The sequence below is a fragment of the Euphorbia lathyris genome, chromosome 1 (genome assembly GCF_963576675.1).
Source record: "Euphorbia lathyris chromosome 1, ddEupLath1.1, whole genome shotgun sequence".
Classification (NCBI taxonomy): Eukaryota; Viridiplantae; Streptophyta; class Magnoliopsida; order Malpighiales; family Euphorbiaceae; genus Euphorbia; species Euphorbia lathyris.
In genome coordinates this window covers 47,038,102-47,182,280 of record NC_088910.1, presented here as the reverse complement: position 1 = coordinate 47,182,280, position 144,179 = coordinate 47,038,102, and the positions used below count along the sequence as shown (strand labels likewise).

General features: G+C 35.6%; 9 protein-coding genes and 1 pseudogene across 14 annotated transcripts; 5 read left to right on the top strand and 5 right to left on the bottom strand.

Annotated features, from left to right (window-relative positions):
• The first annotated feature begins 33,740 nt into the window (after positions 1-33,740).
• Positions 33,741-39,304, top strand: LOC136231196 (uncharacterized). Of its 2 annotated transcripts, XM_066020518.1 has the most exons (7): positions 33,741-34,411; positions 34,888-34,939; positions 36,159-36,248; positions 38,175-38,239; positions 38,388-38,546; positions 38,663-38,754; positions 38,954-39,304. In XM_066020518.1, the coding sequence occupies exons 1-6, from the start codon at positions 33,851-33,853 to the stop codon at positions 38,711-38,713; spliced, it is 978 nt and encodes a 325-aa protein (XP_065876590.1). In that variant the 5' UTR covers positions 33,741-33,850; the 3' UTR covers positions 38,714-38,754; positions 38,954-39,304. The 2 variants fall into 2 exon arrangements, with proteins under 2 accessions (XP_065876590.1, XP_065876582.1); XM_066020510.1 differs by having other exon boundaries at positions 33,744-34,411; positions 38,663-39,304.
• Positions 39,305-47,187: 7,883 nt separating this feature from the next.
• LOC136231189 (uncharacterized) lies at positions 47,188-49,014 on the top strand. Its single transcript, XM_066020502.1, has 3 exons — positions 47,188-47,407; positions 47,536-47,624; positions 48,617-49,014. Exons 1-3 carry the CDS (start codon positions 47,378-47,380, stop codon positions 48,762-48,764), a joined length of 267 nt encoding a protein of 88 aa, XP_065876574.1. The 5' UTR covers positions 47,188-47,377; the 3' UTR covers positions 48,765-49,014.
• Positions 49,015-54,935: 5,921 nt separating this feature from the next.
• LOC136231174 (anaphase-promoting complex subunit 8) lies at positions 54,936-60,361 on the bottom strand. Of its 2 annotated transcripts, none has more exons than XM_066020490.1 (6): positions 60,120-60,361; positions 59,305-59,437; positions 58,801-59,010; positions 58,020-58,336; positions 55,498-56,748; positions 54,936-55,371 (listed from the first exon to the last, which is right to left on the bottom strand). In XM_066020490.1, the coding sequence occupies exons 4-6, from the start codon at positions 58,164-58,166 to the stop codon at positions 55,282-55,284; spliced, it is 1,488 nt and encodes a 495-aa protein (XP_065876562.1). In that variant the 5' UTR covers positions 58,167-58,336; positions 58,801-59,010; positions 59,305-59,437; positions 60,120-60,361; the 3' UTR covers positions 54,936-55,281. The 2 variants fall into 2 exon arrangements, with proteins under 2 accessions (XP_065876562.1, XP_065876554.1); XM_066020482.1 differs by having other exon boundaries at positions 58,020-58,326.
• A 5,422-nt stretch (positions 60,362-65,783) lies between these two features.
• Positions 65,784-67,991, top strand: LOC136218004 (pentatricopeptide repeat-containing protein At1g74900, mitochondrial-like). The gene is made up of 2 exons (XM_066004728.1): positions 65,784-65,789; positions 66,192-67,991. Exons 1-2 carry the CDS (start codon positions 65,784-65,786, stop codon positions 67,605-67,607), a joined length of 1,422 nt encoding a protein of 473 aa, XP_065860800.1. The 3' UTR covers positions 67,608-67,991.
• Positions 67,992-86,144: 18,153 nt separating this feature from the next.
• LOC136231157 (anaphase-promoting complex subunit 8-like) lies at positions 86,145-91,872 on the bottom strand (annotated as a pseudogene).
• On the top strand, positions 90,224-94,405 carry LOC136231167 (pentatricopeptide repeat-containing protein At1g74900, mitochondrial-like). Of its 2 annotated transcripts, none has more exons than XM_066020462.1 (2): positions 90,224-90,611; positions 92,317-94,405. In XM_066020462.1, the coding sequence occupies exon 2, from the start codon at positions 92,749-92,751 to the stop codon at positions 94,216-94,218; it is 1,470 nt and encodes a 489-aa protein (XP_065876534.1). In that variant the 5' UTR covers positions 90,224-90,611; positions 92,317-92,748; the 3' UTR covers positions 94,219-94,405. The 2 variants fall into 2 exon arrangements, with proteins under 2 accessions (XP_065876534.1, XP_065876544.1); XM_066020472.1 differs by having other exon boundaries at positions 92,308-94,405.
• Positions 94,406-106,813: 12,408 nt separating this feature from the next.
• Positions 106,814-112,217, top strand: LOC136231141 (E2F transcription factor-like E2FE). 3 transcript variants are annotated; one of them, XR_010689706.1, is made up of 12 exons: positions 106,818-107,076; positions 107,165-107,232; positions 107,329-107,381; positions 107,478-107,555; positions 107,649-107,711; positions 107,830-107,947; positions 109,373-109,440; positions 109,671-109,743; positions 109,867-109,928; positions 110,017-110,416; positions 110,894-111,188; positions 111,963-112,216. XR_010689706.1 is itself a non-coding variant. In XM_066020441.1 (11 exons), exons 1-11 carry the CDS (start codon positions 106,985-106,987, stop codon positions 111,971-111,973), a joined length of 1,086 nt encoding a protein of 361 aa, XP_065876513.1. In that variant the 5' UTR covers positions 106,814-106,984; the 3' UTR covers positions 111,974-112,217. The 3 variants fall into 3 exon arrangements, 2 of the variants coding, with proteins under 2 accessions (XP_065876513.1, XP_065876499.1); XM_066020441.1 differs by lacking the exon at positions 110,894-111,188 and having other exon boundaries at positions 106,814-107,076; positions 111,963-112,217; XM_066020427.1 differs by lacking the exon at positions 111,963-112,216 and having other exon boundaries at positions 110,894-111,302.
• Positions 112,218-118,100: 5,883 nt separating this feature from the next.
• LOC136235932 (uncharacterized) lies at positions 118,101-122,341 on the bottom strand. Its single transcript, XM_066026056.1, has 15 exons — positions 122,284-122,341; positions 121,978-122,075; positions 121,732-121,832; positions 121,569-121,647; positions 121,279-121,339; positions 121,014-121,060; positions 120,806-120,898; positions 120,239-120,329; positions 120,046-120,094; positions 119,313-119,429; positions 119,087-119,234; positions 118,675-118,767; positions 118,506-118,574; positions 118,312-118,354; positions 118,101-118,201 (listed from the first exon to the last, which is right to left on the bottom strand). Exons 1-15 carry the CDS (start codon positions 122,339-122,341, stop codon positions 118,101-118,103), a joined length of 1,248 nt encoding a protein of 415 aa, XP_065882128.1.
• Positions 122,342-123,270: 929 nt separating this feature from the next.
• Positions 123,271-124,569, bottom strand: LOC136217995 (uncharacterized). The gene is made up of 2 exons (XM_066004716.1): positions 123,978-124,569; positions 123,271-123,776 (listed from the first exon to the last, which is right to left on the bottom strand). Exons 1-2 carry the CDS (start codon positions 124,567-124,569, stop codon positions 123,271-123,273), a joined length of 1,098 nt encoding a protein of 365 aa, XP_065860788.1.
• A 12,095-nt stretch (positions 124,570-136,664) lies between these two features.
• On the bottom strand, positions 136,665-142,480 carry LOC136231135 (aminoaldehyde dehydrogenase 2, peroxisomal). Its single transcript, XM_066020420.1, has 15 exons — positions 142,252-142,480; positions 142,015-142,157; positions 141,530-141,610; positions 141,308-141,456; positions 140,242-140,334; positions 140,039-140,162; positions 139,857-139,922; positions 139,708-139,774; positions 139,440-139,516; positions 138,038-138,151; positions 137,738-137,815; positions 137,505-137,656; positions 137,348-137,408; positions 137,134-137,240; positions 136,665-137,039 (listed from the first exon to the last, which is right to left on the bottom strand). Exons 1-15 carry the CDS (start codon positions 142,358-142,360, stop codon positions 136,949-136,951), a joined length of 1,512 nt encoding a protein of 503 aa, XP_065876492.1. The 5' UTR covers positions 142,361-142,480; the 3' UTR covers positions 136,665-136,948.
• Positions 142,481-144,179: the final 1,699 nt, after the last annotated feature.

Here is a 144,179-nt window from a genome sequence, read left to right as displayed (position 1 = left end):
CCTGTAGGGTCAGCTTCATCGAACTCAATATGTACAGACTCTTCTACAACCTGAGTTCTTTTATTATATACTCTATATGCTTTACTGTTTGTTGAGTACCCTAAAAAGATCGCTTCATCAGCTTTAGCATCAAATTTTCCAAGGTTATCCCTTGTATTGAGTATAAAACACTTGCACCCAAAGGCACGAAAGTAACCAATGTTGGGCTTTCGTCCTTTCCAAAGTTCATATGGGGTTTTCTTAAGTATAGGTCTAACTAGAGCCTTATTCAGTATGTAGCATGCTGTGTGGACAGCTTCACCCCAGAAGTACTTTGGAAGTCTATTTTCACTCACCATGGTTCTAGCAATTTCGACAATAGTTCTGTTCTTTCTTTCAACAACCCCATTCTGTTGAGGTGTTCTAGGGGCAGAGAAATTATGGTCAATACCACTGGTTTCACAGAATTCGTCAAACTGTTGGTTTTTGAATTCTCCACCATTGTCACTTCTAATATGAGCTACTTTTAGGTCTTCGTCAATTTCAAGATTTTTAATCAATGTGGTGAACATCTCAAATGTTTCATCCTTGCTACTCAGCAAGATGATTCAAGTGTACCGAGAGAAATCGTCTACAATGACCAAGGAAAATTTCTTACCTCCCAAGCTGAGTGGCTGGATAGGTCCGAAAAGATCCAAGTGTAGTAATTCCAATGGTCTCTTGGTTGAGACAATATTTTTACTATGAAATGACCTTTTAGTTTGTTTGACTTGCTGACAAGCTTTACACAATTGATCTTTTTCAAATTTTAATTTGGGTAATCCCTCAACTAATTGCTTTCTAGCTAATTTGGCAAGAAGGTCCATGCTGACATGCCCAAGTCTTCTATGCCATAGCCAGGAGTTATCCTCTTTAGATACCAAGCATATATTTTGAGAAAACTGTTTTTCTAAATTTAGCATGTATACATTGTCTACACGAGGGGCAGTTAAAATCAATTTATTTGTATTTCCCTCGAGTATTTGACACTTAGTATCATCAAATACAACCTTTCTGCCGCCCTTGCAAAGTTGAGCTACACTCAGCAGGTTGTATTTGAGACCTTTAACTAGAGAGACTGACTCAATAGTTGGGTTGCCTCCGATAGTACCTGAGCCGACTATCTTACCCTTCTTATCGTTTCCAAAGCTTACACTTCCACTTCGTTTAAGCTCTAGTGTGATGAATTGTGTTTCATCACCTGTCATGTGTCTTGAGCATGCGCTGTCTATGTACCAAAGTTTTGACTTCTCCACGCATGTCAAGCTAACCTGCATTTTAAACTATTCATCTTTAGGTACCCAATTCTTTTTGGGTCCTTTCTTGTTAGTATAAATAGGTGCAAAGTCATATTTTAGTTTGTGACGGCATACTTTTATAGTGTGGCCATTTTTACCACAGAAGTCACAATAACTTACCCTTTGAGGGTGACGATGAGTATGGTCAGCATTGTTATGCTGAGCATGCCAACATACCTTAGTGGTATGTCCTTTTCTTCCGCAGAAGTCACATTGGACAATCCGCTTGTTGAACCAACACACATCTTTTGTGTGTCCCCTTTTCCCGCAACAGTCACACTGGGTGAACTGTTTATGCTGACCAGTACTTGAGTACTCAGCATGGGATTTATTTTTATTTGAGCCTTTTACTTGACTCTGTAGGGTTGTAACGTCCTTTCTAAGTTTCTTTGACTCAGATTGAACCTCCGTGACAAACTTATGCATTATTTGAATGTTGCTATGTAAATCTGCATTGTCTTGGAGGAGATATCTGAGGTCACTCAGCTTGACCTCTTCAATCTCGTCACACCGCCTGCTGAGTGATTTTATTTTCTTATTGCATTTCTTAGTTAGCTTGTATAGATCACTCAGGGCATTTACCATCTCATTTCTAAACAAGAGTAAGGGTGTTACCTCCTTGTTGTGTACCTCTTGGTCAGTTTCATCAGAGAGGTCCGCTTGCTCAGATTGAGAATGATCGGCTCCATCATCTGCCATGAAACATATATTGGCAGTTTTATTTTGCTCAGCTTCAGATGAGGTTGACTCATCACTGTCGCTCCATGTTGCTACCATTGCTTTCTTGTTTCCTTCTTATCCCTTTTTAGGTTTGGGCAGCTTGACTTGATGTGCCCAGTTTGGTGGCACTCAAAACATGTGACAGACTTGGAGTTGTCCTTCTTGTATTTGTCACTCGACTCAGCTTTGTATCTGTCACCTCTTTTGTATGGCCATTTGTTGTTTCTATCATTTCTTCTGAACAGCTTCTTCATCTTGCTAGTGAACATAGCCATTTCCTCATCATCAGTTGAGTCAGCTTCGGTCGAGTCAGCTTTCATGACTAATGACTTTTGTTTCTTGTCTTCTGACTTTTCTTTCTCTTTAGCTTCAAAGTTTTGCATTGAGATTTCATGAGTCAGCAGAGATCCGATTAGCTCATCATACTTTTATGTAGTCAGGTCCTGAGCTTCTTCTACTGCAGTTTTCTTTGCTTGCCAGCTCTTTGGTAGGCTTCTCAAGATTTTCTTCACTTGTTCTTCTTCGGTGAAGTTCTTGCCGAGTCTTTTTAGCTCATTTATAATATTGGTGAATCTGGCATTCATGCTGGAGATGTCTTCGTTATCGTTCATTTCGAACAACTCATACAATCTCATGTGTTGATTCACCTTTGACTCCTTGACTTTGCTTATGCCTTCATAGGTCACCTCGAGCTTCTTCCAAATCTCCTGTGCTGACTCGCAACCTGAAATCTTATTGTATTCTGCAGCATCTAAAGCACAGTGAAACATATTTATAGTCGAAGCATTATTTTGGAGTTTTCTAAGGTCATCTTCTGACCACTCAGTTTCACTCTTAACAACTTTCTCATTGTTAACAGTTTTATATGGCACGAATGGCCCTTGAACAATTGCAAGCCATGCACTCATGTTTGTGGCTTGGATAAAGTTCTACATCCTATTCTTCCAGAATGTATAGTTTGATCCAAAGAATAGGGGAGGCCGACTGTTTGATAATCCCTCGGAGAGTATCTGTGTTGTTTGGTTTCCTGGAAGGAAACGAGTGCTGTTCTCACCCATTTTTCGGGATCAGCTCAAGATTGTTAGATCTTTGAGTAGTGAGCTTAGGCTCTGATACCACTTGTTAGTCCCGTGTGATTAGTTCTAAGGGGGGGGGGGGGGTTAGGAACTAATATAACTTTTTCGCTAATTAATCTTGCTGACTTAGTTATTTTAGTAAGTTGAACAACTCAGCTTTGGTCAGCTTGGGTGAGCTTAGCGTAAGGCAGCTTTAGTCAGATGCTGACTAAGACTGTTTTACTTGAGAGATGGGAATTGACTCTCTTGTAGTCAGTTTCCAACTCAGCACTTCGATTTACTCCGTGTTTGTTTCAAACAGTTTATATGCTGAGCAAATGCAACAATCAACACAAGCACAGATATATATATATATATATATATATATATTTGAGAGAGTTAGAAATTACTCAGTATCACTTATCCTGGTTCGGCCTCTCTGCCTACGTGTAGTCCCCAGAATCCTCCAGGCTTTTAAAATCCAATACTGAGCTCTTTAAAGGTAGAGCACAAACCGATTACAGGCAGTTGAATATGCAAGAGTACCGTCTTCTATTCTTCTACTCAACTCCTACTAAGCACCACAGCCCGATACTTAGATTTCTCTACCACTGAATGTTTACAACCAAACACTCAGCACAACACTCTCAATATTATAATTGATACAATTTGTTCTCTTTCAGAGCAAGAACACTTTAGATGATTACAGAGAATCACACTAGCATTTACACAGGAATAGAAGATGAGTGTAAGATCTTTTTCTTGTTTTGAAGTGCTTTGTACTTGTATTTTTCTCTCTAGTATTTCGGCAAAGGGTCCAAGAGGTTTGATTGTCTTTTTATAGATGAAGACCTGTAGGAGGATCATATGAAATGATTTAGCCGTTGATTCCAAAACAGCTCTTTTGGGAGACAGATTCTGGTCAGCTTCAGATGTTGCAGGCCAATCCTATCCTCTGAATTCTTCAGACGTCAGACTTGTCTTGTACCTACAGTCTTCATCTTTTTGCGGCAGTTGTCTTTTAGCAATAATCCATTGACCCATACATCTCGGAATGTGTCTATTACGTATTTCCGAGGATTCAATTATTGGTGCAAACGGTTTGCAAAACTTGTCTTCTAGTGAACGGATCTCTCATGATGTCCTGAGGATTTACTCGTCCTCTACTTTATAAGTTGTCTTCGTTTGTTTTTAACTCTTATGCTGAGTTCCCTTTTTGGTCAGTTTTGTTTTGCACGACAACTAGTAAGAGAGCTTTTGATGCTGGGTTCCATTCCACTTAGCTTTGTTGAACATCAGGCTTCTATTTTGTTACTGAGTTCAATTCTACGCACCTTGTCCTTTGATCTCATGCTGACTTTGTCCTGTCTTTTCTTTTTATATCTTTTTGTTTTTAAGTTTATACTCAACATTGAACAAACAGATTAGTACAATTAAATTAAAGCACTTAAATTCAATTGTTCCTTAATCATGGATGATTTTGTCAAATCAAAATCTTGTGGAACAGTGTTTCAACATGGACAACTTCACCCCAGAAATACTTTGGAAGCCTATTTTCACTCAGCATTGTCCTAGCAATTTCAACTATGGTTCTGTTCTTCCTTTCAACAACCCCATTTTGTTGAGGTGTCCTACGAGCAGAAAAGTTATGGTCAATGCCAATTACTTCGCAGAATTCATCAAACTGTTGGTTTTTGAATTCTCCGCCATTGTCACTTCTAATATGAGCTACTTTTAGGTCTTTGTCATTTTCAAGCTTTTTAATCAATATTGTGAACGTCTCAAAAGTTTCATCCTTGTTACTCAACAAGATGATCCAAGTATACCGAGAGAAATCATCTACAATGACTAATGAGAATTTCTTACCGCCCAAGCTGAGTGGCTGGACAGGTCCGAAAAGGTCCAAATGTAGTAATTTCAATGGTCTTTTGGTTGAGACAATGTTTTTACTTTGAAAAGACTTTTTCGTTTGTTTACCTTGCTGACAAGCATTACATAATTGACCTTTTTCAAATTTCAATTTGGGCAATCCCTCAACTAATTGCTTTCTAGCTAATTTGGCAAGGAGGTCCATGCTTACATGACTAAGTCTCCTATGCCATAGCCAGGAGTTATCCTCTTTAGATACTAAGCATATATTTTTGGAAAACTGTTTTTCTAAACTCAACATATATACATTGTCAACACGAGGGGCAGTTAAAATCAAATTATTTGTTTTTCCCTCGAGTATGCGACACTGAGTAGCATCAAATATAACCAGCTACCGTGATCACAAAGTTGAGCTACGCTCAATAGGTTATATTTGAGACCCTTAACTAAGGAGACTGACTCAATGGTAGGGTTACCTCCGATAGTGCCTGATCCTACTATCTTTCCCTTTTTATTGTCTCCAAAGCTTACGTTTTCACCTCGTTTAAGCTCAAGTGTGATGAACCGAGTTTCATCACCAGTCATATGCCTCGAGCATGCGCTGTCAATATACCACAGTTTTGACTTCTCCACGCACCTCAGGATCACCTGCATTTTGAATCATTCATCTTTAGGTACCCAATTCTTTTTGGGTCCTCGTTTGTTAGCATAAACAGGTGCAAAGTCATGTTTTAATTTGTGACGGCATACTTTTATAGTGTGGCCTTGTTTACCACAGAAGTCACAATGAGTTACCCTTTTAGGGTGACTTTGTTTTTGGTCAACACCATTGTGCTGAGCATGCCAACATACCTTAGTGGTATGTCCTTTCTTTCCGCAGAAGTCACATTGGACAGTCCGCTTGTTATACCAACATAACTCTGTTGTGTGTCCCCTTTTTCCACAACAGTCACACTGAGTGACCTGTCTGTGCTGACCAGTACCTGAGTACACAACATGGGATTTGTTTGAACCTTTCATTTGGTTCTGAAGGTTTGTGACATCCTTTCTCAGTTTCTTTGAATCTGATTGGACCTCCGAGACAAACTTGTGCATAATTTCCATGTTGCTATGCAAAGTTGTGTTGTCTTGGAGAAGATATAGGAGGTCACTAAGTTTGACCTCTTCAATCTCATCACACCGCCTGCTGAGTGCCTTTATTTTCTTGTTACACTTTTTAGTTAGTGTATATAAATCACTCAGGGCATTAATCATTTCTTTTCTAAGCAAGTGTAAGGATGTTACCTCATTTGAGTATTACTCCTGTTCAGATTCTTCAGAGAGGTCGGCATGCTCAGATTGAGTGTGGTCAGCAGCGTCATTGGCCATGAAGCATATGTTTGCCGACTCAGTGGCTTCAGCTTCTGACGATGTTGAGTCATTGTTGTCACTCCATGTGGCCACCATTGCCTTTTTGCTTCCCTTCTTGTCTTTCTTTAGATTAGGGTAGCTAGACTTAATGTGCCCAGTTTGATGGCACACAAAGCACGTGACAGACTTGGAGCTGTCCTTTTTGTATTTGTCACTGGACTCAGCTTTGTACCTATCACCTTTTCTTAATGGCCTCTTGTTGTTCTTTTCATTCTTTCTGAACAGCTTCTTCTTCTTCCTCATGAACCTGTTCATTTCCTCATCATCTGATGAGTCAGCTTCAGTTGAGTCAGCTTTCATGACAAGTGATTTTTGTTTCTTGTCTTCTGACTTTTCTTTTGCCTCAAAATTTTTCATAGAGATCTCATGAGTCAGCAGAGGTCCGATCAGCTCGTCGTATTTTTATGTGGTCAAGTCTTGAGCTTCCTCCACGACAGTTTTCTTTGCTTGCCAGCTCTTGGGTAAGCTTCTCAGAATTTTCTTCACCTGCTCTTCTTCAATGAAGTTCTTACCGAGCCTCTTTAGCTCATTGATGATGTTGGTGAATCTGGCGTTCATTCCTGAGATGTCCTCATTGTCGTTCATCTCGAACAGCTCGTATAATCTCATATGTTGGTTCACCTTTGATTCATTGACCTTACTTGTACCTTCGTAGGTTACTTCAAGCTTTTTCCAAATCTCCTGTGCTGACTCGCAACCTGAAATCTTGTTGTATTCTACACCATCTAACGCACAGTGAAGCATATTGATAGCCGAAGCATTGTTTTGTAATTTTTTAAGGTCATCTTCTAACCACTCAGTTTCACTCTTAACAACTTTTTCATTGTCAACAGTTTTATATGGCACATATGGGCCTTGAACTATTGCAAGCCATGCACTCATGTTTGTGGCTTGAATAAAGTTCTTCATCCTATTTTTCCAGAACGTATAGTTAGATCCAAAGAATAGGGGAGGCCGACTAATTGATAATCCCTCAGGGAGTATCTGTGTTGTTTGGTTCCCTAGAAGGAAACGAGTGCTGTTCTCAGCCATTTATCGGGATCAGCTCAAGATAGTTATATCTTTGAGTAGTGAGCTATTAGGCTCTGATACCACTTGTTGGTCCCGTGTGATTAGTTCCAAGGGGGGGGGGGGTAGGAACTAATATAACTTTTTCGTTTTAATTAAGCTGACTATATATTTTCTTGAGTTTGTTAACTCAGCTTTGGTCAGCACGGCCGATTGTAGCGTAAGACAGCTTTAGTCAGAGGCTGACTAGAGCTATTTTACATATGAGTTGGGAATTGACACTTTTGTGGTCAGCTTCCAACTCAGCACTCTTACGTACTCAGTGTCAGTTTAAACAATTTATATGCCGAGTAAATATAACAAGCAACACGTATATATATATATATATATATATATATATATATATATATATATATATTGAGAGAGAGTTAGAGATTACTCAGCAAGACTTATCCTGGTTCGGCCTCTCCGCCTACGTCCACTCCCCAGAGTCCCTTCGGGCTTTTTAAATCCAATACTGAGCTCTTTAAAGGTAGAGCACAAACCATTTACAAGGCAGTTGAATATGCAAGAGTACCGTCCTCTATTCGTCTACTCAACTCCTACTAAGTGCTATAACCAAACACCTAGATTTCTCTACCACTAAGCACTCAACACCGAGTACTCAACACAACACTCTCAATTTTACAATTGATACAACTTGTTCTTTTTGAATGAAGAACACTTTAGATGATTACAGAAAATCAATCTAGCATTTACACAAGAATAGAAATTTGGTGTAAGATCTTTTTTGGTTTTTGTGTGCTTTGTATGTATACTCTTTTTGTTCTTTTTGTGATCGGCTAATGATCCAAGAATGATCATGTCCTTTTATAGTTGAGGTCTGAAGCAGAAACGGTTTGAACCTTGGATTTGTCCGTTGATCCAAACGGCTCCTTTTTTAGGCAAGTTCTGGTCAGCTTCAGTTTTGCAGGCCAATCCTGTCGTCTGAATTCCGCAGGCATCAGGTTTGTCTTCTTCTTGCAGGTTTCGTCTTTTAGCAAAAGAACAGTTGATCTATGCATCTCGAAATTGGCTTTTGCGTAATTCCAAGGTTTCTATTATTGGTGGAGACAGTTGTCGGAGCTTGTCTTTTAGCAAACAGATTATTCATGTTGTCATGAAGATCACTCCGCTTGTCTTTGATAGCCGTTGTTTGTGATTGTTTGCTAATACATATACTGAGTTCTCTTCATGGTCAGCTTCGTTCTGCAAGACACAGTTCCCAAGAAGACTTTTCTACCTTTGATACTGAGTTTCGTTCCACTCAGCTTCGTTGATTAACTTGATCTTTAAGCTTCTGTTTTGAAGATAACTTATCTTCTTTCACGCTGAGTTCCACTCTACTCAGCACGTGCTGTGATCTTATGCTGACTTTGTCATGTCTTACTTTTTATTTCTATTTGTATTTATATTTATACTCTACATTGAACAAACATATTAGTACAATTAAATCAAAGCACTTAAATTTAATTGCTCCTTAATCATGGATTAACTTAAATAATTTTGTCAAATCAAAATCATGTGGAAAGGGTTCTTAGCCAATTTGACCTCATATGTGTGGTACACACGTGCCATATAAAATTGGCTCTTTATAGAGCATTTCGGTCTTACAACCAGACCTAAGCAAGCCTATAGGTAATTCTCCATTATGTAGCTACATTCATTATATTTTACTACATCTCTCTACATTCTTCCTACTAACTTAGGACTCATCCCCCGTGCGTATGTACTCCGAAAGCGTCTTCCTCTTAAATTCATGAGATCACTAATAAATAAAAATTCAAAGAATTTTGTGATACAAAAGTAAATTTTCCATTTTTGTGAAAGCAATTAAGAGTCCACCCATATTTATTTGTTGACTAAAGAAGAAAGAGCAATCTTGGTATTACTTTCCTAAAAAACCTAGCATATCTTTTACATATTATTTAGCTTTTTGACCAAGATATTGTGGATGCCCACACACTTCCGAATTTTCTCAATCTTTATAAAGATAGGATTTATATTTGAAATCTAACAAATTAGTGTAAAAATAAAATCATATATAGTATAGTTGTGGGGGCACTTACATTATTTAGGAAACAAAATCCACTTTAGAATAGTTGAGGGGCATTAACATAATTATATGATTTCATATAATTTTGTATTGGATTTTGCTAAATAGGATCTTAGAGAATCCATGGAATTTAAAAAATGTTTTTCGTTTTAAGTGAATTATTTATACATGCCATGTGCACTAGCTCAGCTGGTTTTTCCTTTACGACAAAAAAGGGATATATGGATTGGATACTTTCATTTCATAATAATAAGAAATAGTAATTATTAAAATGTTTTTAAAAAAATAATATGTGTACTATAAGAATCCATCTTCTATCATTTCGGAAAAGACATGCTATGATTCTCTCTTTCATCTTAGTTAAGAGGTATATTAAAAAAAAAAAAAGTACAATTCTTTCTCTCCATGTATTTGACCTCAACCAACCTTTTTTTTTATATCAAAAGGAGCATTTATTATTTAATTTATTTACTTTTATTTATGGAGTATTACTTATTTTATTTTATAATGATAGGTAGATTTTCTATCTTGAAGCATAAATAGTTATTAATATAGAGTTTCATGTGTAAAAAAAAGTTTAAAGCATATTTGTATATTCTATATATTGTAAAAATAAAGTTGTATCTTTACCTGTTACTTTTTTTTAGGTTAATTTCTTTCATCATTACTAATAAAATATTTAAATGACTAATTAATTTACTTTTTTTAAGAGAAATTCACATTTGATATTTTTTTTTATCTAAATTCTATTAATTGTATACAAATTTTTACTTTCTTTTATCATAAATAATGACATTTTCTTTATAAAATGTATGAGTAATACAAAATATCATATTAAAAAGAATAAATTTATAATTCTAAAATGACAAATAAAAGAATAGAGTATTAATCTCTTTATATTTATGTTTTATTTTAATTTTTTTTATAGGAAAGCATATTTTAATGAAAAATTTGATTGATCCCTAAATTTTCAAAATATCTCGATAGTCTTTTGAATTCATATAAAATGTTCAGTTAGCTTCCTGAATTTGCGTAAAATATAATCAATTAATCAGTTAGTTGTAAAAAATAAGTTAAATGCGGAAGATTCATTGCACAGGTTTTAAAAAAATAAAACGACCAAAATCGGGGGTATGCGATTATAATATTAGAGAAGATAAGTTTTAGAGTCGAACACGTAAGAATTTCATTTTTAATGTATTCTATGAATTATGTAATAATATTTTAAGACCCGTGAAACACATCTTCCCACATGTATTTTACTTTTTTTACAACCGAATGATTAATTGATTATATTTTTATTAAGGGTGAGAACAGAACAGGCGGAGATGGGGATGCATTTCCCATTCCGATACCAATACCTTCAGGGATAGTTTTGAAGAATCTCGAAGAAAAAGAAGATCAGACATTTTTTTTATCCCTCCACTCCCACTCAATGGGTATCACCCAAACAAACTTCTACCCAACATGGAGTTGGAATTGTGAATCCCACAGCTTTATTAGAAAAAAAACACGAGTTAGTTTAAGAATTTCAACTAATCATAAGTTTGCATGTCAATTGGAAAAAAATGCATATTTTTTATATATATAATGATCCATTGTATGCAAAACCATATACTGAATTACTTAAAAACAACGAAGGTGTTAGGTAATGTAAAATAGTAACACAAATAAAGTATACAATTTAAATTAAAAACAACAATGATGACACATTCAGGTAAACTTTATGGAGAAAAAAAAACTATTCACAAATTTAAATTGAAAAGAACAAAGGTTCATTGTGTAAGGTTAGATTAGAAACTTTGATTTTTGATTAAAGATTGGTTAGCGAGGAAGGGTAAGCGGCGGACATCCCAGCTATGCTGGCACCCCCACCACAGACCCAAAAAAACCCCGAACCAAAATTATTAAAAGAGTAAATAAATATCATAATACAAAAAGAATAAAGAATAAAATGAAACCAAAGAATTAGGAAAAGCGATAAACGCAACGTCCTACACGATCATGAAAAAAGACCGATCCATAAAAATCCGGGACAACATCCCACCAAGTCGAAGCTGTTGCCGTCCGTCCATAATTTGCAAGCGAATCCGCAACATGATTTCCTTCACGAAAAATATGAGACACCACAAAAGCCACAAAATCGATCTGATTTAAACAATTGAACCATTTTTGTCTAAGCAACCAAGGAATCGAACAAGATTTAGATTTGAACATCTGCACAACATACATTGAGTCGCTTTCAAGCCAAATTTTCCGCCAACCTTTGCTAATAGCCATGTCAATGGCGAAAATAGCCGCAGATAGTTCAGCAAGATAAGCAAAGGAACTTTCAATCGGAAAGGCAAATGCACCAAGGCACATGCCAGTATGCGAGCGATAAATACCTCCGCAACCCGCAGGACCAGGAGCACCCGTGATAGACGCATCAGTATTGATCTTAATCCAATCCCTCGGAGGTGGTTGCCAAAAAATCGGAGTAATGTGCGGAGCCTTAGCAAGACGCTTTTTCAATCCCGAGCTCACCTAAGATTTGAAGTTCAACTAGCGAATTCCAAACGGAGCCTCGTCTAGTGTGAGCAGATTCACGAATAGCTCCCCAAATCCGTCTCAGCGTGACGGAAGTATCAACCCTCTCATCCTAAAAAATGGACCTATTACGAGAAAGCCATATAGACCAAATTGTATTAACAATTGCTGCCGCCCACAAATCAACGATTTGAGTACTGAAACGTTGAATAACAACATGATCAACCAGATTCTTAAGAGTCGAGTTTGTGTTAATTCGTCTTCCAAACAATGAGCTAACACCATGCCAAATAAATTTGGAAAACCGACAGGAGACAAAAAGGTGGTCCAACGTTTAAGAATCTAACGAGCACAAACTGCAACGAGAAACAACTTGACAGCCGCGCAACTGAAGCTGATCATGTGTTGGCAAATACCCAAGATAAGCCCGCCATCCAATAAGCGAGTGTGCAAGAGGAACACTCTGACACCTTAAAAAACGACTCCAAGGCTGTTGAGTAGGAGGAGATCTAAGCCAAGCGTACAGGAGCTTAACAGTTAAAACCCCACTCGTAGCAGGCTTCCAAACACAAATATCAACATCGTCCCTACCCCGCCTAATATTCCACAATCTATTCTCCACATCCGCAGGTAACATAGGCAGATTATGCCAATTATTACCATCCAAATAATCCTCCACCAAATAAAAACAACGAACACAGGCAGATTATGCCAATTATTACCATCCAAATAATCCTCCACCAAATAAAAACAACGATAGTGTTGACTAGCAGATAGGCCAACCTGTGCAGCCAGTGAAGGACACATTCAGGCCCCATTCCAAAAATTAAGTTCAGAGTGCTGACCAATCCACCAAAAACAGTGATGCTCAACTTCAGAATAAATGGATTTTATCGAGCCCCAAATAGAAGAATTCATGATATAACGTCGTGACTGTCCCGCTTTATTGAGAAAACGAGTTCTAAGTAAGTTAAAGCAAAGAGACTTTTCTTGAAGAAGACCCCCAGCCATCTTTCCATTTAATGTCTTGTTTAGAATAGACAGATTCTTGATTCCAAGACCTCCATCCTTGAAGTTTTGACAACAAATTTTCCAAGGGATAGTGACAAGCTTCTTGCAATTAATGGACCCAGACCAAATAAAATTCCTCATATGCCTAGTCATACGTGTAAGCAACGTAGAGGGCCACTTATAAATGCTAAAAGAGTGAATGAAACTACCAGTAATTACAGAATTTACCAGAGCCACTCTCCCAGCCATAGACAAACAATGCCCTTTCCATTTAGCAAAGTGAGCAAGCACCCTATCCATCAAACTAGTCAGATGTCGTGTCTTTGGTAAACCAAAAAACAAAGGGACTCCAAGATAGCGAAATGGAACAGACCCTTGACGAATACCAATAATATCAGCAAGACGATTGCCACGTCCAGAAGAAACAAAGGAGCCCAGAAATAATTCAGATTTGTTCCAACTAACACACTGACCCGAGATAGATCCATACAACTCAAATACACCCTTAATAACAGATAGATTACCTGAAGAGGCCCTGCAGAAGAGAAGAATGTCATCAATATAAAATAAATGAGTCAGAAACACCTTTGCAGAAGTATATTGCATTGGAGCAAGTCGCCCAGTATCCACGAGGTGAAGCAACAAACGGCTAAGAAAGTCCTCGGCAATACCAAACAAAATAGGAGACATCGGATCGCCTTGTCGAACCCCTCTTGAACATCTGAAATATCCACTAATGGCTCCATTGTTCAAAATTGAAATCCGAGATGCAGATAAAACATTCAGAATCCAGTCTCTGAATTGAATAGAGAAACCAAAAGCGTCCATCACGGCAAGTAAAAAATTCCAATTTAAAGTGTCAAAAGCTTTCTTGATGTCAACCTTCAAGGCTAAGTTCTCTCTTAAACACTTTTTACGAAGCATATTAGTTCCTTCAGAAGCAAGCGAAATGCATTAGTGAATACTTCGTCCAGGAAGAAATCCAAATTGATTCTGAGAAACAATGCGAGATGCAATAGAAGCGAGTCTATCAGCCAAAATTTTTGCAATTATTTTATAACTAAAGTTGCTCATTGCAATAGGCCTATACTGATCAAGAGATATCGCACCCTCCACCTTCGGGATAAGGACCGTAATACTGGAGCACAGGACAAGATGTATCATGCCACTCATAAAGAAGCTTTTGACGACAGCAAACACATCAGCACCAACAATATCCCAGAAAGACTGAAAAAAGACCCCAGAAAACCCATCAGGTCCAGGAGAACTACTGCTATCCATTGCAAATACTGCCATACGAACTTCATTCATATCCGGGCAACGAGTAAGCAAATCATTATCCAAGTCAGAGACAAGATGTGGAACAGCCTCATAAACTAGATCATAATTCTGTGGCAAGACCTCATCATTTTTAAAAATACTTGAATAAAATTCAGCAATATGTGTCCCAATTTGATTCGGATTAAAGACCAGCTCATCCTCAATTTGAAGCACCGAAATTCCAGATGCAGCAGCTCGAATAGAAACTTTGATTACAACATAAACTAATTAAAAGAAAAACTAGTTTCTACTTGCTAAAGTCCAGGTTTGCCCCTATTAATTATAACAGAAACTAATTAAAAGAAAAACTAGTTTTGTACTTGCAACAAGTTTTAATTAGGCAACTTGATTTATTTTTTGTAATATAATAATATTTAATAAATTAGGATAGGTTTTGTAATATTTATAATAAAATATATAATTTTTAATATATATAGTTTCGGTTATTGTTTGGAGATCTCGTGGAGATTTTCGGGGATCCTCACAGAGTTTTTTCGGTAGTATGGTAGGATCCTACAATTTGGGATAGTATTTTCTACCCCATCCAAATTTAGTCATCGGAGATAAAATGTTTACCGCGTCCTTCCCTGCCTTCAAATAATCTGGTGATTCTCCGTCCCGTTGGTTTGAATCCCTACGGTTTTTGGAAAACTTCACCTCATTATCACCTTTACATTTCATGTAATTTGTTCGGGTGGCTAAAAATTTAGAGGGTCAGTCAATATTTTTGAAAAATTTAAAAGGGAAATAAATGTACTAAGCCTTATTTTAAATATGTTTTTCAAAATACAACCCATAAATACATTGAAGGTGTTAATACACAAATTATATTCATAAAAATAACAGATATTCAATTAAAGAAAAAAGGCTAGAAAGAAAGAAGCGAAGACGAGGTCGGTGGATTACATTGTAAGAAAAAGGAGTGGTATCAGATTTATTTGATTTAGTAGTTTTAGAAGTCACGTAGAAATTAAGAATTGACCAAAAGTCAACCGAAATAGTAAAGAAAAAATAAAAAGAAAAGGAAAAAGAGAAGAAAACACGTGGAAGAAGGGTGGTGAAAACCGAGGCAGAGTTTGAAACCGGCGGCGTCAACATTTGGTAAATAAAAGAAAGCCGCCCAACCCAAATGGCTCTGTGTGACAGTTGACGATACCATTCCCTTCCATACCAACACTTTTCTTTTTTTCTTTTTTCTTTTTCAAAATTAAATTAAATGTTGCCGTACGATGAAGGCTATTACATAGGAATAGGATCACAAACTGTGACCCCACCAAATATTGTTGGACTAATTTAATTTAAATAAATAAAACTTCCATTTTTATTTTAGTTGGCTGCTTCAAATAAATAATAAAACTACTGTGGGGTTAAGAGAGAGAGAAAATATAGAAATAAATCTGGTGAGGATTTTGTATCAGTGAATGTAGATATGGTTTCAGTGAAAAGAAAAGGGCATCATAGGATAGGAAGATCGGATCCGATGTGGGAATATTTATTCATATTGGGATTATGATTTATAGCCAGGTGTCTCTCTGTCTTCTCTTTTCTCTTTTCACTTTTTTTAAATTACTAACTTATTTCTTTTTCAAACCTTTTTCTTTTTCAAACCTTGGCTTGCCTTTCAAAAACTTTAACTCTTAACTTTTAACTAGGATTCTATTGAAAAAGGAAAAGTTTTAACTAGGATTAACCAAACTATAATTTCCCTAAAAGCACAATTTCACTCTTCTTTTCATGTTCTTTCTTACTTTACTAATTCATTCATTTAGCTTTGTGTAAAGCTCAATTTTAACTGCCTACCTATTTACAAGCTATGTTATTTTTTTAAGGTAAATTAGCCTAATATGTACATGCATATATACCTACCATAAATTTAGTGGATTATGATTTTTTACTATTAAATAGATAATGTGAATATTCATATATTTAGCTTTGAACGTTTTTATAATACAAAGAATGATCGAATCTCAGCAGTGATTTTCTCACGTCGAATTCAGTTATAATTTTAAGAGAGTTAATAATAGACTGATATAAGATTTAAGAGTCATATTTAAAGTAGAAATAAACTCACTCTAACCAATATAGGAAATAATCTTGTAATCAGTATTGCTAACTACACTCACTAAAAAATCCTAATTAAGGTAGAACTAGGATACACTAATTCGAAAGAAATGTTATTCCAAAAGAATAAATCGAACATTCAATTTATTGAAGAATATCTAGTCAAATACCTCTTTAAGTTGGATCTCAAATATTTACATTCGTCCTCAGAAGTTCCCCTATAAGCCTAGTATAGTCGTTTAATGTTAGTAGATAAATTTTATAGTTCTAAAAAAGATCAATTCCTTTAAGAATGTCCTTTATCCTCTCAAAGTGTGACACACATTCTATTATAGGGGAACCCAACATGTTATCCAATTGGAGATACATGAGTCATAAGTACCTCATAGGTCCATTAGGACTCGTTAAATCCTAGAGAGATATGAATTTCTAGTGAGAGACGATGTCACACTAGTCATAGATGATGAGCCTACAAATTATGAGGATGTCCTTAAAACTCCAGACTCTAACAAATGATTAGAAGCCATGAATTTTGAATAGGACTCCATGTACCAAAACCACGTTTGGACCTTGGTGGATCAACCTGAGAGAATTGTTCCCATAGGGTGCCGATAGGTCTTCAAAAAGAAGGCTAACATGGACGAGAATGTTAGTACATATAAGGCATTGTTGGTCCCTTATAACGTAACAAGTTAGTTCCAAGGGGGGGGGGATAGGAACTATTTAAAATTTAAGTACGTTAAGACTGACTTCTTTTTATTTGAAAAAGGATTACACAGCGCGCTGAGTAGATAAGACACTAGCTTAGTCAACTGGTGACTAAGTCAGCTTCTTTCGTTGAGTCAGGAGATAGCACTTTGAGTCTATTCCTGAACTCAGATACTCAATACACACAACTCAGCGTGACCTCTTTACTTGGTCAGTTTTGTTTAAGCAAGCAATATATATATTAAGGAGTTTAAGGTTAGAAAGATGTTACTCAGCAGATTTATCCAGGTTCGGCCTCTAAGCCTACGTCCTGTCCCCGGAACACGTTCCGAGCTTTCGAATTCTCTACTGAGCTCTTTAACGGTAGAGCATCAAACCTTTTACAACTTAGAAGCTGAGTATAACAAGAGTACCTTCCTCTATACCTCTACTCACTCCTAATCTCTCGCTGAGTACTATAACCGAGTACTCAGCCTCTCCTTTCTAATCTCTAGAAATGATAAAGATTTGTCCTAAACAACAATTGCTAAGACACTTTAGATGATTGAATAATCACTCTAGACTTTTACACGAAAGATATAGAATTTGGTGTAAGTATTTGCTTTGCTTTTTCTCACAGAACTTTGAGTAGAATTTTGGTCAGCGTAATGGCTTGATAAAGTTCTGTATCTTTTGAAGCAACTGAAGGGCTCTATTTATAGAGACGTTTGAGGCATCAGTCATTTCGAATTTTGAAATAATCGTTGGAGGGAAACGGCTTCCTGTCGTTGTCACTCAGTCTTGCTCAGAGCTCTCGGCCAATCAGATTTGAGTATCTTCTGTCCTCAGTCAGCTTTTAGTCAGTTCGGTAGAATGTCTCTCCATTTATGGTAAGGTCAACTAGACAGCGTCCTGTGTCTTCTGAACTTTACCCAAACTGGAAACACTTTGTCTAGAAGTTGTTCTTGTGCAGCTGCTGTCTTGTACTCTTTATCGATTCAACTCAGCAGCTTCATTTCGAAGTTGTTCAATGAAGGTCTTCTAGATCCTTCTCTCGCTGAGCTGCGTTTTGTACATAACGACATCATTTTGCACACGCGGGCCGAGTGGTCTTGATCTGTTTGACTTGGGCTTTGACTTCCGAATTGGGCTTTAAGCCTTTTAGTCTTTATGTCTTATAAACAATTTAACTCAACATTGAACAAACACATTAGTGTAATAAATCAAAGCATTTAAACTTAGTGTGTTTAGAATATATTTAATTTTACTTAAATAATTTTGTCAAATCAAAATCATATGGAAAAGTGTTTCAACAGGCATGACTATTAGCAAAAGGATATTGTCAAAAACAAGGTGTTGATTATGATGAAACCTTTTCCCTAATAGCTATGTCGAAATCCATTAGAATTATACTTACTATTACCGCTTGTCATGATTATGAAATTTGGTAAATGGATGTGAAAACAGCTTTCCTTAACAGAAATTTACTTGAGGATGTATATATGATGCAGCCTGAAGGTTTCATATCGAATGATGCAAAGAAAGTTCGCAAACCTCAGAGGTCTATTTATGGACTCAAGTAAGCATCAAGGAGATGGAACAAGTATTTGGATAAAATCATAAAGAATTATGGTTTTGAGCAAAACATTGATGATCCTTATGTTTATAAGAAGACTACTGGGGGTGCTCTTGTATTCTCAGTGTTATAGACAATGATGTTACATTTGTGCAATCATTGCATGTTTGATTGTCCAATACATACATTGACAAAATGCTAAAGTGTTTGTATAAGAGCTGAACTCGCATTTGCTTTGAGCATGAGGAGTAAATTTCAGGCCAATCCAGGTGATGGTTACTGGATTATTTGATACAGATCGGTTTTATCTGAATTCGTGACGTGTTAGTTTTAATCGTAAACTAACAAATATGTTCTTCTCTAGCTAAACTAGAAGGAGTGAATCCCAAGTTTCATGGACTAAATCCATAGGAATATGAAATCCCCATTGTTGAAGGTGAAAACCTTAACAAGCTTCTTGAAGAAGTTTAATATTTGATTGATAAAAAAGTTAAAGATTACAATAGAAAGAGATGTATTTATATCATCTCAAAAACCCTAATTGCCAAATTACATAACTAAGTAAAACATAAAGATAAGGGGTAAATGGGTTAATTATAAAGGGGTGGCATTGATGGTAAATGGGGAGTGGCATGGTTGTAATAAGGGTGTGGCAAAGGTGTAAATAAGGAGTGGCAGGATTGTAAATAAGGAGGAAGCTGGAGTAAGGAGCAAGTTCCTTAAGCTGAAGGCACGCGGGGCGTGGGTTGGCTGTTGAGCTCTTCTCCGGATCAGTACCCATTCTACGTGGAGCGTGCCCAAATCTACGCGGAGCGTAGGCTTTTAAACTGAAGGCACGCGGAGCGTGCCTAATTCTACGCGGGGCGTGCCTTGGCTGCTGAACTCTTCTCTAGATCATTTCTTCTTACACGCAGAGCGTGTTTTAACTCTACGTAGAGCGTGCCCGATCCAAGCCCTGCGTAGATGAACTTCTGGACTTCTCTTTGGATCAAACCCTCAAGTACGCGGAGCGTGTAATAACCCACGCGGAGCGTGCCCCACTTGTTGTGTGGCACAGTTTGGCCTCCTTGCTCGCTTGTTGCTCGTGCTAGATTCTTCCTCCGACTTCCCTCGTCCGGACCCGATCCTAGGGAAAGATGCCCCGCATCATTATTATTAAAGACATTCTTAATTACTTGAGAAAGACTAAAGTTATGTTCTTAGTGTATAGAGGTGGTGATCCGAAAGTCAAAGGCTTTTCAAATGTCGGTTATCAAACAGACAAGGGTGATTATAAATACCATACATAATACATGTTTATTCTGGATGGAGGTACAGTTAGCTGGAATAGTTCCAAGCAAGGAACCGTAGCAAACTCTATGACTGAATCAGAGTATATAACAGCTTTAAAAGCGGCTAAAGAGGAAGTTTGGGATAAAAGTTCATTGTTGAACTAGGCGTGGTGCCTAACATTATTAATGAGATTAATAATGGAGCTATTGCACAAGCTAAGGACCCGTAGTCTCATAATACGTACAAACACTATCTCATACGCTGCCATCTCATCAAGTAGATAATAGCTAGAGTAGACGTGAGAACTAAAAGAGTATCGATCGAGGATAACATAATATGTCCTTTGACAAAGGTCTTATCCTAGAAGGTTCAAGATAGTCATGCCAACACTTATATGATTAGTTCTAGAAACGATTGGTTTTAGTACAAATATGAGAATATAAGTGTTTTACCCTAAAAACAACAGTTTTAGAAACTTTTATTAAATAAATGAATAGTTTATTTGAGATTATTTGGTTTATAAGAAATAATAATTGAGTATATCAAAGTATTTTATCTTTTATTCCATAAAAGAAATACATAGTTTATAAATCAACATTGTGCATTAGTCTGAGCTAATAGCCAAATGGAGAATATATTTAGAGTTGAACTTGTTATGTTTAGGGCTACGGGGCCCGGGATGTGACGAAATCGGTTAGGCGAGGGGCAACCTATGATCACAGAATTTTTCGACCTCAATGATTTGTTAACCTTGAGCTACAACTTGATCAGGTGAAAGTCCCATGTCAAAGCACTAAGTCAAAATTCTAAAAGAACGAGAAAAAATTAAAACTGAGAAGTTTTTATATTTAAGGCCGATCGCCTCTTAGGTAAAGGTCGATCACATTTAGTCGCTGTCCAAAAACATCTAGTCTTTTAAACGTTATGCATTGAAATTGACGCTTCATCGGGGAATGAGGGACAATTTATAGTTAATATCATACCTAATTGGAATTTTAGAAAAGGGTGATCTCCCATTGAATCTAGAAAATCGAAAAATCTCATACCTGAACTATAACAATGTCAAATCCCTTAAATCCCACTGTTTAGCCCAAAATATACCTAAAATATCATATATAAATACATTAAATTTACATTAAAATCATGCTAATTATATTAATTTAGAATACTTTTACGTCTTTATTTACTTATTTGATGCAAGGTACTTAATTATTTGGTTAAATCCAAATATGAGCTAAAACGGAGGAAAAACCTAAATTACGTGTCGAAAATACGTATCAATCAGGAGACCGACTCAAAGGAGACAAGAAGCAGCCGAAAGATGGGGAAGAAAGCCCCTATCGCGACTGAGATTTTCAGAATCTCAGTCGCGACATACGAACACCAGTCACCGGAAATTCAAAGTTTTCAGCTCGCCCCTTCACCCCCTGTCGCGACTGAGATTCTCGGAATCTCATATGACACAGCGAAGAATTCTACACAGATTTCACATGTTTAATTCTAAAAAACGCGTCTGTTCGTTTGGATAAAAGCGACCCTTCACCAGCGGACATGACCCTTCATTTACAACCCTTCACCAACTATAAATAAGTGATCCATTTCAAGAAATCAGAGTTGGCTAAGTTAGAAAAGTTAGAGAAATCAGAGAGTTATTATGTTGAGTTTCTGATTCAGAAAGAGTCAGAAAGTTAGATTTCATTTCTGTATAAACAAACTTGATGTACACAAGTTGTTATTAGATTAGTTATAAACACAGTAGTATTTGTTTAGTTTCAAAGATTGATCAGAGACAAATTTTCATTCTGGTACTGGACTGACCGGCTGAAGCGCAAAGAGGTCTGACAAACATACGGAGTTTGAGGGAAAGATTGACAACCCGGATCTCAAAGTTTTCGTCAAAATGCTATCCATGTTTCTTCTTCTCTGTTAACTTGTGAAGATTCACAATTCACTAATGATACATTTATTTTATTCAATACATTCTTCCTGTTGTTATTTTGATATTGTTCTGACAAAATGATTTTCAAAATGATAAATTGGTGTTTTTATTAAAACGTTTTGTACAATCATATTTATAAAGAAACTTTGTTGAACACTTGAAAGAATTAGTTTTTACGGATGATATGATCGTGACCGCGGCTTATCGGGTATAAAATACTAATTTGATTAAGGTAGAAATCTGCTCCGACCCAGAGAGATTCCTATGGTTCAAAGCCATTTAATTGCATAAATTATTGTATTATTACATGTTCATAATCTTACCAAAGTTATAGTTGCTTTCTTTGCTTAATGAAAATAAGTTTTATACTTTCGATTTATTCCCAATACGAAAGCGTCTGTCTTATAATCAAAATCTCAAGACAGAATTGTTCTCTAAGTTCAATATAATATTCTTATCTAATCCTAATTTATCCGAACCAATACAATCAATTAAACGATTTTCTTTAGTTAAACCTAAAGACGTGAATAAAACTGAATTAAATAAGTTTTTAGTTAAAAAGCGTTCCATGTGGGTTCGATATATTTTATTACTACAAGCGTATACCGTGCACTTGCGGAAATCGCTCAACACCCACCTATTAATAAAATGAAAATTACATTCTGATAACCCGCGAAGCCCAAAACGGGTTATACTCATTTCGCAAGCCCAGCCCATATTAAAGCTCCATGGGCTAAGATTGGACGGGACCCGAATGAAGGAAGCGGGCGCAGTGAGTAAACCGCCCCTAATTCCTAAACGGAGCGACAAGACTCCCACTTAGAACCACGTTCGTTGCCATGAAAACCACGAAAGGGACATGGCCTAAAAAGGGGGAACCGCCCTCAGAACGTGGCCCACTAAGGAGTAACCGCCCTCGGCGGTTACCCAAAAAATACCTATAAAAGGCCTTAAGAATAAGGGAGGAGGTACGTTCACACTTTTTTTCCCATAGAACTATTGCTAAATTATAGACTCATCCTTACAAAAACTGACTTGATCGTCGGAGAGTTTTCCCGGAGATCCTGTCTCCGGTTTTGTTTTGCAGGTAACTCCGGCAAAGAACATCAAAGCGGATCCAGCAAGTTATCATTGGTGCGGTGATCGTGGACCTTTTTTACCAACATTTGGTTAAAGGTACATGAGGAACATGTCAGAACCATCACGAACGACCGGCGTTACCACTAGATCAACCAGTATGAACTCTAGGGGACCACGGACTGCGAATTCGCAACCTGTAAGTACACAGCCTGTGGTGCCTAGCTCATCGGGTCCTTCGGGACAATTGAGTCCGTTATTGGAGGTCCAAGTGCAAACTGAGATGGAAATGTCCAATAGTGATTTCGTACAGATGGCAGTACAAGTCTTGGCTTCGAACATGAGCCAGGCGGCTGGAGATCGAATGATTAATTTACTAACGGCCCTCGCCGAACACAATACCGCCGCGGCGGCTGCTCCTCAAGAACCTGTGGTTATCTCAACACAATCACCGACTATCCCTGTCATGTCGGCCCTCCCGCAGCCATCTCAGGCACCAAATCAAGTGGGCCAGAGTAGTCGTACAAACCCACACAGCCACCCGAGCAACTACTCGCACCCAGATCTCATCACGATGATACATCCGACCTGGCAGCCATCCCAACCGTTGCCAGGAGTGCAATGCACTCTTCCGCCATAGCAAGTGGAACCTTTTCCTCCCAAACATTCGGAGTTGATGATTCCTGGGCGAGAGCACACATGGAACTTTGATCCTATAACGGGGCAGCGGTTAGTCCCCCAATGGGCACACGTCTCAACACCGATGGGCGGATGGATGCCACCCAGAATTCACCAGCAGCGGATGGAAGAAGTCCGGTGAATACCCGATATTGACTTAGAAGATCAATTACGAAGCATGATGGAGCGAATGGGGTACTCGCCTAGGCCGAGGGCAGAGATCCAGAGCGATTCACCTTTTGCCCCTTAATTACGGGAATTCATTCCAGATCATAGAATCAAAGCGCCTGCCATACCAAAATACTATGGGGATCCAAATTCTGACCCTGAGGCTCATGTCAGGAACTACAGAGAGTTAATGGATGTTGCAGGGGCAAGCGAAAGCATAATTTGCAGGTTATTCTCGACAACTTTGGGCGGTGCGGCATCTGATTGGTTTCGATCTTTACCGGCAGAATCTATTCACAATTGGCAACAATATAGTCGGGATTTCTGTGCGAAGTTCGTGGGCTGTAAAGCATCAGATGTGACAGATAGGCAGCTGAAGGAGATCAAACAGAGGAACTATAATTCCCTAAGGGAATTTGTTGTCGCCTTTAACGATATCCTGGTGCGATTGTAGAACCCAGATATCGTGAGTATTCGCAACATCATGGCGGATGGAACCACAGATTGGAGCATGCGGGAGGAAATCATCCGTAACAAACCACGCACTGTAGCCGAGCTCATGAAGATAGCAAAGGAATTCATGGAAGTGGATGATGTCAACAGGGAACATAGGGCCCAAACTCGGCGAGAAAGAGATGCCGTTAGAACCACTTCGGACAGTCGGCGTCAGACCCAGTCCAAAAGTAATTTTGTTCGAAGAGGCGATCGTCCCTTTCAAGGTGGAGGATATCACACGCCACTAAACACGACTCGCTAGGAGGTGTTACTTTGGATCGAAAAGAGCCCCCTGAAGAAGGATGTGCGGTTCCCCGAGGTAAAAGGTCAAACCAGTTTGGGGCGACATCCTAACAAATATTGCAGGTTCCACAGGTTGAATGGCCATGACACAGATGATTGCTACGAACTGAAGAAGGAAATAGAAAAACTGATCGAGAGAGGCAAGCTGAGTCAATTTGTAAAAAAAGATACAGCTGATGAGAAAACAACGCTCCCGCATGAGGGAGAAACACGGCCAGAAAAGAAGCAGAAGAAAGGGGTGATAAACGTGATAGCAGGCGGAATCTACGAGCCTCCAACAAAAAGAACTCGCCGTGAACGGCGAAAGAGCAATACACATAGGGGGGATGCCCTCAATTACTCATTTGCGAGAATCACAGAGCCACACGCGGATGCCCTGGTGATCACGATGGCCGTTGAAGGATGGGACGTCAAACGGGTCCTTATCGACACAGGCAGTTCTTGCAATGTCATTACCCGAACAGCATTCAACAAGTTGGGAATCAACGACGAGCGGGTGGAACACACCTTCATGGATGTAACTGGTTTTGGGGATCAATCCTCCCAAACAAGTGGGCAGGTGGTGTTGGAGGCAGAAATGGGCGATAAGAATCTAAAATGGCGAGGTGATTTAGAATTCGCAATTGTTGATCTCCCACTGGCCTACAACATAATTCTGGGACGGCCATTCCTGTCGGAGACGGAGTCGCTCATCTCAATGAAGCATTTAACGTTACATTTGCCAACACACCAAGGGCGAGTTATAGTTGAAGGTGATCAACTTGTATCTCAACAGGCCTATACATTATCACTTGAACCAAAACCGGAAGAGGAGGATAAAGTCGAAGAGAAGCTCCCGGCGGAAGCATTGGGAGAAACGGAACTATTCGCCATCTCGAACGACAAGAACGTGCGAATAGCGGCTGGACTCTCAGAGGAAACAAAGAAGGCCATTACCGAGGTATTAATCCAATGTGAGTCGGCATTTGCCGCCCCAAATGAAGTGTTAAAAGGAATAAGCCCAGACGTAGCAACCCATCGGTTGAATGTAGACAAAGGGGCAACTCCAGTGCGGCAAAAGAAGAGGGGACATGCTCCTGAGCGGAAAAAGGCGATTGAAAAAGCAGTGGCGGATTTGCTAAAGTCAGATGCAATTCGAGAAGTCACCTATCCGGAGTGGTTAGCCAATGTGGTGCTAGTCAAAAAGCCGAATGGAACGTACAGAATGTGCGTCGACTTCAAAGACTTGAACAAGGCATGTCCGAAAGATATGTATCCACTTCCTAACATTGATATATTGGTAGATGGAACTGCAGGATATGAAGCTTTATCATTCACCGACGTGAAATCCAGTTACCATCAGATACCCATGGAGAAGGCGGATGAAATCAAAACATCATTCATAACTCACCAGGCGGCTTATTGCTTCAAGGTGATGCCCTTTGGATTGAAAAACGCAGGAGCAACATACCAGAGGATGATGAACAAGATATTTTCAGACAAATCCGGCGAGAACTTCTCGATCTATGTTGATGACATGATCATCAAAAGCAAGAAAATGCAAGAACACCCGCGGGATATCAAAGAAATCCTAGAAGTGTTGATCAAATATGGCCTCAAATTGAACCCAGAGAAATGCACATTCGGAGCAAGAGCGGGAAAGTTCCTGGGTTTCATTGTTAGCGGCAAAGGGGTTGAGGCGAATCCTGAGAAGGTTAAAGCAGTAATGGAGATGAAGACGCCAAGGAACATAAGGGAAGTACAGAGACTGAACGGGCGGTTGGTGGCATTAGGGCGATTCATATCATGCTTAGCTAGGCGATGTCTACCTTTCTACAACGCCATCAAAAAATCCAAGTCCTTTGAATGGACGCCGGATTGTCAAGAAGCATTTGAGGGGATAAAGCGATTACTATGTTATCCGCCCTTAATGAGCAGGCCGGAAGACGGAGAAGATTTGTTTCTTTACGTATCCGTCACCATTATGGCGATATGCACTGTGATGGTGCGAGAAGAAGAAGGGCAATAATATCCAGTGTACTACGTGAGCAAAGTCCTGAAGGATGCAGAACTCCGGTATTCGAAGTTGGACAAAATGGCCCTCGCAGTGATAACCACGGTGGCTAGATTGAAACCATACTTTCAGGCGCATACTATCATTGTGAGAACTAGCATCCCAGTGCGAAAGGTACTGCAGAAACCTGACGCATCCGGCCGGTTGATGGAATGGTCAATTCGCCTGGGCGAATTCGATATCCGCTATGAAGGAAGACCAGCACTAAAGAGCCAAGTGCTCGCCGACTTCGTGAACGAATTCACCTGGGATGATGATGAATGTCCAAAGGCACAAAAAGAAGAGTGGAGCATGTACACAGATGGGGCCTTATCTGCAGACGGAGCTGGGCTAGGAATCATCATCAAAGGTCCGGAGGTTATCCGTCTGTGCTACGCAGCAAAATTAACTTTCAAAACTACCAATAATGCCGCAGAGTATGAAGCAATGATATGCGGATTGAAGTTGCTCAATGAACTCACCCCAGAAAGAGTGGTAATCTACAGCGATTCCAAACTCATGATAAACCAGATCACAAAAAATTATCTGGTGAAACAGGAGGAGCTCGTAAAATACCATTAGGTAGTCGGCCGATTGACACAAGAGTTAACGCACAAAGGAGTCGTTTGGGAGATGGTGCATGTTCCACGAGGCCAAAATGCAAAAGCTGACGAATTGGCAAAGGCAGCGGCAAGTAGAGAACCATGGAGTCAAAAAGCATGCAGCTTGGAAATAAAATCGGCACCAGCATTCGAGGTTGATCAGATTATGATCATCGAGGAACTGGAAGACGATGAAGATTGGCGGATGCCAATCCGTCAATATCTGGAGCAGGGAGATTTGCCGGTTGATAAGAGCTTAGCCAGAAAAATAATTGGACAGTCGGCACGATACTCAATGCGGGATGGAACTTTGTATCGGAAATCGTACACATGTCCATGGTTGAAATGCGTTAGTCGCAATGAAGGGGACTATGTGCTGCGAGAACTACACGAAGGAATTTGTGGCGCGCACAAGGCTTCGGCGTCATTGGCAAGAAAGGTCAAACTGCTGGGATACTAATGGCCCAAGGTGGTGGAAGATTCCCAGAAGATGATTGCGGAATGTCACAACTGTCAAATCCATGCGAATGAAAAGCATGTTCCCGGAGCTGAACAAATCACTATAATGACGGCGTGGCCATTCGCAACATGGGGAATTGATATAGTGGGCCCATTCCCAGAAACAACAAAGAAAAGGAAGTATTTGATAGTCGCAGTAGACCACGTCAGCAAATGGGTAGAAGCGGAGGCAGTAACCGCACAAACACCTGAGCGAATGATCGAGTTCTTACGAGAGAACATTATCATGCGATTTGGGATCCCGCAGAAGCTTATAACCGACAATGGCACCCAGTTCAACTGTGCCAAGTTCAAAACATACTGCGAAAGCATGGGAATCAAGAACCATTTTTCTTCTGTAAACCATCCCCAATCAAATGGTATGACAGAAGTTACCAACAGGGCCATGGTTCAAGGCATCAAGAAGCGGCTAGGTGATAAAAAGACAGGTTGGGCGGATGAGATACCCCATATGTTGTGGGCATACAGAACCTCTGTAAAGGCAGCAACAGGCGAAACACCTTTCTCGCTAGTTTATGGAGCCGAAGCAGTCCTACCTATTGAAATCAAGTCGCCCACAGATCGGACAATTTATTATTGCGACACACAAAATCCTATCAACATCAGAGATGCTTTGGATTCTGTGGAGGAACGAAGAGAGAAAGCTTACATGCGAATGGCAATGTACCGCAATAGAATCAAGAAATACCATGACAGAAGAACGCGAAAAGTAATAATCAACGAAAACGACTTGGTCTTGAAAAAAGCGGATAAAATACAATCCAGAGATGGCAAAGGCAAGCTGGGCGTCAACTGGATCGGACCATACAAAGTATCCAAGAAGCTGGGACCAGCCACTTTTGAAATAGAAGAAATGAGCGGAAAGAAGCTCCCGCGCACCTGGAATCTAGAGAATCTACGCCTATATAGAAAGGCCGAGTAGTTCGAGGAAATGACGAGTACTCTTTTTCCTTTTATGAGTTTTTCCCACTGGGTTTTCTGATAGAAGGTTTTAATGAGGCTTCGATCCCGCACAATTGGTGTACATATGTAATAAACTTTTTCTCGTCATCAATAAAAGTTATTACATTCACTCAGTATGTTACAACAAAACGCGGATTCCTTACAAATAACACATAAATGTGTTGCTTCTTAAAGAAAGGCGGATGCATGATTACGCATCACTCGCAAAAAACCTTAGGGTTAAAATCAATAACACATAAATGTGTTGCCTCTTCAAGAAAGGCGGATGCATGATTACACATCACTCAAAAAACCTTAGGGTTGAAATCAATAACACATAAATGTGTTGCCTCTTAAAGAAAGGCAGATGCATGATTACGCATCACTCGCAAAACCTTATGATCAAAACTTATGATTATTTTCGAAAGAAGAATTATAAGTTAAGGCATAAAATTAAGCGGATAAACGAGTACTCAAAATTGCAAAAAGGGTCTGGCCACCCTAGCTATGAAGAAACACAAATATGGAGTCGGCAGAAAGACAAAGGGCACATATAAAGGGCAAAAAAGTGACAATCACACACATATGAAAACCAACAACCGAAAGAAAATATATATATCACAGCGGTTTGTTACATGGTTTTTACATACAAAAGTCCAAATATAAGTCAAGCTACGCTACAGCTTCATCTCCTTCGCCCCTAATGCCCTCCTGGACTGCGGCAACTCCCTCATCTCCTCCGGTAGGAGGATCTACTTCAAGCGAATCCTCGACCCTTGAATCGGTAACCGCTTCAGTAACCTCTTCGGTGAGAGGTACCTCTTGCACAGGTTGAGAAACGGCTTGGGGTGCCTCTCCTTCCGCGGGCTGAATAGGGATCTCGCAGCTAATCGGAGGATCCTGAAGACTCTTCCAATCTAAGAAGAGTACCTCATCCATATCAGCATCCTCGGCTTCCAGCTTATCCCACTCCCCAGTTAAATCCTTTTCAGGGATGGGAACTTTGGGGCGGTTAAGTACTAGACCCTGATGCTCGTGTTCATAAGCTGCATGAATCCGCTCCCCATACCAGTAGATGCGGGCGCCATCTTCAGCCAAAATCTCCTCAACCCTCTTCTTTTGGGCCTCCTTGAAAGCAGCTAGGTCGTCGAGGGCTTTTTGCAGTTCACCGGACTTGGCCTGAAGGGATTTAAGGGCCTCCTCCTTCTCGCCCACGGCCTTCTGACAGGTGCCCTCTAGGACCTTCACCTTCCCTTGGACATCATCATAAAGCGACTTCTGAGTCGCCAATTCCGTACCAAGACTTTCCAACTCCTGGGCTCGCTCTGCATCCCTTCGTAGAATGCCCTCAGCGAAATTGATAATCTGCATATAAAACGTCTCACAAATAAAATGGGCGAATAGAAATATGCGGTTACAATGAACACAAGATATTTGAAAGCGAAAGGACAAAGCAATAATATACCTCTACAGAACGCTTCTCGATCCCTTCCATAGCAGTAGGGAGCGACATTTGCTCGCGCACACGGGAGGCAGAGGGAAGTCGCCCGAGGACATTGCATATGGAAGATACAATATCCTTGCAAGAGAAGTTCACAGCCAGGCCGAAAGTCCTAGTCCACCATCCGCTAATATCGGGGATTGGCTGCAAGAGCATAAAGAAAAATATCAAGGAGTGGCAGATAGCTCATGAGGAAAAAGTAGCAATACGAGAGGGAGTAGATCAAGATACCTCGTGAATGGGGGTACTGCTCTTTCCTTTAGACGAGGCGGATACAGGTGCGCCGCCAACAGTAAGGGACACAGAAGTGTTCTTCTTTTTAGAACGAGAAGACTCTGTATCCGCACTTATCTTCCACTTCCTAGTTAAAGGAAGATCCTCGGAGGCAGAAGCAGGACCTTGTGAAGCGGAAGCCCTAACCGGGGAAGCCGCCCCAATAGAAGGAATCGTCCCTCCAGAAGGATCCGCCCCTACAACGGAAGCGGTTTCCGTCATCCGCTTCTTTCTTCTCGCCAGGGCTTTGGCCTCCCGATCTGCAGCGATTTGAGATAAAGGATCACCCCTGCAAAGGGTTAAAAGAAACCATCAACTTGGAAATAAAAAGTACCTTGCACAAAAACGCGATAAGGAATATAGACAACGCGATCCCCCTCGCGGTATGCAATCGCTACTCGGCTCCTTAGCATATGAAAGGCCTGGTCGTATATCCATACAAAAGGTGGAGTGCTCTTCAGGAACTTGATAACGGCGGATTCTTCCTGGCTGGGATATCCGAAGTTCAAACTCTTTACGTTGGGTCGGCTCCAGCAATGAAGGAAGTTTAGGTTTTCGTCATTAAACTTGATAAAAAAGTAAGATCGATCCCACTCGCGGATCTTGTTCAGCTTCTCGTCAAAACCATAGTATCCGCTCTGGCGGATGAAAGTGAAATACCTCGCCGAGCTTTTGAAATGGTGGAGCTTGGAGAAGATCTTGAGCGAAAAGGGAACCTCCAAACAATCCGCCAAAAATTTGTCCAGAGTCAAATCGGCCCAGCCGTTAGGATGCAATTGCCCGGGCGCGATTCCATAACCGCCTAAGATGGAAGCAATCTCATCCGCCAGAGGATAAGTGAAGCCGCAAATAATCTGGGCCACGAAAATAGTGAAGTACCCCTTTGGGTAATCGCCCGGCCCCCTATCCTCTCCAGGAATGATCGTCTCGAGACCTCGGAGCCAGTGATAATGCTCCCGCAAATCGTCGATTGTCTCTTGACAAACCAGACTTCCCGACCTGTCCTTCTTGGGTAACAAACGAGGGGTTGGGACAGGTGGCGGAATCAACTTTTTGGGGTCAAAACCTAAACCCTTGTCGGTTGTATTCGCCAGAAGAAGGAAGTCGGCGGGATGAGAATTACACCCAGGAGAGCTGGTTGAAGCTTCCTCAACCATCTCTTCGACCTCGTTAGAGACCTCGCGGACATAATCGTCGTCAAACGGCGCGAAGTCGAGGTCTGACATGATCGATAAAAGGAAAACAGAAGCAAAAAGCCGAACAAGGAGCAAATGTGAAAAGAAAAACTTACATGAAAGAGACAACACAGTGAAGTGACGGGATTAAGAGGTCAACGCCGGAAAAGAAGTAACGGAATTAAAAGGTCGACGCCGGAGAAAACGAAAGAGGGGAAATGCACAAATTCAAAAACTTTGAAATAATCGGACAAAGACGAAGCGTCCCCTATAAAAAGACCCTAAAAGGGCTCTTGCTAGACCAAGGGGGAGGCATGTGATAACCCGCGAAGCCCAAAACGGGTTATACTCATTTCGCAAGCCCATCCCATATTAAAGCTCCATGGGCTAAGATTGGACGGGACCCGAATGAAGGAAGCGGGCGCAGTGAGTAAACCGCCCCTAATTCCTAAACGGAGCGACAAGACTCCCACTCAGAACCACGTTCGTTGCCATGAAAACCACGAAAGGGACATGGCCTAAAAAGGGGGAACCGCCCTCAGAACGTGGCCCACTAAGTAGTAACCGCCCTTGGCGGTTACCCAAAAAATACCTATTAAAGGCCTTAAGAATAAGGGAGGAGGTACGTTCACACTTTTTTTCCCACAGAACTATTGCTAAATTATAGACTCATCCTTACAAAAACTGACTTGATCGTCGGAGAGTTTTCCCGGAGATCCTGTCTCCGGTTTTGTTTTGCAGGTAACTCCGGCAAAGAACATCAAAGCGGATCCAGCAAGTTATCACATTCATTAATATAAATTTTCTATGAAACGTGATAAAAGATAGTAAAAAGTAATAAAATCCTATGTATAAAAAGGTTATCATTCTCTTATGAGGAATTTACGCCTAACCTCAAGTTCATAGAAAATTTACAATTAATGTATGCAATTTTCAGCCTTTTATCATTGTATTAACTTCTTAATTTTTTTTTATCAGAAACTCATATCATGTATTGCTTCTGTCAAATATCACAATTAAGTTAATATTTAATAAACATTTATTTTCAGAAATTAGAACTGCATGTTTTTTTTTCCTAAAAAAAACCATCTCTTAAAAGCTTTCAACAACACAATATTAAATTGTAAGGATTTTATAATGTGATATATACAAGATTGTGATCTTAAACCCATACTTATCCACATATCAAATTAAATTTTTTAGATATTTAATAGACAATCTACTTCCCATTCCAACAAAACACAATATTCAACATCAAAACTGAAATTCTTAGAATGAGAATAGTATTTCTGTTCAAAATATCTGAAATTACTTTTCTTAGGATCTAAAATCAATATTTTGAAGATTATAAATTAGGGTCAATAATTTATTTTTTTAGATTTTATAATCTAAAATTTATTCAACATTGTTGACAATACCAGATCTTGTATACTTTTTTTCAAAAATAAACAGATAGATATTTAGGATTTTTATACATATTTAGATTGATTTTTTTTTATATATAGGATTTTAGATTGACTTTGAACAATAAGTTTTTTTTTTTTTTTGAAAACAGAATAGATTAATGAGCCACAATCGGGTAAAAGTTCAACAAACTAGAAGAGATTACATCCGGAATAACATCATAAATAAAAGGAATAGCATGTAAACAGGAAAGCCGAGCGAAAGCATCAGCTAAACCATTAGCTAAACGTTTGACAAAATGGACCGAAAAACCATTGTTGATTGCACTGAGGAGGACTTTAAACAATAAGTTTTAGATCTCCAAAATTCTGAACAATAAAGAAAATAAAGAAATAGTATCCAAACATGATAAAAAAGAAAAAAAAGAACAAGCAAACAAAAGGCTGAGCAATAATGATTTCTAAAATTTAAGGATCCGATTGATTTAATTATATAATAGCAAATTTATCAATTTTTATATTTATTTAAAATGTTTATGAGTTGTATGTTGTAGATTGCCCTAAATTTGACAGAGCATAAAATGGCAAGAGTCTAAACATAAATGGGCCAAATCGTTAACTAGTGTCCAAACCTTTAACATGACCACATGACCAAACATAAAAGGCCGACATGAATAGACGGTGGGTGGACCCATTACTTAAACGACACTGTTTTTGTTTTATGTTCCACGTCACGCCGTTCGGACTCGCTCGCTCGCCGTAGCAGTGATCTTCATCACAGATTTGGATTGGCAAGATCAAAACAATTTTGAAAATGGAGGAAGAGAAAGCAATTTCCTACTACGACGAGCTTACCCGCAAAGGCGAAGGAGCCGCCCGTTTCAAGCAAGGCCTTGGTTTCTCCACTAACAACACCTCCGCTCCTTCCAAAGGCTCTGCTCTCGCTTCTCATTCTTCCTTTCTTAGCAATTTTGTTAAATCCTCCAGCACCCCTTCACAAACCTCCATATTCGAAAAGCAAGCGCAGCTTCAATCAATTCAAAACAAGCTCAAGAAGAAATCGAGAGATGAGCCGTCTTCGACTAAAGTTTCCGAGAGAAACAGCAGTGACTCGAGGCATCATCCGAAGAGAAGTAGAAGTAGAAGTAGAAGCAGAGAAAAATATAGAGATAGGAGGGGGAATAGAAGTAGAAGTCGTAGCCCTTCTTCACGTCGGGACCGGAGAGCAGAGAGAAGAAAACACAGTCGGAGTTCATCGCCACGAAGGAGGAGGACAGACGATTCCAAGAGTCGTGATGTGGACCAGAAGAGAGGAGGAAAAGAGAGGAAAGGCGAGGGCGATTTTGCACAGTTGATTCCTGGCTATGAAAAAATGGTGAATTCTATTTTCTTGAATTTATTCAAGTTTGTTGTGAAGTTCTTTCATTCAATTTAGGGCTAATCATTAAAAACTTGGGAATTCTTTGTTGAGAGAAGTATATTTCCAGGCATTGCAATGTTTGTTTTTCCACTTGGATTTTGATACTCTATTCATGTTCTGAAGTTAAGTCATTGGATGGGGCGAATTTGGGAAGGGTTTAGGTGATAAGTTGTTAAATGATTCCAATATGCTAATTGTCTATGGTGATGAACTTTGGTATGCGAGTGAAATAGAAAACTTAAGATCTGAGAACTTCAAAGTAAGATCAGCATTACTGCTTTGCAGATTATTAAATGGAACCAAATGTTATATTCTAGATGTAATAAATTCTTATAAGGCAATAAAAGAGAGAGCTGCACTTTCTCTTTTACTCTATTTGTGGGTTTATATAGTTGCTATAATGGTATTTGTTGGGTTTCTTTGATGAGCAGACACCAGCTGAGAGAGTCAAAGCCAGGATGAAATTTCAGCTTGATGAAACTGGTAGGAATAATTTTTTTTGTTATTCTGATAGTTTTACTTTTTTAGAGATATTCAAATACTTGGACAAATTTTCAGTTATAATTAGCTTCAGAATTTTGCTTGGATCTGTACTGAAGAAGTTTCTGTTTGAAATTATTAAAGAAATAATTAGCATTGATGGCATACAATTTCCAGGCAACTTTTTATTCTCAAATCAAGTTTCTACAATTTGTTGAACAAGAGAATGTTAAATTTGTTGGGCTTTTTTATTACAAAGTTCATTCTTGGATCATTGCAAGATGTAATTACGTATCTAAAACTAAAAAATATCTCTTTACATAGGCATGCCCTGAATAGTTCTAAATTTCCAAGGTTGTCCAAAGGTTTTTTTATCTTTCTATTATTCTTATTTTCTTTAATGAGCTTGAATCTATGCGCTCTTGGTGTTTTGCTTTTGGACTTTCTGATATTTCTTACATGCAGATAGTAGTAAACATGTTACTGCAACATATTGTGTTAGAGATTTTTTTTTTTTTTTTAAATAATGGTTGGTAATTTGTATTTGATGTCGAATGCTTATAATATGTGTGTGTATACCTAAAGGAAAATTATGATTATATTTATGGTCTTTAGAAAAGGGAAAAGATTGCCATATCTTCTACTCGTGCTTAATTGTCAGGTTGTTATAGATTGTTCCAGTTCTTGGGACACTCTTGATTAGCACATGCTATGCTGGGAAATTAGTTTTTGGTGGTCCCATTGTATGCTTGGGGCCTATATAGAAATGTCTTTCATATGTAGTGTTTTCTTGTTATATGATTGGTATGTTGTCTTAGTTGTCTGGGCCCTGATGGATATCCTCAATAAGTTTCTGATCAGTGAGGGGTGTCCCTCATAATTCAGGCATTTCTAGAGTATTGCTAATTGTTGCATTTATTAAGATGGAATGAATGTTGCTATAGCTTATATTTTGCTTACTTTCAAGAATAGGTGGAAAACAATAGAACACATATTGCTTTTTGATGCCATGGGAAGATTTTTATAAACAGTAGCATGGGTACAATTTAATTTCAGAATATTAACAAACTAATCTTGTAAATCTGTATCTATTTGGATGAGAATTAAGCTCATGGAAATTGACACCTGCTTTTGCAAACTGTTGTGTGAAGTAATTGGTATTGGTATATGATTTCGCAATTCTCTGTATATCAATTTCATTCTCTGTTAATTTTACATGCAGCTGAAAATGATTCAAACAAGGGCATGGTTTCTGGTTGGGAACGATTTGAATTCGATAAGGATGCCCCACTTGATGATGAGGAAATTGAAGGTCAGACATGTTCATCTACGTTGCATTTATGAATACATTTTACAGGGTAACTTTTTGATGGTTCATTCCTCTTATTTGCATTGTACTGCTTCTGGCTGGCAGATAAAATAACATAACTTCAGATTATGAAGTGTGCTTAGGGTCCATATATATTTTATTGTTGGTTCCTTTTTTTTTTTTATGAACAAAACTTCATTAGAGCAAAGAACAAAACAATACAACAAAAGAAAACAGGCAAACTTTAAGCCCAAACATCCCAATTAATACTGATCCTACTCTGCTCCCTCTTCCTATACAAAAACTGAAACTTGTCACAAAAAAAAATCTGTACAATAACCCTTGATGTCTGCAACTCAATACCCTAAGCTACCTTCACACAGCAGCAAGCAAAGATTTGCCAATAGCTCTTCTAACCAACCAACTTACAATTCTTCTCCATCTTTTAACAGCAGCTGAGATTCCACATCTGACTCTATCCCATCCCAAATCGCAATTGTAAAGGGGCAATCAAAAACATAAATGATCAATTGTTTCTTTCCCACTCTTGCAAAAAACACACAATCTACCCATCTTGTATCACCTAACCTGTTCTTCAGAGAAGGAAGCCAAGAAATGAAGCTTCGCCGAGGAAAATACCTGTAACCCTAGAGAATCCTCTACCAACAAACATCTGATGAAGGTGATAGGCACTTTTCACAGTATAACTTTCTGGTGTATGTCGAGTCCAGATCATCCACCTGATCATTTGAGGGAAAAAGATCTCACCTGATTCCAGGCCAACTCGTAACATCATCACATGGATCTGGCAACTTCCATCCATTCTCAGATCACACATCCCTTACTTTGGCAGTTTTAGGAATATCAGAGACAGCAATTGAATTAGTAGGAAACCAATCTCTCAAACTGTTCCATGCATGTTAGGATCACCCCAGAATGAGATTAAGCTCCCATTTCCAACAAAATATCTCAAAAAGGCTTGAACACATGTTAATCCTATTTAGCATCAAAAGGCTTATGAATCCCCCCGAAAACTCAATCTCTTTGACTTATTTTAAGAAGCCCCAAATAGTCCACAGAGATTGCTTGCCCAAAAGGATATCCCAAATATGATTACCTATTGCTGCTCCATTCCAAGTTTTAAGGCCCCTCAATACCAAGCCTCCTTTTTTGAGTTTGTAAACCTCACTCCAAGCTACCAAAGCACCTGCAGACGAATCATGCTTACCTTTCCAAAAAGAAATTCCTATCTGTCATGAATGTCTTTCAAAACATAGTACGCAAAACAAAAACAGAGGACCGCAAAGGACAAAAAAAAGAGATCCCCATGAGTTAATTTTGCAAGTCATTCTATCTACAAGAGGTGCACAATGAGCCTTACGAAGTCTGGAAAAAATTAAACTTAAAAGGTTCTTCTATTTTTTGTTGCAATAATGCAATGAATATTTTTTTTGGCACTTTGCCTCAAATTATATTGTCAAATTCATAAAGGAATTTTGAATTGCGTATTTATTTATTATAGTTTTCTTTCCAATTGTCTAATGCTCTCTCTCTTTCTTATTCACTTGCACAAAATGTTTGGAGTATTTCACTTCCAGTTTCCACCCAATCCTCAAAAAGCTGCCTTAATTAAGAATCAAAGAAAGAAACTATATTAAGGAATGTTTGTTCATTATATACATGCCATGCAGTAGGAATATACAAATGGCAGTTCCCCAATTTTCATGCATCAGAAATTATTTCTATGCTTTATTCTTGTCTTGGCATGTTTATTGCTCAATGCTTGTAATATATTAAAAACTGCACTCTATATGCATCCACATCTTCTGTGCAATGATCTGTATAAATTGTTAAAATTGCAGCATTAGACAAATGATTTGTGGACGTGTGGGAACTGTAACATATAACATGGGGTTGTTTTTTATGCAGCTGTAGAAGATGATGTAGCAGTGGTCAAGCACATTGGTCAGAGCTTCAGGTTTTCTGCCGTTGAGGTACATCCATTATGTTTTTTATGCTTTCATTCACATCAGTTTTGGAGCTCATTTGGTTATTGTAAATTTGTCTTTAGAATATGCATTCTTGAGATTTGAGTATATTGTCTTGTTTGTGATGTAACTTATATGACATGCAAATACAAAGGCAAGAAAAGAGGAGAAAATTAAAGCTGCTCATGATGAGGCCATGTTCGGAGCACCAGCACTCCCAGGATCCACAATTTCAGACAGTGAGCCAGAGGCAGACAACAGCAAAAAGGAAAGCAATGAAACACAAGTTGCTGCAGGTCTTTTAAGTGAAAAGGTAAATGGTTGTTAGCGAGAAGCCAGTTTAAGCAAATTACGTGTTTAGTTTAGGCTGCTTTATGCTTTCAAAGCAGAGCGAGGGGCATATTTAAGCAGTTGTTTTACGATTTTCAGGTGCTTGCAAAACAACAAGGTTCATGGCGTGACCGAGCTCGTAAAGCATAGGCATCAAGAAGATGATAGGAGAAAAGAGGCGTGAGTGGAAGGTGAGAATTATGCATCTTGTGCTTTAATATCCATGGAAATGCCTCGAGCTGATGACCATATTTTAAGCTTTGATGAAGAATGAAATTGGTTGTTATGCTGTAGGTTGCATGTTTCTTTTTATATATTGTGAAAGCAACAATTAATAGGCAGTAGCTCCAATTCTTGTACAATTATTGATGCTTGGGTTTTCATCTTCAGAAGCAATCCTGTAATTTTTCAATCCCGATTCCCCTGCAAAACTTACAATTTTACTAGCCAAGAGGTAAAGCCTTTTGATTCTTTGAAGAAGAATATGCTTTTAGAAATTATTTAGTATTTCACCTTTTAATGTTTGGGACTTCAAAAGAAACACGACAAGAAAGAAAAATAAACTTAAATTGATGGAAAATGGCTGAAGAAGGGTCTTTGAGACTACGCATTAATCGAATTTGTTGCGAACAAATTCTTTTGATATTAGATTGTTACTTGATTGAATTATTGAATACTAATTTCACTATTCTTTTGATATTAATATTTTTTCAATTGAGTAATGCAAACTATATTTTCATATATTGTTGTCAGGGTTTTTATTTGATAATTTATTATACGATTCTCTTATATGTTTGGTTAATGATCTTAGTTAAATATATTATCAGCTTAATGATCTTAGTTAAATATATTATCAGCTTACTTTATAAATAGCTATTAACCTTGAAGAAGTGTTAATAGTCTTCTTTATAAAGTACTAAATTATAGTCATACTTCCATATGTGAACAAATGATACATTTGTGATCGAGCTTTACGTGGATTAAGTAACTCACATTCACATAGTCAACTAAATTAGGCTTAGATTCATGTGCATAAAACAAACCTAAATTAATGGTTCCTTAAAGATATTGGAATATTTGATTAATTACATTTTTTATGCTTATCTTGATAACAAATTGATATAAAAAATAATATCGGGCTCATATTGTTAGCAAGATATATTAATCCACATATCACATTAAGATATGGTATTTTAAAACCAACAATTCTTCACTGTCTTCTTGAGGACGGATTTTTTTTTTTTATCTACATCTAGTGATCGAACAGTCATTGAGCTACTCAATGCATGTGTTTTTTCCATGTAAAATCTTTTAAGATTTTTTTTTCGAATATAGACAAAAAATTCTTTTTTAGATGATCAATTTGTAAATTAATACAAAATTTTATCTTTTCAAGATCTTTCATCTCAAATTCGTTTTTCAAAGAATCTACTGTTTTTAGAATCTTTTCGGGAGTTTCAGTAATATTCAAATCATCCATATAAATAGAAATAATAAAAAAAATCCAGATCTCGATTTATTTATACAAATATATGGACAAATTTAATAATCTTATCAAGGTCGGCTCTAAGAGGAGTTTCCCTAAGCCGGCACCTCAAAATTCCAATTTTGTAATGAACGAATTTTTTTTAGATAAGAAATGGGTAAATTACAACTCCGCCTGTGAGGGTCATTTGGTGGCCTTTACAGTCGGTCCTAAGCCCGGACAAAGGAGGAGAGTTGCGGTAGGTTTGTGGCGGTCAGCGTAAAACTTAGCCACATCTTATGACATGAACCACAACATAAATATCGTGGGGGCGTTCCCTATTCAGCGACGCGTTGCACTTCCTAGACCCGGGTAGTGATAAATGTGCAAGGGTTGCTAGGTCGTCGTTCCGAAGCGACGCGCCACCCCAGGACCCGGGGGTGGTGTCAAATATGCAAGGGTTGCGGGTAAATAAGCTAGTCCACGGTATTGGTAGGGGTAGGGGTAAGGGTAGTAGGTTACGCTTTGGGACATGGAACATATGTTCTTTGACAGGAAGATTAGTCGAAATTGTAGATGTTATGAAGAGGAGGAGAATAAATATAATGTGCCTATAAGAAACCAAGTGGGTTGGAGCCAAGGCTAGAGAGATAGCTCATTGGGGTTATAAGCTTTGGTACTCATGAAAGGATAAGAGTAGAAAAGGAGTAGGTATTCTTATTGATCGGGAGTATATTGATGATGTAGTAGTGGTGTCTAGGAAGAGCGATAGAATTATAAGTGTTAAGTTAGTGATAAGGGATGAGGATGTGAATGTCATTAGTGCATATGTGCCACAAATAGGATTAGATGTCTCTATAAGACAAGCTTTTTGGGAAGACTTAGAGGAAGTGGTGCAACAGGTTCCTAGGGATGAAAATATGGTACTAAGGGATGATCTCAATGGAGACATGGGTTCTAGGCGAGATGAGTTTGAGAGTGTTCATGGAGGGTATGGTTTTGGAGATAAGAATGAAGCAGGAAATGATATTTTGGAATTCGCATCAGCCCATGACTTGAGTATCATGAACACATGGTTTATGAAGAGAACAACATCCCACTTAGTGACTTATAGGAGTGGCGGTAATGCGAGCCAAATTGACTTCTTCTTAGTAAGGAGTGCTTGGAGAAAGAGTTATATTGATTGTAAGGTGATCCATGGTGAGAGTACGACAACCCAACATAGAGTAGTGGTGCTTGATTTTCGAAGTAGGAAATGTATAAGAAAACGAACACCACAAGTGGAGACTAAGATTAAGTGGTGGAAATTGCAAGGGGTGAATCAACAAAAAATTGTGGATGAGATGACCAAAAAAGATATTTGGACTTGTAATATGGATTTAGATATAGATTTGATATGGACTAAGATGGAGCATAGTATAAGGGAAGTAGCGAAGGAAGTTCTAGGGGAATCTAAAGGTAGCATGCCACTGGTTAAGTATACATCTTAGCGGACAGAAGAAGTATGACAAGCAGTAAAGAGTAAGCGAGAATCCTATAAAATATTGGAAAAATGTAGGAGTGATGAGAACTACGAAAAATACAAAGAGGCTAAAAGGGAAGTAAAGAAGGTCATACGAGATGCTAGAGCAAAGGTGAATCGGGATCTGTATACAAGATTTGATACGAAAGAAGGGGAAAGAGACATATATAGAATTGCTCGGATGAGAGATAGGAAGACGCGAGATCTCGGAAAAGTTAAATGTGTGAAGGATGTGGACCAGAAAGTCCTAGTTGGAGATAAGGATATCAAGGAACGATGGAGGTCCTATTTTGATGACTTATTTAATGGAGATCGCAGACAAGATGTTGGAGATATAAGAATGCATGCGGAGAATTCAAAAGGGTGAAGCCAAAATAGCATTAAATAAGATGAGGTTGAAGAAAGCAGTAGGACCTGATGGCATCCCTATTGAGATTTGGAGATGTTTGGGAGAAAGAGGAATCGAATGGTTGACGACGTTCTTCAACAAAATTTGGAAAAACAATAAGATGTCATCAGAATGGAGGAAAAGTATCTTAATCCCTTTGTATAAGAACAAAAGAGATGTCCAAGATTGTGCCAACTATCGAGGAATCAAATTAATGAGTCACACTATGAAACTTTGGGAGCGAGTGATCGAACAAAGGCTAGAGAGGACGGTGAAGATCTCGGAAAACCAGTTTGGCTTTATGCCGAGAAGATCAACTATGGAAGCCATCCATCTAATGAAAAAATTAATGGAGCACTATCGAAATAAGAAGAAAGACTTGCATATGGTTTTCATTGACTTGGAGAAAGCATATGATAAGGTACCAAGGAAAGTACTTTGGTGGGCCTTAATAAGGAAAGGCATTTCACAGAAATATATTGACATCATAAAGGACATATATGAGGGAGCATGCACGAGTGTACGTACTAGTGTTGGGAAGACTGAAGAGTTCCAAATTATGATTGGAGTGCATCAAGGTTCCGCACTAAGCCCATTTCTTTTTGCCATCGTTATGGATGAACTAACAAGTTCAATTCAAGATGGTATACCATGGTGCATGTTGTTTGCAGATGATATTGTGTTGGTTGATGAGACGAAAGAAGGAGTGGAGGGGAAGTTGGAACTATGGAGACAAACTCTAGAATCTAGAGGCTTTAAGTTGAGCCGAAGTAAGACAGAATATTTGGAGTGTAAGTTTAGCGGCCATAGGAGTAGGGAGGCAGGGACAATCACCCTAGATGGGAGAGTTGTTCAGGCCTCAGATTGCTTTCGGTATTTAGGATCTATTATCCAAACGGATGGAGAAGTAGATGGAGATGTTGCTCATAGGATTAAATCTGGTTGGTCGAAATGGAAGAGTGCTACGGGTTTCCTTTGTGACCTCATCATGCCTAATAGATTGAAGGGAAAATTCTACCTCACGGTAATCAGGCCAGCATTGTTATATGGTACGGAGTGTTGGACAGTGAAACACTATCACATCCATAAGATGTCGGTGGCGGAGATGCGTATGTTGAGATGGATGTGTGGTCATACGAGAAAGGATCGGGTGAGTAATGAAATAATTAGGACAAAAGTAGGGGTTACATCTATTGAGAATAAAATAAGAGAAACCCGACTAAGGTGGTTTGGTCATGTGAGACGTAGAGCGCTTGATGCGCCGGTTAGGAGGACCGAAGATGTAACCCCCTCACTAGGATCACATGATATCTCACACAATATCAGTTATAGACATGCTTTCAATTCTCAATCATATAAACTTCAATCTCATATAAACTTTACATATTATACATAAGAGAAAGCATTTACAATTTACAATACACGTTTAAGTCATTATCCTACATAGAGGATTTACAAAACAAAAGTACATCACAAGACTCCAAAATGCCTAGATGAGAATGGACTGACACTGCCGGTGCGACCTTAAGCAAGAAGAACTCCACATAACCTGTAAAATCTATTGGCAAGGGGTGAGCTGCCTACTAAGGTGAGTGGGATATACATTTACCTCTTATGGAGTTTGCTTATAATAATGGTTATCATTCGAGTATAAGCATGGCACCTTATGAGGCATTATATGGAAGACCGTGTAGAAGCCCTATATGTTGGGATGTTGAAGGAATGATGCAATTAGAAGGACCTGAGTTAGTCCAGGAAACTGTTGAGAAGATCAATGTCATAAAGAAGTATTTAAAAGCTGCACAGGAACGTCAGAAAGCTTATGTGGATGAACATCGAAGGGAGATGGAATATAAAGTTGGAGATAAAGTATTTTTAAAAATATCCCCATGGAAAGGAATAATTTGTTTTAGCAGAAGAGGGAAGTTGAATCCAAGATACATCGGGCCTTATGAGATCATTCAGAGAGTTGGACTATTGGCTTATAGGTTAGCTCTACCACCAGAATTGTCTTTAATACATGATGTATTTCACGTGTCAGTATTAAAAAGATATAGATCAGACCCAAGTCATATGATTCCTGAACCTGAGATTACAATAGTGGACACAGACATGACTATTCGTGAGCAACCTTTAGAGATTTTGGGACGAGAAATGAAACGACTCAGAAACCGTGAAATTCCAATGGTTAAGGTGAGATGGGGACCTTCCCTGGTTTGTGGCAGATGTGGCCGAACTCACACAGGAGAGTGTTATGGTTCATTTAAGAAGGGTACATGTTTTGAGTCTGGAGAAACAGGCCATTATCGTAATGATTGTCCCTTATTAGTTGATAGAGGAGAGAGAGTTCAACCTCAGTTTAATATAGCAGGTGGTGCAGCTGGAGTGGATAGAGGCAAAGGCAGAGGGCGAGGAGGAGGTAGATGGGGTAGAGATGATGCTCCTATGGGTGGACAGACACAAAATTTACCACGAAATAGAGCCTTCAATATGACGAGGGGTGAAGCTCAAATAGCACCAGAGGTTATATCCGGTACAATTTCTATCCTTGATACCTTAGCTTTTGTTTTGATTGACCCTGGATCCACTCATTCATATATAACACCTGAGTTTATATTGAAAATAAATGGGAAGGTAGAACCATTAGGATATGATGTGGGAGTTATCCTACCAGTTGGGAATAATGTTATTGTAAATCAAGTTCTGAGAGATTGTCCAATAAAAGTGAGGGGAAGTGAGTTCCCTATAGATTTAGTAGTTATGGGGTTTAGAGCATTTGATATTATTTTGGGGATGGATTGGCTGTGTAAATATGAAGCTAAAGTTGATTGTTGTTCAAAGGAAGTTGTGTTACATTTTAATTCAGAATCAACTGTGTTATTTGTTGGGGAGAGAAAGGTTGTGCCGTCTTGTTTAATATCTACAATTCAAGCAATCAGATGGATTAGAAATGGGTATGAGGGATATTTAGCTCATGTTGTGGACACTAGGGAGGATGGAGGCAAATTGGAGAATATTCCAGTGGTGAGAGATTTTGCAGATGTATTCGTAGATGAACTACCAGGATTACCACCTCATAGGGAGATTGATTTTCCTATTGAGACCATGCCAGGAGTATCTCCTATATCAATTGCTCCATATAGAATGGCTCCAATGGAATTACAAGAATTGAAGAAACAAATAGAAAAACTACTTGAGAAGGGGTTTATACGACCCAGTACTTCACCGTGGGGAGCACCTGTATTATTTGTGAAGAAGAAAGATGGAAGTATGCGATTGTGTATTGATTACAGACAACTGAACAGGATGACAAAGAAAAAGAAGTATCCATTGCCACGGATTGATGATTTGAGGATATAATGGTGAGGGGTAGGGGAGACCTAAGCAAACTTGGAGGATGGTGATCGAGAGTGATATGAGTTTACTGGGAATTGTGGAAAATATGGTAGTGGATAGGACGGAGTGGAGAGAGCGAATTTGTGTCGCTGACACGACTTGATTTCACGGTTTTATACGATGGTTCATGTAAGCCGATCCCGAATCATTTCGGGACTAAGACTTTGATGTTGTCGTTGTTGTTGTTGTAAGAAACGGGTAAATTACATCTATGGCTATTGACCTATACCAATTTTTACATTGTGGCTACTGAATTTCAATTCTTTTCGGTATGACCATTGAATTTTACATTGTTATCCCGATGGCCACTGTGACCTTTGACCCTCATTTGTGGCATTTGACTCTTATTTTTTACATGTTTTCTCTCTCCTTTCCTCTTTTAAAACATAAAATATTCATTTTACTATTACTTCTCCATTTTATTTTTCTTTCGCACACACTCTCTCCAGAGACAAACGCAAAACTGTAATATGTAAACATATAAAGACCATTAATTAGTCGTTTTATTACAAAATTGTTTTTTTTTTTGTTACAGAAGAGGGGATGAGACCCCGAGAAAAACAACCCTCTAATTAATCTAGAAAGACTAGAACTATACATGTCAGAGAAAAGAATATCTTGGAGGTCTACAGGAAGTACCCCATACTTGTGAAGATCCAATGATATATTTCCTATGAAATTTATCATCCAATCGGCAACCTCCCAATAAGATCAAGAAGCTCACGACACTTGACAATTAGCCAGTACAGTTGATGCCAAGGCCCTGTCGGCCCACTAATTAGTAGTAGTTGTTTTATTACAAAATTGTTTGAATGCTTTTATTTATTAAATAAAATTAAAAAATAGAACTCACGGTAAAGTATTATCATATATAAGAACCTATAGAAGATAAACTCATTTTCTATTTTGCTTTGCTTATTTTTAATAAAAATTTTAATTCATCTAATATTATAGTAGATTTGTTAGTTTTTATTTTATTTGAAGTTTTTTGTTCTTGCTCGTATTTTTTCATATATGAGTCATCGTAAGTTATCTTCCTATATAGTTGGTTGTGGTTTGCCTTTCTATAGAAGTGTTATTTTTTTTTTAAGAATATATGATTGTTATCCGTTCATAGAAATGTAGAAAATTTTTAGTTACCATCACATAAATATAACTCATTAAAAGATCATGAAGTCATTTATGAAAAAACAAATCTTGAAATCGATTTTGAATGGAGTTTGTTTCTTACAGTTGTGCTAAAAACACTTTTAAACATTGTCTATTTTATGACGATCTATAATAAAGATTCAAACGCGTATAATATATTTTTAAATTGTAAATTTTTAGGCACTGTTTGGTAAAGAGCGTTTTGAGATAAAAAGAGCGGTTTTAACCAAGTTTAGCGGTTTGACCACTGAAACCGCTGATTGGAGTGTTTGGTGGAGAGAGGTTTGGGACAGAGTTTTGGGATGAAAACGCTAATTTAGAAAAAGCTTCTTTTAGGAGCTTTTTCAATTAGCGTTTTGCAATATTAAAATTAATGGACTTCTTTAACCCTAATTATTTTATGTATATTTTTATGTATTAAAAAAAATGTCTTTATTTGTCTTTTTGCACAAACCGCTATTATCAATTAGCTAATTTTTACCAAATAGGTCTATACAAATAGTTAATCAAATCAGCTAATATAATCAGCTATTAATGTAATCAGCTAACAGCTAATTCAATTCCTAAACGGAAATAATTAAGTTGCTTATAGTTTTGCAAAGAAAAAGTCATACAAAAAATAATAAAAGGAGAAGAGTGCAAGGAATGGACAAGAAGGGCAAGGGTGGCATTGCAAGATACAGACATAGAGTTGCGCAATTGGACAATTTTCAAGAAAAATAAACCAATTATCTTTCCACCTTTCTCTTCTCTTGTAAAAAGAAAAAAAAAAAACAATTCTCTTCACGCATTTCCAAGTCAAGATTTAAGTCACTCCTACTTTTACTTGTTACTCTTCCCATTTTCTTCCCTCTTGCAGTCTTCGTTGCGGAAAACCTCAGCTTCTCTCTTTCAATGGGTGGGAATCGATGGATCAGGCCTGAGGTCAGTTCAGATCCTCCCCGTATTTCTTAGATCGGTTTTGTTCGACTCTTCTCCTTGTATCTATTTCGATGTAGACCCACGGATGCGTAGATCTTAGGGATGTTGCTGTATATGTTGTGAATTTGCAGGTTTATCCTCTGTTCGCCTCCGTTGGAGTTGCCATCGGGATCTGTGGGTTCCAGCTTGTACGCAACCTCTGCATCAATCCTGAAGTCAGGTATCTTTCTATGCCCATAAATCTGTGCATACTCGTAATTTTGAGTGTTGTTTCGATTGTATATCTATGTATTCCCCGTATTCATTTTCATTGATTGACATCGATCTGTTTCCTATCTTTATTTTACTCATGGTTTGCTATTTTTTATGATAATTTTTGGATTGTCAATTACATGCGAGCAATAGCTTCTTGCTGGAATTTTTTTTTTTAAGAATATATGCATCTAAATCAGTTTTCTTATTCTCCATATAAAGTTAGCGAAACGGCTTTTTAAGCCCTTGAACTTTTCTCGGTTATTTTATGATTTTATGGAGTCCCTATATTTTGTTTTGTTTTTCTGTTTTTGAAGCAAGTCTTGAACTTCTAAGTTTTTATTTAATCGAGCTTAAAGTTTTACTTTGATTTAATTGGGCTTAGTTAATATTTTTTAATTAATACAGGACACAATTTGAAAGAAAGTAAATTTTGTATGCTTTAAAAGGGAATCAATTATATCAGGAAAAAAGTATAATAGAACGACTTTATAAAGTTCATGGGGTCAAAACTGCATGCTGCAATATTGATGTTCACCCCATTTGGCTTGTGGGAACCTCCTGACTATTTCTATATGCAAAGTTCATTTTAGATTTTACGAAAGGTTGTGAAATGAAACCTGGAAGATTATTCGTCTTTGTGGGAATCTTCTCTTAGAGAGGAGCCGAAAAAAGCTTTTGCAATGGTTGGTCTACAAATTGTGTTTCTGTTTCTTGTGTGAATCTAATAAGTAATCAGAAGTCACAAAGTTCCATCCTTTGTTGCATCTCTCACCAAATTTTTATGTGTTTTGTAAAAAATAGCAGTCTCAGTTTTCTTCTGCCTAAAACTTGTGCCTCTTAGAAGAAATAGAGAATTGTAACTAGACTGTAAAGATAGCAGTGTTTCCTACTTATTAGATAAGTTGAGTGGTCGATTCACCATTTTCTTTGGTTTTGGATTTCCTTTAAAATGTATAGGGTTAACAAGCAGAACCGTACAGCTGGAGTTCTGGATAACTTTGCAGAGGGAGAGAAGTATTCTGAGCATTTCATAAGGAAATATGTCCGCAACAAGTCCCCTGAAATTATGCCATCGATCAACAACTTCTTCACAAGCCCCAAATGAAGAAGAGATAATAGGTCCTTGTGATCTTAACTTCTGAACCAAATGTAGAATACAATGATTTCCTGCCTTTTGCTATAGCTGTTTGTGATACAAGTTCATGTACCTTCATTTTGGATCTACAGGAGGAGTTTGTATTGGAAATAAACTTGTGTTGGACTATAATGAGCTGCTGCTTGTTTACTTGACTGAATTTTAAGACTGCATCCTCAGAATCAGTAGGACAATGAGCCTATTGTTGAATTTGCATTTCTATTGGTGTTATGATGTGAATATGTCCATGTGTATGAGATGAATACTCTTTAGACTCCTAAAAGGAGGCTGCTATTTGGCTGTTTGGTTTCCGTTTTTCAAATGACAACTCAATTCAAACAATGAAAACAATCAGAAAATAGCTTTAATCAAAGCTACACTTGCATAAAATCCCTACTAGTCATTACCTATATCCAATAAATGTCATTTGCATCTTTTACAAATAATTCCTTTTATTTCACATTAAAGTTGGTTGGTTGGTTGGAGGGACTTGCTTGCAAGTTGCAAATAACAATAAATAAATAAATATATATATATATATATATATAGGGGAGGGATCAAGTGAGAACCCTCCTTTAGGTGAGAACCACTTAAAACTACGTAGTTTTGAGTGTAAATTTTAATAAAAAAATGCTGATGTTGCTGGGGTTTGAACCCTAGCCTTCTCACTTACACTTCACACTACTTACCACTAAGCCATTTACTTTCCTTGTGTATTCTGCCGCGCGCTGTTTAATATTTGATGCATGCATTTATTAATATTGATTAAATTCGTATAATAATTATTAATAGAAAAAAACAAATGTGCATAATAATTAATTATTAATAGAAAAAAAACCAAGAACATGCTCTAATTTCTTATTTATTTAATTCCTCTATATTTTTGTAATTTATGTTTTAAATTGTTAAGGACGATGTTCTAAATATTGTTACATATGTTCTAAACTTTATAATTTGTGTTCTAAAAATTAAGATAATGTTTCTTCAAAAAAAAAAATTAAGATAATGTTTTAAAAAAATAGTAAATATATGGGCCATTTTTTTTGTTCAAAAAAAAAAAAACTCACATTCTAAATAACATAACGTATGTTCTAAAAAACATAACATATGTTCTAAAAAACATAACATATGTTCTAAAGTTTATAGTTTGTGTTCCAAAAATTAAGTATAATTTTCTAAAAAAAGCAGTAGATATCTGTATCGTTTTTTCACTTGTTCTATAATATAATTTATAACTCATGTTCGAAAAAACATAACATGTGTTCTAAAAAACATAACGTATGTTCTAAAAAATATGTCGTACGCTCTAACTTCATAATTCGTGTTTTAAAAGTTAAAATATATGTTATAACATATGTTTTAAAAAATATATAGTTTGTGTTCTAAAAATTAAGTATAATGTTCTAAAAAATCAGTAGATATCTCGATCGTTTTTTCATTTGTTCTATAATATAATTTATAACTCATGTTCGAAAAAACATAACACATGTTCTAAAAAACATAACGTATGTTCTAAAAAATATGTCGTACGTTCTAAACTTCATAGTTCGTGTTTTAAAAGTTAAAATATATGTTCTAACGTATGTTTTAAAAAATATATTTTCTTATATAACATAAATTACAAAAATATAAAGGAATTAAATAAATAAGAAATTGGAGCATGTTTTTGGATTTTTTTCTATTAATAATTCATTATTATGGACATTTTCTTTCTTTTTTTTTTTGACATTTTCTTTCTATTTTTTTTTTGGTAAGAAGGGAAGAAAAAAAACAAACAAACAAAAACCTAACCCGGGATCAGTCTAGGAAGACTGACCCCAATCCTATCCTCAAGAAGAGAAGGTAACAGAAAAGAAGGAGGAACGGAAAGGGTAGAAACACCTAACATCCCCCCATGCTCAGCAGCTGCCAAGCGATCCGCCACGCGGTTTTGCTCCCTATAAATATGGGAGAAGGTAAGAGAATCGAAGGCAGGACGAAGCCTCAAGATGGCTTTAATGAGATTCTGACTCTTAAGACAAACATCATGTCTATCCGAAATCCTGTTGATAGCCTCCAAATTGTCAGACTCCACCAAAAGTTTTTTAACACCCATGCGAATGGCGAGTTTAATGCCAGACAAGAACCCCTAGAGCTCTGCAGTAAAGGAGGAGCCCGTACCTAAGTTATGGGTAAACCCAGCCAGCCAGGCGCCACCAGCATCCCGAAGAACTCCACCAGCAGCAATTCTGCCATTACTAAGGCAGGAGCCATCCGTATTCAACTTGACAACCCCTTCCCTGGGCTTCCTCCAACCAACTAACTGGACCTCTTTAACCGGGGAGGGGTGAACCAGGGGCTCTCCTTCAAAACTCTTTGTAATAACAGAGAGTTTTTTCGAGAAGTAAAACCGGAGGTCAGGAATAAAGACAGTCTTCTCAGCAAATAACTCTTCATTCCTCCATTTCCACATTTGGTGACAAATAATAGCGAAGAGAATAGCCCCGTGCTCCATACTGGCCAACAAATTCCCATTAACGCCTTCAGAGAACCAGTCAATATCAGAGAACCCCATAAAGGAAGGAAGGATGTGGTGAGGAAGGACCCCTTCCCAAACCTTTCTACTATTCCGGCAATCCCTCAAAGCATGGCACAGGGTTTCCACATGGCCGCTGCATCTGCTACAGGCACCAGATACAGCCAAGTGCCTTCTGTGTCTATCTGCATTCGTGAGGAGCCTGTCTTTGACTCCCAGCCATAGGAAACTCCTAATGCGGTAGGGGACTTTGAGGGCCCAAATGGACTTCCAAATTTCCAAAGGAGGATCAGCCCTATTAGGGGTAAAAGCTTTTCATAGGCCGATTTGCAAGAATAAGAACCATTATTAGTCAAGGCCCAGCATTGTCTGTCCTTATCCTCCTCCTGATTACTAATCTTCACACCTCTAATATTAAAGAGGGTCTCCTGATTACTAATTTTCTTTCTATTAATAATTCATTATTATGCAAATTTCTTTTTTTTTTCTATTAATAATTTATTATTATGCACATTTAATCAATATCAATAAGTGCATGCATCAAATATTAAACAATAAAAGATACAAGGGCATTGGTATATTAAGCAGTGCGCAACATAATACACAAGAAAAGCAAATGGCTCAGTGGTAAGGAGTGTAAGTCAGGAGGTCAGGGTTCGAACTCCAGTAGCATTAGCGTTTTTTATTAATTTTTACACTCAAAACTACGTAGTTTTGAGTGGTTCTCACCTAAGGAGTGTTCTCACCTAAGAAAGGATTCTCACAAGAGTCCTCTTATATATATATATATATATATATATTAGCCGGTTGTACAACCATTAAAGATGAAAATGAGAAAATAGCTCATTTGAGCAAATAGCTGGGGAAAAATGCTCTAAAATTAATGTTATCAGAACTGGTCAAGTTTGATATCAAACTGTATTTATAGTTGGGTTATGGTTCACTTGATTGGACCAAATTATTCAAATTGATCAGATAATGTAATAAATAAATAATATTTCTATATATAATTATTTTAAAATTATTTTCATAAACTATATGTATATAAAATTATAAATAATTTTGATTTCTTTTTTTTTTTTGCCAACTTGAGATTTAAATATATAATGGATAAATGAAGTTTAGAATAACTTGAAATACGTCAATGTAGTCTATGTCATCATGTCATGTGATCTTTTTAACGGCATATTATAAGATCAAAATATACAAGTGATGAATGAGAAATTGATACTCAAAGTGAACCACTTGAAATCGCTTGATTTCACGTAAAAACGAAATTAGAATTTCCACTAGTTTATAAGTAAATGGCTTTTACAACCTTTTAACCAATTACTGTCGCGCAGGAGTGCAGTTGAAGCACTATCGGGTTAGAGACGCACCCTCATGACGTGTGCATGAATCGTCTGGATTAAGTGCAAAACCCTTATTGCCACCATTATAGTTGCTCTTCAGCTCATTACAAAAAGATATATAGACAATAGAAGAAAATCATTAAACTACAAAGTATTTCATTAGTTTAATTAGACAGGTGATTATTTGCTGAAATCAGGTTATAAAATGGCAATTCAAACTATGTGTCTATTTTCATCTTTGGCATCTTCCTCTTTGTCTGAGCAATCATTTTGGAAGGTATAATGGTCAATTATTGACCTACAAAGTTCATCCATACGATTTAGTATGGAATTAAGATATACTCTTGTGGAAATCAGAATACAAAGTCATGGCCCTTACCACTTATGAAATCACTTGACTTACTGCTCTTCTTTAAGATCTTGGTTTTAAGCATTTGCCACCTACTCTTTTCAAGTGTAATAACCAAGTTGCGATTATTATAACATCAAGTTATGTGCTTCATGAATGCACCAAATATATCAAAATAGACTGACATATGTCTGTGATCAAGTCAATTTTGATACTATCATTCCTGCCCATGTCCCTTCTGCTGATCATGTTATAGACTTGTTCACCAAAGTTTTACGAATTCAGGCTCATAATCAACATGCTCACAAGCTCGGAGCAACACCTATGTCTTCCTCTCCATCTTTAGGGGGAGTGTTAAAGGCCATTGTAGCATTTCTTTTTTATTTATTATATTAGTTTACATCTTTTCATTGTACTGGTATTGCTTTCCCTGATGTGAGACACGTGATGGCATATTAGGAAGGTTGTCCTATTTTTTCCATTTGTGAGTGTGTTGGCTTTCCATGTTAGGAAGGTGGTTATCCTATTTTTTCCATTCTAGCACCCCTTTTGTTGCTTATCATCCATGGATCCATGTCACTCTTCAAACTTGAACCATGTGACAAACACATGGTGAGAGCATTTGACATGACGTAAGCTGCAAATAGAATTTCCAGTTGACTAACACATCATTTTTTCAGTTAGTTTTTGTTCCTCATATGGTCAAGGTAACTTTATTGCACCAAAATTAAGCTTTCTGATTTCGGATCAGTTTGATATTGTTGTGGCCAACATAAACTGTTGTGGAGAAAATGTTGTGAAAAAAAAACATGACAAGTGTTCCATAAATACATGACAAAAATTAAAAGCCAGAGTTATTTTCTAAATTAAATTGAAAATTAGGGGTGTTTCTAAAATTAAGTTAAAAAATTAGGTTTTTTATTATCATGAAAAGAATTTAATATCAACTTTTCAAAAATAAACTGTAAAAGTTGTTTTCTCCAAAACTACATTTTGCAGCTTTCATCATTTTAATTAAAACAATTTTGTATTACTAAATATTGCATTTTTATTAACAAAACTGTTTCTAGAGTTTCAGGGGAATGTGCACTTCTTCCTTTTTACTAAAAATTAACTTCAATGACTATTGTCAAAAACTAAAAACCTCAATTCCATCCCTCTTGAAAAAAACTCAAAAGTTCAATGAAGTTAATACATTTAGCTGTTCTTTCAACTGATTAACTTCTTCACAAACTTTACCAAATCCTTTATCATTAAAAAGTGAGAAAGGAAATCCTTTTCCTTAGTAGGGATGGCAATATTCATATTGTGTTATAATTGTATTATACGATTAAAAATAATAATAACTGTGTTTAATGTATAATGTCAATCAAATAAATAGTTCTTATAAATCATGTTAGAAATCTTAGTGGGAATAGACATTCTGGACTAATCACTTACCTATATCATATCATGTGGACGAAGAACTTGTTAAAATCAGTTATTAGAGAAGTCCTACATAGTGTATGTTTTCCTAAACCCTAACAATTAAACTTGCTACTACTCCGTGGTTGGCAGCTAGGGTTGTAAATGAGGTGGAAATTGCTTCCCCCCTTTTCCTCTTTCTCCAGACAGCAGGGCTAAAAGTAGCAACTTTTTTTCTCTCATAAAAGTTAATATAAAAATGGCCTAAATAATATGATATTCAATATTTGAAATGGGCTCAAATTTATATTTTAAACTTTTAAATACAATTTTTTTTTTATTAAATCACTTATCTCATATTTTACATACAACCATAAAATGTTAGGACCAACCCTCCTCTTCCATTTATAAAATAGGAAAAGAGTTGTTTCCACTGTAGAAATCTCCCATCATCCCTTACTCAAATGAACAGCAGGGTAAAATAAATAATTAAACAATTATTTTCTGAGCAAAAAGAGAAATTGACGAACTTAAGCTTTAATTTGAAGTTATATAATACAAATGAAAGTTGAGCAATCTGTGCTGATCTGATATCTTACTAACTATTTAAATGCTTAAGTCGCAGCATCACCAGGAATTTAATGTACGACAACAGGAATTTCTGATTTTATAACTCATTCTACATCCTAGAAAGGTGAGAGCAGATATGAATGCTTCTCAATGCTGTAAGTCCAGGATAATACTTGGCATAACATTTTCACAAATATGAAGAGTTTTGTTGTGGTTGATTTTGATGAGCATGTAACTGAGGAAAAGGGAGAGACATACTTGGTAGAATCTGTCAGTTGCTATGAAGTAACACGGAAGTCAAGGATGAAAATGTTCAACATCCATAAGAGGGAAACTGGATTCTGATGCTCTCATCCCTCGAAGCATATTCTTAGCAGTTTCCTTCTCCTGAAACCACCGATACAGAAATCAAAATAAAAAAATGTAAAACTAATCAAAATCATGTATATAGTTTGATTTTTTAATGGTAGAACATTTAATTAGATAACAGGTAGATTAAATTAGAGAACTCACAGGGCCAGTGTAATCCAGAAGACGGGTAAGGTACACCTCTGCTTCTTGGTCCCTCTTCTGCTCTTTGCAGTGTTGGGCAAGAAACAATAGAGCTTCAACCATATTTGGCCCTTCTCTCTCTTCAGCTTCCATCCTCTCTAATTCTTTCTTGTAATAAAATGCTGCTTCTTCAGAACGCCCAATCTCATTATGGAGCTTTGCTAACTTGTGGATTGCTATGGCCTCCCTATCATTACTATTTACAGCTCTTCTGTAACACTTGATTGCCTCCTCCAGCATCCGGAGCTGATCAGTTTCATAACACTGAGCCATAGCAATCCACAAGCGAGAATCATTAGGCTGCAAGAACACAGACTTCTTGAAATAGTGAAGAGCATAAAATGGCATGCCCATCATCTCATATGCTTGTCCGAGCCCATACCAAGCTCGATAATCACAAGGATTTATATCCACAGCCCGCCGATAGGCATCAATAGCAGCTGGAGTGTTTTTCATCTCTACATACTCGTGACCCATTAGTGTCCAGGCAGATAGATAATTTCTGTTCAATTTTAGTGCCCTCCTAAAGTACATAACAGATTTCTCATGCTGCCCCTTTAAACTGTAGTAATTTCCAATGATAAGGCATGATTCAGGTCTGTATTTATCAATCATATATATCTTATGGGCAAGGAAACTGAGGGCAGAGGAACATTCCTTTGCATAGAGCACATTAGAATACGTATCCATGTCTTCCACTCGATAGGGATCATTCCTTAGAAGTTCTTCAAAAATTACTTCAACTTGATCAAATTCTCTTAGACTGTACTGGGCTTTTGCAATTTGAGCTTGTACATAATTACTGAAATTGAAAGTGATTTGAAGATGTTCGTATTTTGCTAAGGATTCATTGTGCATCCGCAGTTCTTGGTAAGCATTAGCAAGAAAGAAATCCTTCATCCAATGGTTACTAAGGTTAAGGTTGTTCAAGATCTCGACTGTAGTACATAGGGACTGCAGCTCTAACCAGGCACTCCAATTCCAAGGATAGCTATTCACAGATTCCACAAGAATTTTACAAGCAAGATTTTGGTTGCCTTTCTCTTTAAGGACGAGCCCGTACAAGTACAACCCGAAGGGATCAATCATACCTTTGTTGCGGAGAGTTGACAACTCTGTCTCTAGGGATGCTAACTCACGATTCACAGCATCACTCTTACCCAGTGGCCCCTCAAGTTCTATCATCTCCTCTTCTTTCCGCTTTTCTCCAGCCTTAATACAATCAAGGCGAGAAGATAAATGAGGACAATTATAGAATTCACATAAGCTTGATTTAAGATTGATATCATTCAATTTGGCCATACCAGATCAAATCTCCAATAAACATAATCCATATTCTAATAATTGCATTATATGCTGTCAATTTATAACTATCAAGAGCAGAAATACGTGCAAACTTAACAAAATCAAAATAATGAAGTTCAATTGAAAGTGACACAGGCAAGAGACTGCCTCTCCTCAAACCTCTCACCTCAGCAATTGAATGTGGAAAGGAGGTCTCAGTCCAATTTAGTTTTTGAAGTGTTTTCAAGATGAAACAGAGAATGGTCCAACAGGTGAAGAAAAGACTACGAGACTACAAAGGATGCATACAAACCACAACAGCAAAAGGCTTCAACAGCAGAAGGAGATAAAGCATATGAGAAATAAAGCCAACTCTTATTAACCATGAATTGCAATAGTCTCCTATGAACTTAGCCGAGAACTTAAATAATCACCAGATTTCTAGTTTGCAAGGGATGGTAGGATATAGGCTTCTAATTTAAGAGACTACCACCTAATAAATAGAAGGCAAATCAAACCAGTGCTTCCCAGAGTTCTGGGTGTATCATTTCATGCTCTATTGACAACTACCTAATTCTTCAAGTCAATATTTATGTGGAAGATGTGCTTGATTTTTTGGACAATATAGACCAACTAATGGGTTAAAGGCGTCATTGGTCACTGAACTTTCATGGCTGTCTCAAAATGGTGGTTCAACTTCAATTTGTCTCAATAAAGTCACTCCAGCGACTTAAGGAGCAAAAAGACACAGGAAATATGATGTGGCTTCCATATCAGCACTAGTCAGCTTTCACCGCTGACCGAAACGACACGTGGCTGCCATCTAGGTGACACGTATCATTCCGGTCGGCTAAGTGGCAGTCACGTGTCGTTCTGGGCCGCAGTGAAAGTTGATTATTGATGATGTGGCAACCACATCACTTTTCCAGTGTCTTTTTGGTCTTGAAGTCACGGGAGTGACTTTATTAAGACAAAATTCAAAGTTGAATGATTTTATTGAAACAAATTGAAGTTGATTGACTATTTTGAGACAACCATACAGTGCATTTAACTCGCAAAATAATCCACAAACTTCTACGAGAAAAACTAGAGAGACATTTTCAGTTAAAAAAACTCAGCTATATTTACCATTGAAAAAAAATCAGTGCATCAGAAAGCAAAAACAAAGATAAATAACATGTAAAAGAGAATCCACAAACCCGATAAAGAGCATAGCATCTCAAGAACACAGACTTCTTTCCAGCCTGATCTCGAAGCACATGGGCAGCCCTTTTATATTCTCGGCAATCGAAGTATGATTTAGCAAGAAGGTAGAAATCGCCATCGACAACCTCATCTTCCTCCATTGCTGGTGTAGAAACATATGAGACACCAGCTGCCGGTGTAGAAGTGAGGTCACTAGAGCGAAAGCGTCGGCGAATGCTTGAGCTTCCACGCTGGAATCTGGTGTTTGCCGGAGTGAATTTTGCAGGGTCATGCTCAATTCCAACCAGCTGCTCAGCCGCCCTGAAAACCGCTGATAAAAGAATCAAAAATAACACAATGGAAGTAATTACTTCTGGAAATTGCAAGATATATATTTTATATGATTTTTGCAAATAACAGTTAAAAAAGATTGTATTAAGCTTAAATTGAGTTTCAGGTCATGTATAGGAAAATCAAGCTGCTATCTTAATGAGGATGTCAAAACTTTTGTACTTTGCTTTTGCTAAATTTAGTACAGAAATGGAGACGAAATCGAGTGGTAATTGTAAAGAAACAAAACAATCATAGTTGTTCAAAGCGGCAATCTACATACAATATAAGTATCGGGTTAAAAAAGAATAATTGATTAACTCAAAATTTGACACAAAAAGAAAAAAAAAAAAGGAAATAATAGTAGTCAATGTCAAACACTAAGAACAGTAACTAGAAATAAAATAACAAAAGTAAGAGAAACAATAGCAATTAGGTTTACGTTTTTGGAGTTGAAAAGAGTACCATTTGGAAGCAGAGTAAAGGCAACGATCGCTGAGTTGATGAATCGCAGTTCGAAGCTCGCTTCTGCAATTCTCTCTTGAAGTCATCAAGTCCCTATTTATCTCTGTCCTTTCCTTTTAACTAACAAAGCTGCTCCTTGTATGAGCTTTTCTTCTTCTACTAGAGGTCAATTTGTGTCAGTGGGTAGCCATGTTCGTGTTGTGTCGACAACTGGTTTAGTGTCACATGGGTCGAAAAGAAATTAGGTACAAGTGTCTAAAAGCCAAGACGAACAAAACCTGCAAACAACAAGACTAGGGGTGAACTCGAGCCGAACCGAGACCGAACAGGGGCAGGCTCGGCTCGAGACATGTTGAGATCCGGCTCGGCTCGAGCTCGAAGCTCGTCGAGCTTGGCATTTTAGAGCTCGGCTCGAGCTCGATATGGGTTCGGCTCGAGCTCGAAGCTCGTCGAGCGGTTCGACGAGCGGCTCGAGCTCGAAGCTCGTCAAGCAAAAAAACAAACCTGTCATGGTAGAGAGAGAGCCTTCTTCCTAGATCGACGGCAAGGAGAGAGAGCCGATATTGGTTGCCGGCAGCAGAGAGATAAAGCTGAGATTGGGTGGCTGTATGCAGTGGCGGACCCGGATGAGCCGGGGCTAAAATATATCAGCAAAAAAAATTCAAAACGTCAAAAAAAAATTCGAAACGTCTTTTAGTTATGAATTTGTCCATTCTGAAAAGACCAATATGCAAGTGATAGCAATTCAACTAACAGCAATTTCAATCCCAATTCAACTAAATACAAACAGTAATTCAAATAACAGCAATTTCAATCCCAATTCAACTAAATACAAACAGTAATTCAAATGAGAGTAATTTCAACTAATAGAAATTTCAATAGAAATTTCAATCCCAATTCAATCCCAATCAATTCAATCCCAATTCAATCCTAATTTCAATCCCAATTCAATCCCAATTTCAATAGGAATTTGGTAAAAAAACTCCATCACTGAAAAGCTTCACTGTAAGGAGTGAAGGAGTCCTTACAAAATTGTAATAAGCAAGCATTCAATCAATCAAAGAGCAAGGTTAATATATTTCTAATCCATTCATACATATATACATATCATTATTCTATCACTACTCTTCCTTTTTTTAAATCTCATTTCATCATATAAATCAACCAAAAACGCAGTAAAACCAAAAACGCAGCAAAGCCATCCAATAATTACAACCAAAAATCAAGCCAACACACAGTGAACAAACTCATAGGTGCATCTCAAACCAAACAAATATAGGCATCTCAACAAAGGCACAAAAAAGATAAGCGAAAATCACCTGCGTTTTTTTCCCTCTGCGTTTTGCGTTTTGTGCAGTGCAGCGACTGAACTGAACGGTGGCCGCCGGTGGAGACTAGCAAGCAAGCAGCGACTGACTGACTGGTGGCCGGCGGTGGAGACTGGCTGCTCCTCTCCTCTTGTCTTGTGCGATTCCCTTGAGTTGAGCCGGCGGTGTGCGATATCGTCTACGTTCGTTGCTCTCCTCTTCTGAATTAGGGATTTAGGTATTAATTTAGCTGTTGTGCTGTGCTGTGCTGTGCCTTTTAGTTCTGATTTATTTTCATTAAAATCAAAACGACGTCGTTTTTCTCATGACCAAAACGACGTCGTTTTGTAATAAAAATTTTTTTTTTTCCCCCAGCCGGTTGCCGGGGCTAGAGCCACACTCAACCCCCCTGGTTCCGCCCCTGGCTGTGTGTATGTAGATAGAGAGAACGAGAACAGAGAAAATCGGCGTGGTGTGGGTGGCGTGAGAAGAATACTGCTGTAGTTTAATTAGGTTTATGAAATTTTTATTTATTGTTCAAAACGTTATTCATTTGGGCCAATAACATAGAGGAAAGATCTGCTTAGGCCTTAATCCAAGCTAATGGACCCTAATTATAAATTGGGCCACTCCTATTTAAACGTTTTTTTACTAATATAGATTACATGTGTTTTTATTTTTTTTAGTGTAAATCAAAGAATTATTTTTTTACATTATAAATTCATTATTAAAATATATATAGTAGTTAAAAAATCAATCGAGCCCGCTCACGAGCTTTCGAGCCGAACCTAAGAAAACTCGATTTGGCTCATGAATGTTTCGAGCCGATCCCGAACTCGAACCGAGCTCTATCGAGTCGAGCTTTGACCGAGCTTTGACCGAGCCGAGCTTGGACAGTTTGCGAACCACCCTGGCTCGCTTGCACCCCTAAACAAGACACACATAAAAGGTTTAAGTAACTAAACTTATTTGAGCTACAAAATCCAATTTGCTAATTCGACCCTGTGTTACACAAACTAAGCTATTAGCATAACCTAGCCCAACCAATTAACATGACCCAATTTGCTAACACTTGAAAAATCAATAACATGGAAAACTCAAAAATCTCCACAACTTATTAATATTCATAAAAACAATCAAAATACAATATATTTATGATCAAATTTCAATTGTCCATAAACTATAACATCCATTAATTTTAGTAGTACATCCATCCAATTTCTAATATACATCCATCAAACTAGAACAACAATCAAATTGAGATAAACATCCCTAAAGTAAAACATCAAATTTTAATAAATATCTGTTAAACTAAATAGAATTTTAATAAACATCCATCTATCTATTTGAGTAGAACCAAAACAAAAAGCCATCAGTACTCTTTCTCACTTGAATAGAACATATTATCTTCAATAATGTTTCAATTTGAATAGTTGTCTATCGGAAAAGAAAATTCAACAATGGAATTTAAAACATAATATTAATGATGTTTACAAGTTATAATTATTTCCAGATTATTTTTCAAATTTCTAGTTCGAGTACTTCCAAAATCAGCTCTCCTCATTGAAGAAAGTGTTATATAAAAATTCTGAAAAACAAACCTGAAGTTAACAGAATGGCTGCAATATTTACCCAAAGAAATAAATGGACTGTCACAAAGGCATAGCAAGGTCCTAGAGCCTAGGGGCAAGGCACAGGCGCACTAAGAAATGTAATATATAAAAAATGATAACTGACAACAATTAACATGAAGTGATAAATTCTAAAATGCAACATATATTAAATGATATCCATAATCTTAATCATAAATTCTAGCATGTAATAAATCCCAAGTTATTCATAATAATAAGTTCTAAAGTTCAACCAAATTCAAAGTTAATCAATAACTACTTTTTATTTCTACCAAAAAAAAAAAAAAAATAACTACTTTTTATCAAGAGTCTCAATATATATCACTCATTGGTATCACCACCACCATTTCCAACATCAACAAATTAATCTTCAAGGTTCCCATTCCCTTCATCATGATAGTTTCTTCTTCGATGACTTCAAAGTTCCACCCACAGATTCATACTTGCTAGTATTGAATTGATAGGGCTATTTCTTTTTCTTTCTTGTTTATTTATTTTGGACACTAGATGATATTCTAACGAATAATGGAGATTATAATCTAAATAAAAATATAAAACCCTAAACAAAACTCTAAATCAAAGAGGTCCACCATAACCACAATAGGTACGCCTAGGCATGAGCCTTTGAAACAGAGCCCGTGTTTGGCATTCTGAGGTTCAAGGCCTAGGACCTCGAAAGCCTTGTGCCGAAGGCACGCCTTCAATAACTATGCATAAAGGGAGAATATAACTCACAATGAGAAGGCAAGAATATTATCATTTTATGCAAACATAACATGAAACTAAGACTAAATTACCCTCTAGGCGTCTGAAACTCACGCAACACTCTCACAACCGACACATCAGCTGCGTCTTGTCCCATCCACATCAGGCGCATCAAAATCGTTGTCTCTTTTCCTTGTGAGATCAGTATCCAAATTTGGACACCCTCCAAAACTGAATACGACAATTTTTTTCCCACTCTAGTGGTTAGACACCCACTTTATATTTTTCATATTTGCAAATTACTCCCTTTCAAGAACCACCGGAGGTGCTCTAATAGAATATTAATTTTGATTAAATATTAAATTAAGCAAATTATCATTCATTAGATTTTGAAATTCGGATTCATACAATGCATGATACACTTTCTTTTTAACTTTTTTAATCAAATGACTTGGTGAATTAATAATGTATCACAGACAAGAATCCATGCCAAAAAAATATCAATTCTATATTTTTTGACTCCATAGTAGAACAAAGTTTAAAAGTATATTGCATTCACATAGATTTTATTTCTAATACAATGCCGATAATTTTCCTTATTGAGATCCAGATATTTATATCAGTGTCATCTCCTAATTGGTATACACGAAACTTTGACTTAAATTGTGTCTTTACCCAATCAATTCAAGCTGTTCGAAAAAGGAAAGCCAGATTCATTTTTCTATTTGTTCAAGTTCAATAACGATTTCTCAACCCAGAGTTGGCTAACTTTTAAATGATACAAAAAGGAATATCACATATGTATATGCGAGTTTTCAAAGAACCTAAAAAACCACATAAAACAAAGATTACATATATTAAAGAATACAAGAAGCAGCATAAATATAAATCCAACGACCACTAAATAGCAACTAACTGTATCTCAATCCTATACCATCGTTGTGAGGAGGTTAATGGAAGTAATGGAATGTAAACTTTTAAATTATCCTTGGAAGTAATGGAATGAAACTTTTAAATTATCCTTGTTTGGCAGCTTACTGTTGAGAGTAAATGAAGGTTAAGAAGGGTTAATAGTTTACTCAGTAAACTCTATATCTCTAACCTCCAAAAACGTTGTTAATGGAAGTAATGTAAACTTTTAGCATACTCTCATTAACTCTACAACTTCCAAACAAGATTAAATAACCATCATTTCCATCACTACCTTTTCCTTTCCATTCCATTACCTCCTCTAACAAAACAAAACAAGTTTCGTTGCATAACAAAACAAGTTTTCAGAAATTTTAATCCCCGGGAAAAAAGAGAGAGATTCAGAGTATCTGACCACGGGCCTTCGTTCTGCTCCTCCCTTAAAATTAGGCTGATACTCTCCTCCAATCTTTATGCCAATGGACTTACCCACTTCGATTTCCTCCTGCTCTAAAGCTAAGCCGGAACAGTGAATCCGATCTCCTCCAGTGGACCAGCGAGTCTGGTGCAGCGGCAGAGGAGGAAGAAGTAATCGGGAATTGAAACAGAGGTCGACTTGAGTGAAAATGGAAGGAGAAAAAAAGGAAATTGAGAGGGAGGGAAGCAGGAATTAAAAAATCGAGAAGACTTGAGTGAAAATGGAAGGAGAAAAAAAGGAAATTGAGAGGGAGGGAAGCAGGAATTAAAAAATCGAGAAGAGGGAAAGAGCGGAGGGCATCTTTTCAAAACCCTAATATTTGCCACGTCATTGATTACCATTTTCCACGTCACTCACGTTTGGGTTAAAAGCATGATTGGTAACTGAACTTTTCAATTCTAACTCAACTTAAATTTATTTTAATAAAATTATTTATTTTGAATTTTATACTCCAACGAATTCAGAGCAAAAACACATTGAAAAGTATAATGGCTGCCACATTAACAATAACCAACTTTTAAACATGTAGCTACCATTTGTTGGTCTTGAATTGTAATTTGACCTTCTATTTAATCCCAAACAAGAGACCCTCAGTCTAAGAACGAAACGATTCAACATCTTCCCCAAAAACCTTTTCGCGATTCCATTGAGACTTCCCTACCATTCGTGATTCCTTCCTGCAAGTTCCCTCCTGTCGTCGTCTTCTCAGACGGGCGATTCATTTTCTCAAGCGGAAACTCGTTCCTTCGTTGTTCCTGATTACCATTTCCAATTCAGGCGATCTCTCGCTCCTCGAAGTCCAGGACCCTCTAATAATTTTCCCTTACTTAACTGAAAAGAAAAAGATGCAGAAAGAGAGAGGGACTAAAATCAACGGTAGGAGAAAATTTGAGGGAAATACATGAACTCTAACCAGTAAGCTTCAAGAGTGATTACGCAAATCGTATAGTAGAAGGGGCAGTGGGACTGGGAGTTGCATTTCGAGCTGGTAACGCAAGAAACCGAAGTCGTTCAAAAATACGGCCTCGAGCTTCATCTACCGAGAGGGACATTAGTAAACTTCGTAGAGCAGTGGTGATTTTTCATTTTCTCCTCTTTATCATAATTAAGCTGTGTTTTTTTAATGTTTTTGTGTTTGAATTGGTGGTGTCTCTGGATGGATATGCGTAATTTGGCTAGGGTAGTTTCAGGTGTATTGATTTCTGGTAGATGGGCAAGGTAAATATTTATTTTGTTAGTGCATCTTATTAGACTTAATTAAGCATTAAATTTATACCACCAATTCCATTTCCGTCCCTATCAGGTTTAAGAATTGATCAAAAAGTTGAATTTCATATTGTGAAAATCTAATATTAATCTGCTCAGTTTGCAAGTTCTTGTCAAAATTCTTATGCAAAAGTTTTCAGTCCGTTACAAACACAGAATTAAAGGGTCATCGTTATCATATTTCTTGAGTCATTTCAACAACTTGGAGTGACCTAGAAGTGTATTCAGGTTCCATATTAAAGGTTCTTATTTTCTGTTAGTCAGACTTTTGGTGAAAAAGAGAAAAATATTGATCTTTGCTTCTTTCTCCCTGTTTGCCAGACTTTATCTGGTGACATACTGTCATTAGTAATTTATTCAAAGTTGAGCAAGTCTAAGTATTTATTAAAATTTTTTCCTAACTTTAATAAATTAGATGCAGAGAAATAGGGTTCAAAATTGATTCTTGTTTGTTGGCTCATGTTCAATTTTGGCTCTGCATGATATTTGGTCTGAAGTGGGTTATAATTTGAGGTATGAAACATGAAATGTTGTTTCTGTTTAGATTTTTGCTCTTCTTTCTGATAAACATAAACTTCTCTTTTTGTTTTTACTTCTCAGCGTTAACAGGGAGAAAGAAGCAAAGATTAAGTTGATGTGGGAAAATGTGGCAAGTGGTGCTCTGATGACGTCGCAAGCTGCATGAACATGGAAGTAAGTAGGCTTTGACCAGCTCACCTCTTAACGTCACTTGGTGTGCAGGACTAACTGATCTGTTAAGGAGGGATTGGATTGTCCACAAAATACAAGTGCTGGAGCTAAATAAACCAAAATAAAGGTAGATGAGCAAACTTAACAAATTTAACCTGGCCAAATTATGCTTTTTGCACTTTTCCTTCTTGGGTAAAAATTCTAATATGGTCTCTAGTACCAATGTGTCACATTCTGATTGGCTGGGTTCAAGTGAACCTGGACCATAGTAGAATTTCTCCTTCTCCGGGTTAGAGTTCCGAAGTTAAAAATGTGATCCTTCTCATGACAACCTGCAAAATATGACCAAAAATGTTTACTAAGCTATCCAGAGTTAACCACTTACAGCTCCCCCTTCGCCAATAGACAAAACCTCACTGCAACCTTACCAGCTCTCCTCCACCAGTTTTGTCAGAAGCCACTGAGTTAGCTGCTCTGATTCTAAATTCTTCAAACTCACGAACTCTAGCACAATCCCTTCATTCCCCCACTATCAAATGGTCTCCGGAACTGGTGAACGCAGTCCTTAAACGCCTATGGAACCACGGCCCTAAGGCCCTCCAATTCTTCAACCTCTTATCCCACCATCCTTCCTACTCTCACCATGCTTCCTCCTTTGACCATGTAATTGATATTTCAGCTCGCCTCTGTGATTTCCGTACTATGAGGACCCTCATTTCCCATATGCACTCTTACCGCTTTGGTCCCTCCCCGAGAACCTTTGCCATCGTAGCTGAAAGGTATGCTTCCATGGGGAAACCCCACAAAGCTTTAAATCTTTTCATGTCAATGCATGAATATGGTTGCTTTCAAGATTTATCTTCATTTAATACGCTTCTTGATGTGTTGTGCAAGTCAAAACGAGTTGAAATGGCTTATAATTTGTTTAAGGCACTAAGAGGAAAGTTTAAGGCTGATCATATTACTTATAACATAATGGTTAATGGATGGTGTTTGATTAAGAGAACTCCAAAAGCCTTAGAGGTGTTAAAGGAGATGGTGGAGAGAGGATTAACTCCAAATTTGACTACTTATAATACAATGCTTAATGGGTATCTTAAATTTGGTCAGATTAATGAAGCTTGGGATTTATTTTTGGAAATGAAGAGGAGGAAGTGTGAGATTGATGTTGTTACTTACACTAGTCTGATCCATGGGTTTGGTGTTGTTGGTGAGATAAAGAGAGCTCAAAATGTTTTTAATCGGATGGTAAATGAAGGTGTGCTTCCTTCTGTGGCAACTTACAATGCTTTGATTCAGGTTCTTTGTAAGAAGGATAATGTAGAGAATGCTATAATGGTTTTTGAGGAGATGGTGAAAAAGGGTTATGTCCCTAATTCAACGACTTATAATTTGGTGATTAGAGGATTATGTTACGCAGGCGAAATGCAGAGGGCTATGACATTTATGGAAAGAATGAAAGATGATGAATGTGAGCCAAATGTTCAAACATACAATATTTCGATTAGGTACTTTTGTGATGGTGGAGAGATTGATAAGGGGTTAGATTTGTTTAAGAAGATGGGTAGTGGGGACTGCTTGCCAAATTTGGATACTTACAATATACTAATAAGTGCCATGTTTGTGAGGAAAAAATCAGATGATCTCTTGGTGGCTGGGAACTTATTAATTAAAATGGTTGATAGAGGATTTCTACCTGGAAAGTTCACTTTCAATCAGGTTCTTGATGGATTATTGTTGACTGGTAACCAAGATTTTGCTAGAAAGATTCTGAGATTACAGGGTCAATGTGGCCGCCTTCCTCGCAAAATCAAATTATAAGCCTAAATTATGCAGATCTATCTCATCCCAAATACTTTTCCAGAAATTGTAAGATGATAATGTAACTGCAAAATGCTATTTGATCATCTACTGGTATTATTCATTGGTATGGTGCTGCAATGAAATTAAGAAAACTGTACCCATTGGATGGTAAATAGAAGGTGATTCCATCGATTTTGGATGGTAAAGATTATTACATGTTTTATAACACAGTAGACTTGACATGTTATTATAAGGTTAAATTATTCCTTGCTACCATAAATTTCACAGTTGTCATTTTTATTTGCATCATAAAACTATTTGATTTGAAGTTTAAAATAATCAACTTGGCTGAGATTATCATGTAAAAACTACATTGCATTTGAAGTTCTTGCACTTTCTTTATTCTTTGTTCATTCTATTAAAGTTTTGTATTTACTTTTACTCTAAATTGGGACTTTTGTTAGTGTTACTTGATTTGTAATCAACTGTTCCTTTGCTCTTATCCCTGGATTCTCCTTTTGTAATTTTGGAACATGTGATGTGACACTCAATGACTTACTTTTGAAATGCACAAGCATCGTAGGGTTCAGTTTGGTGATACTTTCATGCCAAATATATAATTACACATCTAAATTTATGGCTTTTTGCCATTTGACACCTTGAACTTGGATCCATCGAACACCTAAGCTTTCAATTTTGGATATCTGACACCCTTATTTACTAATTTGGCATACTTCATAATTAACATGACACCATTGAATCAAACTTTCACTTGATGGTCCATTTCATGTCAGGAGGTTAAAGGCCTAAAATTGATAAGTTTACGTGTGTGATGAAGTATAAGTTCAAGATGTCAAATGATAAAAAAGTTAGAAGTTTAAGTTTAATAAAAGCTACTACAAGTTTAAGTTTAATAGAAGTTATATGTGTAATTATATATTAAACCATTCATTCCATCATTGTATTAAACTTGTACAAAACTTGTACAGTAATAGATCTCTAAGGTTCCATAATAACAATACTTGACTTGAAGTTAATACTTAAGATCAAACTTCCCAAATAAATAAAAAAACATGTGTTGAAATTCGAAAACACTTAGTCTGGAACTATCATAAATTCGAAAACACCTCAACTTTTTTCATAATCTCAAAGCAAAAAAGGTGACGTGAGGATGAATATAACATTTTTCAATATAGAATGAGTGATGTTAGAAATTTATGGGACAAAATAAATGAACAAATGGATTTCCATTTCTTACAATAAGTAGCATAACCATTCGTACCAACTTGTCGTAGAAAATATGTAGATCGAAATCCTGAAAAATGTACAAAGATTACTTTGTTAATGAACCAGTATATAATGATCAATTTTGTCATAGAAGGTTTCAAATGAGTAAACAATTGTTCATATATATATAGTGGAGGCCTTAGGGAATCATACAATGTATTTCCAACAAATGGTCGATGTTGCAAGAAAGAATGGATTTACTCCAATTCAAAAATGCACAACGGTTATTCTCATTCTTGCCTATGGAGAACTTGCTGATCGTGCAGATGAGTACATCAGAATTGTTGAGTGCATTGCGTTAGAATGCCTAGAATTTTTTTTATCGTGTTATTATTGAAGTATTTGGATCAATATATATCAGGAGGTCTAATGTGATAATGTACATCGCTTGTTTCAAATGCACGAGGAAACTCATGTATTTCTTAGGATGCTTAGAAGTCTTTATTGCATGTAATAGGTTTGGAAGAGTTGTCTAGTTTGGTGGAAAGGACAATAGGTTAGAGGAGATCATAGGATTCTTATAATCATGCTTGAAGCAATCGTTTCACATGATCTATGTGTTGGTCCCGTGTAATTAGTTCCAAGGGGGGGAGGGGGTTAGGAACTAATATAACCTTTTCTATTAATTATGTTGACTTAATGTAATTCTTTTATTTTCTTAACTCGGTTTAGGCCAGCACGGCCGAGTGAGGTGTAAGATAGCTTTAGTCAGAAGCTGACTAGAACTGTTTTACTTGTGAGTTGGGAATCGACACGATTATGGTCAGCTTCCAACTCAGCACTCTGGTTTACTCAGTGTCAGCTTATACAATTTATCTCCTGAGTAATTAAAGCAAGCAACACATACAGATATATATTGAGAGAAAGGGTTAGAATTAACTCAGCAGACTTATCCTGGTTCGGCCTCTCCGCCTACGTCCAGTCCCCAGAATCCCTCCGGGCTTTTTCAATCCACTACTGATCTCTTTAAAGGTAGAGCACAAACCGTTTACAAGGCAGTTGAATATGCAAGAGTACCGTCCTCTATTCGTCTACTCAACTCCACTAAGCGCTACAACCCAGCACTTAGATTTTCTCTACCGCTGAGTACTAAAACTGAGTACTCAGCACCACTCTCTCAATTTTTACAATTGATACAAACTTGTTCTTTCTAAATGAAGAACACTTTAGATGAATACAACTTCAATCTAGCTTTTACACAGAGATAGAAATTTGGTGTAAGATCTTTTGTTTGAATGTGCTTTGTGTTGAAACACCTTTCCACAAGATTTTGATTTGACAAAATGGTTTAAATTAATCCATGATTAAGAGGCAATTAAATTTTAAGTGCTTTGATTTAATTGTACTAATATGTTTGTTCAATGTTGAGTATAAATATAAATGCAAAAGGAAATAAAAAGTAAGACAGGACGAAGTCAGCATGAGAACACAACACAAGCTGAGTGGAGTGCAACTCAGCATAATAGAAGATATGTCATCTTCAGAACAGAAGCTTAAAGGTCAAGCTAATCAACGAAGATGAGTGGAACGCAACTCAGAATCAAAGAAGAGAAGTCTTCTTCAGAACTAAATCTCGCAGAATGAAGCTAACCATGGAAGCTGAGTACAAGAGAACTCAGTATCTGAATTGGCAACAATCAAAAGACAATGGATATCAAAGTCATGCCGAGTGATCTTCAGGACAGCACGAATGATCCATTAGGTAAAAGACAAAATCCGACTACTGTCTGCACCAATAATAGAAGCCTTGGAATTACGCAAAAGCCAAATTCTGAGATGCATGGGTCAACTGTTCTTTGCTAAAAGACAAACTGGCACAAAAGGACGAAACATGCAAGAAGAAGACAAACCTGGCGACTGAAGAAATCAGATAACAGGATTGGCCTGCAAACCTGAAGCTGACCAGAACCTTGTCCCCAAAAGAGCCGTTTTGGATTCAACGGATAAATCAAATTCAAATGATTTGATCCTCAGATTACACCTATAAAAGGACAAGTATACCTCTTGGACAATGGCCGAATTACAGAAAATACAAGAGAGAAAAATACAAGCTCAAAGCACTCAAAAACAAGAAAGAGATCTTACACCTAATTTCTATTCCTGTGTAAAAGCTAGATTGATTGTTTGTAATCATCTAAAGTGTTCTTTATCTGAAAAAGAACAAGTGTGTTTTCAATTGTAAAATTGAGAGTGTTGTGCTGAGTACTCGGTATTAAGTACTCAGTGGTAGAGAAATCTAGGTGTTCGGTTATAGCACTTAGTAGGAGTTGAGTAGACGAATAGAGGAAGGTACTCTTGCATATTCAACTGCCTTGTAAACGGTTTGTGCTCTACCTTTAAAGAGCTCAGTATTGGATTCTAAAAGTCTGGAGGGATTCTGGGGACTGGACGTAGGCGGAGAGGCCGAACCAGGATAAGTCGTACTGAGTAATTTCTAACTCTCTCAATATATCTATATGCATGTGTGTTGTATGATTAAATTGCTCAGGATATAAAAATTACAAAAGCTGACACTGAGCAATCTTGGTGCTGAGTTGGAAACTGACCTTAAGTGTTAATTCCCAACTCACAAGTAAAGTAGTTTTAGTCAACCTCTGACTGAACCTATCTTACACTTCTCGGCCGTGCTGACCAAAGCTGAGTTAAGAAACTCAAAGAAAATTATTAAGTCAGCACTGTTAATTAGCGAAAAAGTTACATTAGTTCCTAACCCCCCCCCTTGGAACTAATCACACGGGACCAACACTTTGTATGTATGCTCTTTTCTTTTTTTGTTTTCGGCTTGTTCTATCCTATAGATACAAATGATGAACTTGTCCTTTTATAGTTGAAATCTGAATCTCTTAATCATTTGAATCTAGAAGTATTCGTTGAATCCAAACTGCTTCCTTTCGTCATTCATTGGTCAGCATACAGTTTTTGCAGGCCAATCCTGTCGTCTGAAGTTAGCAGACGTAAGGCTTGTCTTCTTCCTATAGGTTCATCTTCTAGCGCCAGTTTCATCTTTTAGCCAAATGACAGTTGACCCATACGCCTCGAAATTGACTCTGTGCGTAATTCCAAGGCTTCTGTACTTGCGCAGTCATTGTCGGATCTCGTCTTTTAGTCAACGGATCATTCGTGCTGACCTGACGAACACTCAGCTTGACGTTGTTGACGCTGCCTTTTATTCTTTATCGTATCTGATACTGAGTATCATTCCACTCAGCTTCTTCGGTCGGCTTTGTCTTCAAGCATTAGTTCTGAGGAAGGCTTTTCTTGTATCGTGCTGAGTTACAAATTTACTCAGCTCGTGCTTTGATCTCATGCTGACTTCATTCTGTCTTACTTTTGATTCCTGTTCTAATATACTCTTATACTTAACATTGAACAAACACATTAGTATAATTAAATCAAAGCACATAAATTTAATTGTCTTAATCATGGATTAACTCAAATAATTTTGTCAAATCAAAATCATGTGGAAAGGTGTTTCAACAAACTCCCCCATTTTGATGTTGGCAAAATATTTAATTATGGAACTTAGTGTTGAAACACCTTTCCACAAGATTTTGATTTGACAAAATCATCCATGATTAAGAGACAATTAAATTTAAGTGCTTTATTTTTAATTGTACTAATCCGTTTGTTCAATGTTGAGTATAAATATAAATAAAGATAAATATAAATAATAAGACAGGAAGAGGTCAGCATAGAAGCCTAAAAGTGTCAAGCTGAGTGGAATCAAATTTAGCATCAAAAGACATAGACATACACGCCCACAACAACTGTCTCACGAAGATGAGCTGACTAAAAATATACTCAGCTTGGAAATTGCTGATGACAATGATTTACGCAGTAGAAGCTGAGTGATTCTTCAGGACAGCATGAAAAAGTCATTTGCTAAAAGACAATGATTACCGCCCCTCTGCACCAATAATTGAATCCTTGGAAAATACACAGAAGACACATTCTGAGATGTATGGGTCAATGGATTATTGGTAAAGGACAACTGACACAAAAAGACAAGCCAGACGAAAGAAGACAAGCCTGACGTCTGAAGGAATGCAGAGGAAGGGAATGGCCGGAATAGTCTGAAGCTGACCAGAATCTGTCCCCTAAAAGAGCTGTTTTAACATCAACGGCTACATCATTTCAAAAATGATCCATCACAGATTTTCCCTATTTAAGGACAATCAAACTTCTTGGATTATTGCCGAATCAAAAAAGGAAAAATACAAGAGAGAAAATATATAAAAGCACTTAGATACAAAAAGAGATCTTACACCCATCTTCTATTCCTTGTGTAAATGCTAGAGTGATTACTTGTAATCTTCTAAAGTGTTCTTTATCTGAAAAGGAACAAGTGTTTATCAATTGTAAAATTGAGAGCGTTGTGCTGAGTGTTTGGTTATAAACATTCAGTGGTAGAGAAATCTAGGTGCTGGGTTGTAGCACTTAGTAGGAGTTGAGTAGACGAATAGAGGAAGGTACTCTTGCATATTCAACTGCCTTGTAATTGGTTTGTGCTCTACCTTTAAAGAGCTCAGTATTGGATTCTAAAAGCCCGGAAGACTCTAGGGACTGGACGTAGGCGGAGAGGCCGAACCAGGATAAGTGATACTGAGTAATCTCTAAACTCTCTCTCAATATATATATGTGCATGTGTTATGTGTGAAGTTTACTCAGCATATAAAATTGTTTAAAGTTGACTCTGAGTAATTTCAAGTGCTGAGTTAGAAGCTGACCTCCAAGAGTGTCAATATCTAACTTATAAATAAAACAGCTTTAGTCAATATTCGGCCAAAGCTGTCTTATAGCATATCTGGCCAAGCTGACCAAAAGCTGAGTTGATAAACTCGCAAAATAACTAAGTCAGCATACAATTAAGCGAAAAAAGTTATATTAGTTCCTAACCCCCACCTTGGAACTAATCACATGAGACCAACACTCAGCGTTGAGATTCCCCATGATTGGATTATCTTTTATTCTTCTGAAGTTACTCCCCCGTAAGGGTTGCATCTATTGACTTAACTCAACTCTAAACCTTCCAAGATTTAATTCAGATGAGCGTAGGTCAACTTTTCAGAAGAGTTCAATACTTGACATATATGTTTACTCAGTTTGATACATAGTCAGTTTTGGTATCAGAGTAGATCAGCTTTCAATGCTTGTCATATATGTTTACTTAGTTTGATACATAGTCAGTTTTGGTATCAGAGTTATGGAAAGTTGTATCAGAGTTAATGTGTACTGAGTATATTTTACTTGTATATTTCTTTTTAAGTTTGTTTGTTTGTTCATTTAAGACAGATCAGCATAAAGCACAACAAGTAAGCATCGCATATAGATAAGTCAGTTTGAATAAAAGATGCATAATATATAGATAGTCAACTTTAATAGAATTGAACACGCCAGATAAAAACTACAAGTCAAGATACTAAGTCTAGCCAATCTATTTCTTCCTGTTGACTTGAGCTTGGTGAGCTATGCCTTTGCCCTTGGCGGATCTTTGTTGCTGAGATGACTCCCCCGTTTTCTGCTGAGTTCCAGCAGCTTGCGTTTCTTTCTCCTCCGTTTTGCCAGCATCCAGTGTGACGCCCAAAAAAAAAAATCAATATTATATTCATACATTTAAATTTTTGAAATAGGATTTTAAATTATTAATTAAGGTTTATTAGTTTAATAAAACAAATATTAATATTATATAATTATATTTGAAAATAATATTTATATATATTAAATAATTATAACTAATTAATACCAAATGGAATTCAAGTACGTTTTATAGTTTTACTTGAACATGTGCTTAACAAAAAGAAAATATATATTGTATCATTATTAAAATATATTAAAAATTAATTCATTTAACTAAGTTTAGTTAGGGTACAATTCTATTCCTTATATATATATATAAATATATATAATGAGATCTTATTTTTTTGGGATGGAGCCGCAAACCATAGCTAGGGGGAAAAAAAAGAAGGAAAAAAAAAAACCTAATTTTCATCTTCTGGAGCCGCCAATGTGGAGATCAGTTTGAAGCAAATAAAAACCATAGGATATGATGATCAAGAGGGTGATAAGTCAAGGAATGCTTGTAATTTTCTCTCGGATTTGATGTGAGTAGTTAATTAAATATATAGTACATTTCATTATATATTTGTTGCCATGTTGATTGGTTGAGATTAATTGTCTATTGGTATGATGTTCGTGTTGATATGTGTAAGGGGTTAATTAAATATATAGTATGTGTTCCTGTTTAATTGGGTGCTATATTTGATTTGGTGTAACAATCTCTTATTGATTGATTTATATGCTCGATATGTATACTTGATATATTTATGATGACTACGGTGACGTGAATGAATTGAACTTTGATATTGATGGTTGTGAAGACATGGATAGATTTTAAACCGAGACTTATAGGCGATAGAATGGAAATCGAGTATGATACAGTTGATAAACTTTGGATAAACTGAAAGACTGGAAACTTATAAGAATAAGAGCTTATCTAGGATAGTATATTCAATGGTTGCGATTGAAATGAGAAAAAAAATATTGTGATCACGTGAAATATAAACACCGGGTATTTGTTACGACAGGGTGTTAAGGTACCGGGTATTTGTTACGATAGGGTACCTAGAGATATGAGACGGGATACCGGATATTTGTTATGACAGGGTATCCCAGGATATGATTTTGTTGGCCAAGCAACCATTGGGTATTACTAGACTAGAGTAAGCAGGGCCCTTTGAATAAATTAATAATAACTTATTTATCTATTGAATATTTGCTTGATAACTAATGATTATTAAGTTCATGTAAACTGAATTGTATGCGCATGTGGTTGAACTGTGTATTTAATTAACTATCTTATTGAGTCGGCAGCTCACCCCTTGCCACCACCACTTTTCAGGAATAAAAAGCTAGCGACGCTCGTATGGATTGGCCAGTATATAAAGTCGTCATTATTGGGCTTATATTATTAATAGTATAGCTTGTCTACATTTTTAGTCAATTTTAAACGTTCGTTTTTATTTATTTGAACCTATTAGGGTGCAATTATAAAGGTAATCGAACTGCGCTTTTGAGTTTTGTAGTATATTAAATGAAATTTACTATTGGTCCAGAAATTGACGGTTTATGAAAAGGGGTGTTACATTTAATGGTATCAGAGCGTCAGTTTTACGTTCCAATGGGTAGAGTATAAGGAGTTAGGATACATACTGGCCGAGCGTCTAATGATTTTTTTTTTTTTTTTTGAGTCATCACATTAATTACTCATTTATTTGTGAGGACGAAATTCATTTTAAACGGGAAAGGACCATTTTACCTACAAATATGACATATCATTTTACAGCATGTATGTGTTGAAAGAAAAAAAAAACGATTTAACTTTGAATTAAAATTTTGTTTTGGAATTTTGAATAGTAGGTTTTTCTTGTTAAAATATGTTAGAAGTTTTTCAAAGGATTTGAATTTATTATTATTATTATTATTGTTATTTTATATGGTTGTCAAATTATATGATTCTGGGTAAAAGACTAATTTAAAAAGAAATTGGCAATATCAGCTTTAGATAGATATTTTCACGTGTTAGTTAGATATTATATTCAATTATATGGTGGTATCAAATTGATTTCATAGTGTTAAAATAGGTTAAATAGTTTTCTGAATTAATAAAGAGTAGTTTAGACTTTTGATTATTTGTTTATTTTTTTTAAACTATAGAATTTGGATTTTACATAATAAATTGAGTTTATATATCTTATAAAAATCATTCTTTTTAAAATGTTTTTTTTATGAACCTTTGTAATATGGTTTAATTCTATTCTATTAGAGACTTAATTTTATAATATTCTATATTAGGTTACTGATGGATATGTATCTCTTTAAAATTACTAAGGTGTTGTTGATAAGAATGAAAATTTATTGTCAAATAAAAAGTACTAAATTTTAAGTGTTGTATATTATAAGTACTGAAATATTAGATGATATAGTTGTTAAAAAAAAAAATTTAATTGATAATGTATAACTAAAAATGTTAAGTTAAATATTTTGACTTATCAAAATAAGTGATTTTTGGTTTAGTTGACTAATTTAAGTGGTGCAGAAATAACAGTTATCAAACGCATTTAAATTAAATAAATTTTTTTTTTACATTTTAATTTAAGTCATTAAATGAGTTATCAAACAATTACGTGGCACGATTGAATCGAATAAGCCCTTATGGAAGAAAAAATTCGGGTGATTGTGAACCTTTAGGTACTGGCTTATTCAACATTTGTTGCTCTTTTACCTGCAAATGTCTAACTCTGTCTATTTAGTTACTACATATCCAATGCTTTTAGTGGAACGTAAATTCTTTGTTTGGATTTTAACTGGGTTTTATTATGTTTAGTTATCCCTCTCACTTGAATATTTTTTTTTTCTAAGAAGAAGAATAATCAGCTCTCCTTATTTTTTTTCCTTCAAATTGGTTGTTCTTTTTAATAGATTGTAAAATTTCAACTTGCTATATATTTTGCTGTTACTTGAATACTTTCTACAAATATAATTCATATATATTTTTAACATACACCATTTATGAATTTTGAGACGAAATTCATCTTTAGGAGGGAAGAATTGTAACGCCCGTAAAAAATAATAATAATTAATTTTGTGATATAACCCTTTTATTTAAATATTTTTTTTATATATACATATACAAGCGTGTACTACTTGAATGATACAAAAAATTTATTTGTATCGATATTTTAATAATGGTTATAAAGTGTTTCTTTTCTTAATCTTAATAAGCTACATTGACTATAAATCTTATTTCTACTAGTATTGATTTAAAAATAATTAGAGCTATGAAGATAATATTCATTATTATATTATATTTTTTTTTATCAGTGTAGTTTACTTAAAACCATTAACCTTCTATTTATTATTGAGCTCTTTTGGTTAAAGTTAATTTCTTTGATTATATTCATTCTTAATATTTTGTTATTTACTGATTTATTTATTTAATTGTTTGAGAAATACTGAATTTCTTTTTATTTATAAATTTAATTAAGGTTGCACTAAAAGTGAAATTGATTTGTTTTAGTTCAATTAAACCTTTTAAGTATATTATCTAAAATTTCATTGTCCATTATGTTTTATGATAAATGTATGTCTCTCATATATAGTCAGTATATTTTTTTTTACACACATTAGGTGTGAATTTCGGGGACGAAATTCTTTTAGAGGGGAAGAACTGTGACGCCCGAAAAAAAAATCAATATTATATTCATACATTTAAATTTTTGAAATAGGATTTTAAATTATTAATTAAAGTTTATTAGTTTAATAAAACAAATATTAATATTATATAATTATATTTGAAAATAATATTTTTATATATTAAATAATTATAACTAATTAATACCAAATGGAATTCAAGTACGTTTTATAGTTTTACTTGAACATGTGCTTAACAAAAAGAAAATATATATTGTATCATTATTAAAATATATTAAAAATTAATTCATTTAACTAAGTTTAGTTAGGGTACAATTCTATTCCTTATATATATATATAAATATATATAATGAGATCTTATTTTTTTGGGATGGAGCCGCAAACCATAGCTAGGGGAAAAAAAAGAAGGAAAAAAAAAAAACCTAATTTTCATCTTCTGGAGCCGCCAATGTGGAGATCAGTTTGAAGCAAATAAAAACTATAGGATATGATGATCAAGAGGGTGATAAGTCAAGGAATGCTTGTAATTTTCTCTCGGATTTGATGTGATTAGTTAATTAAATATATAGTACATTTCATTATATATTTGTTACCATGTTGATTGGTTGAGATTAATTGTCTATTGGTATGATGTTCGTGTTGATATATGTAAGGGGTTAATTAAATATATAGTATGTGTTCCTGTTTAATTGGGTGCTATATTTGATTTGGTGTAACAATCTCTTATTGATTGATTTATATGCTCGATATGTATACTTGATATATTTATGATGACTACGGTGACGTGAATGAATTGAACTTTGATATTGATGGTTGTGAAGACATGTATAGATTTTAAACCGAGACTTATAGGGGATAGAATGGAAATCGAGTATGATACAGTTGATAAACTTTGGATAAACTGAAAGACTGGAAACTTATAAGAATAAGAGCTTATCTAGGATAGTATATTCAATGGTTGCGATTTAAATGAGAAAAAAAATATTGTGATCACGTGAAATATAAACACCGGGTATTTGTTACGACAGGGTGTTAAGGTACCGGGTATTTGTTACGATAGGGTACCTAGAGATATGAGACGGGATACCGGATATTTATTACGACAGGGTATCCCAGGATATGATTTTGTTGCCCAAGTAACCATTGGATATTACTAGACTAGAGTAAGCATGGCCCTTTGAATAAATTAATAATAACTTATTTATCTATTGAATATTTGCTTGATAACTAATGATTATTAAGTTCATGTAAACTGAATTGTATGCGCATGTGGTTGAACTGTGTATTTAATTAACTATCTTATTGAGTCGGCAGCTCACCCCTTGCCACCACCACTTTTCAGGAATAAAAAGCTAGCGACGCTCGTATGGATTGGCCAGTATATAAAGTCGTCATTATTAGGCTTATATTATTAATAGTATAGCTTGTCTACATTTTTAGTCAATTTTAAACGTTCGTTTTTATTTATTTGAACCTATTAGGGTGCAATTATAAAGGTAATCGAACTGCGCTTTTGAGTTTTGTAGTATATTAAATGAAATTTACTATTGGTCCAGAAATTGACGATTTATGAAAAGGGGTGTTACATCCAGAGATGGAGGAGAAAATGTGTCACGAAGAACAACACGAGTCAGTTTTGATGAGTACATTTGGAGTTGACTCGTACTCTCCCGAAGACCATCGAATACCGCCATACCATCGTCCATTGTGGAAGCGGGGATCCTGATATTGGCACTGAGCATACTTAAGAGATACTCTTGAGATTTCCCGATCCAATTTATAGTGTCAGTCAGCTTGGCATATGATTGATGATACATTTTGAGTAGAGCAACATCATAGAACTGACGTTGAGCATTGGTATGCCGGACATGTTTATAAGTGGCTTAAGAGTACTGCAAAATCTCATTGGTCTTCACTTGGTCAGTGTCCATTTCTTCTTTACTCAAGTTGAGTAGATGAATGGCTTCACTGATTTGCTCGATGGAACATTGGGAGGAGGAGGAGATTAGTTCACGAGCTCCGGTCTGATGGAATTTAAGGCTAACGTATGGCAGCGGAAATATAAAAATTTTAACCTTTTTCCATTAACCCAAGATCCATTAATCGTTATTTCATATAAAGAGGGATAGAAGGAAATACCTTTTGATGAACTATCTACCGTTGCAAGCAAAGTGCCCTCAACTCTTACTCCGAGTTCACGAGCACAAAACAAACACAACCCAAAATCAAGTTAGATATCAACCGTGTAAAACAATCAAGAATAGATTGTCTCTAATAAATCAACACAAGATCAAGGAATAAGAGAAAGAGATGAAATCAATTGAATCGGTAGGAAGCGGTGGATTATTTCGTCCTCAACGAGAGGTGTCGAAAATTCTTTCTCTCTCTCTGGCTAGGGTTGGCCGAAATTTACATAGGAGGGGGGTATAAATACTCTCTTGTATCTAAACCCTAGTTAGATAGAATTAGGTTACTGAATAAGAATTTAATTCGGAATATAATTCTTATTTATTATCTATTAATATATCTAAATATAAAGATAATAATAATAACCTTATAGGATAATAATAGGAGTAATTTTAATCTCATTAAACCTCCTAACTTATTTATCCTTTTATTAATTTAATTCACAATCATAATCTAATTAGAATTGTTAAAATCAAATTAAATTATTTATGTATTTTCATACATAAAATCGCCCTCCTCTCTCTACTGGGCCTTAGTGGACTCAGTTGGGCTTCCATCAATTAATTAACATCTGTTTCTCTTTTGAGCTCCAAGTCTTATGTGTGACCCATTAGGTTCTTATTGCTTAACTGAAAAGAAAAAGATGCAGAAAGAGAGAGGGACTAAAATCAACAGTAGGAGAAAATTTGAGGGAAATACATGAACTCTAACCAGTAAGCTTCAAGAGTGATTACGCAAATCGTATAGTAGAAGGGGCAGTGGGACTGGGAGTTGCATTTCGAGCTGGTAACGCAAGAAACCGAAGTCGTTCAAAAATACGGCCTCGAGCTTCATCTACCGAGAGGGACATTAGTAAACTTCGTAGAGCAGTGGTGATTTTTCGTTTTCTCCTCTTTCTCATAATTAAGCTGTGTTTTTTTTAATGTTTTTGTGTTTGAATTGGTGGTGTCTCTGGATGGATATGCGTAATTTGGCTAGGGTAGTTTCAGGTGTATTGATTTCTGGTAGATGGGCAAGGTAAATATTTATTTTGTTAGTGCATCTGATTAGACTTAATTAAGCATTAAATTTATACCACCAATTCCATTTCCGTCCCTATCAGGTTTAAGAATTGATCAAAAAGTTGAATTTCATATTGTGAAAATCTAATATTAATCTGCTCAGTTTGCAAGTTCTTGTCAAAATTCTTATGCAAAAGTTTTCAGTCCGTTACAAACACAGAATTAAAGGGTCATCGTTATCATATTTCTTGAGTCATTTCAACAACTTGGAGTGACCTAGAAGTGTATTCAGGTTCCATATTAGAGGTTCTTATTTTCTGTTAGTCAGACTTTTGGTGAAAACGAGAAAAATATTGATCTTTGCTTCTTTCTCCCTGTTTGCCAGACTTTATCTGGTGACATACTGTCATTAGTAATTTATTCAAAGTTGAGCAAGTCTAAGTAGCTATTAAAATTTTGGCCTTAACTTTAATAAATTAGATGCAGAGAAATAGGGTTCAAAATTGATTCTTGTTTGTTGGCTCATGTTCAATTTTGGCTCTGCATGATATTTGGTCTGAAGTGGGTTATAATTTGAGGTATGAAACATGAAATGTTGTTTCTGTTTAGATTTTTGCTCTTCTTTCTGATAAACATAAACTCCTCTTTTTGTTTTTACTTCTAAGCGTTAACAGGGAGAAAGAAGCAAAGATTAAGTTGATGTGGGAAAATGTGGCAAGTGGTGCTCTGATGACGTCGCAAGCTGCATGAACATGGAAGTAAGTAGGCTTTGACCAGCTCACCTCTTAACGTCACTTGGTGTGCAGGACTAACTGATCTGTTAAGGAGGGATTGGATTGTCCACAAAATACAAGTGCTGGAGCTAAATAAACCAAAATAAAGGTAGATGAGCAAACTTAACAAATTTAACCTGGCCAAATTATGCTTTTTGCACTTTTCCTTCTTGGGTAAAAATTCTAATATGGTCTCTAGTACCAATGTGTCACATTCTGATTGGCTGGGTTCAAGTGAACCTGGACCATAGTAGAATTTCTCCTTCTCCGGGTTAGAGTTCCGAAGTTAAAAATGTGATCCTTCTCATGACAACCTGCAAAATATGACCAAAAATGTTTACTAAACTATCCAGAGTTAACCACTTACAGCTCCCCCTTCGCCAACAGACAAAACCTCACCGCAACCTTACCAGCTCTCCTCCACCAGTTTTGTCAGAAGCCACTGAGTTAGCGGCTCTGATTGTTGAAGAAACTTTAATTATTGGCTCAAAGCAAAATTCCTTACGGTTTTGACCCAACAAATTGTTGAAGCATGTAAAATAGATAAAATTAAGGAAAAAGTTTTATTGGGACTAAACTGTAAGAAATTCCATTTCGACCCAATAATTAAAGTTTCTCAGAATAATATTTTACATTTTCTAAAATATTTTGAGAATTTTTTGGATATTTTTTTCTCGTCGGAAAATGTCCACCCGGATTTCGCTTACCGGAATTTTTGGTAAACTGATTTGGAACAATTGGTAAACTGATTTATTATGTTGGAACAATATAAGTATTATACTTGAATAATATAACTATTTTATTGGAAAAATTGGTACGCTGATTTATTCTGTTGGAACAAATGATACACTGGTTTGGAACAATTTCGTACACTGTCGGAACAATGTAAGTAGGATAAAAAATGTGTTCAGAAAATTATCAAAAAATTCCAAAACATGGAAAACATCATTTTAAGAAACTTTAATTCTTGGCACAAAGCGAGATTCCTTACAGTTTTGACCAAACAAATTGTTAAAGCATGTAAAATAGATAAAATTAAGGAAAACGTTTTATTGAGACTAAACTGTAAGAAATCACTCTTCGACCCAAGAATTAAAGTTTCTCAGAATAATATTGTACATCTTCTGATTTTTTTTAGAATTTTTTGAACACTTTTTTTCTCGCCGGAAAAGGCCCATCTGGATTCCGCTCACCGGAATTTTTTTATCTGACCTTCAGGGATCTCAAAATGACCGTCTAATTTAGACGAGTCTAATAGTATAAATTTTTTTGAAAAACGAGATTAGAAATGTCAGAAAAATGTATTTTAAAGAAAAAAAATAAAACAATTTTCATTATCATCTTATTCCTTTTATTTACAAATTTGCCACATTGCCCTTTTCAATTATCATCAAAACTACGTAATTTTGTTATGTTACACAATAAACTTATTGCCATATCTAGATCCATTGTCATATTGGATCTCATCCATATATATATATATATATATATATATAAAAGCTGGTTGCACAACCATTAAAGATGAAAATGAGAAAATAGCTCATTTGAGCAAGTAGCGGGGGAAAAGGCTCTAAAATTAAATTAGAACTGGCGAGGATATCAAACTGTATTTGTAGTTGGGTTAGAGTTCACTTAATTGGACCAAATTATTCGGATTGATTGGATGAAATGACATAATAAATAAATAAATAAATAAATAATATTTATATATAAAATAAATTTAAACTTACTTTTATGAACTATATATATATATAACTATAAACAAATTTTGATTTTGTATTTTTTTGCCAACTCGAAACTTAAATATATAACGGATAAATGAAGTTTAGAATAACTTGAAATACGCCAATATAATCTATGTCATGTGACCTTTTTAACAGCATATTATAAAATCAAAACGTACAAGTGATGAATGAGAAATTGATGCTCAAATTGACCCATTTTAAATGGCTTGATCTCACGTAAAAAAGAAATTAGAATTTCCTCTAGTTTATAAGTAAATGGTTTTTACAAGCTTTTAACCAATTACTGTGGGAAATGCTCTCTCACGTGCAGAAGTGCAGTTGAAGCACTACCGGGTTAGAGGCGCACCCTCATGACGTGCGTTTCTCAAATTAGTAAAAAATAGGGACACAATGATTCCCGATCCAAGAACTGATTGATCTAGTCTAGGTTTTATAACATTGTCTAAAACAGTCTGTATCTTCATGTCAAGTGTTGTTTTATCACTTCGCATGGACATGATCCTCACTTCTCATGTCCGGTGCATGAATCGCCTGGATTAAGTACAAAACCCTTATTGCCACCATTATAGTTGCTCTTTAGCTCATTCCAAAAAGATATATAGACAATAAAAGAAAATCATTAAACTACAAAGTATTTCATTAGTTTAATTAGACAGGTGATTATTTGTTGAAATCAGGTTATGAAATGATAATTCAAACTATGTGTCTATTTTCATCTTTGGCATCTTCCTCTTTATCTGAGCAATCATTTTGAAAGGTATAATGGTCGATTATTGCTCCTACAAATTCATCCATACGGTTTAGTGTGGAATTAAGATATACTCTTGTGAAAGTCAGATTACAAAGTCATGGCTCTTACCACTTATGAAATCACTTGAATTACTGCTCTTTTTAAAGATCTTGGTCTCAAGCATTTGCCACCTACTATTTTCAAGTGTGATAATCAAGTTGCGGTTGTTATAACATCCAATTATATGCTTCATGAACGCACCAAACACATCAAGATAGACTGATATATGTCTCTGATCAAGCCAATTTTGGTATTATCATTCTTGTCCATGTCTCTTCTGCTGATCATGTTGCAGACTTGTTCACCACAGTTTTAACAATTCAGGCTCATGATCGACATGCTCACAAGCTCGGAGCAGCACCTATCTCTTCCTCTCGATCTTGAGGGGAGTGTTAAAGGGCGTTCTAGCATTTCTTTTTTATTTATTATATTAGTTGACATTTTTTCATTGTACTGTTATTGCTTTCCCTAATATGAGACACGTGGTGGCATATTAGGAAGGTTGTTGTCCTATTTTTTCCATTCTAACATCCCTTTTAGTGCTTATCATCCATGGATCCATGTCACTCTTCAAACTTGAACCATGTGACAAACACATGGTGAGAACATTTGACATTACATGAGCTGGCAAATAGAATTTCCAGTTGACTAACCACGTCATTTTTTCAATTAGTTTTTGTTCCTCATATGGTCAAGTTAACTTTATTGCACCAAAATTAAGCTTTCTGATTTCGGACCGGTTTAATATTGTTGTGGCCAACATAACCTATTGGGGGAAAATGTTGTGAAAAAAAACATGACAAGTATTCCATAAGTACAGAACAAAAATTAAAAACCAGAGTTATTTTCTAAATTAAATTGAAAATTAGGGGTGTTTCTAAAATTAAGTTAAAAAAATTAGGTTTTTTATTATCATGAAAAGAATTTAATATCATCTTTTCAAAAATAAACTGTAAAAGTTTTTTTTTCTCCAAAACTACATTTTGCAGCTTTCATCATTTTAATTAAAACAGTTTTGTATTACTAAATATTGCATTTTTATTAACAAAACTGTTTTTAGAGTTTCAGGGGAATGTGTATGTGCACTTCTTTTTTTACTAAAAATTAACTTCAGTAACTATTGTCAGAAACTCAAAACCTCAAATCTATTCTTTAAAAAAAAAAACTCAAAAGTTCAATAACAGTTAATACATTTAACTGTCTTCTTTCAACTGATTTAACTTCTTCACAAACTTTACCAAATCCTTTATCATTAAAAAGTGAGAAAGGAAAAATCCTTTTCCTTAATGGGGATGGCAATATTCATATTGTGTTATAATTGTATTATATTATTTATATGATTAAAAATAATAATAACTGTGTTTAATGTATAATGTCAATCAAATAAATAATTCTTATAAATCATGTTAGAAATCTTAGTGGGAATAGACATTCTGAACTAATCACTTACTGATGCAGCAGAAATAAACAGACTTTCGTTCTAAACACTTGCTCGCGCACGAACAAAGCTTAAAACCGTCAACTATCGTTGAATCGCGTACGACTAACGAAAATTGGAAAAAGAGAATAAACTCTGAAATTCTTATTAATCAATAACTGTCTTACATAAGGTGGAGGTCGAGCCTTTATATAGGCTGACAAAATAAAACCTAATCCGAAACCTAAAAGGAAAAAGGAAAACAATAAAATAAGAAAAGTACGCTAAAACACAAAAAGGCCGATTTGAGGCCCTAAACGACCTCGGATGGCTAAAAAACACGTCCACCATGGGTCTGTAGACCGATGGGTTTGATTCAATGGGCCGAATCCAACAAAATTATGGTCCGAAATCGCTAAATTCCAACAACCCGTTTTATCTTCAAAATTTCAGTTTCGGATCCGTTTTCTCCAAATAGTTTAAGGCCCGCTCCACTTCATCACTTACCTATATCATATCATGTGGATGAAGAACTTGTTAGAATCAGTTATTTATTAGAGGAGTCCTACATAGTGTGTGTTTTCCAAAACCCTAACAATTAAACTTGCTACTACTCTGTTGTTGGCGGCTAGAGTTGTAAATGAAGTGGAAATTGCTTCCCCCTTTTCCTCTTTCTCCGGACGGCAGGGCTAAAAGTAGCAACTTTTTTTTCTCTAATAATTTTTTTTATTATAAATATAGTTATAATATAAAAATAGCCTAAATAATATGATATTTAATATTTGAAATTCCAGGAGCACAAATGAACAGCAGGGTAAAATAAATAAAGCTAAACAATATTTTTTTCTAAGCAAAAAGAGAAATTACCGAACTTAAGCTTTAATTTGAAGTTATATAATACAAATGAAAGTTGAGCAATCTGTGTTGATCTGATATCTTACTAACTATTTAAATGCTTAAGTTGCAGCATCACCAGGAATTTCTGATTTTATAACTCATTCTACATCCTAGAAAGGTGAGAGTAGATACGAATTCTCAATGCTGTAAGCCCAGGATAATACTTGGCATAACATTTTCACAAATATGAAGGATTTTGTTGTGGTTGATTTTGATGAGCATGTAACTGAGGAAAAGGGAGAGACATACTTGGTAGAATCTGTCAGTTGCTATGAAGTAACACGGAAGTCAAGGATGAAAATGTTCAACATCCATAAGAGGGAAACTGGATTCTGATGCTCTCATTCCTCGAAGCATATTCTTAGCCGTTTCCTTCTCCTGAAACCACCGATACAGAAATCAAAATAAAAAAATGTAAAACTAATCAAAATCATGTATATAGTTTGATTTTTTAATGGTAGAACATTTAATTAGATAACAGGTAGATTAAATTAGAGAACTCACAGGGCCAGTGTAATCCAGAAGACGGGTAAGGTACACCTCTGCTTCTTGGTCCCTCTTCTGCTCTTTGCAGTGTTGGGCAAGAAACAATAGAGCTTCAACCATATTTGGCCCTTCTCTCTCTTCAGCTTCCATCCTCTCTAATTCTTTCTTGTAATAAAATGCTGCTTCTTCAGAACGCCCAATCTCATTATGGAGCTTTGCTAACTTGTGGATTGCTATGGCCTCCCTATCATTACTATTTACAGCTCTTCTGTAACACTTGATTGCCTCCTCCAGCATCCGGAGCTGATCAGTTTCATAACACTGAGCCATAGCAATCCACAAGCGAGAATCATTAGGCTGCAAGAACACAGACTTCTTGAAATAGTGAAGAGCATAAAATGGCATGCCCATCATCTCATATGCTTGTCCGAGCCCATACCAAGCTCGATAATCACAAGGATTTATATCCACAGCCCGCCGATAGGCATCAATAGCAGCTGGAGTGTTTTTCATCTCTACATACTCGTGACCCATTAGTGTCCAGGCAGATAGATAATTTCTGCTCAATTTTAGTGCCCTCCTAAAGTACATAACAGATTTCTCATGCTGCCCCTTTAAACTGTAGTAATTTCCAATGATAAGGCATGATTCAGGTCTGTATTTATCAATCATATATATCTTATGGGCAAGGAAACTGAGGGCAGAGGAACATTCCTTTGCATAGAGCACATTAGAATACGTATCCATGTCTTCCACTCAGATAGGGATCATTCCTTAGAAGTTCTTCAAAAATTACTTCAACTTGATCAAATTCTCTTAGACTGTACTGGGCTTTTGCAATTTGAGCTTGTACATAATTACTGAAATTGAAAGTGATTTGAAGATGTTCGTATTTTGCTAAGGATTCATTGTGCATCCGCAGTTCTTGGTAAGCATTAGCAAGAAAGAAATCCTTCATCCAATGGTTACTAAGGTTAAGGTTGTTCAAGATCTCGACTATAGTACATAGGGACTGCAGCTCTAACCAGGCACTCCAATTCCAAGGATAGCTATTCACAGATTCCACAAGAATTTTACAAGCAAGATTTTGGTTGCCTTTCTCTTTAAGGACGAGCCCGTACAAGTACAACCCGAAGGGATCAATCATACCTTTGTTGTGGAGAGTTGACAACTCTGTCTCTAGGGATGCTAACTCACGATTCACAGCATCACTCTTACCCAGTGGCCCCTCAAGTTCTATCATCTCCTCTTCTTTCCGCTTTTCTCCAGCCTTAATACAATCAAGGCGAGAAGATAAATGAGGACAATTATAGAATTCACATAAGCTTGATTTAAGATTGATATCATTCAATTTGGCCATACCAGATCAAATCTCCAATAAACATAATCCATATTCTAATAATTGCATTATATGCTGTCAATTTATAACTATCAAGAGCAGAAATACGTGCAAACTTAACAAAATCAAAATAATGAAGTTCAATTGAAAGTGACACAGGCAAGAGACTGCCTCTCCTCAAACCTCTCACCTCAGCAATTGAATGTGGAAAGGAGGTCTCAGTCCAATTTAGTTTTTGAAGTGTTTTCAAGATGAAACAGAGAATGGTCCAACAGGTGAAGAAAAGACTACGAGACTACAAAGGATGCATACAAACCACAACAGCAAAAGGCTTCAACAGCAGAAGGAGATAAAGCATATGAGAAATAAAGCCAACTCTTATTAACCATGAATTGCAATAGTCTCCTATGAACTTAGCCGAGAACTTAAATAATCACCAGATTTCTAGTTTGCAAGGGATGGTAGGATCTAGGCTTCTAATTTAAGAGACTACCACCTAATAAATAGAAGGCAAATCAAACCAGTGCTTCCCAGAGTTCTGGGTGTATCATTTCATGCTCTATTGACAACTACCTAATTCTTCAAGTCAATATTTATGTGGAAGATGTGCTTGATTTTTTGGACAATATAGACCAACTAATGGGTTAAAGGCGTCATTGGTCACTGAACTTTCATGGCTGTCTTAAAATGGTGGCTCAACTTCAATTTGTCTCAATAAAATCACTCCAGCGACTTAAGGAGCAAAAAGACACAGTAAATATGATGTGGCTTCCATATCAGCACTAGTCAGCTTTCACCGCTGACCGAAACGACACGTGGCTGCCATCTAGGTGACACGTATCATTCCGGTCGGCTAAGTGGCAGTCACGTGTCGTTATGGGCCGCGGTGAAAGTTGATTATTGATGACGTGGCAACCACATCACTTTTCCAGTGTCTTTTTGGTCTTGAAGTCATGAGAGTGACTTTATTAAGACAAAATTCAAAGTTGAATGATTTTATTGAAACAAATTGAAGTTGATTGACTATTTTGAGACAACCATACAATGCATTTAACTCGCAAAATAATCCACAAACTTCTACGAGAAAAACTAGAGAGACATTTTCAGTTAAAAAAACTCAGCTATATTTACCATTGAAAAAAAATCAGTGCATCAGAAAGCAAAAACAAAGATAAATAACATGTAAAAGAGAATCCACAAACCCGATAAAGAGCATAGCATCTCAAGAACACAGACTTCTTTCCAGCCTGATCTCGAAGCACATGGGCAGCCCTTTTATATTCTCGGCAATCGAAGTATGATTTAGCAAGAAGGTAGAAATCGCCATCCACAACCTCATCTTCCTCCATTGCTGGTGTAGAAACATATGAGACACCAGCTGCCGGTGTAGAAGTGAGGTCACTAGAGCGAAAGCGTCGGCGAATGCTTGAGCTTCCACGCTGGAATCTGGTGTTTGCCGGAGTGAATTTTGCAGGGTCATGCTCAATTCCAACCAGCTGCTCAGCCGCCCTGAAAACCGCTGATAAAAGAATCAAAAATAACAGAATGGAACTTCCATTGTGTGGAACCAGGGGGGGTCATGAGCAAAACGACGTCGTTTTGATTTTAATGAAAATAAATGAGAACTAAAAGGCACAGCACAGCAGAACAGCTAAATTAATACCTAAATCCCTAATTCAGAAGAGGAGAGCAACGAACGATAGACGATATCGCACACCGCCGGCTCAACTCAAGGGAATCGCACAAGACAAGAGAAGAGGAGCAGCCAGTCTCCACCGCCGGCCACCAGTCAGTCAGTCGCTGCTTGCTTGCTAGTCTCCACCGGCGGCCACCGTTCAGTTCAGTCGCTGCACTGCACAAAACGCAAAACGCAGAGGGAAAAAAACGCAGGTGATTTTTTGTTTATCTTTTTTGTGCCTTTGTTGAGATGCCTATATTTGTTTGGTTTGAGATGCACCTATGAGTTTGTTCACTGTGTGTTGGCTTGATTTTTGGTTGTAATTATTGGATGGCTTTGCTGCGTTTTTGGTTTTACTGCGTTTTTGGTTGATTTATATGATGAAATGAGATTAAAAAAAAGGAAGAGTAGTGATAGAATAATGATATGTATATATGTATGAATGGATTAGAAATATATTAACCTTGCTCTTTGATTGATTGAATGCTTGCTTATTACAATTTTGTAAGGACTCCTTCACTCCTTACAGTGAAGCTTTTCAGTGATGGAGTTTTTTTACCAAATTCCTATTGAAATTGGGATTGAATTGATTGGGATTGAAATTTCTATTGAAATTTCTATTAGTTGAAATTACTCTCATTTGAATTGCTGTTAGTTTAATTACTGTTTGTATTTAGTTGAATTGGGATTGAAATTGCTGTTAGTTGAATTGCTATCACTTGCATATTAGTCTTTTCAGAATGGACAAATTCATAACTAAAAGACGTTTCGAATTTTTTTTTTGACGTTTTGAATTTTTTTTGCTGATATATTTTAGCCCCGGGTCATCCAGGGTCCTGGTTCCGCCACTGAATGAAAGTAATTACTTCTGGAAATTGCAAGATATATATTTTATATGATTTTTGCAAATAACAGTTAAAAAAGATTGTATTAAGCTTAAATTGAGTTTCAGGTCATGTATAGGAAAATCAAGCTGCTATCTTAATGAGGATATCAAAACTTTTGTACTTTGCTTTTGCTAAATTTAGTACAGAAATGGAGACGAAATCGAGTGGTAATTGTAAAGAAACAAAACAATCATAGTTGTTCAAAGCGGCAATCTACATACAATATAAGTATCTGGTTAAAAAAGAAAAATTGATTAACTCAAAATTTGACACAAAAAGGAAAAAAAAAAGGAAATAATAGTAGTCAATGTCAAACACTAAGAACAGTAACTAGAAATAAAATAACAAAAGTAAGAGAAACAATAGCAATTAGGTTTACGTTTTTGGAGTTGAAAAGAGTACCATTTGGAAGCAGAGTAAAGGCAACGATCGCTGAGTTGATGAATCGCAGTTCGAAGCTCGCTTCTGCAATTCTCTCTTGAAGTCATCAAGTCCCTATTTATCTCTGTCCTTTCCTTTTCACTAACAAAGCTGCTCCTTGTATGAGCTTTTGTTATTCTACTAGAGGTCAATTTGTGTCAGTGGGTAGCCATGTTCGTATTGTGTCGACAACTGGTTTAGTGTCACATGGGTCGAAAAGAAATTAGGTACAAGTGTCTAAAAGCCAACACGAACAAAACCTGCAAACAACAAGACACACATAAAAGGTTTAAGTAACTAAACTTATTTGAGTTACAAAATCCAATTTGCTAATTCGACCCTATGTGTTACACAAACTAAACTATTAGCATAACCCAGCCCAGCCAATTAACATGACCCAATTTGCTAACACTTGAAAAATCAATAACATAGAAAACTCAAAAATCTTATTTGTTGGCTCATGTTCGATTTTGGCTCTGCATGATATTTGGTCTGAAGTGAGTTATAATTTGAGGTATGAAACATGAAATGTTGTTTCTGTTTAGATTTTTGCTCTTCTTTCTGATAAACATAAACTTCTCTTTTTGTTTTTACTTCTAAGCCTTAACAGGGAGAAAGAAGCAAAGATTAAGTTGATGTGGGAAAATGTGGCAAGTGGTGCTCTGATGACGTCGCAAGCTGTATGAACATGGAAGTAAGTAGGCTTTGACCAGCTCACCTCTTAACGTCACTTGGTGTGCAGGACTAACTGATCTGTTAAGGAGGGATTGGATTGTCCACAAAATACAAGTGCTGGAGCTAAATAAACCCAAATAAAGGTAGAGGAGCAAACTTAACAAATTTAACCTGGCCAAATTATGCTTTTTGCCCTTTTCCTTCTTGGGTAAAAATTCTAATATGGTCTCTAGTACCAATGTGTCACATTCTGATTGGATGGGTTCAAGTGAACCTGGACCATAGTAGAATTTCTCCTTCTCCAGGTTAGAGTTCCGAAGTTAAAAATGCGATCCTTCTCATGACAACCTGCAAAATATGACCAAAAATGTTCACTAAGCTATCCAGAGTTAACCACTTACAGCTCCCCCTTCGCCAACAGACAAAACCTCACCACAACCTTACCAGCTCTCCTCCACCAGTTTTGTCAGAAGCCACTGAGTTAGCGGCTCTGATTCTAAATTCTTCAAACTCGCGAACTCTAGCACAATCCCTTCATTCCCCCACTATCAAATGGTCTTCGGAACTGGTGAACACAATCCTTAAACGCCTATGGAACCACGGCCCTAAGGCCCTCCAATTCTTCAACCTCTTATCCCACCATCCTTCCTACTCTCACCATGCTTCCTCCTTTGACCATGTAATCGATATTTCAGCTCGCCTCCGTGATTTCCGCACTATGAGGACCCTCATTTCCCGTATGCACTGTTACCGCCTTGGTCCCTCCCCGAGAACCTTTGCCATCGTAGCTGAAAGGTATGCTTCCATGGGGAAACCCCACAAAGCTTTAAATCTTTTCATGTCAATGCATGAATATGGTTGCTTTCAAGATTTATCTTCATTTAATACGCTTCTTGATGTGTTGTGCAAGTCAAAACGAGTTGAAATGGCTTATAATTTGTTTAAGGCACTAAGAGGAAAGTTTAAGGCTGACCATATTACTTATAACATAATGGTTAATGGATGGTGTTTGATTAAGAGAACTCCAAAAGCCTTAGAGGTGTTAAAGGAGATGGTGGAGAGAGGATTAACTCCAAATTTGACTAGTTATAATACAATGCTTAATGGGTATCTTAAAGCTGGTCAGATTAACGAAGCTTGGGATTTCTTTTTGGAAATGAAGAGGAGGAAATGTGAGATTGATGTTGTTACTTACACTAGTCTGATCCATGGGTTTGGTGTTGTTGGTGAGATAAAGAGAGCACAAAATGTTTTTAATCGGATGGTAAATGAAGGTGTGCTTCCTTCTGTGGCAACTTACAATGCTTTGATTCAGGTTCTTTGTAAGAAGGATAATGTAGAGAATGCTATAATGGTTTTTGAGGAGATGGTGAAAAAGGGTTATGTCCCTAATTCAACGACTTATAATTTGGTGATTAGAGGATTATGTCATGCAGGCGAAATGCAGAGGGCTATGACATTTATGGAAAGAATGAAAGATGATGAATGTGAGCCAAATGTTCAAACATACAATATTTCGATTAGGTACTTTTGTGATGGTGGAGAGATTGAGAAGGGGTTAGATTTGTTTAAGAAGATGGGTAGTGGGGACTGCTTGCCAAATTTGGATACTTACAATATACTAATAAGTGCCATGTTTGTGAGGAAAAAAGCAGATGATCTCTTCGTGGCTGGGAACTTACTAATTGAGATGGTTGATAGAGGATTTCTACCTCGAAAGTTCACTTTCAATCGGATTCTTGATGGATTATTGTTGACTGGTAACCAAGATTTTGCTAGAAAGATTCTGAGATTACAGGGTCAATGTGGCCGTCTTCCTCGCAAAATCAAATTATAAGCCGAAATTATGCAGATCTATCTCATCCCAAATACTTTTCCAGAAATTGTAAGATGATAATGTAACTGCAAAATGCTATTTGATCATCTACTGGTATTATTCATTGGTATGGTGCTGCAATGAAATTAAGAAACTGTACCCATTGGATGGTAAATAGAAGGTGATTCCATCGATTTTGGATGGTAAAGATTATTACATGTTTTATAACACAGTAGACTTGACATGTTATTATAAGGTTAAATTATTCCTTGCTACCATAAATTTCACAGTTGTCATTTTTATTTGCATCATAAAACTATTTGATTTGAAGTTTAAAATAATCAACTTGGCTGAGATTATCATGTAAAAACTACATTGCGTTTGAAGTTCTTGCACTTTCTTTATTCTTTGTGAAGTTCTGTATTTACTTTTACTCTAAATTGGGACTTTTATTAGTGTTACTTGAACATGCGATGTGACACTCAATGACTTACTTTTTAAATGCACAAGCATCGTAGGTTCCATAACAAAAGTCGGAAGTTAAGTTTAATAAAAGTTACTACAGGTTTAAATTTAATAGAAGTTATATATGTAATTATATATTAAACCATTCATTCCATCATTGTATTAAACTTGTAGAGTAATAGATCTCTAAGGTTCCATAATAACAATACTTGACTTGATCTTAATACTTAAGATCAAACTTTCCAAATAAATAAATAAAACATGTGTTGAAATTCGAAAACACCTACTCTGGAACTGTCATAAATTCAAAAACACCAAAACTTTTTTCATAATCTCAAATCTAAAATGGTGACATGAGGATGGATACAACTTTTTCAAGGCAGAACAAGTGATGTTAGAAATTTGTGTTTTCAACTTTTTTTTATAATCTCAAAGCAAAGAAAGGTGATGTGAGGATGGATACAACTTTTTTCAAGGTAGAATGAGTGATGTTAGAAATTTATGGGACAAAATAAATGAACAAAGTGAACTGCTATATACCGCAAAGGTTATACTTTCCATCGTACCCTTTTGACATTTATGCCCTCCTCACAATTTCAAACCAATAATCAAAAACTCTCAAATCCTCTTTAGCTTTTGAAGCTTTTCATAAAATCCGACCTAAAACGACATGTTGCCAAAGGAAGGAAGGGGAAAAGGCTTAATGAATCTTCTGATAAGTTTTTTTTTTTTTAAAATATGTCCAAAATCACGGGTTCCGCCTCCAAAATCGGAGGCGGAACCCGTTTTTTTTTTTGCCTAAACGGAACTCCGATGCAGTTGCCACCACGGGCGGAACGGACGAACTGTTCGTTCCACCGTGGTGGCAACGACGTCGGTCATGCTTTCCACTGGCGCACTCGTTCCACCATCAGGTGGAACGAGTGGCGCACCCGTTCCACCGTAAGGTGGAACTGGGTTCCGCGCTCGTTCCACCTGATGGTGGAACGAGCGGTGCATCCGTTTAGGCTTATTCCTTAAAAAAGAAATTCAAAATTTAAAAAACGAATTTTTAATTTAAATTTATATCGTAAGATTACTTTGTATTCGAAATCATGGTCTTCGGGAATACTCGGGTCCATTTTCGTCAAATTCGGGTTTTTAGGCTCGGGTGAGAGAGAGAGAAAAAAATTTGAGTTTTTGAAAAAAAATAAAACGAGAAGGGCATAAATATCAAAAGGGTGCAGTCGATGAAAAAAAGTTGCGGTATATAGCAATACCCGTGAACAAATGGACCTTCATTTCTTACAACAAGTAGCATAACCATTCGCACCAACTTGTCGTAGAAAATATGTAGATCAAAATCCTGAAAAAAAAGGTACAAAATGTATGTATAAAGATTAGTTTGCTAATGAACCAGTATACGATGGTCACTTTTTTCGTAGAATGTTTTAAATGAGTAGACCGTTGTTCATATATATAGTGGAGGCCTTGGGGACCATATAATGTATTTCCAACAAATGGTCAATGTTGCAAGAAAGAATGGATTTACTCCAATTCAAAAATGCACAATGGTTATTCGCATGTTTTCCTATGGAGAGGTTGTTGATCGTGAAGATGAGTACATTAGAATTGTTGACTGTATTGCGTTAGAATGCTTAGAAATTTTTTATCGTGTTATTATTGAAGTGTTTGGATCAATATATATTCGGAGGTCTAATGTGATAATGTCCATCGCTTGTTTCAAATGTATGAGGAAACCCACGTGTTTCTTAGGATGCTTAGAAGTCTTGATTGCATGTGATAGGTTTGCAAGAGTTCTCTAGTTGGGTGGAAAGGACAATACGCTAGAGGAGATCATCGGATTCTTATAATCATGCTTGAAGCAATCGCTTCACATGATCCATGGATATAGCATGTGTATGTTGGTGTTATTGGATTGAACAACGATATTAATGTATTAAACATATCGGCTTTGTTTCGAGACAAATTACAAAGAATGGCCACATATGAGCACTGCATTAGGAACAACAAGAAATATGAGATGGAATACTATCTAACAGATGGTATATATCCTAACTAGGCTACATTTGTGAAAAGTTTTCCGCATGCAGTTGAACCTAAAAAAGTTACTTGCAAACAGAAGCATGAGAATGCAAGGAAAGATGTCGAACGGGTATTTGAGGTACTCCAAGCCCGTTTTGTAATAGTTCGTAAACTAGTCGAGCTTTGGCATCAAAGTAAACTGCAAAATATTATGGAAGAATGTATTATACTACATAACATGATTACCGAAGATATTAGACACATTTACTCTAGAAGTATGTGAACCATCGGTATTAAGGACCTTTGATAAGGACTTACTCTTGATTTTGCTAATTTCCTTGCATGAGATTTATAGCTCTATATTAGAGCGAGTTATACCAATCTCAAACTCAATATAGTCGAGCATATACAACAACGATTCAGAGTCACCGACATTAATAATGGATCATTGTAAAATGTTACGTTATTTCTCGTATGTAATCTTGTACTTTCAATTATGTAGTTTAAGTTTTAAATTTTTTTTAGGATGTACTATTTTCAATTGGTAATAATTATCCAAACGTGTTTTTTCAATTAATAATTATTAATTAATCTATATTTTTTTAATTGATTAGTTTTTATTCAATTGATAAATAATTAATCACTCAATCATGAAATTTTATGAAAATAATAAGTATTGAATTAATTATTAAATTTTATGAAAGTAATAAGTATTGAATTAATTATTTTGTTGGATAAATATTTTGCATGGAATTAATAATAAGTAGACCTGTTTACGGGCCAAGGTACTCATCCAGGCCCATGTCCTCTAAGCCAGATGTGGACATGAAAATTTTGTCTCTAGGTCATGTCTGGTTCAGGTCCACTAAAGTCCGCCTCTTTTTCGGGTGGACTTGGATTTATAAAAATAACACGGGTCGGTCCGTCTATTAATATTAATTAATAAATTTATATATTTATATATTAATATTTATTTTTAAATATAAAATTAATTTTTTCTTATTAAAAATTATACATATATATTTAGATGGGCTTATTTGGGCCGAGCTTGGCATTTAATTTTTCAGTCCGAGTCCAGTTCGGCCCGAGCTTGTTTAAATTAATAGTGGACTGGGTTGTGCATTTTTAAACAAAAGCCCGTTGAACCCAGTCCAACTCATGAACAAGTCTAATAATAAGTATTAAGGGGACGCTTGGTTCACAAGGGGTAAGGAAAAAGGAATCAAGCAAAGGGAAGCTAAAGGAAAGGAAATGAATAAACGTTAATTCTCCTATGTGTTTGGATATGTTTAGGAAAGGGAATGAGGTAAAGGGAATCCAATTCCCTACAGGATCAGGGGTAATGGGCTTAACCTAAAGTGGGGTAAACCCATAATCTAAAATGGGTAAAGGGAATGAAGTTTTTTTTAAACAAACAAGAACAAAGGGAATGAAACCCTCTCATTCCCATTCCCATTCCTAAAGACCCTGAACCAAACGCCCCCTAAATTATTGATTTTGTTGGGTAAAAATTATTAATTGAGTGAAGTATAGTGTTTTATAACACATATGCCCTACAAAATTTAGAAGCAACAAACGATTATAATGATGTGTTATTTATGGTTGTTACGTGTGTCTAGGTGATGTGAATCCAAATAACACGAATGTGACAATCAAACTCAACTTAGGTTTATCCGACCATCGAATTAAGATAAACACAAAGATAATAAAAATCAGAATTGTATTATATGTGATTCAGATTATAAACACAGTAAAAGAGAATTTAAAAGGACAGCAATAAATTTACCAATCCAAATAAATAACTCGAACAATCAAAACATTATGAAACTGTGCAACCTTTCGAATTGGATGAAAGAACCTGCGACGGAGTTGATTCTCAAACGTCTAGCCTTGACGATTGATCACGATGAAAATAATATTTCTAACAGTCAGGAGCTGAAAAACTAACTCGCAAGGTGTAAAACTAAATTATATTAAATATCAATGATGTGTTTTCCAATTCGTCCAAATAGGCTAATATAAGACAATTCTTAGGCAAATAGGAAAGCAACCAACTAATCCTAATCGATTAGGAAACAATAAAAAATTAAACCTAAAAACAGGCTCTACACGCTATTAATCAAAACAAACTTGGTCTAACTGATTTTAATTAATTTAAGCCCAACTAAATCATTTAATAAAAGACTTGGCCCAATTAATTTCAGAATTAGATAAAGATCCAATGGATTAAATACATGCCTAACATATATTTATCAAAATCTCACTTTAAATAAATCAATTTGGACTAACCTTATGCATCATTAAGGTTAAGTTTCTCTAGCAAGGACTTGAGCTATTGAAACAAATTCAACTTCTTCCGTCAAGAACATTTGTTTTAGAATGTTCCAAACTTCCTTCATTAAATCGTTGAATGCTTCTTGAGCCTTCTTTACTTGAGACCTTGTAATTGGCCCAACAGGAATCAAAGGGATTTATAAGGTTTCATTTGTCCTCCGCTCCGTGTCTTCGAGATTCACATCACTATGTGGCACCAATAAGTAACAAGGAGTTGTTACCACTACTATGGGTGCTTTTATAACCCTGAGAAGAACCTCCCACTCAACAAAAACCTATGAGGTAACCGATGTTGAGAGATGTGATAGAGGAGAATAAGAAAGAAGAGAACAAAATAGGTCTTTGTCTCACGTCCTTCAATATGTTTGTGGCTTACACTCCAAATAGAATAAATCTTTAAAGGCCTAATACATCAATGTCTCCCTGAACTTGTCCATAATAGTAAATTGACTCCCTAAATTTTGCAAGTGTCTCACCAACTCATTGAACTTGATTATTTCATATCACCAACTCCATAAACTTGTCCACAAAAGTATATTAGCTCCTTGAACTTTATAAGTGTCTTATTCTATAACAATTAAATACAAAAATCTATTAAACCTAAATTCTAAAAATGCATCTTCATCTATTCGAGAGGTAATTTTTTCTCTTCTCATACCTTTCAACTTATTATAAGAGTTAGCTTTGCAGGTTTGAGAGATCAGATGGATAAGGATTGAGAGTTAGTATTATGTCGTTGTATTTAGTTGTTACTAAATAAACAAGTTTAGGGAGTTGGTGAAACATTTATAAAGTCCAGGGAACTAATCTACTTTTATGGATAAGTTTAGGGAGTTGTCATACAAAATAATCAAGTTCAAGAAGTTTGTGAGGTACTTACAAAGTTCAGAAAGCCAATCTACTATTATGGACATGTTCGGAAAACTGGTGATGTATTAGGGCAATTTTCAAATTTCCAACTCATAAAAAAAATGTCAAAGTTATAAACTATAAGAGTCAAGGTATGATACATATCCAACCAAAAGTTCGAGATCATAAAAGCAAAATATGACAAGTTTAACTGTTAGTATGTGTTAAGCTTATATAATTTGTTGTTTTAATAGTTTGATTACTTTTAATTTTATTGAACTTATATGTGTTTATTTTTTAAGTTGACAAGTGGATGAGTTGAATCTTCAAAGATTAATCTGTCAGAAAAATTCATACATATATGAATACGAATATAGTAACATGTTTTCGAGTTACCTTTTAGCGCAAAAACTGTTGATTTTGATTACATTGGAAGAACGAACCAAGATTGCGCATCACCGGTTACGACGCCAGAAGAATTTGTATTGTGCATTTACCAAACACTTATCAATAGGGGTGCATGTAATCGATTAATCAGTCCATTAAGGTTAATTTGGTCGGGATTTTTTTAAAAACTAACCATACACTAGTCCATTAAATTATTTCGGTTTCTAACCATTGATAAATAAAAATAATAAAAATAATTCTATATGTTACATACCAGATGACAGCAGTTTGCCCAAAAGGAAAATGACACCTAAACATGCCTAATAACAAACAAGAATAAAAGACTTTACAGCCATTTTTAGCTATGGATCCTCAAAAATATTTCTTGCACTCAAAGGAGTATCTACATAAGAATAGTAAAATACATTTGTTATGCAATGTCAAAAAGGGTAAAAACTAATAGAAAGAGACTAGGTATTGGGATACAAATAACTTAACATATTATACCAGACTTCTGTGAAAATCAGTTTTGGACTTCTAATTTTGAATATTGCTTAGCACCCACAATTTGGCAAACATTTTCAATGCCCTGTGAATTAGAAACTATTATAAGAATTCACACAAACACTCTAAGTTGAAGTAACCAAAGGCGTGACCATCGGTTCAGTTCGGTTACTAACCGAACCGAAATTTGTTCTATTTTTATAACCGAACCCAACCGAATAAGTTTGGTAACCGAAGATTTTCGGTTCGGTTCGGTTACCGACCGAATAACCGAAAACTCAAATTTTTTTTTTTTTTTGTACATTTTTATTTAATTAGTTTTCAAATAATATCTTTGTACAAAATTACAATTGAATAAATTAAAGGCTGCTACACAAAAATATATATATACAAAGATAAAAGTATATTTTTTAGGGTTTGACTTTTTATTTATATGTATAAAAAGATAAAATTATATTTTTTATATATTAAGTTCGATTCGGTTATCGGTTACACCGATATTTTTTTTCAATAACCGAACTGATAACCGAATACCAAATTAAGCTAAAATTAAAACCGAACCGAACCAGAATGTTAAAATAATCGAACCAAACTAAGATTTCGGTTCGGTTATCAATTTGATACTTAGTTATCGGTTATTTTGCTCACCCCTTGTTGAGGATATTTCCATAACACATCCAAGAAACAATTGAAGTACATGGAATAGAAAAAAAAAATCAATCATCATATAACAGAAGAAAAGATATATAAGATATTGTCTATATCTTAAGCAATATATATTTAAATAACTATTTAATTTCATAAGTGTAACTAAGTAGTTAACTGGATAATATATAAAAAATATATTTATATATTTTTTAATATTTAATTGACATTAAGTTGGTTTTGGTTAACCGCGGTTTTTGAAATATCGAAACCTAACTGTAACTATTAACTATTATTTTTAAAATTAAAAATTGTATACTAGTCCAACGATTTCGGTTAACCTTATTTTCGGTTTGGTTTTTCGGCTTTACGGATTTTTTTTTTGTGCATCCTTACTTATCAGCATTTTTCCACAATATTTTTTCTCACAGCATGTTCTGTTGGCAACAATAATACCAAATTGATCCTAAGAAGAACTTGCCAAAGTTACACGAGTGAGAATATGAGATCTAATATAATGAGGGGTTGACTCCCACAAAGAAGGATTAGGTAAAACAAACGAATTCTTAGTTAACAATTTTGCAACTCTGTTGACATGAACATAGGATAACTGAAAATCTATAAAGCTTTTAACCATGTTCGTACAAATAGCCATGATGCTCATATCCTCTCACACATCTCGAGCCTTGGAGAAAAAATTGTCGACTACTCGTTTAACATTCATTTTGAACATCACATTAGACAAGCTTGTAAGTGAATCCAATTTGAAGCTTATTTTAAACATGTTGTTTTTGTCATACAAATTGACTGATTGCTATAAATAGATGGAAAAATTATAAAACTGAATCAAATAGGATGCTTATTTACATATTTAGACCAATTATCCAACCTACTACATATCTAGACTATATATTTGTAATTTTTTCCCTTATTTTCTATCGGTTTCAACCTTTCATCTCCCCTATCCTATATATAAGTTTCAACCTTTCATCTTTCCCCTTTATATTTTGCGGAATCACTTCCATTTTCTTTATCATCGTGTCTGTCTCTTCCTCCTTTCTTTATCTCTTGATTCTTCACCTTCCTAATTCTAGAAAATTAAGTCATGGTTCTTCATCTTCCTGTTTATTTTTGTCTCTTAGTTTCTTTCTTCTTATGTGAATCGAACGCATCGTTATTCGATGTTATTCTGCATGTTTTTCTTCGTTTATCATATGATTATTGTCGATTTCAATGGTAAAAAGCGGAAATAGTATAAGTAACTATTGTTTCATCTTCATCTTTTTCCAGAAAATGTTTTCACAAAATGAATTTTGTGAAGTCTGCGGAGAAAAAACAGGCTGGAAAATGACGATTTTGATTCGCATAAAGCGATTATGCGAAGACAAATCATCATTTTTAGCATGATTTTTTCTCTTCACAAACTTCGTATCTTCTCTTTATGCGAAGCAAAATCGTCCTTCTGGGTTAATTTTCCCTTTGCATTTTTTCTTTTTGCGAAGCAAAATCATCCTTTTTTTTGTTAAATTTCGCTAACACAACTTAATTTTTGTGAAGATGGTTGAATACAAAACATCAAATTCAAGTATCCTTTTAACTTGAATACAAAAGCATCAATCACAGTAGGCGGTGTTCTGGAATGTAGGGGAAGAAAAGAAAAATCACCATTATCATCCCAAAAGGCCATTGATTCTGTAAAGCTTGTGAATTTAGGGTTTGAATTATTGTTGTAATATAGTTGTAAATTTTGCTAATGTTATGATTTTAATGTTAGAATTATTGTTGCACTCTTGTTCTTATGATTTAAATGTTATATATCACTTCGTATTTTTATGAATTTTGTGAAGCCTGTGAAGATAATACTGCTTAAGAATATGACCTTTATTTCGCATATTGCGAAAATTGCGAAGTAAAAGTAATTTTACGAAGTAGTATTGCCTTCACAGGCTTCGCAGATGCCAAAAATGCAAAGTAAATTTCATGATTTTAAAAAGCATTATCTTCGCATGCCTATTTACATATATAAAGGGTATTTTGGAAAAGTCACAAAAAGTAGTCTAAATAAGTAGGGAAAATTAAAAAATTAGGTCAAATAGGAGACTCATTTACATATTTAACCCATTTACTCAATCTACTATATATCTAGACTATTTTTATGTGACTTTCCAAAATGCCCCAATCTTTCATTTTCCCCCTACCCCTTTCCATTCCTTGGTGCACAGTTTCTCTTCCCTAGGAGTTTCTCAGACCTTTGATCTTCCACTCTTCCTTTATATTGCGAAATTTGCACAATTTCTCTTCATCACCATGTCTCTCTCTTCTTCCTCTCTTCATCTCTTGATTCTCAATCTTTTTATTGCTAGAAAATTAAGCCATTGTTCTTCATCTTCCTGTTTCTCCTCGTCTCTTGGTTTATTTCTTCTTGTGTGGATCAAAGAAATCGTTATTCTACATTATTTTCATCATTTTTCTGCGTTTATCATATGGTTATTGGCGATTTTAATGGTAAAAGGCGGAAAAAATGTAAGTATAAACTGTTTTCTCTTTGTTTTTTTTCCAGAAAATCACTTCGCGTAATCTGATTTCGTGAAGGTCTGCGAGGAGAAAGAGCCTGAAACGAACGATTTTACTTCGCGAAAACGGATTACGCAAAGTCTGCGAATAGAAATGTTCATGATTTTTACCTTCGCAGACTTCGCGTAATCTGTTTTCGCGAAGTAAAATCGTCACATTTCTCCTTGCAAACTTCACGAAATCATATTTTTGCAAAGTAAAAGCGTCCTCTATCTTGCACATTTCTCTTCATAGACTTCGGAAAATTCTCTTTTCGAGCAACCAAATCATCCTTTTTCTTCCTAACACGATTAAATTTTTTCGAGGGTGGTTGAATACATAACGTCCCTTTCAAGAAGGCGGTGTAATGAGATGCAGATGATAAATTTTTCTGATACAGGGAAAAATTTCCATCAAGTTTTGTCACATTGATTTTGAAATGATTTTAATTGTTATTGTGACAGTCTTGTAAATTTTGAGAATGTTATGATTTTAATGTTCTTATTGTTGCAATCTTATTGTAAATTTTGATAATGTTATGATTTTAATGTTAGAATCTCTTGTTGTTATGCCTTTTTTCACTTCGCAAATTTCACAATATGCGAAGTCTGCGAAGATAATACTGCTTAAAAATACGTCTTTTATCTTCGCAGACTTCGCAATTGCGAAATCTGTGAATTAAAATCATCTACTGAACCAAACATTATCTTCGCTGACTTCGCATTATTGCAAAATCTGTGAAGTCAGACGAGAGAGAGAAAAAAGAAAGACTAAATTTTTTCTAAGTGTTACATATACATTAAGGGTATTTTGAGAAAGTCATACAAAAATAGTCTAAATATGTAGTAGGTTGAATAAATAAGTTTAATATATAAATGAGTCTCCCATTTAACCCAATTTTGTAATTTTTCCAAATAAGTAATGAATTGGATCATTAGTCAAAATATGTAAATAGACATTCTATTTTGACCCAATTTTGTAATTTTTCCTAAATAAATTTAGTTTGACAAGCAATAACTCTCTCTAACGAGTTACTATAAATGAAACCAAAGCCCATCCTTCTCCCTTTCGAATCAATTCCGAAAAATCAATCGTTATATCTATGTAAATATTGTTTTTCTTTCTATGTATGTTTGTTTTTATAATAGATGCAATTGATATAATTAAGGGTTAGTTTCAAAGATAACCCTTGTGGTTTCAAGTTTTGGCAAATAAATACATGTGGTTTGATTTCGAGCAAATAAATACATGTGGTATGCTCTGGTTTTTTAAAACACGGAAACAATGAAGATACCTGTATTTGCCTAAATTAATCATTTGTTTATGGTTTGTTATTGCAAAAATATCCAAACCATAGGTATCTATTTGTAAAATATTCAAACCACATGTACCTATTTGTAAAAACACGCAAATCACAATAATTTATTTAAAAAACGGAGTGTACTACATGTATTTATTTGCTCGAAATCAAAGCACATGTATTTATTTGCCAAAACTTAAAATCATAGGGATCATATTTGAAATTAACCCTATAATTAATTGATGAGATACCTCGCTTATAAAATCAAGTTTATTTAGGTGCTGTTTGATAAAACTGAAAATTAAGTGCAGAAAAAATAAGTACTGAATTTTAAGTACTGAATATTATAAGTGCTGAAAATATTGAATGATTTAATTTTTAAAAAAGTATAAGTTGATAATGTTTAACTTAAAATGATAAGTTAAATATTTTGACTTATCAAAATAAGTGGTTTTTAACTTAATTAACTAATTTAAGTGGTGGAAAAACAACTGTTATCAAACGCACTTAAATTAAATAAGTGCTTAACATTTTAATTTAAGCAACTAGTTTTTGGCCCGTGCGATGCATGAATTCATCTTAATATATAAATATTAATAAAAATACAATCTAATAATTACAATTAATGACATAAATGTGTTATATAAATTAAATATTATTATTTGATTTTCACATTTACTTTAAATAATATTTTTATAGATAAATATAATAATAAAATAAAAACTAATATATTATATATTATATTATATTTTTTATCAGTAAAAAAGGAGGAAGTGACACCTCAGTTCCATCATTACTGTTTTATATTATATATAGATAGATATGTAGAGAATTAGAGAGATTTTAGGGATTAATTTAAATTCTGTAGTACTCTTAGATATATGGGATAAAATAATCTTTTTATAGATAAATATACATAAGAAAAATAAAATTAATATATTAAATTTTTTATCACTAAAAAAGGAGGAAGTGACACCTCAGTTCCATCGTTACTGTTTTATATTATATATAGATATATAGATGTGTAGAGAATTAGAGAGATTTTAGGGATTAATTTAAATTCTGTAGAACTCTTAGATATAGTACGGATAAAATAATCTTTTTATAGATAAATATATATAATAAAATTAAAATTAATATATTAAATTTTTTATCACTAAAAAAGGAGGGAGTGACACCTCAGTTCCATCGTTACTGTTTTATATTATATATAGATGTGTAGAGAATTAGAGAGATTTTAGGGATTAATTTAAATTCTATAGAACTCTTAGATATAGTACGGATACAATAATCTTTTTATAGATAAATATATATAATAAAATTAAAATTAATATATTAAATTTTTTATAACTAAAAAAGGAGGAAGTGACACCTCAGTTCCATCGTCACTGTTTTATACTTTTTTTAAAAATTAAATCATTCCATCGGAGTATTATATATAGATTAAGTGGTTTATCAAACAAGGCCTTCGTAAGTAGATCTTTTTTAAATATATTTACTTTTCCATTTGCTAATGATGCGGCCGAATTGAGTTTCCCGCTAACGGATTCCATAATTCAAACTTTGAAAACATAAAATCCCTCCAACACACAAACCAAACGCATCCTTCTCTTTGAAATTTCTTGCCCGCTCTTTCTTTCTGTTTTTTTTTAACGGTCTTCCTCCTTTACCATCTCAATCCCCAATTCTTTTTCCTTTTTGCTGCACAGATCCGTTTTCCGAACGATGCCCTTATCGTCTATTGAGGCCCCGGAGCCTTCTTGTCGCCACCATACCTACAGCAGGAAACAGAAATCTCTCGGTCTTTTATGCACCAAGTACTCCTCTTTCTTTTCTTTTTCTTCTCTCCTTTTAATGTCGCTGCCCGATTTTTTTCCCCCTTATGCTTTATCCGGTTTTGTGCAGATTTTTGAGTTTGTATGACAAAGATGGCATTGAAGTGATTGGGCTTGATGATGCTGCTCTAAAATTAGGTATCTTATGATTACTGGGATTTCAACTTTTCATGATCATGCTTGCGTTTGTGGTTAGGGATGGAATGTAACTTCGATGGTTTTTGAGATCTGTAGGTGTTGAGAGACGGCGAATCTATGATATTGTCAATGTTTTAGAGAGCGTTGGAGTGAGTTTCTTCTTTCTTTCATTTTGAAATTTCAATATATTTTTTTTTTTTTATGTGCCCTTCGTTTTCCTTATTTGGGTACCTGCTGTTTTTCAGGTTCTCACTAGAAAAGCTAAGAATAAGTATACATGGAAAGGATTTGAGGCAATTCCTACAGCTTTACAGGTGTTAAAGGTATTTGTGGATTTTTATTTTCCCTATTGAGATAGATTCTGATATATTTTTATAATGGAATGCCACTGATTTGGCTTGTCTACTGTTATATAGGAGGAGGGTTTGAGGGAGAATTTAAGCAGTTTTGATAAGCCGCACAACAACAATAGTGAGAAAGTAAGTGAATTAGGGAATATGGAATGTGCAAAGTGATTTTCTTGGGAGGTATATATATTGTTTGTGTGGGCTGACAATTACTAGTTAATGGGGCAATTCATGAACTGTTCTCTTTTAGGTCTCGGATGATGAAAACGATGTCGAAGATGATAGTGATTCCAATCCAAACACTGGGAGTCCAAACGAAAATTCTATTCCCAGTGGTATTGTCAAATCAATGGCGGCTTCAAGATTTGGTAAATGGTCATGCATATGTTTTTATGAATATATTTTATTGATCTAGTCCATGACTAGTTAAGAACTGGAGATGAAACCTAGCTGATTGGTGTGACTTGGCCAAATATTTTAAAAAGGAAAAATACAATTTATTTACCATCTATGTTGTCTTGTTAAGCATTAGTTACGCCATGCTACTTTAATAGTTCAACTGATTGGAGCTTATGCGCAAACGCTACACAAAACGCACTAGAGTTTTTGTTCTTGGAGTTTAAGCACAAATCGTGCATGAGCGGCAAAAAACACACTAATATATATATATATATATAAAAGCTTAATCATAAATTTTAGAGTTTTTTATTTATCCACATATTAAGTCTACATGGAAAAAATAATTAAAACAATTGTCATGTGTATATATCAAGTTTCAAAAACTGTATCATGAGACCAGAATTAATAGATCTGTTAACCTTTTATTAAATATCACGTTTTCTAATGTGACAAATGATAATTTTGGATACCATACCAAATAAACTTGTATGCAATTTTTTTTTTTTTTTCTTTTTGCCTAACATGCATCACTTATAAGGTGCTAGGCTCTCAAAATAGCGAGGTTGCTTTTTGATTTCTCAGGTGACATACCTAGAGTTGGTGCCTCAGGCCTTTGAGAACTATGCTTTAAATCATAGTTGTTAAAGTTGCACCACTGCTTCTAGGTGTGCCTAAGCGACACAAAGCATATTAAAAAAATAAAATTATATAAAACCACCGTAAATCATAATATTTAAAATATAAAAAATTATAAACTTAAAAATCAAAATACAATAAACACAAAATCGTGTTAAAGTTCTTGATCATAAATGTTAACCTGCAATAAACTCTACATTCTAAAATTGAACTGTTCAAGTAAAGGGTAAATCCTAAGTTAACTAAGTCTCCCATTTCAAATTCCGTCTTGTTTGTTTTTTCTTTTATTTCCCCCCCCCCCCCCCCCCCCCCCTTTGTTGTGTGCCTTTTCTTTTCCTTTGTTTTCCATTGTACATCTTTCTCTCTATTTTCTTTTTCTTCTGAAATTGTTCAATTTGGAAGTCTGTTTGCTTTTCTTTTGTTTTTATTTATTTTTGGACACCGACGTGTCTAATCCTATGATGGGAATTGAACATGTGGGTAAACAATATAAAGCCCTAAAAAAAATCTGTGACAACAAAGGCGCGCCAGATAACCCTGTCCAGGTGGACAAAGGCACACATTGGTGTCGCAAGCCTTAGGAGGGTGCTAAGGCGTACGCCCTTGAGCCTTGTTCCCATGGCGTCGTGATTAACAACTATGCTTTGAATTAATCATTTTGAATTGAGTCATAAAAGAAAAGTGCCTATCATTATCATCAGCCATCTAATTTACTGTTATAGCTGCTTTTTACAACTAAACTTTATACCGTCTTACAGATAACAGAAGAGAAAAATCTCTGGGACTTTTAACACAGAACTTTGTCAAACTCTTTGTGTGCTCTAAAGTGAGTGACAACTAGTTGCTGAATTGTTCCGGTGTAAGCTATGGTTACTTTGTTTTTGACAAAGTAACCATTACTTTGTTTATTTTTATTATTGGATTAATTTTCCGCCTGTGAAAAAACAAAGGAATGGTTACTTTATCAAAAACAAACTAACCATAGTGTCAACCAATTCTTCATATATATTCTCCGAATTCTGCAAAGTTGGTGCTTAAACAGATGTTTATTTTCAGGCGGATTTAATCTCTTTAGACGAAGCTGCAAAACTCTTGCTTGGGGATGCACATAATTTGTCAATAATGAGAAGTAATGTTTCAAGATTCTGTTCTTCTGGTTATATTTAGAAAAAAAAAATTTCGTTTTGCATCTGGGGTTGTTGCCTGTTGCACATGACTGATATTGCATTATCTTCATGAAATGATTTTACAGCAAAAGTAAGACGATTATATGATATTGCCAACGTGTTGTCTTCCTTGAACCTTATTGAAAAGGTATCATAATTAATGCTTACTGAAAAAATTAAAATCCATGAATTTTGATGTCTAAATCACTTTCTCATTCCATTTTAACTCTGTACAGACACATACAGCACAGGCCAGGAAGCCTGCATTCAGATGGTTGGGCTTGGGAGGGAAAGCTGAGAGTATACAAGGTGATGTGATGGCTGAGCCAAGGAAAAGAACGTTTGGAGCTGACGTTACTAACATTTGTTTCAAAAGAAGCAGAATCGAGTCTTCAACTGATGAAGACAAGAATGGAATATTAAATACTCATAAACCAATAAAAGTTGAGGATGTAGTAACCATTGCTGATGGAAGCAGTTTGGGTCAATATTCCCAGCAGGGCTCAAAGAGTTACCAATTTGGCCCTTTTGCACCTGTTACTGTAGCTAAAATTGGTGGCTCTGAGAACAAACAAACTCAAGTACATGATTGGGAAAATCTTGCATCGACTTATCGTCCTCAATATCACAACCAAGGTAATACCTAATTGTCATGTATGTGAACTTTTCATGATCAATTAAGTTTTTAAATCAGACATTGAACATATGAAGCAGCTACCTTGTCTCCAAAATATCAACCCACCTTAGTCTCCTTGCATGGTGGTATGTGCTAGTTTAACCAGTAATCAGACACCACTTTTCCATTATAGGACTGACTTGTTTAGTTTCCTGACCATGAAACCTGTAATTAGTTTTCTATTGTAAATTTTTTCCAATGAGCCCCTAATAAGTGTCTATTGAACTTGGTTGAGCATTCAATCTATCTAAATCAGTTTATTTATGCTGGCAGTTAGCTTCTTGGTTATTAATTTTCCCCAACTGTAGTCTAATTGTGAGTTTGGATCAGATTATGTGTTGTTACGCCGAGACCATAGCCATAGGCTGGAGTCAATATATGCATCCACAGGTTACATGTATATTAGTGTGAAGCTAATTTTGCTGATAATTTTTCAGCATTGAAAGAACTTTTTGCCCATTACATGGAGGCATGGCAATCTTGGTACACCGAAGTTGCTGGGAAGAAACCAGTACAGCAGATCTCCTGATATGCTTCTTTTATGTGAATTTCATTATAACGAGCTCCAAATGATAGGGAAGTGTTGAGAAGTTTTTTTTTTTTTTTTCCAAATATTTTTTTACACAGTTCTAGAGGCATAAGCAAAGAAGAGGTGTGGCCTTATGTTGGATGCAGATATTGTATACATCAACATGCTAATACCCATCCTCCGGATTATTGTAGTATTTAGAGGTGCACACATTTTCTCAATGTGTAGCATTTGATTCATTTTTAATACTCTTATCCTCTACCGGCCAATGTATCCGAGTAATAAATATTATCCCTCTGAAGTTTGAATTTGATGTAGATTCTGGTTGATGTGGCACAATGATTTGTTGTTGGTTGACTTGTTGAATTGTATCACCTCTTTCAAACTTGTTGTGTATATATTCAACAACCCAAGTTTGGATTTGAGGTTATTGAAAGCGGGCAGATGTTGAGCCTTGGTAAACAAATCTGCTAGTTGATGATAGGATCTGATTGGTAGCAGCGAACAATGTTTGCTTGTAATTTGTCATGGATTAGGTGACGGTCAAAACAACACAAAATAGCAAGGCTGTTTGGTAATCACAAAACAGCAGAACAAGTCCTTTATGTGAAATATGAAAATCACTGAAGTCATTGTATTTTGCAGACTGAAGTTGCCATTGCTCTATATCCAGCTTTTGATCGAATTTACCTTAAATTGGCAGTTGCTAGCCACCAAAATATCACATAAGGACAAAACAAAAATTTATTACCACTGATTTTGATAAACAATGAAGGGTTTGATGAAAACCAAATTGTTTGAGAAAACATGTGAGCTTAAAATTCCATTGCCTACTAAGCTTCAGTCCATACAATGATTTTATGAAGTCTGCAAACTTGTTTTAATGCTGAATTGTATGGGGAACAAGCTTTATTGTTTCATTTTGATTTTGAAGCTTCTTGCTAGCACAATATATTAATACAGTGTTTTATTTTCAGGTGATAAATGATCATAATATACACATGTGGACAGTGAATATGGTGTTCTTGATATATCAGCAATGTTGGTGTTCTTGTAGGTACTCAGTGTGTATTTAAAGGCATAAAAAGTTTTTGTGATTAGCTTAAATTTGGTCTTTATTCCTAATTTTCATCTGTTGGATCAACAAAATTTAAGTTGGAGAATAAATCGTCATCCAGCAATGGAGTTGTTGATTTTGGTGTAGGAAGAAATTTTGCAGAATGATGTTTTCTAGCATAAGGAAAGTTTGTCTCATAAAAATAAACATTTATTTTTGTAAGTTTGGAGATCCATGACTTTCTAAAGGGTTTGGAATAAAATTTGTTTTAACAAAAATCCAGTCTCAAAAATCTCATGCATCAAGCAAAGGCAAAAGTTGTTTTTATCCTCATGCCTATGTGCCACATCTTCCATTCTCACTTGAAATGAACCATCCATATTTGGTGGTTGGGTTTTTAGTTTTCTCCCATCAAAAAATTACAGATAAATTATGATTACGGTTTACATTAATTGTAAAATAAATCTTAATATTTTCTATCTATACATAGATTAAGAAATTAAACATTTAATTTTTTTTTTTTGATATGAAACCATTTAATTTCTTATTAATTATTTTAACTAATTAGAATTGATTTAATCATTTCTCTAATTAATTAAAACAGAAATTTAACCTATTTGGTTAGCACATACGGGAGAAGAGAGAGGAAGAGTTTTTCACAAAAACTAATTCTAATTTCCATTAAATTTCATATCTTTAATTAATTAAATTAAGTCATTATAAAAGATAATAACTCATTATAATTAATATATATATATATATATATATATATATATATATTCTATTATAATATCTAATATCATAATTATATATAGACCAAAGTAATGGTACGTGGTTTACCCTATTTGTAAACACATGCCTATAGTTTAAAAATTTATAAATACATATTTGTAGTATTTTTTTTTTACAAAACAAGACATTTGAAATTACATTATCTGATAACAATTACATATCGACAAAACACAAACCCCTAAATCGAATTGTAGTAGTGGAAAATAAACTTAAACATCAATTTAATTCATAAACTGTTAAATTATAGTAAAAAACGTAAAATGTCCACTATATGGTTTATGGCTAGCTTAACTGTGTAATTTGAAATATTTTATTTTGTAAATAAAACATATTAGATACTTCTATTTGCAGACTATAAAACCACATGTCTGTATTCGCAAGTTAGGCAAACCATAAACTTTTTTTCTGTACTATTTCCTTCTATATATACATTTTATATGTTCCAAATAAAATTAAATCAAACTATATTCTTAACCTAAAGAATAATATTTGATGTACATATTTATAATATCTAATATCATAAACACCATTATCTAATTTATATTTCAACTAATTGAAATATAATTTATTTATAACCTCCAATATAATAAATATTTATTATCTGATTTATATTTCAATCAATTGAAATATAATCTCATATTAGACAATTCCTCTATAGGCATAAATTCATTAGGCTTGGGCTAAACTAGATTCTAATCTAATTAAATTCCAGTTGATTCAAATGATATTGAGAATTAAAATGATATTGAACTCTAGAATTGCACACATGCCTGAGAAAGTCATGACACAGTTGGTCAAGAAAACAATTATAACTAGGTTAAATCATATCCACTTGAAGAAGTGTTTCAATTGTATGGACGAGAAACCAAATAAAATTTCTTTCAAGAGTTCTTCTCCTTCTAGAGTGAAAATGTGTTAGATCTAATACACTCAAATCTACGTGGACCGTTTCCATAGTCACTTGGTGGTTCTCAATGCTTTCTGACTTTCATAGATGACCATTCTAGGAAGACATGAGCATACACTTATAACAAGATGTAGTGCATTAGGACAAACTATGATGGAGAATACACAAGTTCATTTGATGCTTATTGCAAACAACATGGAAATTGACATAAAAAACTCCTCCAAAAATACCGCATTTGAATCAATTGGTAAAATGGATGAAATAACATTGATGGAGAGAGTCAAATGTTTACTCTCGTATGTAAAGTTTCTCAAGGAGTTCTAGAGTGAATTTCTAGTTACAACAACTTATATTTTGAACCTTTCACTATATGTGCCTTTAGATTAATATTTTTAAAAAAGGAGTGCTTTGTAAAATATGTTTCTTATAATCATCAAAGGAGAATTTGGTTATAAATTTTTTCATCACATTCATGAGGATGAAATATCCAAGCTTGATGTTAAGACACGACAATATGTATTTTTCGGTTATGATTAAGATGAATTTGGCTATAAGTTTTACGATTTAGCGCACAAGAAGTTAATCGGAAGCCATTGTGCAATCTTTATTGAAGATAAACCAATTGAAAACATTGAGATGCTTGGGAAAGATGCTTCTAAACTTGAAACTAGCTTGACAGGCCAAGAGTTAGTTCTTCTAATAGTAGTTCCGAGACAAGTTCTAGAAGAAATTTAAAATGATCAACTTGAAATAGTTGATTAAGATGCTCCTATTGAGAATGAACCAAATATTACCGATGAATAAATCCATAATAAAAAACCAGCTTTGAAAGATTCTCCAATTTGGACAAGAAATGGTAGATTTTTTTTCCGAAAGGAAAAGGGAAACTTTATTAAAGATCCTCAAGCAAAATGTAAAAAATAAAAAGAGGGGGAACATGATCCCGCACTCCACAACTAGACTCAGAACCGACAGCTCTCACTAGATTATGTACTACATGATTTGCTAATCAACTAACCAAACTGATATGACACGTTAATGATATCTGCACAAAGGGATTTACAATCAGAGATAATAAAATCAAACACATAATCTATCTAATCTATACTATGGAAAGCATTAACAAATGCTTAAGAATCAAATTCCAGGATAATATATTTGTAATTGTGCTCTTTCAACCAATTCAATGCTTCCCGCACCACTAAAAAATAAAAGGGTCTAAGAAACAGGATAAAAGCCCAGTTGACGCAGCGGCCAGGTTACTAGAATTATCTCTGATAACGAAACCAAAACTAGCAGTGCCTTGAGTAGGGAAAATTGCAACATCGATATTACACTTTAACATACCAAGCGAAGGCGGACACCACTTAGCAGATGGATGGTGTAGTCGGAGAAGAAGGACTGCAGGTGTCGAACATAACTGAGCTTGGAAATGAGAATTAGGATAAAATCTTGCTTTATATACCCGATCCACTAGAGGAGTAGGATGATTCAAAAGCCTCCACCATTGTTTTGTAAGTAGAGCCAAATTAAAATCCTTCATTTTCCCGAAACTCATTCCAAAAACAGATTTTGGAAGGCATAATTTATCTTAGGAAGTCCATTAGATGCCTTTTCCATCTCCACCATTCGAGCCCCACTAAATGAGTTCATCAGACGCTCAACCTCCTCATAAAGTAACTTTGGAATTAAAAACAAGTTCATAGCATAAGAGAGAACCGACTGAACCACTTATTTAATCAACACTTTCTTACCAGCTCTCGAAAGGAATTTACTTGACAGTTTCGACTTAGAGTACTCATTGATTCCGGCGACTACCAACCCGTAAAAAGCGAGACATTCTTACTCAGTTTTAAATGCCAACTCGTCAAAATCAAGACAAGAAATGCTAGAGTTGTTCAAAGCTTTACTAGATACTCCTAAAATGAATGTCTTAGTGATCGACATGAGATAATTAACTAGTAATTTTTGAAGAAGCCATGCGTGACAAACATAAGAAAAAAGTGGAGCCACACCTTGCAAGATGAGATGAACTCCTTCCATAAGCATACAACCTTTGAACTGGTGAAGTTTCCTGAAGGCAAGAAGGCTTTCAAGAATAAGTTGGTGTTCATGATGAAGCATGAAGGAAATAGTTCACAACCAAGATTCAAAGCTGGATTGATATTGAAGAGATACAACCAAATAAAATGTATTCACTTTGATGAGATCTTATCACCAACGAGGAAGATGACATTCATTCGTACTGTGTTGGGGTTAGCAACAAATATTGACCAGAGGTTGAGCAAATGGATGTGAAAACGACTTTCCTCCATGGTGGCTTGGATAAAGAATATACATGGAGCGAAGAAGGGTTTTTAGAAGAAAGGAAAAAAGAATTAGATTTGCAAGGTAGAGGAGGGTCTTTATGGTTTGAAGCAAGCGTCAAGATATTGATATAATAAGTTTGAGTCACTTATAAAGGAGCAAGTCTATAAGAAGTCTACTTCAGTTCACTGTGTTTTTGTTCATAATTCTTTGATGGTGATTTCAATATTTTATTGCTCTATGTGGATGACATGTTGATTATTGACGAAAATATTTTTAGAATTAGTAGCTTGAAGAAGTAACGAGAAAGTATTTTGCTAAGATAGACTTGGGGCCAACAAAGCAGACTTTTGACATAAAAATAATTAGAGACAAAAGCTCCAATAAGGTATGGTGGTTGTAGGAGAAATACATTTTTTTTATAAGAAAAATCTCATATAAGGGTAGACCTACTCACGCCCAAATTCAGGACAAACCACGGATCTCGAAGAGGATTTAAAGTGGAATTTATAGATTACCTTCCAATAAGGGCTAAATTTTGACGGAGAAGAAGTACATTGAGAAAGTACTTTGAGGGTCTAACATGGACAAAGCTAAAATGGTTAGTTGTACTCTTGCTAATCATTTTAGGTCTGTTTAAAAAAAATCCTTCTATGGATGAAGAAAATTAGAAAAAGGGCAAGGTTCCATATGCTTCAACAATTGGACTTTTAATGTATGCCATGTTTTGTACACAATTAGATATTGCTCATGTGTCCAGTTATGCGAGTAGATTCCTTCCAAACCCTAAAAAGGAACATTGTACACTAATCAAATGGATATTCAAGTATCTTCGCGCTACCTCGAAAATGTGCTTATGTTTTGAAAATATAAAATATATGTTGGTTGGCTACATAGATGCAATATGGCTGGTGATATTGACACAAGAAAGTCTACAACAAGTTACTCATTATATTTGTAGAGGAGCTCTGCCGTGGCAGTAAACAATACAACAATATTTTGTACTTTTCACAATTGAAGAAAATTTTACTGCTACAACATAAACGTATGAAGAGTTGTGGATGAAGAAGTTTTCTAATAAACATGACTTCTGTGAAGAAAAGTATAAGCTTTTGTGATGGTGAAATTTTACCTTGAAAAGAATTCATTTTTTCCATTCAAGATCAAAACAAACTAATATGAGATATTAATAGATCGGAATTTATTGGAGATGAAACTACTACAACTTAACAAGACGTATATAGATAAAGAATTTATCTAACATGTTAACAAAGGATTTACGGAGAAAAAAAATCAAGTACTTTCAAAAGATTGTAGGACAGTAGAACCCTCCTATTATTAAAAAGGGAAAATAGCATGGTGTGTGAGGTAATTCACTCCACATAAGTGTATACATTTCCACCACCATATTTAATTACGGTTACAATTTTTTTGAGTAGGCATGGCCAAATGCTTACCTCGTGATGCAACTACCAAATTTGATGTTGTATGCTTATAAATAGTCATGCAAACAAACCTCCTATCTATCCGAAAAATTTGAGAGTTTTGTAACCATGAGAGATAGAGTTTTGAGTTCATTCCATTCGGTTGTAATTCTAAAAATTTGTTTAAAGAACACACTCTTTATATGTCTAATTTTTTTTTTACAGTGGAAGAATTTTGTACTGATTTCTTTCAAGTTTCAAGGTGTATATCCATGACTTTGCCAAGCATTGTGCATAAGTGTAGTAGTAGATCCATAGAAATTGAAAACAATGTTCTATTATTCCTTGAGACAAACAAAGATTGCTTCTTGATCCATAGAAAATGGATTCATAAGGATTTATGAGTATTGAAAATGACTACTAGCCTTACAATCAATCAAGCATACAAGTTTTTCATTCTTTATTACAATTTGCGTATGTCAATTTACAAAAGGGTAAAAGCTGCTTTCAAGTATGGACTTTTCACAAGTAATGAAGTAAATGATAGATCAGTCATGAGTTCATCACACACTACCAAAAGGGAGAAAAATGCGAAAATGATCGTGTACCTACTGCTATGCTAGGTACACTACAAGATTACTTCCTCCTGAACACTAAGATTGAGCGTCTTGTTTGGAAGAACAATGCTGTTAATTACAACTACTTCATCTTCAACATGCACTGCTTCACCTGTACCAAACAAATATAAATACTTACTTCAGATTTCAAAGCTGGAAAGTTCTCTATTTAGGAAGGAAAAACGATGACGAAAGTGAACACAAATTGCATCAAGAAAATACCAAGGATTGTGACTCCCAGTTTCGCATTGAAATCTCCAGAAGCCTGCAATCAGTTCATTCAACTTAATAAGCCAAAGCAGGAACGTAACAAATTCATGAATCAGGAAAGAAAAATTGTAAAGACGGTAGAACCAAAGTAGTTCAATAAGGATTGCTAATAATGAATTGACGGTAGAACTAAAATTCCGACTTGCCTGGACACGGGACCATTTCCCGACAGAAGATTTCCACCCAACAATTGCATGAATTACAACTCCATTTTCCTGAGAAATAAGAATAACAAGTGGCCACGTTTGAGGTTAAGTTCTTGATTGGATTTTTACATAAATGTTGTGCACCTAAATCGCTTCAGTCAGTTCCTACCATGACTTCAACACCATCAAGGATAATACAATTAATGAGCCTTGCACCCGGTCCTATACAAGCATTAGCAGATATTGAGACACTGGGACCGATCTGTTTCACCAAATTCTAGAAAAGTCAATATCATAATTGAAGTAGATGGGAATTAATAAAGAAATAATAGCTCAGTTCTTCCAGGTTGTTTGTTTGTTATTTACTTTCAGTTTTCGAAGTGATGGAACCTAAAAGGTGTTCTAGAGACATGAACACATAGTTATTATCTCCTGTTAGTCCATCCAAATGGGTTTTGCTAACAAGTGATCATAAGAAATTTCCGCATAAATATTATATCATCTAAAATTGGATTGACCAACAATAGTTCACTGGTTTTGCATCCATATATTAGGCAACAGATGCAAGATGAAAATGTTACCTTAGCAGTTGGATGTACTTTTGCAGATGGGTGAATGTAAACATCACCTGATATGGTGGCACTCTTTGAGCCATCACCGCTAGCCAAAAGATGTGGGGAGGTACGCCGATATTGGGCGAGATACAGGGAAGAACATTTTAAGGACATTCTACAAGCATTGATTTCATAAATCAGCACATAGCAAAAGTGCAAACTACAAATAATATATATCTGGTATACAGTTTACCCAGGAGTTTTAATTTGTTCCCAAAAATCCATAGTTTCATATGTATATAACCGCTTCTTCCCTGCAAGAGGAGACAATATGTCTTGATCCAATCTCACAAAATCCGTGGATGGGCTCCTGCAGAAGAAATTTGTGTGAAATATGACCTCAAACAAGGGATTCTGCCAATGCGAATAGTAGATTAATAGCAACATCATTACAGGAAGTTGTAGAAGAAAAAAGAAAGTCAAAACTTTTGTTAATTTCTAAATAGTAAATTGACTAGCATATCTAATTAGACTGCAATATTAAATTTGTACCATCAAATCCGCCTGCATACCAATCAGATTTAAGAATTACTCAAAATTTAAATTTCTTATATTGTCTCATCCAACAGAGGGTGAGCATTGGCGCAACGGTAAACGTTGTTGTCGTGTAACCGAGAGGTCACGGGTTCGAGTCTTAGGAGCGGCCTCTTGCCAAAAAAAAGGCAGGGAAAGGCTTGCCCCCAGTACACCCTTTAGCCATTACCAAAAAATATTGTCTCATACCCGATGCTAACCTTAACATTCTCCATAAGCACTAGGACGGTGGATTAGCCACGAAAATTCTAAAACTAGAATAAATGAGAAGAGTCAAGATAGTTATTTTGCAAAAGATGCTACATTTTAGTTCATCAAAAACTTTTCAAATACAAGATACGCCTTGCTCAACTCATATGAATATTGAGACTCTTGCTTAAAAGTGCGGATACCTTGTGGCTGATTGAAGGGCTTCGAAGCTGGAAAGACGTCTCATATTAGCTGCATAATAGTAAAAGAGTTAAGATTGATGTTTATTTTCCATTTAAAAGATCAAACCCCATGTTTTTCTCAGTTCTGAATAAAGGTGATTTTAAGATATTCCAAAAATTCTATTGTATCCTATTGACTAACCCTATCTCTGACCTCTGTTTTTCCATTGCGAAGAAACACCCTGGATGACTGTAAATATATCTGGTGTAAATACATATACTCCACAATTTATCAAGTCACTCACCTGCAACACAACACAACATAAAAAGAAGAAGCCATTTAAAAAAAACAAAAAAAATAGCAGGACAAATAAAGGGAGATATGAAGTGGTAAACATTAAAAAATTCTGATTATTGCTTACGTTTTACTGTAGCATTGAGAGAAAAGAAAAAGATTAAAAGTAGAAGTTATGAGTTAAGAAAGAACTTTGATATAACAGAGAACTTGAAGAAACTTGACCCTTTTTAGATGCCTTTTGTATAATACCATGATTGATCCTACTTTATTGTGAAAAAGGGGATTTATATATATGTATATCATTTTCTTCTTTAATCTTTGGTAGATCGATCCGATTAATTGAGAGATTGATCGGACACCCCTTGCTTAAGCGACTATATGGGCCTTTCCCATGAAGAAAGAGTAAAATGTTGAATCAAAGAAACAATATCAAAATCTTCTCATTGAATTAAATATCAATTGAAACTTTGACTTTGTACATACAAAAGTTTCAGGTTTCTCTGTGTAGTGCAACAGTTCTTTAGTGTCTGGATCAGCAATCAATTCACCAAACTGGCTCGCTGACTCGGCAGAAACCTGCACAGGAAAAGAGTAATTGAAGCCAAAGCATACATGTAGATGCATTCTGCTCCTGGAAGATTACACCTCAAACATATGTTTCCTGCATAAGCCTTTAGCCAAATCAACTTACCTTGCTTACTAGAATAGTTCCTGTCCCACCATGGCTTTTTTGAGCCTCTGCAGACATGATAAACAAAACAAAATTCAGAAGTTCTACTAGAAAGATAATATTATGCCGATTGTAGAATTTTTTTCTCAATCCAATTACAACAACGTAAAAAGAAAATTAATTGCTTCGGTGTGCACAAAAGATTTATGGAAGAAGAATTAAAAGATACATTCAGATAAATACAAGAAGTGTAAACAGATGATATTTGACAGTAAAATGCGATTACCAAGCATTTCTGGGAGTGGGAACCTACAACAAACATCACAGTTCAGCAATATTATATGAGACTGCAAAAGATGAACAAGTATCACTCAGCGAACATCATAATTCACAATTCAGCAAGATCGTCTCAGACTGCAAAAGATCAGTAAGCATCATGTGAAATCCTAATCTTCAGAACATGTTGCAACTCTTGCACTTTCAGATAATTCTAGATGAAGATCCAAAATTTAAAACTTATATATATGAACATATATATATATATATATATATATATAGAGAGGTTAAGATGAATACGGGACTGTCTTCCATAATTAGATCTCTGAAGTTATAAAGGCCACCAGCTGAGCCATGTGGCTTGTCTTCCCTCAAATATCTACAAGCAAACATTTATTTGTACAAAAAGAGCAAGGCTAGGGGAATAAAGCAAATGGCAGAGAGTAAAGCATCAAGTAGTTACCTCACAGGGATTTTGAGCTCATTTGAGATTGATGACACATACAATGCGAATTCTCGCTCCTCATAAAAACCGAGAAGATAGATCTGTGCCAAGTTTGGAATCTGAAACAGAGAGCCAAATTCAAAATTTTATTTGTCCAACAAAAGAATCACAAACAACTAAACAAGAATCTGAAACAAGATATTAACAAACTGAATTTTGTTCATTTACTATTGCAATTCCACAAACAGCTAAAATGGTAAATACCCTCTTGCAAGCAGAAATTGGATGGTGAACCATTGGTTGTCCCGCCAAAGGGAAAAGGGGCTTGGCAACATTCAATGACAATGGCCGGAATCGAGTTCCTGATCAGAAAATGAATTAAACAATTATTTATAGCTTACAGAACACTTCCATAACAAAATTCAACAAGTATAGACAAAATTCGATTAGCTGATCATTCGGCAGAAAATAACAAAAATTAGGAAGCTGGAACGCATAATTGAGAATTTGTGAACACAAGTCAAATTTCCATAGAACATTTGAATGAAAAACAATTAGGCAAATCAACACCTTTAGTAGGACCACCGACCATAATAACAGCAACAACTTTCTCCTCCGAGCTACCCATCTCCAATGAACACAAAAGCAGATCTTCAATTCCCCAAGAATGAAAAATTCACCAATCTATAAAGATTCCAATCTGGCAATGCAGCAAATTGTATAAAACTAATATGTGAGACAATTCGATCCAATGCCCGGTAGAAGCCAAATGTTAGCTAACTTGTAAAAGGACCCAAAAAGAGGAGTAGTTTATATAGGGAATCGCATCGCAGAGTAAGAGCATCTCCAACCTTTACCCCCATATTTCCCTTCCCTATCCCCAATTCCCCATTTTTTCTTGGGAAATTTACACAAAAATTCAAATTTGAAAAATTATCTACAAGTTTGTCAATTACTATTTTGAATTGTATCAAACTTCAAAATCCTATAACAGTTCACAGAAAAATGGGCTTCCATTTACCTTTCACAATTTAATTACTTAAAATTTACTTGACATTTGTAAGAAAAAGTTCCATACTTTTGACATATTAAAAATTAAACTACCAACCTAAATAAAACAAAATATTGTTATCATTACTGATTTTTAGGTAACCAACCCCTTTTTCTTCCCCAACCCCTATTTTTTCTCCAACCCAAAAATAAAATTTTTTCCCTAAAAAGAATATTCTCTCTTTTATTCCATTTCACATACATTATTTATTAATATTATAATACATTTTTATTATTAATTGTTAATTTTATCAATTTAGACTAAAAATAATTCTAAAAATATTATATATAAATAAATAAAAGTTATACATTAAAATGTAAAATATATATAATATAATAATTATTAATTTTATTTATTTATTAATATTAAGAAACACTTACACATTACACCGAAATAAAATTAGAAACAAACATATAATAACGCATACACATTAACGGAAATAAAAATATAAAACAACATTAAAATAAGACATAGATCATCGTTCACAAAGTTACGCCAATTTTTACCTAATTGGCTGAATTAGAATGTTCCTTCCACAGATGTTCTATTAGTGCATTACGAAGTTCGAAATGTGCTTTTTGATCTTTGATCTGTCGATGATGCTCGAGGAATTCATTGAACTGAGTATTATAATTTGGTCTCATTTGAACGTTTGAAGTTGATTCGTCTATCAATATGTCGATAGGTGCCTCTAAATCATGTTCATCCTCAATTATCATATTATGCAGGATAATGCAAGTTCGCATCACATCTTGAAGCACATTTTTCTTCCAAAATCTCACTGGGTTACGAATAATTGCAAACCTTGACTGCAATACACCGAATGCACATTCCACATCTTTCCGACAAGATTCTTGTTTCTTTGCAAAATGTTTCATTTTTAGAGTCTGTGGATCCCGAATTGTTTGAACCAAAGTTGACCATTTGGGATAAATTCCATCAGCTAAATAATACCCCATATGGTATTCTTTGTGTTGAATAGTGTAATGCACTGGAGGAGAAATACCATTAGCTAGATTGGAGAATAAGTGAGATGACTCCAACACATTTATATCATTATTCGTGCCAGGCATACCGAAATATGCATGCCATATCCATAAATCATAATCAGCAACTGCTTCCAGAATAATTGTTGGTGCTCCAGAACGTCCACTATATTGACCATGCCAAGCTGTAGGACAATTCTTCCATTGCCAATGCATGCAATCTAAACTGCCCAACATTCCAGGAAAACCACTGGATTTACCAATATGAAGCAATCGAGCAATATCATTGGCATTCGGAGATCTGAGATACTTCTCTGAGAAAATCTCCACAACAGAACGACAAAATTTCTTAAAGCTTTCAATTGCCGTTGACTCAGCAATTTTACAGTATTCATCGGCAGCATCTGCTGGAATACCATATGCCAAGATTCTCATTGCAGCAGTTACTTTTTGAATAGATGATAAGCCAACTCTACCTACAGCATCAGTACGTTGTTGAAAGTAAACATTATGTGTTGTAACTGCATCTATGATACGTTGGAAAAGAGTTCGAGACATTCTGAACCTTCTCCGGAAAGTGTTAGCATCAAAACGTGGATTACTACTAAAGTAATCGTCATACATATTTTGGTGTGCTTCTTCACGATTACGATTGACAACTCGATGACCTTCCACTGAGCCAACATGAGATGGATTACTACTTTGACCCTTCAATTCATTGATAATTCGTTGATTTCTCATAAATCTCTCATGAAACATTTGATCTTCTTTCTCCATTGCATCGAAAGAAAATAGATCATCTTCAAGATTGTAATCCATGGAGTTATTTATTTATCTTATGGAGAAAGTGTGAATAAAATTCTTATGGAGTTATCCATTTATATAGGGAAGTCTTATGCATTATTGCAATTCTGGAACCTTGTGAATTATTAAGAGTGTTGTAGTGGGTAATACTGTAGCGTGTCAGTGAAATTATTACAATTCTGGAACCTTGTGAATTATTAAGAGTATGGTAGTAGGTAATACTGTAGCGTGTCAGTGAAATTATTACAATTCTGGAACCTTGTGAATTATTAAGAGTGTGGTAGTGGTTAATACTGTAGCATGCCAGAGATATTATTATAATTCTGGAACCTTGTGAATTATTAAGAGTGTTGTAGTGGGTAATACTGTAGCGTGTCAGTGAAATTATTACAATTCTAGAACCTTGTGAATTATTAAGAGTGTGGTAGTGGTTAATACTGTAGCGTGCCAGAGATATTATTATAATTCTGGAACCTTGTGAATTATTAAGAGTATGGTAGTGGGTAATACTGTAGCGTGTCAGTGAAATTATTACAATTCTGGAATCTTGTGAATTATTAAGAGTGTGGTAGTGGTTAATACTGTAGCGTGCCAAAGATATTATTACAATTCTGGAACCTTGTGAATTATTAAGAGTATGGTAGTGGGTAATACTGTAGCGTGTCAGTGAAATTATTACAATTCTAGAACCTTGTGAATTATTAAGAGTGTGGTAGTGGTTAATACTGTAGCGTGCCAGAGATATTATTATAATTCTGGATCCTTTGTGAATTATTAAGAGTGTGGTAGTGGGTTACACTGTAGCGTGTCAGTGAAATTATTACAATTCTGCAACCTTGTGAATTATTAAGAGTATGGTAGTAGGTAATACTGTAGCGTGTCAGTGAAATTATTACAATTCTGGAACCTTGTGAATTATTAAGAGTGTGGTAGTGGTTAATACTGTAGCATGCCAGAGATATTATTATAATTCTGGAACCTTGTGAATTATTAAGAGTGTTGTAGTGGGTAATACTGTAGCGTGTCAGTGAAATTATTACAATTCTAGAACCTTGTGAATTATTAAGAGTGTGGTAGTGGTTAATACTGTAGCGTGCCAGAGATATTATTATAATTCTGGAACCTTGTGAATTATTAAGAGTATGGTAGTGGGTAATACTGTAGCGTGTCAGTGAAATTATTACAATTCTGGAATCTTGTGAATTATTAAGAGTGTGGTAGTGGTTAATACTGTAGCGTGCCAAAGATATTATTACAATTCTGGAACCTTGTGAATTATTAAGAGTATGGTAGTGGGTAATACTGTAGCGTGTCAGTGAAATTATTACAATTCTAGAACCTTGTGAATTATTAAGAGTGTGGTAGTGGTTAATACTGTAGCGTGCCAGAGATATTATTATAATTCTGGATCCTTTGTGAATTATTAAGAGTGTGGTAGTGGGTTACACTGTAGCGTGTCAGTGAAATTATTACAATTCTGCAACCTTGTGAATTATTAAGAGTGTGGTAGTGGTTAATACTGTAGCGTGCCAGAGATATTATTATAATTCTGGAACCTTGTGAATTATTAAGAGTGTTGTAGTGGGTAATATTGTAGCGTGTCAGTGAAATTATTACAATTCTGGAGCCTTGTGCATTATTAAGAGTGTGGTAGTGGTTAATACTGTAGCGTGCCCGAGATTTCAAAATCTTTTGGAGGGAACAATTCTATAAATAGAACCAAGATCATCACAACAATTGCACTACTTCATTTTCTCTTCTAAACTTCTGAATTCTTAAGATATTCATAAACTTCTGCAGAATGTCAAGCAGTCGAGGAGATGGATTCACTAATATTGAGGATGTGGTATTAGTTTCTGCGTATTTGGAGATATCACAAGATCCAATTATAGGGAAAAATCAAAGAAGAAAAGATTTTTGGAAGAGAGTAGCAGCTATCTACAATTCAAAAAAAGATCCTAGCTGCCAAGAAAGGAACTATGGTTCACTTGATCATAGGCACCGGAGAATTGATAAAGCAGTCAAAAAATTTAAAGGATGTTTAAGACAAATTGAACGGAGGCACCCAAGTGGTGCAAACGACAGTGACATGATGAGTATTTTGTTTCTTTAAATTAATCATGTTACTTAAAATTAGTTCTTTTGATATGTTTGTAATAGATTTTAATGTATTGTAGATGAATCAAGCGAAAGAACTTATGAAGATGGATGCCAACTTTCGAAGTGGGTTCAAGTTCGATCATGTATGGAATTTGATAAAAGATTTTGAAAAATATTCTGATAACAACCAAACTGAAAGTCAAAACACGATGTCACAATTTGTTCCTTCGCAGCCTCAAGAATTTGTTCCTTCGCAGTCTCAAGAATTTGTTCCTTCACAATCCCAAGGTCAAACTTCTGAATTTTCACCCCAACAATCCCCAGGTTTGTCTGATTTCTCTATTGACCTTAATGAAAATGTGATCGGATCAGTATCAACTGAAAGGCCAATGGGAATTAAAAAAGCAAAACTAAAAAAGAAAAAAGAAACTCCCTCTAAGCAAGCACTTCAAGCATTTGAAGAAGATAATGTCAAATATCTTGCGGAATTAGGCAGAACAAATGATCTTAGGACAAATTATCTTCAAATGAAACAAGATGAATTGAGATTTAAACAAAATGAAATGTCGTATAGACAAAATGAAATGAGATTGAAAGAAGATGAAATAATGTTGAAGGATGTTAATGCTATTGAAGATCCTGCTCAACGTGCCTATATCATACAAAGGCAACACGAAATCATGATTTCTAAGAATTCCAATAATGCTCAGCCATCACAGACAAATTCATCTTCCGACAATAACTTCAACTATATGAATTTTCTCAATGGGACTAGCGATTTTCTAGGAGATTATTAATTCTGTTGTAATGTATTCAGTATTTTAATTATATGTCTAGTTGTTTTAATGTGCTTGTTTTCAATGTAATGTGTGTTTTTGTTGTTGTTTTATGTTTTTATTTATTTATCCAATGTATTGCATTCGATTTTTAATTACGTGTATTGTTTTAATTAATGATAATTTATGTATAATCTAATTTTAGTACTTCTTTTCTATTTATTAATTTTCAATATTGAAATTTTACATGATTTAAAATTAATGTACATTATTTATAATACAATTGACCCAAATATAAAATAATTATACATACAAATAAACACTAAATTAAATTATCTAACTATCAAATAATACTACATATAAATAAACCCCTAAAATAAAATACAACTAAATCTATTTCTAATTATATATCAAATAAAAAAATAAAAATAAAACAAAAAAAAATAAAATATATTAAATAATGGTTCCCCATAAAATGGGGAACCATTTTTCTTCCCCTCTTGTGGGGAAGAAACAACATCTTCCCCATAAGAGGGGAAGAATATAGGGAGGGTTGGATGACAACCCTCCCTATATTGGCATCTCCAATGCTCCAAATAGGGAGCGTTGGAGATGCCCTAAGCGAGAAGGAAGGAATTGGTGAAAAGGGGATAAAGATTTGAAAAATGTGACGTATATGTGTGGGTAAGTGAAAGGTAAGGAAATCAGAGTAGCAGTATGGAAGAGAAGGAGACCAGAGGCCACCGGTTAGCGATAAGTTGGGTAGTTTAAGAATAAAAAAGGGAAAGAAAGAGGGGAAATGTTAAAGAAACAAGTTTCCATCAGAATTTCCATATGGTTGGTGTTGTGTCTGTTTCTGGTTATTTTGGATGCGAGTGAAGAGATGGAGCTTTCACATCTTTCGCCATTAATCATTGGATTAAACATCCCATCGCATATTCTTACTCTTATGTATCCTCCTTTTTTAGAAGGAAAACGCTTTATTCGGACAAAAGAAAAAACATTAGTTAACTAACTATGAATAAAAAAACTTACAAAATTAACAACCTCCTTCACTAATCTAAGAACAAAAAACACTCATAAATTTGATCTATTAAGGATAAGGTTTTGACAATCTTGGATAATGCATCCAAATTTGATATGGTCCTAATTTGAGGAAGTGAGGCAGTTCGAGCAAAACATTATACAATTCGAGAGAGATGACCTGGCGGATGCTTTGGCGAAGAGCTACTGCCTCCGCCAACTTTGCTTCGAGAGAACCACCGTAGTAGGAGCTAAGCATAGCGACGAAATTGCTACAGCTACGACGAATCACAACACTCAGGCCACACTTACCAACTTCACATAATATGGTTACGTCTACATTACATTTTATGAACCCTTCAGCTGGACAACACCAACGCTCAGGAGGAATGACTAGAGAAGGCCTCTCCGCAGAATGACCCTTGCGATGAGCTTGCTGTCACTCAGGAACTCATGCCTTTGCGCGGTCAAGCATTGCATAGGGTGGACTGCAATTTCCATCCCACAGTAACGCGTTACGCCACAACCAGATAATCCACAAAATAATTGCATAATTCTTCGCCATAACACTTCGTGTTAAAGCGCAAAGATGAAGAAAACATCCCCCAACTTCCCCGACCTCACAATTTGGCACTTGCAATCCGGTCGCTGACAAGCAATTCACGGCAGAAAGGCAACCAACGAAAGGTGATAATCATACTCGATAGTAGTGCAAAATAAGCAACTGATAGGAACTGAGACATGTTTACCACACAACTGATTATGTGTAGGCAATTTTTTTGAACACAACTTCCAAAGGAACAATTTGATCAAGGTGGAAGAAAAAGGTTCCCTGAACCATTCCAACCATCAACCACAACTTGAGAGTTCCACACATTATCAAGCACTATGTATGCAGATTTAAAAGAGTAACACATATTTAGAGTATAATGCCAAATCAACTTGTCATCACAAGCACAGAAAGGAAGCACCATACTAGAACTAAGATCAGCTTCTTGCCGGAGAAAGCTAGCGTTAACCTTTATCCCACACCCACATCCTTAGGATAAACAAGTCCGCTACCTTAAAATTTTCCACCCCCTCAGCACAAGGAGAAACAATAGTAAAACCTTCCTCCTTGATTAACCACAAATCCTTCCAAACCCCAATCAATGTACCATTACCCACTCTTTACTATAGCCCTCTAGAAAGAACATCCTTGGCACTCCACACAACTTGTCTAGACATAACTAGGATTAATGCCCAATCCAGAGGAAAGAAAAGCATTATATGGAAATTATTTACCTTTGAAGATCTTACTGACCAAATTGTGAGGATTATTAATGAACTTCCAACCCTATTTCCCAAGAAGAGAAAGGTTATAGCTATGGAAATCACGATAACCAAGAACCTTATTATTCTTCCGACTACAGAGTTTAAAGTAACTAAACCAATGGATATTTCACTTGCCATTTTCCTTCGAACCCCGCTAAAATGAGTTCATTATGCATTGGAGCTCTTCACAAATAGATTTGGAAATAAGAAAGGTGTTCATGCAAAATGTAGGTACACCTGAGCCACACACTTTAACATCACATCTTTCTGTACATTAGATAAGAACATGAAACTCTAGCTACCGAAACAAGCCTGCTTTTTATCTTTCAGGAAGCTTAAAATATGCTTCTTGCACCGCTATATGAGAGAATGGAGGCCTAAAATGCATATTCATCACAGAAGAAATAGAATCACAAATATTTGGGAGCACATTCGAATTAAAAAAAATACTAGACTTATTGTGATTGATGGCTTGACTTGATGCAGCTTCATAAGCCTGTAGAATATCAAGAATAGATTGGAACTTCTCCAAGTCAGCTCTAATAAAACAGAAAGTTGTCATCAACAAAAAGAAGGTGAGTAATACCGGGGGCACCAATTCGAACCTTGCAACCATAAATACAACCATCAGTTTCAGCTTTCAATATCATAGACAAAACTTCTGAGTAAATAATATACAACTAAGGAGAAGAGGATCCCCCTATCTCATGCCCCTACTAGGATTAATAGGACTAATCATCATACCATTGCTATAAACAATGTAAGATACAATAGTAACTTAAATTGATCCAACAATTATAAAACCCCATACAGATAAGCACTAACTTCCAAATATCCCCAGTCTATATGGTCACACGATTTACTACCAAAACATCCTCATAGAGACAACTTTCGCACCTTCCATCTTCGAAACCTGCATTTTCCAAATTGACTCAGCAGATGCAGCTTTAGGGGGGATGGAGGAGCACTATCATCAAATACCTCACCGAGGGGACACTGCCTAAAGATAAGATGGAAGCATCTTGACAGTCTATCAATCCTGGCGGTATGCTTACTCGGATGAGACTCTATACAGGAAAGCAACTATTCTCTCATGGTCAAATGCATATTGGAAGAGGAGGGCGACCACTGCTTTCAGGAAATTCACTAAGGGGTCTCTGGTTCATATCAGGACACTCAAACTATAGCCACGAAGGCCCGTCTCTAAGGTTTATACTGTCCATATATAGATAAAGATATCGAGGACTTGGTAAAAAAATATGAAAGTTGCTAGGTATATGCCAATTCCTGTCATCTTTCAGGGTCCGCTTTCAATGGTATAGCCACACTTTGGCCCTTTGCGCTTTGGGGGAGTAGACATATTGGGCCTTTTTCCACTAGTATCCAGGCAAAGGCATTTCGTGATCGTGGCTATTGATCACTTCACCAAATGGGTTGAAGTGGAACCAATTGTAAATATTACTGCAGAGAACACTATCTCATTCCTTCAAAAGAACGTCCTTGACTGCTTTGAAGTCCTACACTCCTTTATAATGGACACCAGTAAACAATTTGATTGCTCCTTATTTGAAGGATTTCACAATATATGGGGGATCAGAGTCGGTTCACATCAGTTGCCCATCCTTAGAGCTATGGTTTAACAAAGGTGACCAACTGAACCATCCTTTGCGGTCTCAAAGCAAGGTTATATGACAAAGGCCTCTTCTGGGAAAATGATCTATCCTTCGTTGCTTTGGTCATATCGAATGACTCCTCACATAATAATGGGAAAATCTCATTTCTTTCTAACATATTGAGCAAAGTCAATGGCCCCGACAGAAGTCACCTCCGATCCCCCAGGGTCCAAACTTATGAGCAAGAATCAAATAAGGAAGCCCTCATTGATGGAAATGATCGACTAAAAGCGGCTTAACTCACTCCTAACTATTACTGCCTACAAATAGCGAGCAACCCGATATTAAGGTTAGAGGCTCTAGCATGCAGTTTCAAGTGGTCAATGTAGTGTTGCGGGACATTGCAACATCACAATCCCCCTTTTGGGAAAGGCAAACTTGGGAGGGACCTTATACGGTCATAACAAATCTCCACAAGTGATCCTACAAACTAACATACCTAACCAGTGAACCACTTAACAATTTGTGGAATGTGCAAACACTCCTGTGTTACTATCAATAAAACGCGCTATGACGCATTATTACTCTTCTTTAATTAATTCAATATCATACTTTATATAACTGCCTTTATTTATTTTCTGAAAATATATAACAGTGACTATCATTTCCCTTATAGGAGAGGTCCCCCCTCAATCAGGAAAATGTGGCGATCTGATCTCATAAACTTCACAAGAGAATCGATTTACTGTACCCTTACAACATGGACCAAACTAGAAGCTCCATATGCCAACTAGTCTCACGTGATGAAATGGACAACCCCACCCCACCATCATTCGCCATTCATTCGAGTGAATCTGTTTGGGGCAGATATTGAATTCCTTTAGTACTTTAACAAAGAAAGACAGCATGGGAAGGCACATCTCAGCCTCAAAATGTTCTTCATATACGATCATTTTGTTTGCCTCAACCCAATCATTGGCCCTCGCAGTCTGGAGAATAGCTGATAATTAGTATGGCTTCCCGATCCGATAAACCATAGATATTACCGTCAGATCGTTGCGGATAATGATTGACCAAACATCCTCCAACCTCTTTGAATCTAGAGCTTTTCGCTCCCCTTGAAGATCAAACCGAGCTCCCTCTGACTTAGGTCCCCGAGGCCTCTGGGCCATACCTTCTTTCACATATCCTCGTATAAACTGACCAAAGTATATCCAAAGTTGAACAAATTTTCGGGAACCAACACCTCTATCTTTACCAAGTTAGAATGGATTACAGACACCAGCTGCAGTAAGAAGGATTTTCTTTTAACCAACGATGGTCTCTTCTCTTGAGGTTTTCCCCCACCGATTTCCTCTTCTTTTTTCCTTTCATGGTCTGACCACCCTCTAGCGCAACCTCTTCGGCCTTAACCTCATTCTTCTTCCTCTGCCTAACTCTAATGGTATCAACAAAAGTCAAATCCCTGAGGACCCTGCTTAATAGTCCTATTTTCTCTCTAGGAGCCTCACTAGACATACTCACCAAGTGAATAACCCAAAAACACCCACTTGAAAGCACATGAAAAAATCCAAATTTAAGAAGAAGTTAAGGAGAGGGAACTGATCTCATTCTTCTGAAGATAACTTTTTGGCAACGAGGAAGACGACGCTTCTCTAGGCGAACAATGCTTACCACAAACGAAGTCACGACTTTTTGTTTCCTCTACTTTCGATTTTGCCTTTTCCATTCTCTTAAAAGGAATTAAAAAATGGCAAAAATTCATTTGAGACAAATTCCACCATTTTTATAGGGAAAATGGTGGGAAGCTGAAAAGTCATTTCCGTTATTGTCTATGTAGTAATCTCAACCCACGTGTCACTTTGACACGACACTTTATTGTATCTTTTAATTACATGTGTTCCTTTAGAAGCACGCCTAAATTTTATAGCACAATAAACAACCACCTTAAAATGACACGTGACACTCATACGAGCCAACAATCATCTAATGCCGCACAACAAATATTAGCTCCCGGTCTCAGCCACTGCCATCCGTCCTCCCTTTTCGGACCTCTTATTAAATGGTTTGCTCACACCAAGGAGGCGACACTAATTGATGAAGAATGTGAGTTCATGGGCCAAGCCCATCAAACCCACTTTTACATGTCTAAAGACAAGATTAACAAACAACAAGTCCACAATGCTTGATAATCAAGAATCTAAAGGCATAAGATACATTCCACCGTATTCTCAACTTCTATAAATACAAAGCCTCATTAATGGTAAAGGAATCCAATTCCTACCTTTAACTAATTTGACCGTTGACATGCATTCAGATGACACTTTCCAAAATAGATGGTATTTGATATCATCGCACATTAAAGTAAGAAATCTCACTTCTCCATTATAAATTTATATTGACTTATCCTGCTAAAAGCCTAGACTCAAGTATTTGAAACTTTGCCAATTAGAGAATAGATGGATGAGTGTTAAGTTAAACATTACTTTCGGAATCATAAATGGAAATTGATAAGATAGTAGTAAGTCTCCACTGTTTCTTAATTTAGGTTATTTATTTTACATCTTTTATTTATTGTGGAGCAATCACTTGGATATAAAATACTCCATGAAGTTAGCCACACATGTGGGCAATTGGGTCTAAGGCGATATTTGTTCGGTCGAAAATAAAATTTAAATATCAATTTGATATTTCTAATTAAATTAATTTAAGATGATAATTATCAGCACAGTAAAAATTATCAATTGCCTCGTATCATTTCGAACTGATTTAAAATCTATTTGGTATGTTGTAATGCAATATAATATAATCAAACTATAACGTAATTAAAGTTGTAATATAATTGAATGATATAGCGAATTATTTGATAAATTAAAAAAACAATTAAATGTAATTATTGTTGCAATATTTATATTTGTTTAATTAAATATAATTATAAAATTTTATTTACATAATTAAAATTAATAAAAAAATATGAAAACGTGAAATTAGTTTATAGTATTTTGTATATATTTTTCTCGTTTTCTATTTTCACCATTTTTTTTCTTTTTTTTCATTTCTCCGTTTTTTTTTTGTTGCTTTTCTTTCATTTTCAGTTTTTCATTTTTTTTTACGTTTTTGAAAATAATGAGAAATGAGATTCGACAAGTGAAATGTTTAGATGTAAGTTTAAAGGTAAAAATTGAATATTACATGCTTTAAATGTAATGAAAATTCTCACCATTTTTTTAATGTAATGTATCACAAAAGTTGAACAAAATTTAGGGAATGTTTGATTACTATTTTTTTCTTATCTTGTTTGCTTTTTAAGTGTTTGTTAGGCACTTTCTGTTTGTCTTTTATAACTAAAAAGTAGTTTTTTTTTTTTTTAATAAAAGCAGATAAAACAGCAAAGTGCAACAGCAAACAGTAGGTAAACCAAACGAGCCATTAACATATAAATTTCTCATTCCATTACAATAATTTTAACGTGCAATCAAACATGACAAGGGAGAATTACAAAACTAGCACCTTTTAAGGTGTTAGTTTTCTTTTCTAACTCCTTTTGAAAAACTAACCAAAACTAACACATTTCAACAAGTAACTTCTAAGTTTACCCTCATCTTCTTCCTTAACAGAACTTCATCTCTCTAACGTATCAAACGCTGCGATAGGAAGAGGAGCAAGAACGAGAAGTGACGGCGACACACTCAAAGAGGTGGAGAAGCGAAAGGCGGCGATAGGAAGAGGAGGAGAAGAAGGCGAACGTCGAACGAAAGAGGAGGAAGAAGACGACCCTTTTTCCAGCAATCTCGTCCCAATATATATTGTTGCTCTTCCTTTTTCATGTTTTTTCTGGTCGTGCGAACCCCAAAACGAGTGGCATTGTTATCTGCAAATGGATTTTGGTTGGAATATCAGTTTCAAATTTTCTCCCGACAGTGTCGATATCTGTAGATATTTATCGATATTTGTAGATATTGTATTTGTAGATATCTGTAGACATTTGTCGATATGTGTTGTTGATATCGACAGATATCGATAAATATCTACAGATATCGACATAAATCGACAGATATCGACACTGTCGGGAAAAAATGTCTGAAACTGATATACCAATCAAAGTGTATTTTTAGACAACAATGTCATTGTTTTTAGGGTTCGCACGATCAGTAAAACATGAAAAATGAAGAGAAACAATATAGATTGGGTTGTAGAGAAACAACCTGCTAGATCTTAACGATGAATTGACTAAACTTTAAATCTTTTCAATGAAACTAAAAACCAATGAAAAACTTATATGATTGTAGAAATTTTGTTATATGAACTGTGAGTTGGATTGATTGTTGTAGTATTCGTAGTCGTTCTGTAGATTGTTCTGTTCTTTAGAGAGAGAGAACGCGAGAAAGAGAGAGAGGGAAAGACAAACACACAGTTATGTTAAGGAAGAAGATGAGGGTAAACTTGGAAGTTACTTGTTGAAATGTGTTAGTTTTAGTGAGTTTTTTTAAAAGGAGCTAGAAAAAAAAACTAACACCTTAAAAGGTACTAGTTTTGTAATTCTCCAATATGAAAATGCAATAAACATTCCATTGAAAAAGTTATTACATCTTAACCGCCCTTCAATGTTAAAAGGGCAAAATTAGATATAAGTTCATGTTAGACCATCATTAGTGGTAGTGATTTGATTGTTACTTACCCCATATGGAATAATGGTCAAACCAACCACTAGAATCGTTGTAATAAAATTTAATTTGTTACAATATTTAGTAATAAAATTTTGTTATTTCTCTAAAATCCAAATTTTGAGTGTTTGCAAGTCACTAAAGCACCACATCTAACACGTGGCTTACACATGCAACGTCTTCGCGTTAGGTGTCTTCCTTTATAAATCTGCTTTTAGAAAGTGGATAAATTCCGTTTTAGTATTAGAAAAATGACAGTTTTGATACCTCTTGTTAATTAATATTTTTTTTACCCATGAAATTTTGAAAAATTGGTCATTCCAGTGGATTGTTACTTACACTTTGTTACTCTTTAGGATAAAATGAAGCTGCAGAGTGCAGACTACTCCCATGTGATGAGGCTCTCTTGGAAATTGGAATTCTTATCCTGTAATTCTAACTTCATGATTATTGTCTCCAGATCCAGGGCTGACAAATTTTGCAATTTTCCACCTCTTAATCTGCGCCAAGATCTGCCCACTAGGATTCAAATTTACTTCATCTAATCCTTGACTATAGAATCGTTAAAAAAGTGAAATTCAAAAGTTCAACTTTCTAATATACTAGAAATAAATAGCATAGGAGATAAGGGCTTAATCGATTACTGCTCAAAGTATTGGGTTAATTTGAGATTTTGGTTGTCCCATAATTGCAACTGCTTGATTACCTGCTAGCATCTCTTTAAAGCTAATTATCATCATTTTATTATTATTATTCCACCTAATTAAAGAGCAGCTAACATGACAACCCATACAATGATGCCAGTTTTAATACATCCGCCAAACTTAGGAAAAGATACAACTCTTCCTTTATTCAAATGGTTCCGGCACATCTGATGCAGTCATTCACTTCTCGCAAAGACGGCTTACAGCTTCGACGGGGACTGGTACCAACCCCATGGCTCATCTGAAATGTACCGGGTGACCTGCTTAACACTCAAGTAATTATCAAGTCCCCTGCATAAATCAAATTACAATTATCAATAGCTGTTCGTTAAGGTCAGCTCATATCTTAAACAAAATAAGCTGCAACTCAAACTTAAGGCCATACCATTTTCCTAGTTCACGCCCAAAACCACTTCGCTTGATGCCTCCCCATGGAGCTTGGCAGAAGCATGGCTGTGAGCAATTAATCCATACAATACCTGCCCGGAAAGCCTGCACAACACGGGCATATGAAGGAAATTTGATTCACTACTCATATAAACTACTTGTATCATTGTTACTAATTTTTACACATTAGTGTTACGTGCTTCGAGTCTTACCTTGCTCACACGATCACACCTTTCCAGATCATTTGATATCACTGCAGCACCCAAGCCATACCTGTGATACATCCATTCAGTGTCAATACAACCTAAATAACCGAACATATATTAAGGAAGATGTATTATCATTTTTTAGATAAAAACATCAACTCACTGGGTGTCGTTCGCCAACTCAATAGCTTCTTCTTCAGTACTAAATGTTTTTACACAAAGAACAGGTCCAAAAACTTCCTCTCTCCAAATTTGCATTGAGGTATTTACATCAGTAATGATGGTTGGTTCAATGAAGAATCCCTTATTCAGATGCTGTCATTTTGTTTCCAATATCGTAAGTGAACTTATAGACAGAATGTTAGGAAAAGAAAAGCAGAACTAAATAATGCATACCTTTGGACGATCCCCACCAGATAAAATGGTTGCACCTTCACTCTTAGCGGTAGAGATAAATTTTAGTATTTTCTCATACTGCAGCAATGAAGTAACAAGTTAAACAGCATGTTTAATATACTGAAACTTTTATCTGAATAAGTCGATATAGTCTCTACCTAAAACTATTATTTGAACAGTCAACATTGACATTTTTGAATTAACAGTTCTAAATGAAAAGTGATCTGAGCATTAATTGTGCCATGGAAAATTTAATATTAGGACAAGGAGTTACTACCTAAGACGTAACAAAATTCTTACCTGCGATCCGCTGACAACAGGACCAAGTCTGCAGCCTTCTTCAAAGGGGTCTGATATTTTAATATTTTTGCACCATTTGACTAGCCTGTCAAGGAATTCTGTTGCAATGCTTTCCTGAGACATTAAATTGGGAGTACATCTTATGATTATAAAGAAGGAAGCAAATAATTCTATACAAAATTTCGTATGCTAAACATGTAACCTGTGGCACCAAACCAAAGGTTCTCCATCTACTCTTAAGCTTTTAGGTGGTTATGATCGTGCCTGGTAAACTCTCTTCATCGTTAGTCCCCAGAAAAGAGACTTGTTTTTATTGCTGATCTTTAGGAGTGCAATTTTTTGAAGAACAGTCCGACTTCAAATAAAATTTTGAAGATAGAAGAATTTTTCAAGCAAGCAGTAATATATGTTCTGATAAAAATATTTGGTTGTCATTTCATCTTTTTGAGTGAGCATCTCTTTTACACGTTTGTTTAAACAATTCCAGAATTACGATTTTGTTTGTTAGTATCTTCTATGATTTCTTGGCAACTACAGGAAGTCTTAGAACTATTTGACTTGGAGATCTGTCTGGAACTAAGTTCCAGGCTTCTAGATTGGAGACCCAAAGAGATGGGAAGTCTTTGCTACAAGAATACTGGTGATTTTGAGTTCAGTTAACAGAAAATTTGATTAGTTAGTTTCTGCTTCAAGAATGTAGCAATGGCAGGATTCAACACAAAGGCAATTGAAGGGAAAACTAAACGAATAACTTCAGAAATCCTTCAAAGAGGATTTAATGAGAAAAAAAGAAAGAATACAATATCTTCCTATCTGTTAATTTGTTTATAATACTAGAAATGGTTCTCACTTCATGGTCGAGCTCCGATGCTCATTTACTTAATATGATTAGTGTATATCATGTGTTAGTGATCACAAATGCTTAAGACATTAATGTGTCCAACAAATTTGCCATCCTTGTTCTTTAATGTTACACAAAAACTTTTAAGATGATTCCACTCATACTGGATTTTACATTAGTTATCTTAATTTAGTGCTACAGTATGTGCTTTGCTTATCTAGTTTATTGTAACGACGCAGTCCGGAGTGGGTGGCGCCGGGTACAAGGCCTGAGCAAGGAGGGGCCCTACAAGGGATGGCGATGGGGGCAGAAATGAACTGAATCCTACATCGAAAATGGAGGGAGAGTGACTGGGGCTTATTAGTAAGGGATGAATCCAATACATGCCGACGCGTTTTAAAGCCGTGAGGCCCAAGGTGTTGGATTTGGGCCAGAGCGGACAATATCTACATGGTATTGGATCGGGATGTTACAATTGGTATCACTGACTCTCCACGTACAATGTGTGGTTCGTCATGTTAAATGCACAAGGGATGTAAAATATCTAACCATCACACTTACATGCACAAGGAGACGGGATGTTGCGCTGCATATCTGACCATTTGTCCAAAAGCAACCAAAGGCAGTCCATTCAGCAGCTGTTGAATCAAATAATACACGAACTATGATTAACAAACACCTGTACCAAAAAATTTAACTTTTTGCCAAATATAATGGTCTCAGATGCCAAAAGACTGTTATGCACAATCAACACACTATACAGGAGCACTCAACTATCCAGCAGTCACTTGTAGTCTAAAGTTTCAAAATCAGTTTAAAAAGAACTAACCCTTGTCGAGGTCAACATCCTCAAATACAACTATTGGGCTTTTCCCACCAAGCTCCATGGAAACCGGCTGCAAAAAAACATGGTAGCTGGCAGAACTCAGACGAAAGAGCATCTAGCAGAGAAAAAAGATGTTTAGCACACCAGCATACCTTGACCATCTTAGCTGCAGATGCCATTATCCTGCTTCCTGTGGCTGTGCTTCCAGTAAATGCAATCTGTTAAGAACCCATTATCAATTGTACAAGGTGTACACATAATTCGAAGATGATATTTATCAAAACAAAATTTGAAGGACTCGGCAATTAAACAAATGATGACAGAAAATCAAAACCTTGTCAACATGAGGATGAGCTGCCAAAGGGGCACCAGCTTCAGAACCCAACCCAGTTAGAACATTGAGGACACCAGGGGGAAGACCAACTTCTCTACATACTTCAGCCAGCTCTAAACAAGTCCTGAAAGTGAAAAGGCCTAGCTACATAACATGATCCATCAGTTAAAGTTCATGCTGGTACACATAAATTATGGACATACACTGATGCTATTTCAGATGGCTTCAGTATCGCTGTGCAACCTGCTGCCAAGGCTGGAGCCACTTTCCATGTAGCCATCAACATTGGGTAATTCCTTCAACATATATGGCAAGCAATCCTTAGACATAAAGTTTTGTTGTAAAAAAGTATAAGGCTGTTGAAGTATTACAATAACTACAATTGGCAGTAGTGAAGCAAAGATAAAAATTTGTAACCAGAACTAAAAGACAGTTGAATATTTGTGATCAAATTTAGAAAAAAAAGTAAATAAAGAAAAAAGAGATTCACAATAATCACCACTAATAAACTAAGGGTAAATAATTTATTAGTCCCCTAGTTTTTTCCTAACACACTGTTTAGTCCTCCTATTTTGAAAAACACATTATAAGGTCCCTAGCTTTTGCCAATATTAACCCTTTGGTCCTTTTGTCTATTTTTTTAGACTTGTAATCATTATATTTTAGCATAAACAGATATATATAAAATAACAGAGTAACATGGTCAACTTGTATTATACTGTGGTTGTCCTAAAAGCTAAGATATGTTGGGTTAAAAATCTAAAAAAATAGATAAAAGGATCACAAGGTTAATATTGGTAAAAGATAGGGACCTTAAAATGTGTTTTTCAAAATATGGGGTCTAAACAGTGTGTTAGGTAAAAACTAGGGGACTAATAAATTATTTACCCATAAACTAAACACCTAATTTTGGACATCAAGGAATAAATTCAAGTATGAATAAGAGACAAAGTTCTTGACTGAAAACACAAATGGAGGAAACCAATTATCCATGAACTCCAGATCATCCAATATCCATGTGGTTCAGATTATTGGATGTGGAAACGATTGGGATACAGGATGTAGTAATATGGCTAATATCATTACAATCATGAAAAATTCAAATCTTATGGATCATGCATTTCACAAGTTACTAAGGTTGAGAAATCATGAAATAACCATAAAGGAGCAGCAATCTGGTGATAATTTGAAAAACATTTTATACAATTGCGACTTATTAACAAATGCATAAAGTGCATAAACATTTTAAGATAGAGCAGTAGTGAATACCATGGAGTGATTAATGCAACAACACCAAGAGGTTCTCTAAGAACATAACTTTTAAATGTTTCCATAGGAAGAGAAACAGGCTCATTTTGCTTCGCATCCAAACCTTCTGCGAGGTCCGCATAGTATTCGAAGCATCCAGCAACATCATCCTAGGAAGATGCAGATACATGTAAAGCTATGCACACAATACCAAGTGTGATAAGGTTAAGATTTCAAGCTTACTATGTCCCATGCTGCTTCATCTAATGGTTTTCCACAATCTAGTGCTTCAAGTCTCGCTATTTCAGCTTTCTTTTCAGTTATCTGCAAAAAAAAAAAAAAAAAAAAACAGGACCTAAATTTTCGAGCTACCATAAGCAAAAAACAGAAGCGGGTTAAAAACAAGCAGATCTTGCTCTTGGAAGTGAATCGCGTTTAGGTATTTTAAATGTAGAAAAGTTACTTTGACATCTTATCTCTTTGATCATGCCTTCTAAACGTCACTTTATAACATAAGAAAAAGCCTCACCACCATAATATACCGCATGACTAATTCAATGATTGATCTACTAAATTCCATTTCCATCAAATAAGTGATTGTTTCTATTTCAGATTAGGAACAAAAGAAAAGAGATGAGTGATCATCAGTAACAGAAACTTGATACTTGATAGAAAAACAATTAATCTGAAATTACAAATTAACGATAAGTAGCCCAATCAAAGTATACCTTGGCAGCAATAGCACGTAAATACTTAGCACGAACAGCACCAGACGTGAAAGCCCAATCTCTGCCCTTGTTCCTGGAAAACGCTTTATGAGCTGCTTCTACTGCAATTTCCACATCTTCTGAAGTAGCAGCAGGTATATCACCTGAACAAATTTCAAGAAAACTCACAAATCAGAAGTTATAGGCGTGCATTTCTTCCATTAGATAAAACAGATGAAAAGAGAGAAAAAAAGAAACCGATGATCTCCTCGGTGGAAGGGTTGATGATAGGGATGCGGTTCTTGAGGACAGGCTCCCTCCATTCACCATTGATGAATAGCTGTCGAGTAGGAACAGGAATCGCCATTAATAGTTGCTTAAATTGCTTCTGTATCAGTCAATTTGATCTGCCCTATTGATTTTATAGTGCGAGTAGTTGTCTTCTTGCTCTTATCTGCTGCTGCTTAAAATACTGCAGCTTATATTTATTTAGATGTCCATTGCTTTTGAGAAAAGGTGAATTTCTTCTTTCAACTTGAAAAGCTGGGTTAATTTGCTCGGTAATTAATTAATTTGACAGTTTAATTTAACTATTTTTGATAAATAAAGATGATAGTGTTAGTATTTGATTAGTTGTTTCCAGATATAGAAAAAGAAACTCTAGCAATGACTTGCACGATCAAATTAGATTTTTTTATGGCAAAAAAGCAATATGAGATCCATATTTTGGATTTTGATTGATTAAAGCTTTTGATATTTTATTTTGGTGCTATGATCTGTTACAAATGGAAACAGTTTTGTGGATGTACTTAACCACTAAATATGTACAAACACAATTCCAACAAACCAAATAAAAAAGAATGTACAACTAGCAAAGGTGTGATACGTACCAAAAACTAGAGGGTTTTGGTTTATTCTCAAACCTATTTTAAAGGAAGACAAGATGAATAAGTTTCAATGAGGCTATTTTTTATTAATTTTATAAAAGTTAGGTTACAATACAAATAAGGAGGTTTATATGATCGTCAATTGTAAGGTAGTATTAGTTTTAAATGGGTGAATGAGACTATTGATTAACTTTAACCTTTTTAAACTTTTTCTTACTTGGCGTGTTTTCATTTACAAAGCACATGAACAATATTTAATATCAAAAGCAAGTTCAGATCAGTGACGAGTATTGTCTGGACAAAGCTTCTCATGATATTATAGATTAAGCGTTTAGATAACAATCAAATAGAAGCAATATATATATATATATATATATGTAAAGAGTAAGTGTCAGAGCATAAATAATCAGAAGAAATAAAAGTGGAGTTAGAAAATCGTTACTAAACAGATTTGTACCGGTTCGGCCTCTAGCCTACGTCCAGTCCTCAGAATACCTTCTTCTGAGCTTCACTACGCCAAATAGCATTTCAGATGACGGTTAAAAACCGTCATCCCGCGAGATATAAATCTGTCACGGGGCTCGCTGCCGTTTGATGCATCTTCAGATGATGGTTACCATAGCCGGTCCTGAAAATTCATCGGCCCTAGGCAAATTAAGGAATAAAGGCCCTTATGAAAAAATTTGTACGTAACAAAATTTTCCAAAAATCATTTTTCAAATAACAATTTTTTTCATTCGAATCACTATTCTACTATTGCTATCGTCATCAATAAATATATCTTCTGAAAATCGCCTTTTACGAGTTCACTTTCAATACATGATAAATAGAAAAGTATTTTACTAGTAATTAGACGATATGTTTAATTACGTTCACTAAATACAATTGTTTATCCAAAATAAAAAAAATATTTTATAATTTCTTTAAATTATGGATTAAACTCCTATTTGACTCATGTAGTATCTAAAATTTTATCGTTTGGCTAATAAGGTATTATTTGATAACATTTGCCCATTGGAGTATTTTCATAAGCGACATTTAACTCATTTTGGATAAAAAAAAACTAACCTATTTGTCAAAAAAAATTCCAATAATTTTTTTATTGCATGTTTCACAATTAAATCATATCATCAAAATTACTTTTCAATATGTCATTATTTTTGGATTAAACCTCTGCTTGGTGCCATTTTGGGAGATAATTAGGGGGTTGGGATTAGTTAAAAATTATATACATAGGAGGGGCTGTTTTTGAACCGTGGTTAAGAGTGTGTAAGCATTCCGGCGTGGTAGGCGCCGGAT

Excerpts from the sequence above, each read along its gene's own strand:
- LOC136231167 (XM_066020462.1), top strand. The coding sequence starts at position 92,749 with ATGTTCACTAAGCTATCCAGAGTTAACCACTTACAGCTCCCCCTTCGC.
- LOC136235932 (XM_066026056.1), bottom strand. The coding sequence starts at position 122,341 with ATGGGTAGCTCGGAGGAGAAAGTTGTTGCTGTTATTATGGTCGGTGGT. Across the intron at positions 121,648-121,731 it reads GAGCTCAAAATCCCTGTGAG|ATATTTGAGGGAAGACAAGC; the intron begins GTAACTACTTGA and ends GTTTGCTTGTAG. Across the intron at positions 119,235-119,312 it reads GAACAAATTAAAACTCCTGG|AATGTCCTTAAAATGTTCTT; the intron begins GTAAACTGTATA and ends CAATGCTTGTAG.
- LOC136231135 (XM_066020420.1), bottom strand. The coding sequence starts at position 142,360 with ATGGCGATTCCTGTTCCTACTCGACAGCTATTCATCAATGGTGAATGG. Across the intron at positions 139,775-139,856 it reads CTGCAGCTAAGATGGTCAAG|CCGGTTTCCATGGAGCTTGG; the intron begins GTATGCTGGTGT and ends GTTTTTTTGCAG. Across the intron at positions 137,241-137,347 it reads GGTGTGATCGTGTGAGCAAG|GCTTTCCGGGCAGGTATTGT; the intron begins GTAAGACTCGAA and ends CGTGTTGTGCAG.
- LOC136231141 (XM_066020427.1), top strand. The coding sequence starts at position 106,985 with ATGCCCTTATCGTCTATTGAGGCCCCGGAGCCTTCTTGTCGCCACCAT. Across the intron at positions 107,233-107,328 it reads TGATGCTGCTCTAAAATTAG|GTGTTGAGAGACGGCGAATC; the intron begins GTATCTTATGAT and ends TGAGATCTGTAG. Across the intron at positions 107,382-107,477 it reads ATGTTTTAGAGAGCGTTGGA|GTTCTCACTAGAAAAGCTAA; the intron begins GTGAGTTTCTTC and ends GCTGTTTTTCAG.
- LOC136231189 (XM_066020502.1), top strand. The coding sequence starts at position 47,378 with ATGGGTGGGAATCGATGGATCAGGCCTGAG. Across the intron at positions 47,408-47,535 it reads ATCGATGGATCAGGCCTGAG|GTTTATCCTCTGTTCGCCTC; the intron begins GTCAGTTCAGAT and ends GTGAATTTGCAG. Across the intron at positions 47,625-48,616 it reads TGCATCAATCCTGAAGTCAG|GGTTAACAAGCAGAACCGTA; the intron begins GTATCTTTCTAT and ends TAAAATGTATAG.
- LOC136231196 (XM_066020518.1), top strand. The coding sequence starts at position 33,851 with ATGGAGGAAGAGAAAGCAATTTCCTACTACGACGAGCTTACCCGCAAA. Across the intron at positions 36,249-38,174 it reads TGATGATGAGGAAATTGAAG|CTGTAGAAGATGATGTAGCA; the intron begins GTCAGACATGTT and ends TTTTTTATGCAG. Across the intron at positions 38,240-38,387 it reads TCAGGTTTTCTGCCGTTGAG|GCAAGAAAAGAGGAGAAAAT; the intron begins GTACATCCATTA and ends GCAAATACAAAG.
- LOC136231174 (XM_066020482.1), bottom strand. The coding sequence starts at position 58,886 with ATGACTTCAAGAGAGAATTGCAGAAGCGAGCTTCGAACTGCGATTCAT. Across the intron at positions 56,749-58,019 it reads GATGCTATGCTCTTTATCGG|GCTGGAGAAAAGCGGAAAGA; the intron begins GTTTGTGGATTC and ends GATTGTATTAAG. Across the intron at positions 55,372-55,497 it reads TTCTGGATTACACTGGCCCT|GAGAAGGAAACTGCTAAGAA; the intron begins GTGAGTTCTCTA and ends CGGTGGTTTCAG.
- LOC136217995 (XM_066004716.1), bottom strand. The coding sequence starts at position 124,569 with ATGGATTACAATCTTGAAGATGATCTATTTTCTTTCGATGCAATGGAG. Across the intron at positions 123,777-123,977 it reads TTTTCCTGGAATGTTGGGCA|CTAATGGTATTTCTCCTCCA; the intron begins GTTTAGATTGCA and ends TCTCCAATCTAG.